This window comes from Anser cygnoides, chromosome 3 (genome assembly GCF_040182565.1).
Source record: "Anser cygnoides isolate HZ-2024a breed goose chromosome 3, Taihu_goose_T2T_genome, whole genome shotgun sequence".
Taxonomy (NCBI): Eukaryota; Metazoa; Chordata; class Aves; order Anseriformes; family Anatidae; genus Anser; species Anser cygnoides.
Window position 1 is genome coordinate 89,887,630 of NC_089875.1, and position 144,179 is coordinate 90,031,808.

Here is a 144,179-nt window from a genome sequence, read left to right on the forward strand (position 1 = left end):
GTCATAAGTATATGTAAGTGCTTTGGTCTATAAATAAAATAAAATAACATAAAATAAAATGAAATAAAATAAAAAAAATATATAAAATCCTTTTTTTTTTTTTAAGGTCAGTTTTAGAAGTAAATTATAGTTAAAGAAGGTAATTTAAAAAAAAAAATTGCTAGTTTGTCACATCAGTTGAAGATTCTTTATTGTACTTTACTTTCTATCCTATCATCTGAGGATATTTTCCTGCTGTGGAATTGACAATATATATATATATTGTATTGTCTAATATTTTAACAAATAAATCCATCTGGATGAAATCAGATTGTCCTGCAGATGTTGAAATCCAGCCTTGTTTGAAAGTAACTACTAACATAGAATTTAAATGTCTCTTGTAAAAACTTTTTAGCAGAGAACCAAACTGTATTGTTTTGCATTTGTATGCAACTATTTCTCTTTATTTCATTTATAATCACTTGCAACTGACATTGACAAAGGACCATATGGCTAGGCACTTTTTTCAGTTTGTCTTACTCAGTTTAAATATTAGCTCGACTTAAAATCTGCAACATAAGTAAGGTATGCAAGGGCTATTTTAACTTATTTTATTAGCTGGGTTTCAAAGACTTTCCACCAAAAATAACTGGTTCCAGTAAAAAAATAAATAAATATCAGTCTAATAATGGTTGTTATGGTTGTTTGGTTGTTGCTTTTCCCTTCTAACTGCCAGAAAAGAAACCAACAATTTGTACTCTACAAACATCTTCTGGATTATTTGTTAATTAAATGGTCTATAACAATCTTGTTCCTCTGTGCATGTTTCTGTGTGTCTTTCCACATTCTGTAAGTCAAACATTAATTTCCATTAAGGTTAAATTTCCTTAAATTCAGAATCTAGGTGAAATTATCTGGCATTTCTAATCTTTTTAAAAATTCTACTCTTCTTTCCACTTTTCTTAATATTATTGATCTGCTTTTAACTATAACTGATTGTCTGGGCTGATACTAACCTCTTATTGTCTTTCTTTAGAATACTAATATTAGGGATATTTGTTATTCTCTGTAATAGTCAGATTTTTATCTTAGGTTCAAAACCTTGTCACAATTATCTGGTAGAATACATACTTCACCTGTCCCTGTGTCTTACACATTTTTTACTTGATATTCCTTGGAAGCTATACAGTTGTTTATTCAGCAGTCATGCTCACATGGATGTTATTGTACTGCAACCTCGGGATTGCAGTTCATTCATTTTTTCTTGACTGACATTTAAACTGTCAATATACATTTAAAAAAGTGAGAGAGATGTGAGACTTGCATTTCTCAGAAATTACTTTTCATCAGTGGAGCTCATTCAATATTTTGCCATAGGAAAATATTGGCCTATTGAAACTATATTGCAAGGAAAAGATCATATCATTTAGAAAAAACTTAAAAAAAATCTTGGGAAAAATGTCATGCCACCTTCTTACCTTCTTGGAATGATATATTTCTCATAATTATTTTAAGTTTACTGTTATGCTTGCCTTTTTTTTTTTTCCTTTTTTCTTTTTTTTTCCAAATCAGATTTTCTGGTTAATCTTGGCATTTCTTACTGAATGGAAATTCTGAGACCTGAGCAGCTGCATTTATGAGCTATCTTCACAGCAGACATCAGGTGAGAACCCCTTAGAGAGAGCTACAGATTTGGACTCCTGTTGAATTGTAGAAAGGTAAGTGTCCAAGAGCAGAGATTGATTTACCAGATTGCTAGTAATGGATTTATCATCTCTCAAACAAGTGGATGCATTCAATGTTTTCACTTTGCACAGTAAGTCCAAAGTGGGTGTGAAAGCCATTTATTTTCTCTTAAAAGACATTTCCTACAAAATTACTTAATTCCTGCTCTAGTCCTGTCCTTTAGCGGAGCAAAGGTTTTGGAGTGTTCTGATTGCCAAATGATTTTTGAAGTGATATAAAGTGCTATAAATCTTGTCCCTGATTTCACAGCAATCTTCAGCCTTTTTATAGATGTGTAAATAACTGTTTAGAATTCAAAATAAATAAATCATAAAATAAAACAATTCATCAAATAAATAATTAAATAAAATCCAAATTCTCTTTATTTTCATTAGTACTGGAAGGGATTTAGCAAAGCTAAAAGTAAAACATAGCTAAGAGGTGGGCAGAACATTGTTATAGAGTCAGTTGAATTTGCAACATCTGTTCTACAACAAATTCTAAAGAATTTTAAAAATAAACGTTCTTTTGAGTCAGAGTTCAATCTACAGGTTTTGTGGTTATCCCAGGAAAAACATATTTTGAAATAGCAATTATAATATTTAAAACATAAATAAATGTAAGTGTAAATGTAAATGTAATGTCAAGTTCACTGCAGGAATCATTATTAACTGTCTTCCTTGCCACTGAAAGGCACAAGATCATTGCTGGAAAGCTGGACACAGATTTCTGGAGGACTTCTCAACTAACATTTCAGCTCTGAGAGTAAGGCCATTTTCTAGGCAAGGGTTCTAGGCAAGATAAGAGAGTTATTCCTTCCTTAGACTCCATCAGCAGAGCTTTCTGTTTTATCTATTTAACTTATCTTGTTCCAGATAAATATTCTTTTCCAGCAAAATGGAACTTCACGAAATAAATAAATAATCAAAAGAACCCTGACATTCTCACATTAAGGAAAAAGTGGAAAAATTCAACTCTGATGATCCATCTGAATGGGTCCTCAAGTGATAACATTTCACCTTACAGAGCTGCTCACGTTTGCTACAAGGCCAGGTTGGAAGTGCAGGCAAACTAAGCTCATAGGTGTGAAAGCTGCTTACAAAGGCAGTACAGATGACCAATAAGGCAAGTCCATCAAAATACAACTCTGCTATTAAAAAAACATAGCCTGAAATCACAACTGTCACAATTTTGTAATCTGAGTCCCTTTCCTCTCCTGCCATAAGCAGATCTTATTAAAGTACGTTACTCCACTTCAGATCACCTCGGTCTAGTGGACTTCATGTAGAGGTACCCTAGGCACAAGCTCTCAGCAAAACTTCACAACTTTCTTCACTCTGATAACTTCTCAACCTTGAAATGGAAGCCTCAACAATGATGAAAATTCTTGCTTTGAGAGGCTCTAAGCCAGAGAGGCCTTTGTACATGCTGACTAAACCCTTGTGGGCTTCCCAAGCTGGAGACAGTTTGCAATAGAGAGGCCAGAGAAGCTCTGACCCTGAAAGTTCTTGAACTGCCAAAAAGAGTACAACCTCCATGAAAAGATGGCTATGAAGTCAGACATGGCAATAGCTCAGGATCCCCAGCAACCTGCCAGTTAAGCTGGCAGAATAACACATTTTTATTTCCATGTGAATTTTTTTCATCTTCAACAATTTCGTCAAACCTTTCATGTTCAAAAAAAAAAATATATATATATATATACACTTTTCTGTCAATGATCCTTTTCATCAACAAATTATTTGGATTTAAAAAAAGAATGTAAACTTCTGTCACTGTTGCTTGTTAGAAACATTAGTAATACACAGTGATCACAATGATTTCTATCTGAAAGAAAAATTCCACCCCTTTTTTTTATATATATAAAGACTGACTCAGGAATTCGCTCCATAACAATTACCACAGTATCTCAGAATATGTAGTTGATTCTAGGCATACAAGACAATACAAGGAGTCTATAAGTTCATTGGCTCAAAAGTCTTTGCTGAGACTAGATAGACGTGGTAGTAATGGCTTTACTCTGGAATGCACCAGTTTATGGGTGTTTTTTCAGACAGACTTCTTAGGAAATCTTCTGTATATATGTTGTCGTCTCTACTCAAAGAAGGCAGGGCTTCCTATACTATGATTCAGCATAATTCCTGTGACTTAATTCAGAAACATGATTTTCTGTTCTGACTAAATTACCTGGAAAATTTTATGGAACTCTGTCATTTCACAGACTCTGAATTTGAAAATGTTGTTACCTAATGATCATCATTACTCAAATTTTCAAACATTCCACTTTTAAATAATTTTTACTCAGGACCATTGTGGGCATATCTAAATCTTAGTGGATGTGCAAACAACATGACTACTGAACATAAAGATACATGAATTTCAGTACAGATAATGTGAGCAACGTATCATTGTTATCCTTTGTATAAACTTAGAACAGTCATGGGTTTTCTATACTCTTAATAACTTAGATACTTGAGTCTTCAGAAACAACACATTGAAAAGTTAATAATAATACATAATATTTCTTATCAAACCAGATTTTTGTAAAACCTTATCAAACCAGATATTTTTAGATAAACAGTATTTTCAAACATCCCAGAATTAATTTTTACTTGTTATGATTTTTTGTGTGTGTTTACTTATTGTTAAAAATATTTTTTCTTTTAGAAAGGATCAGATCTTTCAGGTATTTTTTTCTTACTTGTTCATGTCAAGCCCACAATGCTGAATCTCCAACATACCAATCATTCTGCAGCAAAAATCTAATGTCATCATAAATATTCGTTTATGACTTCATGATTGAAAGAAGCAAAAGAAAAAACAATGTTGTGAAAGCACTGGCAAGATCACAGAAACACAGTGGCAAAATAAACTTCCCTGTAATACTCCACATATTATAACATTCTTTTAAAATAATACATTTGACTCCTGATATTTCTAAAAGTCTGCATTTGCAGTGGTGTAGACCTTTATTTTCTAACCAGAACAAGTGAATTACAAAACAATTAAGCGAGAAAGCTATCCTCCAGGATCAGAAAGGTCAAGCCACTGAGGCTGCCAGCTGTCTGACACAGCCTTTCATAAGGAATTCATGGAACAACTTTCACCTCTTATCACCGAGTGACCTCTGAAACTCACCCGGTCCAAACCTCCTGCTCAAGCAGTGCCACCTCAAGACGGCTGCCCAGGACCATGTCCAGACAGCTTTTGAACTTCTGCAAGGAGGGAGGCTCCACCTCAACAAGATCCTTACAGCAGCTGAAGTATGGTCCAGATCAGCAGACAGCGTGATGGGTCGAAAAGCACTTGAAAGGCAATGCATTTACTGGTCACAGACAACACAGGTCCACAAGGTGAAAGTCCTGCTTAAGTAACTTAATTTCCTTTTAGGGCACGGTTACCCACCTAACTGATTAAGGGAAGCCAGCGGATGTGATAGTTTTTGAATTTCAGCAAAGCTTACAATAATGTTTCTCTTAGTATCCATGTTGACAAAATGCCCAGCGTACATCCTGACAAATAGACTATACTATGGGTGAAGAGTGGGCTGATGAGTCAAGCTCAAAGGATTTTAGGAAATGGAGTTACATCAGGTTGGCAGCCGGTCCCTAATGGGGTTCTCCAGGGCTCCATTTTAGGGGCATTGCTCTTCAAGGTTTTTGTAAATGATCTGGATGCAGGACTCAAGCACATACTAGGTAAGTTTGCAGGTGATACTAAGTTAGGAGGAACTGTTGACTTTGTCAAGGGTAGAGAGGTCTTGCCGAAAGACCTTAACAAATTAGAGGGCTGAGCAATCACCAACCACATAAAATACAATTAGAGCCGGATTGTGCTCCTGAGATGGGGCAGTTCTGGATATATGTACTGAGTGGAGAGCAGCCCCAAGGGAAAGGATCTGGGGTTTTTGGTCAATGGCAAGTTGAATATGAGTCAACAGTGTGCTCTGGCACCAAAATGGCCAACTGTACCCTGGGGTGTTTTAAGCACAGCTTAGAGGCCATCAAGGGATGTGATTGCCCCACTCTACTCTTTGCAGGTGTGGCCTCACCTTAGTACTGTGTCAAGCTTTGGGGACCACAATATGAGGATAGAAAACCTCATCACAGTCTACAGCTTCCTCACAATGGAGAGTGGAAAGGCAGGCGCTGATCCCTTCTCTTTGATGACCATTGTTAGGACCTGAGGGAATGGCATGAAGCTGCTTCAGGGGAGGTTCAAATTGAATATTAGAAGGAGGTTCTTCATTGGGAGGGTTTTTGGGTATTGGAGCAGGATACCAAGGGAAATGACTGTGGCATCGAGCCTGTTGGAGTTTGAGATGTTTTTGGACAAAATATGATTAAAAGTTAAAAAATAAAATATCATATTAAAATATCATAATAAAATATGATTAGAAATATGTATTTATTTTTAGATGTTTGATTCATGTGAGGCCCTTCCAACTGGGGATATTCCTTGATTCTATGATTCTATCGCTGCAGAAAGCCATTTCAAATAGCTAACTGAAATGTGGTAAGGAGCTGGGAATTAGGCCAGTGAAATGAAGAGTGACACAATCAGGGAATGTCACTTACTATCATGTGATTTATAAAAAGGGGTGAAAACGGAACACGTTCTCTCAGAGTCTATCATCAGAAAACAAATTACATATAGGAAACTACAGTTGTGTCTATACACTGCTGAAGTGTTAAGAAAATTGTACAACACTCGATCATCACACTAGCATCCAGAATGAAACAGAATGGAAAGTCTCTGCTGCAGCTAATGATATCATGGGACTGTGACATCACAAAACTAGAGGTTTCCATAAGCGCGAGAAGTGGAAAGTAACAGATAAGAAAGATCAATCTGAATGTGGTCATATAAGAAAGTCTAGTTACAAAACTTGTCATATGTGGGTTTCTTTAGGGATTTTCCTTGACGGAATTTTTACAGAGATTTGTGAAAAGGAAGACAATGTCCATGACTTTGCAACACCTAATCCTCCCATCAAAATAATAATTGAAAAAAATCTAATAAATAAATACCTTTTTAAACATCGAACCTCTCCCTTTGTGCAGATGAATGTTATCATTTGCGAACACCTGAAACAGATTCCTCTAATTTCATATATTACATGTTCTTAAGACAGTGATGAATGAAATTAATGTCAGACAATCCTTCAAAAGAGAAAGAAGTATTGAGTTTTTAACTAGAATCTGTCTCTCTTACAAAAGAAAACTTAGATGCTTCAACTTTCTGAAACTCACCGCTGTTTTTAGAAATGTATTTCTTAACATTTCCCAGGATATATGTGGTCATGTCACAAACCTTCCAATATATGACATCTGTTTACATCATAGTGTGCATGCTGTAGTCTAGATATACTGCATGAAAATATACATTTTAATGTGTTAAATTATTTCAGTTGTTCTAATGCCTTTTTTTCTCCATTTAAGTACTCTGAAGAACTTAAAAAAAAGTTTTATTTCTCTTTTTAATTAGTAAAGTTCCAGCTAGTTAAATCGTAAGAAAAATACATACAAGTTTTATATTGTCTAAAGATTGTTTTAATTAAATGAGTCATCTATTGCAATTTACATTTCATACCAAGAACATACTAAAAGGATACATACTTCTTCTTCTTCTTTTTTTTTTTTTTTTTTTTTTTCCTTAGGAAAACTATGCCAGAATATTTTTCTACAGTGAGGCCAAGATCCTGAAAGATATTTAGGCATGTAACTCCTATTTCACAAGCACAGGCTTTTGCTTATCAAGTACTAAAAAGATTTGGCTCCTATTGAGTCTTAGTTATATAGGACCCTGATACCCATTTGCCATTTCAGCTTTACCTAAAGATATCACAAAATACACATTCACATGTAAGATGAGTTTTGCTCTGCTCACTATTAGGTCTCTTTTAGTAACTCAGTTTCCCACAGAGAAAGAAAGGTTAGAAGACATATGAAAAGACGGAGCTGTGTCATTAATTAGTAGTAAAACATTAGTCTCTGTTGAGACTAAATATTTTTCAATTCTACTCACTACAAAAATACTGAAGTAAAAGTAATATTGATCAATACAGATTACTTGAGATATAGAATGAAAAGAAAACCTTTCAATGGTATTTCACTTCTTTACAAAGACTTCTAAAAGAATATGAAAGTGACTAAAGTGAGTCACTTCACCAGGAGATTTTTATTGCACGTTGTTCAGTGTGTTCAAAATCACAAAGACAATCTGTCATGTCTACCTGGGTAATTACATATCACAGAAACACAGAATTGTAGGGGTTGGAAGGGACCTTGAAAGATCATTGGGTCCAACCCCCCTGCCAAAACAGGTTCCTTAGAGCAGGCTGCCCAGGTAGGCGTCCAGATGGGCCTTGAATATCTCCAGAGAAGGAGACTCCACAACCTCCCTGGACAGCCTGTTCCAGCGCTCTGTCACCCTCACCGTGAAGATGTCACGTGATATCTTCATGTAAAACTTCTTTGGATGTATCACCAGTGTTTAAAGAGATCTTTAGAAATACATATATATGTAGAAGCAATTTTAAGAAATGTTTAAAAATATAGCATTGAAGAATTACTGGGTGCAGTAGGCTTTTCTAAAGATAGTTCTCAATGAGAAATATTAATTCAAGTCCAATTGAATTTTGCAGTATTGGATTTGGACCAAAAGCTTCCTTGGTTCTAAATTTTGAAGGAAAACATAAGAGAAATATAATTTTGTGTGTCTAAAGTCTATCTCATGCTGCATCATCTAATGAATTACATGTCTAATGGAAATGTCATTTTATATAGATCAGTGTAATATTTGTTGAAACACTGCTGGTTCTATAACAGTTCTGGTTATATCTTTATCTGAGTGGATACGGAATTTCACCACCTGTGACCCCTCTTGCTTCTTTGTCTATTGTTAAGCAGTATATGTAAAGGATCCAGTTATCTGAGACTGCAAGCTCATTGAGTATTTTATGACAAAGTACAGTGCTTTTAAAGAAGTATAGAGTACCTGTGCTGTGAATTGTATGCATGGTTTATCACAGTGAAACAATAGAGGAATGTTGTATTAGAAAACATAGTTATCCACATGTGAGTAATGTTCAGAGAGTGAAGTACAGAAAATGTTTTGTTTGATATCGCCTCTTTCTCTGCCCATGCACCAGGGATTTAGCTGTCCCAGCTGTAAGCACTAGCTTACTTAGTTATATACTAAACTCAGTCTATACCTAGGAAAAGGTCATTCACAGCTGTAATTTTATACAGAGACATACAGTTGATTCTGAAGTATGAATTCTCTTTGTGGTGGGCAAGGCCAACGTATCCAACTCACATAATTTCTACCTTGTAATTACCGTCAAATATCAGGCACATGGGGGAGGAGATCCTGCAGGACAAAACTCTTCCACGAATTGTGGTTTGTTACACTTTTGAACATTCATTTTGTAATGTTATGTGGTATTTAATATTTGCTGGAACTATATTATTTCCATGGCCTTCACAACCTTCTGGAGCTAATGAGCACCATGCTTCTCTAACAGCCCAATAACAATAATAATAACAACAACATTAATAGTAAAAATAAATAATAATAATTAAAACAAAACAAAACAAAAACTTGTTTCATGACTCCTGAAGCACAAAAAAAAGGTACAGAGAGTTCAAGTAATGTGGAAAAGTAGGTGTATTCTAAAGCTAACATACACAGAGAATATGTACCATTTAAATTAATTAAATGAATTTAGCAAAATAAACTGCTGTTTTTTGAAGTCTTGCTCCTGGAAAAGAAATCCTTCCACACAGTTAGGGGAAGAATCACAGAATGGTTGAGGTTGAAAGGGACCTCTGGAGGTCATCTTATCCAGCCTCCCTGCTTATACAGAGTCGCCCTGAGACTGTTGCCCTGTGTTGTGGGTCTCAGAGAAGTGAATACAGATCCTTGGTCATAATGACTGTATTTCCACTCAGAATGTTTACTGGATGCAAGTAAGTTAACATGAAGGAGAATCCAGGAAGTTTCATGATATTCTCTTGGTAATATAGGAGTTTTCCTCCTGGTGTACATGTACAAGAGAAAAAAAAACAACAAAAACAAACAAACAAAAAAACTCTGATACATTACAACTAGAACAAATGAGCTTTACAGGAGAGTTGGATGAAAGCTGCTCTACCTATACACTCACACCAGATCTAGGCTTTTAAATCTTTTGTGGTTTCACGATCTAATAAAGTATTACTTGTCGATAATGCTTTCCTGAGTTCTACTCAGATTACAGTAAAATGACAAGCATGGAAACAACAAAAAGGTTTTTTCTCATTGTCTGTTCTATGGAGATCTCGTAGAAAGACAAACAGACAGACAAACATGCTTCAAATTGCTTTGGAAATGATAATTTGGAAAGTATTGTAGCTATTCCTTTCTGAATATTAATTAATCATGTTTCTAATGAATCAAAGGTCTCTAAAGAAGTGGCTCTCACTACATAGAAACTTTAAAATGTGTTCTTGTGATTTATTATCCAGAATGCACTAAAGACAATTCCTGTTAATGAGCAGAAATGTTTCATGTCATTGCGGCACTGCAGTTGTGTAATACTTAGCAAATACTTGGGAACACCATGAACATCAACTTGTTATCATTCATCCAAACCTAGGATTAGTGTGATCCAAAACAGATGAATGAGGAAAACAGCTACTGTTTTAAATAGTTCACTTGTACATTTTCCAGACAGAAGACAAACTAGCTATAAATCACTGTTGGCTAGTTTAATGTGGCTTTCAGAGTTCCATCAGTGTAAAACCAAATTCTGGAATCATTAGAATGTAATATTTTCCATGGGTGTGGTGCTAACACAGCCAAAGGAATAGAGAAGCACACATTATATGCTGTTTTAAGAATCATTGCAGATGATTCCCATATTTACTAGAATGTGAAGTATGTGATTTGTTAAAAAGGACATGATTGCTTCCTCTTGAAAAGAACTTTATAAAGTAGTTTCCCCTATACCATTAAGTATTATATTGTCATGTATACTATGTGGTTGTTCTGGAAAGAAGGCTGTTGTCCTTATGCCGTTGATAACAGAAAACTAATGAAAATCATTCTTTTCTCCCTGTTCTTAGTTTAATGATGAGTTTAATTATTCTGCATTATCATGAGAAGAATATCTTATCCACAAAAGAGCCATGTTTTGTTTTGTTTTTGTCTTTCTTATACTAATTTATTGCTTAGTGATTCCAAAACCCCATAATTATATTGTATTTTCTGCTGTATTGCAATGGGAATCTCTTCTAAATTCAGATAAACCTTGGAGATGGCAATTAACAGATTTGTCTTTGTCTGTCCAAATGTTCATTCAACAGGCCCAAGAAGCCACCTTTTTGGCTGTGTCTATGGCAGTCTCAGGAATATCCTAGCAAAGAGAAAATGTTGCATTTCCACACAGACTGATATTTGTTTTAACTAACTGATTTTCAGTGACCACAGCAGTCCTTTCTTCATCATTGAATCTCCTCACCTGAAGTTCTGTGTGACGTATTTCACCTGATCCTATGCTCTTCTCTACAGAAACAATTTCAACATTCAGGTGATTTTGATTAACAATCCTGTCATTTTATTGTTCTCAACAGGAAAGAAGTATTTGAACCAGCTGCAATAAAATGCATGCTGTTGCTCTGGATTTATATAGACAATTAAAAGTATGAAGTATTGAGAAAAGTTGATGTAATTTCTTCACTCCTTACAGGGAAGTTCCGTTCTTGAGGGGTAAGTAAACATTTCAGAATGAAGATTGTTGTAACTGAAAAGAGCTGCACATTTACTTGTTTCACATTCAAATTCAGTCACTAGACTAACAGCAATCAAACCGATGTGACTATCATACCTAATATCCATCTCTGTCCTGTTTAAAAGAGTATTTATTCATCAGTCTAGAGGTATCCAAGAAAACAGAGAAGGCAGCAGAGTTATTTGTGCAATAACTTTCCCAAATAGGATGTTGAATCTCAAATTCCCCTCAATTAGTGCTTTTATTATGCTGGAATATAGTCAAAATACCTACTTTGATACAATATTGACAAGGTGTTCACAAAAGTAAACATTTGTTTCCCTTTGCAGTCAATAGAGAGAATTAAACTCTTTGAAAGAAGAGAATTTAAAGCTGGGACTTTGTTCTGGATTACCTTCTGGGAGTAACCACTACACAATAATTAGGCTTTGGGAATGATCTCCTACATTAGGGTATCTGGCACTTAAAAACATAAATAAGCCCTTACTGGATAAGAAGAAGTATCCATTTAGCCCATTATCTGGTCTCCAGCATCAGTATCTAGTCTTCCTGCCTAGAAGAGACAAGAATGGTGCAAACAGAGAATGATGCTTCCATGAATACTCTCTTAGGAGTGAAAAATATTTCTCACTCAAGATCTTCTACTTTAATGAAATAAAAATTCTGATTAAAATGACTTGGTTCAGTCTCTGTAGAAGATTAAACAGTGATCTGTGATGACACATGAACTTAAGTGATACCCCAGAACTCAAGGCACTTCTTCCCACAGGCAACATTCAGAGTTTATGTTCAGCCTTCTATTATTTTGTCATGACAAAGCGGATGAAGAGTCTAAATCTGCCAATGTCTGTGATTGAATCTCCTTGTTCCAGCTATAGATTCTCTAAAGAAGTCTTTCGTTACACATATACTAAAATTGGAACAATACAGAGAAGATTAGCATGGCCCCTGCGCAAGGATAACACACAAATTCATGAAGCGTTCCATATTTTGGGGGGAGGGTCTGTGCCTCCTGAAGATCCAGCAACTTTGTCTTTCTGCTTTTTTAACAAGTCTTACGAGGAGCGGCTGAGGGAGCTGGGATTGTTCAGCCTGGAGAAGAGGAGGCTCAGGGGCGACCTTATCGCACTCTACAGGTACCTTAAAGGAAGCTGTAGCGAGGTGGGGGTTGGTCTGTTCTCCCACGTGCCTGGTGACAGGACGAGGGGGAATGGGCTAAAGTTGTGCCAGGGGAGGTTTAGGTTCGATATTAGGAAGAACTTCTTTACTGAAAGGGTTGTTAGGTATTGGAATAGGCTGCCCAGGGAAGTGGTTGAGTCACCATCCCTGGAGGTCTTTAAGAGACGTTTAGATGTTGAGCTTAGTGATATGGTTTAGTGTAGGACTTGTTAGTGTTAGGTCAGAGGTTGGACTGGGTGATCTTGGAGGTCTCTTCCAACCTAGACGGTTCTGTGATTCTGTGATCCTGCTATGTCCTAAAAAGAGACACTGTTACATATGTGTATTTATTTATTTATTTATTTGTATCTCATTAAATTCTTGCCTTTGGTAGTGAATTCTGTAGTTGGTTATGGCTCAAAGTATTTCTTTTAATTATTTGTAAATCTTTTTTCTTAGTATATAGGTGATTTCTTCCTAGTTTTTGAAAATGAAAATTTGATTTATGTCTTTATGTTTATGTCCCTTATATTTGTCTTTCTACCAAAAAGAGTAATTTACTGTTTTAAATATTCAACTTCATGCTTTTTTCTTTAACACACACCTATGAACCTCTTCTACATTTTTTACATCTTTCTGAGATCAGGAATCAAAACTGAGTCAGAATGACCAAGAAAACAGTTTACATAAAGTCATTATATTTTCAGAAGTATCCTTGACTACATCCTTAAGTTACATCAATATTGATTGCCTTTGGAGGAGTTTAGACCAGGTCTCAAGGACATGAAAGTACAAAAAAATCTCTTTTCCCTAATTGATTTCTCTCTCTCTCTTTTTTTTTTTCTTCTTTCTTTCTTCCCCAGTATTTCAGTATTACTGAGCTATGTATAGGAAATACCACATAAATCCCCTAGCTGCTGGAAAAGGTAAAGAAGACTAGTGAAAGAGCTGCATGATTTCACTATTAATTCACTTTGCAGTTAAATAATAATAATAATAATAATAATAATATTTTTTAAGTGCAAATTAATAAGAGGCTGGACTGCCAGCCTGAATGCACTCAGAGCTGCTTACTCTCCATCTATTTTTTTCCAGTGTAAGTTTATGACCTGACTGTATGTTACACAGCCATGGCACATGGCAAATCTACTTTCTTTGTTTTTCTTTGCTCAGCCATGCTGTCTATTTCTTTCAAAATGTTTTATATCCAGAAGGAGCTTAACCATTGCCATTAGCTAAGGAAAAGCCAAAAATGAAAATAAATAATTTCTTGGTCTCAACTGTGTTGTAGTTATTCTTATAATTGTTCTAAGATGTGTTTTTTCCTCATAAACCTGGGGAACATAAAGAAAGCTGTGTAATCACATGGCCAAAAAAAATAATCCAATGTAAATATATGTACTCTGTCAACAAAACTTGCTCTTGTACTTACGCTAGGAATAGTAATGCAAAAAGCATTGCTGGAAAGCACAGTTCTCTTGGAGGTTACTTACTAAGTCCTATAGCTGTCACTGAAGGCTGTGTTTCAAGATGTCAGGAAACAGACATAATCAGCAGATTTACCCAGACTTTCAAAGAGAGAATACTTTGCTATTTTCTCCTCCACAACTAACCAGAAAAAGATGCCTCACTGCACTGTCATCATTTATTAAGTATATATAGCAATATATAATCATATTTTGTTCATAGAGTTTTGTTCTACTACTCCAGGGAAAATCATAAGTCCAGTAAATTCAATAGGACTGACTTTTATGGAGCCAAGATTCCACCCCCTGCACCAGACTTTTGCCTGTGAGGAAGGCCCCTACAAATTCCTCTGATATTACAAACTGATGAGCCTCAGCTCTGTGCCTGGCAAGATCATGGAAAAGATCCTTCTGGAAGCAATGCCAAGGCACATGCAAGACAAAAATCCGAGATCTGAGACAGCCAGCAGGGCTTCACCAATGGTAAATCGTGCTTGACCAATCTGGTGACCTACAATAGAGTGCATCAGTTGACAAGGGAAGACCAATTGAAGTCATCTACCTGGACTTCTGTAAGGCCTTTGACACGGTCCCACATGACATCCTGGTCTCCATATTGGAGAGCTATGGATTTGATGGATGGACCATTCAGTGGATAAGGAGTTGGCTTGAAGGTAGCACCCAGAGAGTGGTGGTCAATGGTTCTATGTCCAAGTGGAGGCCAGTGACAAGTGGTATCTCTCAGGAGTCTCTCCTGGGACTGGGACTGTTTAATATCTTTATCAGTGACATAGACAGTGGGATCAAGTACACCCTCAGCAAGTTTGCAGATGACACCAAGCTGAATGGTGCAGTTGATATGGTAGATACAATAGAAGGAAGGAATACAATAGAAGGAAAGAATCTTCCCTATGGAGAAAGGCTGAGAGACCTTGGTCTGTTCAGCCTGGAGAAAAGAAGACTGAAAGGGGATCTTATCAAAGTTTATAAATACCTGAGGTGTGGGAGACAGAGGGATTTGACTAACCTCTTTTCAGTGGTTTGTGGGGACAGGACAAGAGGTAATGGCCACAAAATTGAGCACAGGAAGTTCTGCACCAACATGCGAAAGAAATTCTTCATGGTGGTGGTGACGGAGCACTGGAACAGGCTACCCAGGGAGGTTGTGGAGTCTCCTTCTCTGGAGATATTCAAGGCCCATCTGAAGGCCTACCTGGGCAGCCTGCTCTAAGGAACCTGCTTTGGCAGAGGGGTTGGACCCGGTGATTTTTCATGGTCCCTTCCAACCCCTACAATTCTGTGATTCTGTGATTCTGTAAAGCCATCCAAAGGGACTTGGACAAACTTTAGAACTGGGCCCACGTGAACCTAATGAGGTTCAACAAGGCCAAGTGCAAAGTGCTGCACCTGGGCGGGGGCAATCAGGATATGAGTACAGACAGGGAAAAGAACTCATTGAGAGCAGCCCTGCAGAGAAGTACCTAGTGGTTCTGGTGGATGAAAAGCTTGACATGAGACAGGAGTGCATGCCTGCAGCCCAGAAGACCAACTGCATCCTAGGCTTCATCAAAAGAGGGGTGGCTAGCAGGTCAAGGGAGGAGACTGTCCCCCTTAGTTCTGTCCTTCTGTGGCCCCTGACTGGAGTACTGTGTCCAGGTCTGGAGCCCCCAGCACAAGAAGGATGTAGATCTGTTAGAACAGGTCCAGAAGAGGGGAATGAAGATGATCAAGGGGCTGGAGCATCTCTCCTATGAAGAAAGGCTGAGAGAGCTGGGGCTGTTCAGTCTACAGAAGAGAAAGCTTCGGAGTGACCACATTGCGGCTTTTCAGTACTAAAAACGGACTTATAAAAAAGATGGAGAGTGACTCTTTGGTCAGTCAGATAATGACAGAACAAGGGGGGATTGTTTTAAACTCAAATTGGGTAGATTTAGATTAGATATTAGGAAGAAATTCTTTACTCTGAGAGTGATGAGGGACTGGAACAGGTTGGCCAGAGAAGTTGTGGATGCCCCAACCCTGGAAGTGTTCAAGACCAGGTTAGATGAGGCCCTGAGCAACCTGATCTAGTGGGTGGTGTCCCTACCAATGTCAGGGGGGTTGGAACTAGATGATCCTTGAGGTCCCTTCCAACCCAGGCCATTCTATGATTCTATTTTAAATGAGATAAATGGTGAAGATCAAGATGTTTTCATGTGGCTCGAGCGCTGCCAAGGGGTTCTAAATTATATGAAAATTAAACCCCTAATAAGCAATGGAAAAAGTTTTAAAAAAAGTCTAGCTCCTCAACTGTTATAATTCTATGTAGGTATATATATGTGATTTTATGAAGGCCCACTCAAGCAAGCTGAGGATCCATAATATATAATATCTTGATAACATATATATATATATATGCAAATATTTACCTATTTTTAAGTGGAAGACTGCATGATAAGATGTGAATATTGGTGTTTATTTTAATTTTGATAAATTCAGAAAAAATTATTTAAATATATTAGTTCTTTCATAAGTCATGGAGTAGATTCACATATGAGACAGGTCTTGCCATCATAAGCTTTGCAAAACCCATATCAAAAGCAACACCAGGTTTACTGGGTAGAAAATGCAAGTGTGTCTTCTTACTAATGTGTAAATGTGTTTTAAAATAAATTTAATTCTACAAACAGTGGTTTTGTTGTGGTTTAGCCCCAGCAGGCAGCTAAGTGCCACACAGCTGCTCGCTCACTCTCTCCAGGTGAGATAGGGGAGAGAATCAGAGAAGTAAATGTTTGAAAACTCATGGGTTGAGGTACAGACAGTTTACTAGGTAAAATAAAAGCTGTGTGCACAAAAAAAGCAAAGCAAGGAATTCACTACTCCCCATCAGCAAGCAGGAATTCAGCCACTTCCAGGACAGCAGGGCTCATCACAGGTAATGGTTTCTTGGGAAGACATGACACCACTTTGATCAGTTGTGACACGCCCCCCCCCCCCCCTTTTCTCCCAACTTTTATTGCTGAGCATAATGCTATATGGTAACGGATGTCCCTTTGGCCAGCCTGGGCCAGCTGCCCTGGTTGTGTCCCCTTCCAGATCCTGGTGCACCTCCAGCCCTCTCACTGGCAGGGTAGCACAATAAGCAGGAAAGACCTTGGCTCTGTGCAAGCACTGCTCTGCAACAACTAAAACATCAGTATGTTATCACCACTATTTTCATCACAATTCCAAAACACAGCATTGTGGTAGTGTCTATGAAGAAAATTAACTTTGTCTCAGCCAAAACCATGATGACAGATTTATATATAAATATAATGTGTATATATATATATATATATTCTGAGCAATAGAGCAACGTAACAATGAACTGAAATCTCTGTGATATAGTGGAATTTGAGCAGATAAAATTATACTTACTAAAGAATTGGAACAGTAGTGGTCTACTTCCTTTAGGTAAGCACCTTAAGGAAGCTAAACTCATGAACAATATGGACAGAAGAATAAGCTTACATAATTTGCATGATATAAATTCTTAGTAAGTACAACATAAAAGATATCAGCTATTACTTTATATATAATATCTAAACAAACTTCCAGCAGGATTAGACCTTGGGCAAGTATGTATTTTGGTTTGTTATTTTTGATGAAGCCAACTTTATAAACAGAAAGAAGATTTCTCATACACCTGTTACTTAGTGAGAACTTTCTGCTGAATATAATGGCTCACATTTAGAATAAAGTGCATAACTAAACTATAAAGAATATAGTGTATCAAGCTCTTTTTTATCTTTATTTTTGTTATATGGCACAGTTTTATCATTACATTTATCTACAAATATGGAGGACTTTATTGCCTTAATGAAAAGTTTATTTATTTATTAAATGAAAAGAGAATAATCTACAGAATTCCACATCTTTAAATAAACCAAAACTCAAATCCTACAGTAATGTAAATTAATGGGAATAAGTGCTAAAGGAAACCCAAAGCATAGTTAATTTCAGAATGGGGTAGAAAAATCCATGTAAGTGCAAAAAGAAGATAATTTTTAACACATGATATTTAAAGAAAAATAAATTTAGTTGAAACAAAAATACAGTCAAGTTTCTGATGGATTTAGTATAGAATTTCTTTTCTAGAAGAAGAACTTATTGTGAAGTGGTAGTAAAATTTGATACAAATTTTTGCAACTTGGATATAGTTCATACTTTGTATCAGGATAAATAATGCTTTTACTGAGCAAGAAACAAGAATTAAAATTATTAATATGTTTTGAGAAATTTACATGTAATTTTTCAGTATCTCAAAATGGGGCCATTATAAATAATATTTTGTTATGTATATTCTGTCCTACGTGAACATAGACTTTACACTAATTTAGCAACTTCCTATTACAGTTTGTAATTGTAGCTCATTATTGAAATATCTGCATATTTCTGGAGAGATGTAGCAGTTACTGCAAACATTTGCATGACCATTAATACAGGCATTAAGCATGGAAATTCAGGTGGAAATAGCTGGTACTTAAGACTGATGTCCACACTATACATGTTTCAGGAGATATTATTTCAGACTAGTCCTAGTTCAGTCTAGTGGATGAGATGTCCTTCAAGAGTGGAAGTTCATTAACTGCTCTCCTGGAGTGTGTTTTCCAGTTTAGTTTCAGCCAAAAAGAATCAAGTTTGCTTGTTCTAAGACCACTCTGCACTCTTTGAAGATATTTGGAAGATTTCCTTCAAAGTTGTATCCCTGATCACTAAATTTAATTTAATTCACTGAAATTATGATGTAGAAATAGCATAGTAAACCAAATGAACTGCACAACTGTTTTTTGATAGATTGAGTTTACCAGTTTGATCAGAATTTTGGATGAAATTATCAGATCATCTTCATGTTGTGAAAAATATGTCGTCTTTTAATAATCAGAAGTGGTAGTGGAAAGCAATTCAGTTTTATTATTTTTCTGAGAGATGAAAAGTAAATGTCACTCTTATCTTTGAAAAAGGCCAGGAGGACACAAGGAACTACAGGCCAGAAATTCTTGCCTTAATCCCTGGGAAGGTGATAGAACAGTTAATCCTGTAAACAATTTCCAGGCATGTGAACACAGGAAAGTCATAAGGAGTAGTCAAATAAGCTTCTATGATGAAATGACCAGCATAATGGATGGGTGGAGAGCAGTGGATATTGTATTCCTGGAATTCAGTAAAGCCTTTCAACACTGTATCCCATAAGATCCTCATGGATGAGATGTTAATACAGAGGCTAGATGGAAAGACAGTGAGGTGGGTTGAAAACCGGCTGAATGATGACCCTGAACAGGCCCTGAGGATGGTGATCAATGATGTAAATTCTGCTTCTAGTTACTGACCTCTCATGATGGCCTAGCCACGCTGTGCTTAAAGCACCCCAGGGTACAGTTGGCCATTTTGGTGCCAGAGCACACTGTTGACTCATATTCAACTTGCCATTGACCAAAAACCCCAGATCCTTTCCCTTGGGGCTGCTCTCCACTCAGTACATATATCCAGAACTGCCCCATCTCAGGAGCACAATCCGGCTCTAATTGTATTTTATGTGGTTGGTGATTGCTCAGCCCTCTAATTTGTTAAGGTCTTTCGGCAAGACCTCTCTACCCTTGACAAAGTCAACAGTTCCTCCTAACTTAGTATCACCTGCAAACTTACCTAGTATGTGCTTGAGTCCTGCATCCAGATCATTTACAAAAACCTTGAAGAGCAATGCCCCTAAAATGGAGCCCTGGAGAACCCCATTAGGGACCGGCTGCCAACCTGATGTAACTCCATTTCCTAAAATCCTTTGAGCTTGACTCATCAGCCCACTCTTCACCCATAGTATAGTCTATTTGTCAGGATGTACGCTGGGCATTTTGTCAACATGGATACTAAGAGAAACATTATTGTAAGCTTTGCTGAAATTCAAAAACTATCACATCCGCTGGCTTCCCTTAATCAGTTAGGTGGGTAACCGTGCCCTAAAAGGAAATTAAGTTACTTAAGCAGGACTTTCACCTTGTGGACCTGTGTTGTCTGTGACCAGTAAATGCATTGCCTTTCAAGTGCTTTTCGACCCATCACGCTGTCTGCTGATCTGGACCATACTTCAGCTGCTGTAAGGATCTTGTTGAGGTGGAGCCTCCCTCCTTGCAGAAGTTCAAAAGCTGTCTGGACATGGTCCTGGGCAGCCGTCTTGAGGTGGCACTGCTTGAGCAGGAGGTTTGGACCGGGTGAGTTTCAGAGGTCACTCGGTGATAAGAGGTGAAAGTTGTTCCATGAATTCCTTATGAGAGGCTGTGTCAGACAGCTGCTAGCCTCAGTGACTTGACCCTCCTGATCCTGGGGGATAGTTCACTTTTTCTTTCTCACTTAATTTTTTCAGCACAGGATATGTACAAGGAAGTTGTGACCTATAAACTATGTGCCTTATGGTTTTGCACAGAGTACAACACATACAATTCTAAAAATGAATTCCTCTTTTGTTGTTTTTGAATGCTTAGCCTTCATGCTAGTAATGAACCTGAGACACTGTTGCAGAGAGTAGTTATTTTTGTCAAGGAGTCCAGGAAGGAGAGTGGGAGTTCCCTTTTCTTTGTTGTTCACTTCTTTAATTTGAATTTGCTCTTTAATGCTTTAAAGGACCTACCAACCAATAAAGTAATTCATTGTCTGATCAGAGGTGTACCAGTAATTTTATTTTTTTAAATATTACTGTTATCATGGTCAGAAATCATTAACATGGTTTATATCTTAAAACACCTTTCAATCTGCAGACACCTTGGGCCATACAATTTCAGAAAGGAGTTAGTGAAAGGCCCAGACAGAATCTGTAACATCTTGCATGAGGCAGGCCAATGGAAATGGGCTTAAATTATTTTCAGACCCAGTTAATGGACTGTAGGTCTTCTCTGGTAACCTTAAGTGCTCTTAAGGCACCAAGCATACTAATAAAACATTATGAAATGTGGTGTGGTGGATGTTTATATCATCTGCGGTTCTAAAAGATTTGCAGATATAATAGCACGTATCTAATACTGGTGCAATAGTTCATATGAAAATTTTGTTTCCTTCTTCAATATTGCAACACTTTCCTGCTTTATATCCCATAAAAGACATAACTAAATTGCTTAAAGAGCATTTCTTCTGTTATGAGGAAATATAAATAAAACTCAAATAAAGCACAAAGTCAAGGTCAGCCTGCCCTTCCTTCTTTCAGTTAGGTCACATACACCGAGACAAGGGAGGAAGATCAGTTCCTGAAGCAGAACTAAATGTCTTCCATTTCTGTATGAAAATTTAAGAAGCAAATCCTTCAGTTCATTACATGCTTGTTTGATCTGAAGACACCTTGTTGCCCAACATGGAAATAGATGTTTTTAGTAAGTACAGATACAGTTGTGCTTGGGAAAAGTGTCTGGGCAGATCTTGGAAAGAAAGAGGAACATTCATTTTTATTTTTATTTTTTCCAAACAGAAAAATCCAAGTCCTGTATGTTGGGCATTTTCTCTTTTACCATGCCTAAGCTGAGGTTGCACTTTGCTGGTCACTTGTGACTATACAACATGACAGAAGTTTTCTCTTTTGAACCATTTCCAACCTCAGCAATCTACTCTCCTGAGATGGGTCGTTGCAGTAACCCAAGCAGCACCAGCAAACATGGTAGGAATGCTGTCTTCAGTGTGAGTTCAGAACCAGGCCAACAACAGGCACAAGAAAATGAGACTGGTTCTACCTACCTCTGCGGAAACTAATCATCGGCTTGTTGTTTTTTCTCACATTTTATATAAATTAGCATCCTTTTTTACAGTGTTATTGTTTTACATGCATTTGTTTTATTCTCATGCTTAGCAGAATATTTTACTACTAATTAACTCTATTTTAAATAGATTTTATAGAAGATAAATTCTATGTTTCACACTAGTCGTTTTATATTCTTAAGGATAAATTAAATCAGAGGTACACACATGCAGCAAAGGCCAATGTATGATGTGCACTGTGGATCAAAGAGAGGAGTTCTGATGCAAGCATAGTGGAGGAAGAGCTGAAATATTGACAGATCTGCTACCATGTACATATTTATTTTAAAAGATATCTGAAGAATGACAATTTACGTATATATTTATCTACAAGTCCTTAATGTGTTTAGGATAAATTATTCAAGTGTTTTAAAGAAATCAGTAGAAACATCTAAATATTTTATAATACTAATTTTTACTGGAAAAAAAAAAAGTAAGGCTAGAACTAAAAATTTGTGTTCTTTGGTTTGAGAACAGAATGCTAGCTTTTTTATTATTATTATTTTGGTGTTGATCGTTTGATTTGTTCCATTGTCAAAGACAACATGTCCTTGCCCACAGACAGTCAGAAATGTTTTCTTACTCATATCTTCAGAACTGGAACTTGCTAAGTGGAAAATGAATTGGACTGGTGAGTACTATTGTACAGGGTTTAGCAAAATGTAAATGACCCGTTGAAGTGGCACTGCTATCCTACAACTGAAGACAGCTATTTGAAAGTGAAATATTAAGAATTTGATGGTTCATAAAACTTGTGGTATGTATTTCTGTATCAGACATCTATTTTCTGATGCTGTAAACACAACATTTTTAAATTCATTTGGAAATACAGATTTGGAAGGAAGATACAAAGCTCAAATCCTCAGTAACAAAACACATAGAATTTACTTTTTATTACGTAACTCTGTGTCTTATTTTTTATACTTGGAATATTGAAGAACTGCTATTTGTTCAGTCTGCTGGAATATCCAACACAACATATTTGGCATAAGGAGGCCATACAGAACAAATAAGCACTCTAAAAAATGAAAACACTTTTGCAATACACCTAATCTAATTTGCATAATAAGCTGTCAATTTCTTAATTTAACTTTTTATTAGACATTTGAAAATAAGTCTATGATTCATTGATTGCTTTAAAAAAACACTTTCAGACTTCAGTGGACTGCACAACTGAGTAATAGCCTGTAATATGAGATTTCTATTACTGGATTTATTTTTCCTTGTTTTTGCAAGAAATAAGGCAGAGATAATTTCTCATTACTTCCTAAATCTAATAAAAATAAAGCAGGTTGAACACAGCCTAAAGTAGCTACATACAATAGAAGAGGTCTAGGTCTCAGTATTTTATAGTATCTGAGGTAGAGTGCATATCTATCTAAGTGAAAGTACGTATCTTTCAGTATTTGAATTTATACTTATATGTAATAATATTTCATTTACTGAAACTTTTGATCTTCCAATAAAATATGAAATCCAATACATAGCAGATACTGAGAACATAGTGCATTTTTTTCAAATTTAACTAGATGAAGGTGTTAATAGATATTGTAATCAAATTAGTTACTCAGAATGTGGTATGTATTTCTGTATCAGACATCTATTTTCTGATGCTGTAAACACAACATTTTAAAGTTAATTTGCAAATACAGTAATTATTTAGTAATTTATTTATTTGGAATACAATAATTATTTAGGTTTGAAAATTGGGCTAATTGCATATTGAAGTCATATGTACACAGTACACAAATGCATTTCTATATATTCCAATAAGTAAAAGAGGTATTTGGAGAATGCTATTAAACCTGTATCCCAAGCTCTGTTAATGTAGTCATGTTACATAGAAGTGCTTAACCTTTTCTCCACTTTCTGTGGTATTGCAGTAAAAACAAATAAAACCTTAATGAAAAACTCTCTTTGATAGAAATCCATCTGCCAGTGATGGATATTAACGAAATTAATAAAATATTTCTGAAATTCTATGGAAAGTAGAATAAAAAAAAATTCTTCTGAAGCGTGAAACAGTATGTCATCTACCAGCAGGTACATCAATATCCAAAAAAATGAACTGAACTGGTTCAGACCTAATGAAAAAAATAAAAATAAAAACACTTTACAAAGGCCCTTTTCTTCAGAAGAGGTAATGAATAACTTCTCAATTCATTCAATTCTTCTGATAAATTATCAGGATTATACTGAATAACATAATACCCTGCATGATAAGCATAATATTTTACAACAAAACCTGAAGCTATGCTAAATCATGGTCATGCACAATGATTGTAACTTTTCCAGTTCCTGTGCCTTTAGAGACTTAATGTACCCCAGATTTAGCTGTTTTTATTGGCTCTTGGTGTTCAAGTATGCAACCAGCTCTGAACTCTAAAGTCAAAATATCAAGAAAAGTGTATGGAGTCCCCTTACAATTGTCTGGCACTGAAAATATAGGGAAAACCTTCAGAAATCAATAGTTTCCTTCAGTAAGGTCTCCATAGGTTTATACTGAACTGAAAATTAACTGACTTTTGCCATATGCACCAGGTGATCGATGTTTCCCTTTGTCATTGGGGTGAAACTTGGTAAATATGGGGTAAAATAAGATGGCAATCAATAATTAAGATTCAAAAAATAAAAATTAAAAAACAGTATATAATGTAAAAACATTGTGTGTTCCACAGACAGTTTTTGATCTTATAAAGCAAAGTATAAATAGAATAACTGGCATTAATAGTGGAAACTTCTCAGCTGTCATTATATGTAGATAACTTCTGCAGTCCTAAGTTGTAAAAGTTTTTTCTCATTAACATTTGTATTTATTGTCCTAAACTTAATTGTAACCCACCTATATGTGTATCCCTACTTCTTCAATAGAACAAACTTTGAAGACAATGTAGAGCTATATGTTTTCCAGATATAATGTCACCTAAACACCACAATTTCATGGTATGATCAATAAAAGTCTCTCTATATATACATACGTACACTAATGTACATAAGTTATTGTTGTGGTTTAACCCGGCTGGCAGCTAAACACCACACAGCCGTTCGCTCACCCTCCCCCCTCCCTCTCTGGGATGGGGGAGAGAAACGGGAAAGTGAAGCCTGTGAGTTGAGATAAAGACAGTTTATTAAGACAGGAAAATAATAATAACAATAATAATAATAATAGTGATAATGGTAATAGTATTAACAATAATAATGTGTAAGAAAACAAGTGATGCACAATGCAATTGCTCACCACCCGCTGACCGATGCCCAGCCTATTCCCGAGCAGCCGGCCCCCCCACCCCGGCCAGCCACCCCTATATATTGTTTAGCATGACACCAGATGGTATGGAATACCCCTTTGGCCAGTTTGGGTCAGCTGTCCTGGGTCTGTCCCCTCCCAGCTCCTGCTGCACCCCCAGCCTGCTCGCTGGCAGGACAGAGCAAGAAGCCGAAAAGTCCTTGGCCTGGTGTAAACACTGCTCTGCAACAATTAAAACATCAGCATGTTATCAGCGCTCTTCTCATCCTAATCCAAAACATAGCACCCTACCAGCTACTATGAGCTACTTAACTCTGTCCTAACTGGAACCAGGACAGTTATATATTTTATATATATATATTCCATTATTCCTTTTCCTGACTATGTAAAAATTCTTATCTTCTTTAATGTCTAAATAGCACCCAGTTTAAACATTTGACCAACAAAATGTGATAGTGGACTGTTAAATTTTAAAAGTGGCATATGTGTAAGAGTTTATCTGCATGTGAGAGCTTCTTCTGTGTGTGAGAGTTAGTTTAAATTTATATTAACAATTAAGAATATATTTAGGCATTTATTAATATTTGCTTCCACATTGGTGAATAGGCCCCTTAGGGCTTGGTTTTCCTTTTTCACTTAGATTCATGAGTCACGTATCTTTTTTTTGGGTTTTTTTGTTGTTTTTTTTTTTTCCAAGACATTCCTTCTGAACTTTTCAACCATGCTCTGGATAAACTAAATAATGAAATTTCTGGTCAGTTATTTTTTTCAGTCAGGCTTTCCAAAAGCTGCAGGTCTTCTCTAAGTCCTGTCAATTTTAATGAACTTTTTCACAAAAGTGATTATAGCATCAAAGTAGTTTTCTCACTTATTTCCAGTGTTTCCAAAATTGTGCTGCTTCCCAATATGTCCCTGAATTTACACACAAGTTTTGCAGTCTCTCAGTCTTATCTATGCACTTAAATATTTATTTCTCTACAATACTAATAAGAGATATATTTAGCATACTTCTTTTATTTTATTTTATACTGATGAGTGAGTTTAAAATTGTGTAGTCATCCTTGGTAAGGGTAAAAGCTGAAATCTGGCAAGTTTTGTAACTTCCATAGACCTCAGTGGAAAATAAGAACTAATGATCTTGTATGTTCAGGCCCTTAAAACATTAATAATCTGAATCAGTCTTGAACAATTTCATAAACAAAGCAATAAAATGCTGGGTGTAGTCATGTACAACCACCACCACCACCACCACCCCCTCCAGTCCTCTCCATGACATTTAATGAAAGAAGAAAAAAACTGAGTCGCAAATGATGATAAGAGAAGGCACTTCTCTTTTTGACTATGTTTGACTATGAAAACAGATTTCAAGATTTCAGTCATTTCAGTCAGCTCTCCAAGACAACAAGGTCACCTTCTGCCTTTGGCTTTTAAAACCAAAGCACAAGCACACAAATCCACAGGTCAGCGGAAATGATTACCATAAACAAATCTGGCCAAATGTCCTGATTTTGGAAGCCTATGCAAATGAATATTTAAGTCATCTGGTTTCTACTAATCCACGTGAAATTACACACTTTGTAAAGCAGGCATAAACAATATCTCTTCTTTTATTACCCAATCAAAATACATTTAAATTGTTGTGAAAAACAAAATACAAATTCCTGCTTTTCATTTCAGGGGAGAAAGGAAAGGAGACAGAGTTCTCTCTCAATAATGCCTGTGGATTTTAAAGATAGCAGAGCCGAGTCACCACGCACCACAGTACTTTTTTTAAAAGATTGATTGACAGCCTGGGCAAGTCTTCAAGCCTGTGTGACAAAGTCCAACTGTTATGTGATGTTGCTTCTTCCCCATGCAGAGCCGCAGCAGCAGTAGCCTCTGATCCCCTGCCACATCACAGCTTTAAGTGGCTGCTTTCCACACCAATGGCACTGACACTTCGCTGGCTGAACACCTATCCCAAGCCTTTGCACTTACAGTACCTGGAACCAGTCCCTACTTCTCCGTCCCTGGATTTTTTACAGCAGTGTTTTTCCTGGTCATATTAGAGCTCTCCAGCAGATCCCCACTTAGCAGTACTTTTTTTATTTTTTTTTTTATACTTCCAACATATTTCTTTTTCCTTGTACATTTACTGCCTCCTGCCTTATCACTGGACTAACTACAGACAAGATACCTTGAAACAAAATCCAGTAGAAGTTACAAACAGAATGAACAAGGTTACTTCTTCAGCGGAAAAAAAAAATGCAAATAATATTTAATTAACAACATTAAACTGTTGTGGCAAGGATAAAATTGTAATGGATAGTTCCAAGAAAAAAAAAAAAGGTATAGTTTTTCTAATAAACTGTTTGAAGCTTTTCCTTCAGTGTTTTTTTAGGAACAGCTAAAACACAGCACAGCTAGGTAGCATAGGTTCACTGAAACAAAAACAGTCTATAGCCACATATTTTAGGGGCTTTACAAGGCCAACAGAAGCCAAAATGCTCAGAATACTTTTGCATCAGAGAAAGTCTGGTTTAATTTCCAGATCCTGGGAATTAATGACAATTAGGTCTTTTAATGTCTTTAGAGCAATTTCCATGCAAATATTGTATTACAATTCTCATTTTAAATCACTTAAACATGTGTGTATTTTTAAGCCCATTGGCACAGGCTTTTCAAGTTAAGTGCTGTCTGTCTTTAATGAGGAAGAGAATGCCTCCTGAAGCCATCTGTGCTGTGTGACAGTCTGCTCCCACTGACTGAAAAAAGCTCTCCCAAGTTGAAGTCACACTTCAACGAATGACTGAACACCACACTTTTATCCCATTTTCTAGATAGTAGTTAAAAGTATTCACCTTTTTTTTTTTTTTTTCCATTATGCAAGTGGGGAAAGCCCCAGATCAAACATTAACCTTCCATCTGATATATTTTGCAGTCAAAAGGAAGAATGGTAAGCACAGAAGTACCCCACAAACATTAACCTGGCAGCTAGCTCTAGCCTGGTAACCTGGAGCTCCCCACTGTCCTGAGAAATAAACTACATGAAATGCCCAGATGATTCAAACTCTTGCAGTAAGGCATATGGAGCCTCTACAGCTGGATTTAAGAGTCCTCCTACTATGAAAGCCACAGTTCCCAATTGTTTTCAAAAGCAATCATAAAAAAGAGCATCCAAAAGTCAACAGGAGTCTTTCCAAAGGGTTTCAGGAGAGTGTTCAAACAGACCCTAGGTGTGCAGTAGGATTTAAAGCCTTCTTCCTCTATTCTGCTACTTATTTACTCTTTCTTTGTGCATGCTGTTTGCCTACTACATTCTGCTTTCCTTTGTGCGATGCTAATTGCCTTCATTTATCCCATATCTCTGATTTGCAGATGTAGACACATGGTCTATACTCCCAATGCTTTTCAGCACATAACTTCCTCAACAGATATATTGCCAATATCACCTACTTACTGTTCAGATGAATAATCCCTCTGTCAATATGCAGAATCACTTAAGAATATTAAAGAAACTATCAGTCATCATTAGAATGTGCAAAATGCTCTAAATGTTGTTTTCCTTTGACAGTATGAATCTAAGGATAACTCCTATGCTCAGCATGGTGCACTGTCACACAGAATGTGAGTGGGTGAAAACACATTTTTATAATATCAAAGAAGGAAAAAACATAACTAAGAGATTCTACCTCAGCTTTTGCTGGTTGCAATTCTGCTATACTTATTGAGTAGACATATCTACTTTGGGGTATACTTGAGCATTCAGCAGGGTAAGAACTATTGGATAGGACTTCTATGCTTATATATTTATATTAACTCCATCCAAAATCATGGTTAGAGGAGAAGGTGAATAAAGTTCTGCAAATAAACAGGCAGTTAGCTTTCTACACTCTGTTCCACGAACACAAGAAGACCAGACGTTCTCCAATGGATATCACAATCCATTAACACTGTCTCACTAGAAATTCCCCATCTGATCTACCATTGTTTTTAGTGCTTATCTCAGTATAAAAGGATCATGAACTTGGGAGAAACTCATTTAAAAAGATTTTTTAAATATTTTATTTGACCCATATGTCCCCCTGAATGGTCAGCTGAGAATCCAGTGCATCTTTTAAAGGTGACCAATCCTGTAATTTTCACAGGTTTCAGTTTTGTTCATGAAGACAAACTTTATAAATATATTAAACTTGTTACAGAGTAATATACTTACTGCCTTTTCCAGAGCTAAAGTGTTTTGTAAATAGCTTGCTGTCTAGAAAGCTGCTTTGAAAATTTTGAAAACTTTGCATTTACAAATTTCTTATTGTTGTTGTGAATAGTAAGATTTGAGGTGGCCTAAATAAGCATTTCTGCTGACTGTGTGGCCATCGTAGTGTTTGGATGCAGTGCTAGAGACTGTTGAAAACCTTTTAATTAGGACAGAGAATCCTCTGTGAAGGGTCATGCATTCCAGAGGTCAATTAACTACAGATCAGGCTAAGTCCAAATTGTGCCAGTTAGCTGTTGCAAGTTGAGTCTCTTCATTACACATTTCACGATGCAACAAGCTTCATCAGTCATAATTTTTTACCATTTGCACTACACAGTGTCAAAAGCTCTTTCTTTCTTTCTTTCTTTTTCTTTCTTTCTTTTTCTTTCTTTCTTTCTTTCTTTTTTCTTTTTCTTTCTTTCTTTCTTTCTTTCTTTCTTTCTTTCTTTCTTTCTTTCTTTCTTTCTTTCTTTCTTTCTTTCTTTCTTTCTTTCTTTCTTTCTTTCTTTCTTTCTTTCTTTCTTTCTTTCTTTTCCCTTAGCAGATCCAAATTATTACTTTCTATGTTGGAATGATTATTTGTAAGTACATTTCTCTCTAGGCTTGTGAATGGAACTATGCAGAATTCAATGAGAAATCACATGACTGAGAAAAGTGATGGACCTAGGTAGGAAAAAATGTGTTCTAGTTTAGTGTAGCAATTTATATATGCATATCTATATTTTTTAATTGTATTGGTTTATTAGAGCCAAGAAAATAGTACACTCTTTCCAGTGATTGCTGGGTTATAACAAAATGGTTAGGTATTAAGATGTTAAGTACTGAAATCCACAGGAAAGATCAGATGAGTGTAAGAGAAATATTTGCAGGAATGAAGGCTCAAGGAGGCATATCATATATTGAATTTTTGTAATTGTAATGCGGACTTTTTATTCCTTTAACTTACAGTTAAATGAAATAACAACTAAAATGCCCAAACATCACTTTCTGAAGTTAGGGACAAAAAAGTGTTTGGTTTTCAAATACACTAAACATCTATCATTCTGATAATTTTTAGCCAAACTAGTGATATAAATATTGATGCTGTATATTGTTCCCAAGATGCCTGCTCACATAAATCAGTATAGGATATCAGTTTAAAACAGAACAAAATAAGAAGATTTTACTTTTGTTGTGTTGGTTTGTGTATTTTAAGAGATTATAAGTAGCTGACAGTGGCATTTCCATCCTTTTCTCATTTAATAAAGTCTGTTTGTCATTAGAATGCCAGAATACGCTGAATTAGCTGAAGTGTTGAGCAACACAACACAAAAATGTTATACCATATTTGAGCAGATTCAGCATCTTTTAGCAATAACTTAAGAAACATGTGGAAATGTTAAAGTCTGTTTCCCCCAACAGATTTGAATATTTTTCCTGAGTTTTATTTACTTATTCCTTCAAATAAAGAAAATCCATTCAAATAAATGAGAACTTTGTTTTTATTAAAAAGTAAGGTAAAACATGACTGAATGATTATTATTTTTTCCTATTCATTCAGCATTCAGCCTTAAGCCCGCACTGTTTGAGCAACCAATGTTCCCTCAAAGGCAGTTCGGATTGGCAAGGTTACCTTTGTTCTCTGTCCCAGCTTTCCATCTGGATCAGGGTGTTCTTGCTTCTGGGTCTCCATGTGAGGAATTCCCACCCTGAGGGAGATGCACCAGACTCACTCATTGAGGCAGGATACCTCCTTTCAAAGGCTAAGCAGCCTATTTCCGCCCTTTCAAATACACTCTCACACTTGTGGTTTATTTGCTTAGATGTAGGGTCCTTTTCTTATGCACTGCTCCAATTTTGTGTGTGTTGTTGTTAATAAGATGTCCATAATTGTAGTGTTTGACCATTCCCCTGAATACATTAGTGGCTTAGTTCATAATCAATTTATTTATCTCAAAGTACAAAACCTTTATGAGAATACAAAGGTGCTAATCTTGCATTAATATCCTGCAGAAACTTTTGTTTATGTAAGTCCACATCTGCAAGGCTTAACAGATCCATCTTCATGTTCCATTTTCTTTTGGAAGCTCACACACATTATTTGGTCTGTAAGGCAAGAGGCAGAAACAAACTCTGAATGTACACATTGAGTGGAGTTGTTATAAATTACTCTTTTAGCCAGAAAGAATTACTTTATTGAGTAAGCGATCAGCAAGCAAAACAGCGCTGGGCGGCCTGGGAGTACATGCTCCTCCAAACGGCCCGCACCCCCCCCCTTTTCACAGTCCTTATATCACCGAGTTCTTCCGGGGTTACGTAGCCCCCCTTCCTGCTACTGCGGCTGCGTCGACTGTTGCTAGGGGGTTGTCTCTGGTCCCTCTGGTGGTCGCACAGATGAAGGCTGTAGTCTTCCTCCGCTTGGTACGTGATGTTTTCCCTCCGTAGCCGGTCATGCTGTTTTGTCTTCAGATAGGACAGGTGGGTTATCAAATTTTGCAGTTATAGTATTTACACAAAGTTCTCTCAACTATCCGCCCGAGACAGCAACAGGCAGGGAGCCTCAAGTTCCTTACAGCCACCTGGTGACTCCCTTTGTTCCTTCTTAATATAGCCATGGGAAATAATGAACAAACATGCCTCATACACCACAGAGTGAGGCAGTAATCTGTGGAAAAGCCTCTACTAACTTCATCAGTATCAATCTCTGCTTTTAGACCTGCTGATGCTGCTCTCTTGGATCTTGTGATACTTCATGGAAGTATTGGAACGAATCCAAAAGAGGGCCACAAAGATGATCAAGGGGCTAGAACACCTCTCCTATGAAGACAGGCTGAGAGAACTGAGTTTGTTCAGCCTGGAGAAGAGAAGGTTCCAAGGAGACCTTATAGTGGCCTTCCAGTACCTAAAGGGGGCCTACAGGAAGGCTGAGGAGGGACTCTGTCAGGGAGTACAATGATAGGACAAGGGGTAATGGCTTTTAACTAAAAGAAGGTAGTTTAGATATTTGGAAGAAATTCTTTACTCAGAGGGTGGTGAGGCACTGGCACAAGTTGCCCAGAGAAGCTGTGGATGCCCCATCCCTGGAGGTGTTCAAGGCCAGGTTGGATGGGGCTTTGGGCAACCTGATCTGGTGGGAGGTGTCCCTGCCCATGGCAGGGGGATTGGAACTAGGTGATCTTTGAGGTCCCTTCCAACCCAAACCATTCTGTGATTCTATGATTCTATGATCTTCCCAGCACATATTTCTTTGATCTCCATAGTTGGCTCCTCTCTAGAATGCTCTTTTTTGTGCCACCCCCTTCCCTTCGCCTCCTCCCCCCCCCCCCCCCCCCCAGTCTAAGTTCTGACTCCACATGGACCCTAAAGTGGAAAGGAATGACACTCCTGTCCATTTCTTCAATAAGCAGATGCCAAAGTTCTGTGTAAATCTATGTAAATCTATGCTGTTAGCATATAAGTATTTGCATGGCTATCATTTTTATATCATGGTTTTCATCTCCAGATTTTGATTTTTATATTTTAAGATTCAGTCTCATTCATCACCTTATTGCTGACAATGGGAATTAACATTTTTCTGCTAAAGAAGTACAAAGTGTACAGAGCACAATTGTTATCATTTAATATGACCTAAATACTGTATAGATCTTTCTGCAAAAGAAACATTCCATTCATTTCTAGGTATAAGGGAAGGAAAGTTTCAGCTGAAAATCTGAGCTCATCTGCTGATGTTTCTTTTTATTTTCTTCATCTGGCAGCTTTCTACTTCATTTCTTAAATTTCCTTCATTTTTCTAATATGAAAAATAATTTAGAGGAGAAGAAGCAGAACATTTAAAGCCATGAGCTTTGCTTATTCTTTTTTTTTACTATCAATGTTATAGAACTCAAAACAGGATTTTTTATTTAGTGCTTTCTTTCATTTTTTTCCTCTGACATAAGATATAACAGTTTTCCACATCAGCAAATATTTGCTCCTTAAAGACCATGCTATTTTGTTCTTGTAATTTCTATTTGACTATAGCTTGAATTCCTAGGCTGTTTTTGAGGCATGCAAAATGCTTTACATATTAATTATGTATGTAGTGTGCAGAATGCATATAGATTGTTTCCTTGTGTGTGTCTGACATCAACACTTCACTTGATATCAGAACTTGGAAAGGATTCAAAAATCCTACAGCGACAGAAATCACTGAAATTTCAGAGGTTCATAGGGCTTTCTGCATTAAGCACAGTGACATCTCCCAGTTGCAGAACCAGCAATTTGGCTGACAGACCACTAGGTAGTGAGCAGATCTGAGGAAAGATTTTACAGCACTTACTGCTAACACTTGAGTATCCAGGCTTTTAAATCTGTGCAATGTCAAGTTTACTAGGATGTGCTGGGAGAAATCTGTGCAAGTCCCGTTCTGTGTTGCACTCTGGACCCAAGGTTAACTTAGTTATGCAAATGCAAACCAGGCCAGTGGAAGATTTTGGCAGCACTATGCAAGCAAGAGAGATGCACATGGTTACCATGCAGTGAGCATGTGTCTTTCAGAAAACGTCTGACTTTTTGCAATGTTTGGTTAAAAAAAAAATATTATTACCATCTGCTGAAGAAGAAACTTCCTCAAACATACAGGCCAGCTACAATCCAAAACAGATTTTGTTCAGACGAGCATGTGCACTAGAGAGCCAGTTAGTTGTGCCTAGCAGCAAAACCTGCAGCCACAGTAGACCGCAGGTTATCTTTCTTGTGAAGTTTCCTAGCATAGCTGTTGTTATAGCCAGAGGACTTGCTGTACCAACACCAGGAATAGCAGGCCCCCTGGTAAGCAGAAAACTACTCCGTGGTTCTCAAAACAACTGTAACTATTTCTTGCCATTATATCCATACTGCCTTTGAGGAATTTGCCCTGGAGGCCAGGAAGCCTGGCATCTGTGCCCTGGGGTGTGAGCAAGCATCACAGATTTGCACATATGGTCCTGTCTCCAACACGCCCTGACTCTTTTTCACCCTACACTCTTACAAACTGTAGCAGCACAAAGAGGCCTTACTGCCTTGGATACTTGGTTACTGGAATGCTTTATGACTTAGTGTCTCCAAAGGACGTGGAAAGAATGAGTAGATATATTGTGTTACATAGTCAGAGGATGAATCAGTACTTTGGCAGTCCTCAGGAAGTTCCTCAACAATACAAATAGATGCTTGAATTGAAACTATAACTTCTAGCGTATAATTTATGGACTAACTGAGATTTTGGTACTTACCTCATATCTAACTGCCATTCATTATCCATTATTAGCTCTGCAAACTGGGGTTTGAGGCCACAAGGAGGTCAAAGCTGAGCCTTGCCACACCAAAAGGAAACGACAGAGGGATTAGACTTCCACAATGATCAGATAAGAAGGCAGATGGTGAACACCAAGAACTGGGAAATGAGCCAATAATGGGGTATCTGAGAAGATCGGGTATATTATACTGTCTCATTATGGAACCAACGACCAGATCTGTTCCCCTATAAACTATCCAAATATTTGCCACTAAAGACAGATGTTGTGGTGTACAAGCTGGTAATACAGATCTTCCACATGTGGTCCCTTCTTCCAGTCCACTGAACACACTGCAGTGATAGTTCTTTGTCTCACATGGGTCTGATGTGCACCAAGAGGAAAAGTGCATTTTCTCTCATCAAAACACATTCATCTTGTGACATACTGTTATGACAAATCCAGCAAGAATATAGACAGTAGTAACTAGTAGCATGATATCATCAAGCAGGAGAGCATTTGTAAGAAAAAGGATCAAAGTATCAAAGTGATAATATATTTTTTTTAAATTGCTGGGAATTTTTTGATTTTTAATATTTAGTCTATTTTATTTTTTAATTCCAGTTTTTCTTTTTGGGTTTCATTTTAGTGAAAAATTCCTACTGTAGATTTATTTCTTTAACAAAGCCATATTACAGCTTGGCATAGTGCATAGTTTTCAGTTCTAAGCAAATTGAGATGTTAAATACTATAAGTTTTGTACATACATCTTTAACAATATATTGATTTTAGAACTAGGTGGAAAGCTGTTTTATTACTTCATAGATATCTCAAAGATTTTTTAAGACTATTTCTTAAATCAAGATAAAAATAAAAAATTACAAACATTTAACAATTCTCAAGCAAAAATTTCCTTCAGATCATGTTGTTGTTGCTTCTTAATTAAAGATATTATAAATATCTAGATTTGTAAAATTCCTCCTGATTTAAAACCTTGTTTTAGTACAAATTATTTAGGAAGGGAGATTTTAAACTCTGAAACATGTACTTAACATTATAAATCCAGAAGAAAAAAAAATTGTTTCTAAGAATGGTTTGTGTTTATCTGAAGTTCAGGTATCTCATTCAGAGGTTTTTAATGGATGTACATATAGAAATTTATGGCTGGCTTGAATCTTTCCTGATTCCAGAGGAGGAAGGTATTTACCCTAAGTATTTTCCATATAGTCAATAGGGAGTGATGGACTCCTTCAACTAGGCACATCCCAGAATAGATGTCTAAAATATACCTCCTGAACCTTGCTTGCCTCTTCTTTTGCCTCTTGATATGTTCATACAGAGAATGAAGTCTAACAAGTCCAGCCACTGGAGGAGCTTTTCAACTCCCTTATTAAGCATCTGCACCATGGCTGGCAGAATAAGCTAACATTGGCAAACCAACTGTGTCAAATGCCTTGACACCAACCACATTCATTAGAAATGCTCACTGTCATTACCTCCACAGTCTGAGTAATGGTTCTATGAGAAGTATTGTATGATTAATACCAGTATATATCATTTTTAAAAGAAACCTACCAATCACTGAAGAAAAACTTCAGACTCAAAGCCATATATTCTGATTTAGGTGCCTAAACTGGTCAACCAATTAGATAGCTTGGCTTATAAATAAAAGCACCCCAAGCAGAACTGTTGAATATCTGCAGTGATGATTGTAACCAGCTTTAGCATCATCTTCTGGAAACTTAAAATTACAAGCACTGAATTGACATTTTCAGTTGTGAGATTTATCTTATACATAAAATGAAATTATATAACACTGAAATAATTTCTCTGAGACATGATATGACAGGTGTTGAAAATAAGATGCAAATATTGCCTTTATTTTAAACTACAGTACAAGGGAACTTCCAATATTGATTTTTGCCCATACTTAGAACAATTGTTATGTTCTCTAGAACTTCCTCTTTACTAAAGTAATAATGTTCCCAAAATAAAAGAAATGCCTTAAAATGTCTTTCTTCTGGCTTTTATTCAGGGCAAAAATTACACTGATTAATTCAGAGAATGTGTAAATAACTGAGAGAAAAAAATCAGATAGTGTAGTTCATATATATCAAAGCACATCTCCTATGCACCTTCACTCTTTTAAAAGTTATGTCATCCTTTTTCCAAATTTAGTAAAATTCAGAATAATTCTATTCCAATAACATTCAAACAGCTATAAAATCAATAAGAACAATTTCATACAGATTCTCATACATTCAAGTTCTAACACTGCACGTCACAGAACTTAATAGGTAGGTGCTGGAGTTCAAGGCTCTTTTTGATTTTGTTTTGAAATGTACCTCCTCAGAAATGCTGAGCTCTCCCAAAGCTTTATTCATGGCTTTTAGTTCTATCCAAGTGATACTCAGTTTCTTTCTCAGGCCAGTTGCAGGTACTCAAGGATTCCCATGAGGGACTTTTCTTTTTTGAAATAAATGCAAGGATTGCAACTGACTTTAGGGATGAGAATTTATTTCTTTGGTTTTGGGATGGAGTTTTATGTTCAATAAATTTCTCTCAAATATTTCAGGAAGATATCACTATAATTTGGATATTTTCAGCCTAAGTGAAATAAAGTTGTTGCAATAAATGTCTTATAAATTAATCCAAAAAAAAGGTGATTTCTCCATATAAAAATGAAGCAGATAACAAAGGACCATGTATAGAATCATAGAATGTACAGAATCACAGAATCATTAAGGTTGGGAAAGACCTCCAAGATCATCTGGCCAACCATCCCTCCTACCACCATATATATAGATATACATATTAATTTCATATATATGTGTATATATATATATAATTAAAAGATCAGACTTCCTTAGCATAATTTTGATGAATTTGTCAGACCATAAAGGCCACAAGTTAGAGCCTATTGCTGCTATTGCTGAGATCAATTTATGGCTCCTGCACCAAAACCTCAAATAGCAGAGAAAATACTCTGAGTGTTTGGGTCTAGTTTATGTGGTTTATAGCAACAGTCATCATCTGTGAATTTTATTTTAGATAGAGGTTAAAGTTATGCCTTAATTTTACTAATTCATTATGAATACTCTTACCAAATGTTTATTAGCAATACTGTGAAACATGGAATCTTCAGTTGAATTACTATCATGCTTTGAGAGGTGATATCTCCTCTTCGAACTACTCTCACTTGCTTTACCTCACCTACTGTTTACCTCCATTTTGGTATAGTCAGTGCCAGAGAATTTCCACAGATAGTTTTAAATGAGACAATTATAAATGTATAAATGTATAAATGTAAATTGAAGAAGGCAAACTTCAGCTAACAATTACGCTGCAAATCTACAAAGATTAAATGTACTGGGTGTTGGGTTTTTTGATTGTTTTTGGTTTTGTTTTTCTGTATGAGATTAGCAAAAAAATGCTTTGACCTGGGAATTTAGGAGGAAATGCACTGCACTAGTGAGACATAGCAATAATACTTTCTTTAAATATTTCTTCATAAGTCCTCAGCATTCAACAAAATATAAAATGCACTAGTACAAACAATCTTATCTCAATTGAACTTGCAGTCCATTTCTAAATCAAAGTTCATTCGTTGTGTGAGGCCTAATCTTTTTGATTTCTGATCACAGATCCTTCATGCATTTTTGGAAACAAATCTAGGGATTATAATAAGTGTAGATCTATTTGACTTCTGCCTGTGGGAGAAGAAATTCATAGTTTCTCTTTATATTATTTAAACAAAGCATAAATTCAAGATAAAATAGCCTAATGCTTTAGAGTGAGCAGATTTTTTATTTAAAATATGAATTTACTTTTAGATAAAATATTAATAGCTGTTTTCAGATACTAGCACTTTAAAAATTTAATTAGAATAAGGTTGATGTGTAAAAACAGGTTGTATATAGTTCACTTATAATTTTATATTGGATTTGAAATTAGATACAGTGTCAAGATTACCTTTGAAAAAAAGTGAATTTTTATCCTAAATATATACATAAAAATATGCATAAAGAAGCTTCATAAAGATGGGGGGGGGGGGGAGAAGAGAAGAGACAGTCTTTTAACTCTGTCCTTTTGAATTCAGAAACAACCTGAATGAGAACACCAGTCTAGCAGCAGCTGTAAATGTGCTGTAAATACTGCAGAGCTGACACGCTGCGCCTTGCAAATATGCAAAGTAATGATCAGCGAAACATCTTCACCATTCCTCTCAATCAAACTATTGACTGAGATGAACAGGAATAAATAAAGGCCCAAAGGCAAGCCTGAACTCTTTCCTTCCAAGTAAATGTCGTAGTCTGTTGTCCTGTTTGAACTGAAGGACCAAGGATGGTTTCCCAGGCTCCATGACCAGTTCTCCCTGTGACCACAGGCAAACCTTGTATCCTGCATTACACCTGCCCTGCCACTGCATATAACCCAAGGCTGTGGGCCACAGGGAGCTGCAAAAAAAACAAACATGTAAGGCACCTGCCTTGGACAATTAGGGAATCAATAGTCGGAGGAGCACTACAGCACACAGCCACTGCATTTTTCAGGTATCATGTGTGAGAGCAAGCGTGTGGAGAAAAAAAGAGAGTGAGAAAGGACAAAAAGATTAAATATTCTGTATTCCGTAAAGAACTCCTTGCAAACAGTTGCACAAATGCAAACTTAACAATCCATTTCAATGGCAAATTAGAACAGTTGGGTGGCCTGGATTTAGATGTTTTTACATAAGTTTATCTACCTGCTAGTGTCTAGGAAACAAGTCTGATAAACCTCCTGAAAATCACTCATAATACAGATACAGTCAGATCATGTTAACTATAACTCATCTTCCACAGCAGCTGCAGCAAGGATGTGTAGCAAGGATGTGTAAATACTAATTTATCTTTTCTGTTGTTTTACTAAGATAAAGGATCAGGTGCCTTTGCAGTACTATATCCTTTTTATCTCAAGCCACATCATAATTATGTTGTAGGCCAGAACATACACACAAAACATAGAGAAAGCAATGAGCAAATTAGGAGACTAATGTTAGTCCAGAGTGACACTGGAGATCACAGCATGAATATCATATATTTTGGTCCCCCTCACACTTCTGGAGAGCTCATTTTATGCCTCCAAGTCAGACACCACACAAGAACGTCCCACACAAGAACATCACAAAAATGTTCCATGGAGCACATGGTCCATGGAACCACGGTTTCAGAAGAGTCACTGACATACCTGAAGGATATTTCTGAATGATTTTGATCCCCCAGGAACTGTAGGATTCCCAGAAGGAAAAGGCCTATAGTATGGACGTATTGATTATGGACTTACACATACAGAACGTTTGTCATGTAAACCTTGAAAAAACATTTCCCTCTTTTGATCATCCTTATATTTTTGCTTTTAGGTCATCTGTACATGTTTGCCACGTATGTTTTCTGGGAACATTGACCAACCTATTCTAATGAAGACAGATTTTGTTTTCCTATTGACTATTCTGCACTCCTAACATAGGCCTCATCCAGATGAGTGTTTATACAAAAACCTAGAAAAGAATACTGAATCTCTCTTTCTGGAGAGCTAATAAGAATTTTATGTAGCTAGCCCTAGCTTAAAACAAAAGGAACAATAGATAGGACATTTTATTTTCCTGAATAATGCTAAAGCGTCCTTTCCAGAGACAAGCAAGAGTGTCATAAAGCTAGAAGTAAAAATAATAATAATATTATAATTAATAATAATAATCCAATTAATCCTTCCTCGATTATCAATTTGTTTTCTATATTTGGTAATTGTTTTATTATTTTAAGTGTGCTAGACTACTCCCATATGGTTTCCATGTACCAATTACATATTCTTGAAACAATTTTTCTCCAAACAGACTAAATTTGTCTTTCCTGTTGTTGTTCATAGTCACTTATAATTGAAGAAAACATCCTTAGGCTCTTTTCAGTTAGCATGTCTGTCTCAATTGCCTGTGTGTTAGCAAAGTTATGTTTTATCTCACTATTTTAAAATTTTCTCATTAATCCAATTTTTTATTTTTATTTTTGACCCATCCCTGAAATGCATCCAGTTTGCTAATGTATTTCCAGTAGTGAGATGTTGAGGTTTAAGTGGAACATTCCAGATGTGACCTAGGTGTTAACAGGTTAACATTAACTGACTGCTGTTGCAGTTACATCTCCCCGGACTATGACATGTTTTTTTAAATGTGTTAGGCCAAAATATTGCTGGCCTTGTTTGCTGCCACATTCCATTGAGAGCTAATCCTTAGAGCTAGCCATTCATACTGACATTTCTTTTTGGCATCTCTGTGTTACAAGTCACTGACTATGCATCTTTTGCCTCAGTTACAACAAATATTTTGTTTGTATGTTTCCAATGGAATGAACCATCTTCTGCTCATATTTTTAGCCTTTTGGTCATAACACACAGTCCAACACTATTGGTATCCTTTTGGTTTATAGCTGTCTACTAAATTTAAATACAGCCAAAGGGAATCCTTTACAACTATGAAGAAGACCTAAGTCTTAAAGTACAGTACCTGTTACTGTACTCCTTTTCTCTTTTGCAAGCTCTGTGCCAGTAGGCCCTTTTTCCTTTTTTCTTATTAATCTTGAGTGGAAATGAAAATACTTGTGAAGCATTATTTTCCCAATTAGCCTATTTCTTGATCTTTTTTCTCTTATTCCATTTTTTTTTTAATTTACACAGTTACGTATTTTTTACAATAAGTACTTATTTACAAATTTCCAAATGGATACCTTTAAAACACAGCCTATTTATACCACAAAGCAAAAGAGTTGTCTATGTCATTCAGATTTCTGTGGATTTTCAAAAAATCAGGTTGTATTTGATGTCACCTTCAAACGTTTTCCTACCATGGGTATTTGATTCCATATATACCAGGATCATAAAATCCCAGCTCAGTAGGCCAGGTATAGAAAATATGTGCCAAGAAAATATGTTTCCTCTTGGCTTCTATATCTTTAATTCTGACGAAATTCTACTCCTACCATGCAGAGAGAAAAAAAGCCAACATCTGTTTCTCTTAATGTCTGTTTTAGATTACTATCAGATAAAACAAGGTTTTAGAGTTCTGGAGACCAAATCTAAAATTATTAAAGTACACTTTTAGCACTGTTTTAGCCTGGTTTTAAATGAAGAACAAATCTATTATAAAGTCTACATCTTCTTTTTCTTTTTTTTTCTTTTTTAATAAAGATAAAATCGGAAAATAAAATGTTTTTCCTTTACGTAAATACAATTAAAGGAAAAGAGTTCATCTGGGCTTGTTAACCTCCAACTCCTCCATCTGGAATGAAGTGCACCAGCTGGACATGCTTGTCTAGCTGTCCATTCCTGACTTGTTACTTCTATGCAAAAAAATAGATTAAATCAATATGCCATAGTTTACCTGACAGACAACAAAATATTACACAGATAAAAGATATTTACCTCTTAAAAGAATAGGAGATGTGTTAACAATGTTTAGGAAAGTTATTTGTCTGTTGGTCACAGAGTAATAAAGGTCTAAGTATTGAAAGAAAGATACATGCAAGTCTTACAACTCTGAGTAAAACTCAAAGACTAGTCTTTTTGGTTCCATTGTTGGTTGATTCAACTTGAGTGGACCACCACCCACAAAGGTCTCTCGGCCTCATGCCTTTCACTGCACTGGCTTTACTTCAACAGCTTCTTACAAACCTGTACTTGGTGTCAAAAGCCTTTCTGAAGTCTAGGTAGACCACATTCACAGTCTTTCTGTCATCCACTGAATGCATCACCCTGTTGTAGAAAGAGATCAGGTGCATCAAGCAGGACCTGCCTTTGATAAACTGATGCTGACTCAGTCTGATTGCCTGGTTGCCCTGTAGGTGCCACGTGAAGACACTCAAGATAATCTGCTTTCCCGGTACCGAATACGAAAAAAATATATTATAGAAATTATACATATATATATATATATATATATCTTTTGTTGTGCTTAAGGCACTTCACTTTAAGAAGAATCTGGACAGCCTGTGAAGAGTCCAGAGAACAGAATTTATAAATGATAAATGATTAGCAAGCTAGTAAACACAATATACAAAAAGAGACTGAATTAACTGAGGTTGCTTCCTGTAATACAAATCTACTTCTAATCATGTAACATGGTGCAGAGAAAGGTAATGAATGATCTGTCCCCCTCAATGGACAGGACAGAAAAGAATCGGCATTACATTATAAGAAGCTTGCTGAGTATAAAACTTTATAAAATAGATATATATATAAAATAGAATTTTCCATTCTATTAATCATCTACATGTTGTTGGCTAAGTGATTTGTCTATCTTAGGGTGGCAGCTGTAGCTGAACAGGTCAGAAAATTACAAGTTTCTGAAGAGCTGAGAAATATTAATTGTATTTCTCTCAGTTTGATTTTGACTAAAATACCTTTTCCACTGATCTAATAAAATCATTTTCTGGTCAGTGATAACATTGTTAGAACCTCATACTGCAGTTATCTATCACTGATTTTGCTTAATATACTCTTATTTCACATCAGGTGATCTGAAATGAGACTTGGGAAAGTCGTGGGAGATTATGAGTAATGCTACTTGTTACATGCATGTGCTTTTTCTTTCTTTGTTGTTTATATCCCTTTAAAATGGTGCTGCTCGTTGGGTGAGGCAGACCCTTCTATGAGAAAATTGGGATTAGTCCTTCCCTGGGAGACAGCGAGCATGTCGAGGGAGGCCTCGCCAGCAAGCAAGGTGAGCCAATGGAGGGAAGACAGTCAGCAAGGTGAAACTATCAACACAAGCAGAGCCTGGGTAGGGAGCTGATATGTAGTGAGGTTTCAGTCCTGCAAGACCTGTCCAACGGGCCCACAGCGACTGAGAACAGTTCACTGCAATTCAGGAAGCTGGTAACTGTTGTGGAACGAGAATATAGAGCACAAAACCAGAGAGGGAATATTTTTAAAATTCCCTCTAATTTATGTCCTTTCTAATTCTGAGTTTTCCCTGTTATAAAAAGTTATGTGTTCATGGTTTGATAATACTTATTATATATCATTAACGGAGTTCTATCCTGAAGTTTTGGCCATCTAGGAGGATTTCACACCATATTTCATATGTTTCAAAGATGAAAAGCATTATTTTGGAATGTTATGAAATTTACTATCCGTATCATCAAAATCCTGGTGTGACAAATTTGGTGGAAAAATCCTAAACTCTTGTTTAGCCACCTCTGCTGTCTCCATCATTCTTTCCTTCCTCATGTACTAAGTTATTACCTGAAATATTATACTTGCTACTGATCTCCATCTGGACATAGAACTGTTGACCACAACTCTTTTAAAGAGTGTGAACTCCTCACCCACTGAGTGGTCCATTCATCAGATCCATGATCTCTCCAATTTAGAGACAAGGATGTCATAGGGGACAGCGTCAAATGCTTTGCGCAAGTCCAGGTAGATGATGTCAGTTGCTCTTTCCCTATCCACGAGTGCTGTAACCCCATGGTAGAAGGCCACCAGATTTGTCAGGTACAATCTACTCTTAGTGAAGCCATGTTGGCTGTCACCAAACACCTCCTTATTTTCCATGTGACTTAGCTTAATTTCCAGGAAGATCTTTTCCATGATCTTGTTGGGCACAGAGGTAAGACTGACTGTCCTGGAGTTCCCCGATCTTTCTTTTTTCCCTTTTTTAAAAATGGGGGTTATTTTTCCCCTCTTCCAGTCAGTGGGAACTTCACCAGACTGTCACAATTTCTCAGATATTATGGATATGATAGTTGATCTCATTCTATCTTGAGAATGAAAAGCTGTACATTTAGGCATGAAATTTAGACATCCAGAAACTGGATTATTACCAAAAAAACTGGTACTGATTAATATATAAATGGCATCTACTTGTGTCCCTTTAATTTTTCTGTACTCATTTATTTTATGTAATTCATTATTTATGTAATTCATTATTTATGAATTATCTTCTCTAATACACCCTACTTGAAAAAATTAAAGAAAATTTGAACAAATTTGAACAATTAAAAATCACAGATGAGCATACAACTGTGCTAAGACCTTTTTCCTGGCCCTGTTTAGTCAACCAGTAGATATTGTCAGTGTGCCCCCAGTGTTGGGCCCTTCCAGTGCCCTGTGCCAACATGAAGCAGTTCTTGCAAGACATGGACCTCTGTTACCTAAAGAAGAGGATAGCAAAACACACACAACTTCTGCCAGGCAAAACACACACAGCTTCTGCCAGGGCCACAGGGCAGAGAGAAGGTGGGGAGCAATAGAAGGTTATTGAAATGTCCCACCTTCCGACCCTCTCATGTCTGCCTTGGATTTTAATAAAGAGCAGTACCAAATCATTCATTTCCAAGGGCAAGAAAGACTGAAGGCAAAATGGTGGTCACATATCCAGTTTTACCCAGTGTTTCTCCCCAAGTAAGGCAGCCGCCTCCTCACCAGAATTTTCTGAGCATAATGTCAGTGCAACACAAGAATAACTCACTGTGACTAAAGACTGCAGCACCAGGCCCAGCCAAGAGCATTTTTAAATAACATTCCTCCAAACTGCACTCTCTGTTCATTCTTCTAAAGAACACTTAAGACTTCGTACGTTTAAACAAATGGATTGTCCAGGGCAATTCTGCAAAAGTAATTCAGGCTGAGCTGAAAATATGTACCACAGACATGGCACAAACGATCCAACCTGGGAGACTGAGCTACAAATTTTTCCTCCCTGACAATGCAGAGTTTCTCTCTCTCCCCTCTCTCTTTCTCTCTCTCTCTCTCTCTCTCTCTCATCCCCCTGTCCGTCCATCCCCCCCCCCACACACACACTCTTTTTTTTCACTGTCTGGGTCGATTAGGTTGGAATCTTATGGTACTGTATTCTTTTTGTTCCATAATCTTTGTTGTGTTCAAACCACAAGTGCAAATTTGCCAGGGTCTCGTTCCTCAGGGGTTTCAGGGCAGAATGGGTTTTGCTGCATCTCTTTGTTGCTCTGACCCATGTTCCTCTCATATGCCCTGGTTCCAACCATGCCCTGGTTTTTAAGATAGGAAATTCTTTCTCAAAAGTTTACCTCCCTTTAATTTTTATAAACAATTCTGTCTGAGGCATTTTCAAGACATTTAATATGGGCGTTCAATTATTTCTTATTTTCCCAGCACTACAACACTGGTTCCAGATAAATAAATAAAAAAGTTTCACAAAGTGGACTAATTTTCTATTAAAAAATGATGTGTTGAAAATGTACAAAACTTAACTATCTCAAGAACTACAAGTGCCTTTTCACAGCTTTGTTACTTGGAAATAAATGTTAACACTGCCATTTGATTTGGGGATAGAACAAGACAGAAAGTGTCTGTTTTACTGTGTTCTGTATCACATTACAGAAAATGTACTGTTAACTCTGAAGTCGTTTTTTCCTATTCTCAAATCTCATTTCTTAGTTTCTTCTCAAAATATTTAAATTGAATTGTTTCTCCCCACAGTGTACTTGCTCCCAGAGTCACATAACTCCATCTCAGGGATATTATATCGCAGAAATCTGGCTATTATTAAAAAGTATTTGGTTTCTAGTTCTATTTGTAAATGTCTTTGAAAATTATAGGATGAATCATAGAGCCATCTTGTTATTTATTTTTATACAGGAAAGTCATGCTAAACATGTTTTGGTATCAATTTTAATAATTCTCTTTTTCCTGACTTTTCATTCCTGTTTAATTTTTAAGAATATAAAACAGACCCAGCAGTAATATCCACAGTTTATTTGAAGAAAAACTTGCTTAGATTTTTTTTTTTTTTTTTATAATTGTATTGTTTTGCCAACTTGTCAGCAGTCCACAAAATAGCAGTGTTCTAAATCTACTATCAGATCTTCCAGGCAAACACGACCTTCTTCATGTGTGATAAATGAAATGTGATGATATACCTGATGGTCCCCATTTAGCATTCAATTTCTACAAAAGAAACCTTTTTTTTTTTTTTTTTTTTTGAGCTGTTAGGAGCAAACAAGAAAACACATGACACATTAACTGAAGTCATTGGCAAGAGTGGAATCCAGTCTTAAAAGGGAACAAAAAGAACGATAGGAATAGAAGAAATGGAAGTCCTTGACTCCATCTAGATTGCTTCTTTTTGTGACAGAAAAAAAAATCTGTTTATGCTTCCTCCTAATTTTAAACCAATTTTTAATACATGCAACTAAATAAAGATTCTTTCACACTTCTATGTGATATGACTTGGAATGTAACAGCTGTACATAATTTAATCTATCACATTTTGTTTTTTCATCTTGAAGGCTTCCAGTCTGAGACAATACACTGTATAAGCATTAGGGAAAGCTCTATCAGTAGCAAGTATAAAAGTATAACTACTGTTGTATCAGACAGTTCTGCATCTGCAATACTTTGTATTTCCACACAGAGACAGAAAAATTCAGACGTACATTTAGTGGGAATTGGATTTAAAATATATTTAGTATCAGCTGCAACAAATACTAAGGAAATTTCAGTAAGAAATTAAAACAAAACACAATGGTTAATAACTAAGCACATCGCAAATCTGTACTTCAGGGATACTACACTGAAGTTTTTAAGGCCAAAAATTCATCTGTACTGTAGAAGCATATATGTTGTCCATGATTCAGAAAAAATTACTTCAGGAGAAAAAAAAAGAAAAAAAAAAGTAATGTGTGAGAATGGAAAATCTGCCACAGGTGGAGAGGAGGTCAAAAACAGAATACAAGTTTGTATATTCCACTCCTGAACAATAACAAGTTCAGGCCCACTTACTCAGTTCATCATTATAATGATGCTTTATAACAAACCTCTAGAGACCCTACCAAGACACAGTCTCCATTGTGCCTGTACAAGTATAAATGCAGACTCAACAGATTCTGAGCTTACCAAGGATGTAAAGCAGACCTGGTACAGTGCAGTAAACTGCCAAAACTTCACCAGTGGAAAAATAAAAAAAATTGTTCTTGACACCCAGAACAACACCAATGCATTGAATGTGTCCCTCTGCAAATTACTTGATGAACATCAGTGCAATTGCTACTATATTAAGACCCTGTCATCCCTGGTAAATTCTGCAGCAACAGAGTTCATTTCCTAGTCTTTGAATCTTTATCTAGGGCTTCAAAGATCTACATGGTTATTTTTATAGGCCACATATCTCTTTGCAGACAGCAGTCAAATAAAGCAACTTATTTTTCAAGTGTTTTACCATTATTCACATAGGTTATACTATTCCTTTGGGTAATCTCCTCTGTTCTACCAGTGTCCTCTAACAGGATTGCAGGAGGGTTCAGGAGCTCCTCATCACCAACACAGAAGGCGTCCTCTTTTGCTGTATCCTGTTGATCAGCAGTGATTGTGAAGTGGTAACTCTTACTCCATCCAAGTAACGATTTGTGGCTGTGTATTTTAGCATGTTCTTGGAGCTGCTGAAAGATTTGTCTTTGTGTGTCACACTCCTTCTTAAAATAGTCCATGTTTGATTGATTGTATGCTACTGATGAACTACTGCCTACTTGCCACACCAAAAAGACCAAAAAGGCTTAGTGAAAGCATTTTCTAGCACTGTTGATGTGATCCTGATTGTCAAACAAGTATTATGGCAAGCATGTAAATTACTGCATGAATGTCCAAAGAGCTTTAAAATAGGATTTTTGTGTCTGTTTTTCAAGAAAATGTATTATTGTGAAAGGTAGCCTTACCAATACAGTAGTAGTAATGGGTTAAATCCAGCCCTTACCTTTTACCTGTTAATAATGAAATAAATAGATTTTTCTGAAGTCAGGGATAGAATTTAGCTATATCAGAATTTAGCTATATCCCTAATATCAGTAAGAAGCAACAGGAGTTGAGCACACTGGTGTTTTTTAATGCTATCCTTATACATCCCCTTTGCTACCTTTAAAAATCTTGTCATTTATCCACAAATCTCTCTTTCGTGAAGATACATACAAACTAATCTGATAAAATTTGATTTTTAATCTACTGAATCTGTGACTTATTCTTACTCTGGAGTATAATGTCTTTTGTCTTTTCTGGCTCCTCCATCTGCCTGCACCTTACCAGTTTTAATGATTTTTCACAGAATTAGCTTTACTGTATCCTGATCTTCAATTACTGGACACAATGGTAATTACCATCTTCACCATCATCAGAGATACTTGTGTCTAGCCGTTATGGTGCACTATGAAATTCCTAAAATATATAACTCAAAACATAAGGTTTAATACTGTTACTGACAGTATGTTTTTCCATTTTATGTAGCTTTATTTGCTCAAGCCTGTTACTTACAAGAGGCTCCAAATCTGTTCAGGTGTTTATCTCTAAACTTTGCAAACATTGGTGCTGATGTATCTGCCAGAAGTTGTAGTCTGAGTTTGCTTGGATAATACTGCCCCATGCTGGTTTATATGGAAAAGTCTCAGATGACTCCCTCCCCCCCCCCCTTTTTTTTTCACAACAAAATCTTAAAAAAAAAAAAAGGGCAGGTGTGCTCTGTGATTTTAACTTGTAAGCTTGTTTTGCTTTGTTTCCTTAAGCTGCTAAATGCTTTTCCTTCAACTGTTGTTCTCATATATCACGCAAAATGCTCCGCTGTGCTGCTCCTGAGACCAAAACAGGGGAAATGTGGCTTTTTACAGTGGACTGGAGAAGAAGGCTCATGTATGCACAGTGATAAGAGAAAGCACCCAGAATGTAATATCACAGTTAATGACAGGGGGGTTTCCACAGACATTAACAGGAACTCTGTGAAGCAGACAGCCTGGAGGGCTATGAAAAGACCATGAGATTGTTGTGAGGCCCACTTCTGGACACTCAGTACTACGTTCTTATTAATAACCGCGAATTCAGAAAGATACAGACCGCTATTCAAACAGCTCTCATTGGTGGCTGACGTAACTCCTGGTACACGACATAAAACAGGCCTTTCTGTCCAGGCCATTGCCTTCATCAGCCCCTGTTGCCCTTGTTTTACAGGCCAGGGTCTGGGCCTCTCTGGTTTATAAACCACGTTACTAGTACTAACACTAACCTTGTGTACACAGGTAGGAGAAAGCTTCTATTTTTTTTCTTTTTTCTTTTTTTCTTTTTTATTTTTTTCCTATAGCATATACTGCATTTCACCATTTTTCAATTTATGTGTCAGTCAGCTATGAATTTGGTTTTCATGTCAGTCAGTTATAAATTTGGTTTTCTTCCTGGGATTAAGTGCTTTGTTGCTGGTTTGCAGTGATATGACATCTGCTCAAAGAGAAATGTTCTTCCAATTGATTGCTATGAATTTCACATCCTTTCTGATAAGAAATTTCAGTTAGGGCTGATTCCTAACTATCCTGACTGCCTGTACACTAAAAGTGTCTTTTAAAAGAACAGGCCAGTTATGCTTTTAGAGGTTGGAACTCCTGCATACAAGCATGCTGGTCTGACCTTGGATACTAACTGGGATCCAAAACTGCAGCTTCTGGATTTGATTTTGTTTCCATTCTTTTGTCTTCCTTTTCCAGGGACTTGGCTTCCATGATCTGAATTGTGACAGAATTCTTGCTGCAGTCTCTGCACACTCATGAACGCTGATAAAGTATCTAAATGTTTACAGTCATAAAATGGAACAATGCTTTACCCTTTTTTCCCTTTAAGGAGTGAATGCAAGTATATCAGTAACCTACATCCATCATTTTAAAATAGACCCTTGAAGGGGGACTGCAGACAAATTAAAAACTTTTTATGTTACTGTCCATGGCAAGAGAGTAATTGGCTCATAAGGAGAGTGGGGCTAGCACAGCAGACTGCTAGAGCTTCACCCCATAATCCTGGGACCATCATACTGCATGGGACAGGCTCTAGCTAAAGACAGTGAGTAGTTGTATAATTAGCACCAAAAAGGCTGATTTAGAGCAGATTATCCTGTGGAAACTGCAAAGTGATTGATCATATGTTGGGACAAAAAAATATCTGGGGCCCATTGACATAGAGGTAAACAAGTAAGCAATTGGAGGGAAACATTAAAACCTGGAGGGGAACCCACAGAGAGATGAAGAAAGGTCAGTAGTCTACACCACAGATATTTAAAGACATCAACAGTGACTGTGTCAGAGGTGCTCAGAACAGGTCTGGAACAAGAGACATATGCTGAAGCAGTGACCATCATCACAGAGTAGGCTAATCCATATTAAGTATGTAGATGGAATAAAATATTTAAAGGCAGGAAAATACTTTTCCCACACTGGTAGCATGAAATAATGGTGTGTGTGTGTGTGTGTGAATCTGTCTGTCTGTGTCACACAGCTCAGCTTAGAAAATTGTTATAAATTTAGAGAAAAGAATATGAGTACCCATGCCTGATTTATTCTGTGTTTCATCTGGTTTCACGACTCTCTCCAGGAGTGGATATTAACTGGTAATGGAAAAGAGCCTTGGAAATAGAATCAATATCCACTGACCTTGAGACACTTTCCAAATTTTCCCTTTGTTAACATTTATAAACATCTATAGCAATACTTCCTATACTTTGGGCAACTGCTTTCCTGAAAAATAATTTTATCTTCTTGTGTATTACTATACTATATAAATATATATATGAAACCCTTATGATCCAACACAAAATGGTTAGGAGCCTACTATACCACTTGGACACCCATAAATCTATGGGGCCAGATGGGATCCACCCAAGAGTGCTGAAGGAGCTGGTGGATGTGTTTGCCAAGCAATTTTCAATAATTTACCAGCAGTTCTGGCAAACCAGGGAGGTCCCAGTTGACTGGGGGTTGGTGAATGTGAGGTCCATCTATAAGAAGGGCAGGAAGGAGGATCCATGGACTTACAGGCCTATTATTAGTCTGAACTCGGTGCCAGGGAAGGTCATGGAGCAACTCATCTTGGGTGCCTTCACATAACACATACGAGACAAACAGATGATCAGACACAGTCATCGTGGGTTTATGAAAGGCAGATCATGCCTGACTAATGTGATTTCCTTACATGACAAGATGACCTGTCTGGTGGACAAGTGAAAGGCTGCGGATGTTGTTTACTTGGACTTTAGCAAGGTATTTGACACTGTTTCCCACAGCTTTCTCCTGGAAAAACTGGCTGCTTATGGCTTGTACAGATGTGCTGTTAAATATGTGTAAAAGCTAGCTAGATGGCCAGGCACAAAAGGTCATTGTGAAAGCAGTTATATCTGTTTGGTGGACAGTTACAAGTGGTGTTTCCTAGGGCTCATTATCGGGGCTAGTGTTATTTCATAACTTTATCAATTATGTTGATGAAGGGATTTAGTACACCCTCAGTAAGTGTGCAGATGTCACCAAGTTGGGTGGGAACGTTGATCTGCTTGAGGATAGGTTCTGCAGAGAGATCTGAATAGACTGGATCAATGGGCTGTGTCCAATCACATGACATTTAGCAAGTGCTTGGTCCTGCACTTGAGTGATAACAACCCCATGAAGTAATATACAGGCCTGGGGAAGAGTAACTGGAAAGTTGCCCAGCAGAAAAGGACCTGGGGGTACTGGTCAACAGCCATCTGAACATGAGCCAACAGCTAGTTAAGATGGCCAAGAAGGCCAATAACATCCTGGCTTGTATCAGAAACAGTGTGGCCAGCAGGACTAGGGAAGTGATTGTCCCTCTGTACTTGGCACTTTTGAGACCACACCTTGAGCACTGTGTTCAGTTTTGGCCCCTCGCTACAAGAAAGATATTGAGGTGCTCAAGCATGTCCAGATAAAAACAACAAAGATGGTGAAAGGACTAGGAAAAAAAAAAAAAAAAAAGACATTAGTGACAGCAGAAGGAACTGGGCCTGGTTAGTCTGGAAAAGAGGAGGCTGAGGGGAGACCTCATCGCTCTCTACAACTATCTGAAAGGAGGTTGCAATGAAGAAATTTTCAGGATCTCTTCTCAAGTGACAAGTGATGGGACACGAGGCAATAGCTTCAAGTTGCACCAGGGGAGGCTTAGACTTGATAACATGAAGAATTTCTTCACAGATAGGGTGCTTAAGCATTGGAACAGGCAGCTAAGGAGGGGTTAGCTTTAAGGGCATAATGTTGCAGACTATTATACAGTTATAAGCAGCAAATAGGATTTCATTCCAGATGCTCTCCTGATACCAATGTCTTCATGGTCCTCCAATTCATAACATACTATATGAAAACAGTACTCTGACTGCAGAACAGGCTCTTCGTATACCTTCATTTGTTGCCCTGTCAGAAAAGGGTCAGTGTATAAACAAAACTTGTTGCAATATTTGTTTGGAAAGAAGGTTCTTTTCCCCATCCTAAAAACTCCTAAAGGCTTTCACCCCTAATGAAATGCAGATGTCTACCATGCCATTAGGAATGAAAGATTTTGCTTACCACAGTAAGTATATCCCTTCTTTTTCTAGGGAAGAACAATAATCTTTTTCATCCCTTTCTTGTGAGAAGTGTACTTGAGTCCCCATAAGAAACAAGAAATGCAATTTTTACTGTATTAAGAATGATTACATGGATAATGATTACTAAAGATTACAACATATTTTTCTTGAGTTCTTGATTTTATTTAATTCAACCAAAACTAAAAATCTAAATCATGCATCTTCTTTTTCTTCACTGACATTTTATCGACAGTTTTATACCTTAAGATTTCCTTTCTTTCATTTCCAGACACTTCTGTATGCTAGATGAAAGTTCAAAAAATACTTTGATAAAATCTGATAAATAAGAGAAAATTGAAATGACAGACATTCACGTGTTCTGGTCCTAAGCAATGCTTTTTCCTGTGACATATTTCTACTCTCTTACATTTAAAAGAAAATAAAAGAAAAAAAAAAAAAGAACTTTACAATGATAAGGATAAAACTTTACAATACTATGGTTAAAAGGTAACTTTTTCATGTTCCATTGCAAGCCTTAAAATCTATTTTCTTCTTACATGCCGTCATCTGTAAATATGACTTCATCTTTCTCAGTTTGACAATGATAGCTGCTTTCTGAGACAAATTTTTCTACCAAATCTGCACTTGCCTTATGGTCACTGTAACTGCATCATATTTCCTTAGGTAGCTTAAGAGAATATCATGCAATAAAGTATGAGAAACCTTATTAAGCTCAGAATATATCACATCATGCACGTACCTTCCCATTATCAATTTAGCCACTTAACCTGTCAAAGAAGAAAATTAGATTTATTCAGAAGAAAATTAGATTTATTTGATATGACCTGTCCTAGATAAAGAATACTGGCTAGTTTTTGCCTTGCCTTTTGGCTATTTGCATTCTTACTGCTTTATCTTTTGTAGAGATAGATATATAACTTCTTAAGTCATTGTTTCTGAGGCCAAATTAAATTAAATGTGTGTAGTTCTTGATGGACTTTTTTTTTTTTTTTTCAAATTTAGGATTATGCTTGTCCTGTTGCACTCCAGTCACTTTTCCTATCATAATCAATTCCTTATGGAAACTGATAGCCATAAGTCAGGTGGAAACATATTCAGGGGAAGAAGGTAGAGAAGAGCAAGTTGAATAAAAGAGGAGAGGAAAAGAGAAGAGGAGAGGAGACGAGACGAGACAAGACGAGACGAGACGAGACAAGTTTCTGTTTCTGAATGAGAGTAAGGCAGTCATACCAAGTGGTTTGGATTATTTTGGAACATTTGTTTATTTTTTAAAAATGTAGGTAAGTGTAAAGTTCTGAGAAACTGAATGTAGAACACATCTATTCATGGGGGACAGAGGCAGACAGGAGTTATACCTGTGAATGGTGAAGCATAAACACAAAGAGCTAAGCAAACGCTTAAGTAAACACCTATCCACCATTTTCCCAGACTCAAGTCAAACATTTGTCCTCACCCTCTTCCTATTCTCAACTCCCTTTCTTTTGGCTGTTGGTTTCACTCAGTGCCAGCATTTTGGTGAAGCAAAATGTTATGCAGTAGGCTTGGATCATAAACACAAAGGTTTATTTCTACAATTAAGTTTTTCTTTGTATGTTCCTCCAATTCTCCCTGCTTCTGCCAGTCTGGATTCCTCCACAGGCCACAGTCCCTCATGGATGATCCTGACCTGCCGTGGGTCACCCAGGGCTGCATCCCCCTCAAGGATGTCTCCACCCCAGCATAGGTTACCCACAGCTGCAGTACCTCAGGTGATTCCCGCTTTGGCATGGAGTATTATCTCCAAGGGAATGCCTCCAGCTGCATATCTCCTCAGAAGCTTGTCTCTCTGTGCATCTCCAAATGCATCTCCTCCATGCGTCCTGCCAAGACCATCACCCCACATTTCTCCAAACAAGTTTTCTTCATAGGTTTCCTCCTCTGGGGGCTGCTGCTCCTTCTTAAATATTTCTGAGCCATGGCTCTTTGCACTGCCATACCTGGCTACAGTCTTGGAGTGTGATGGGTCATCTACATGCATTTCATATCTATCTGTGACCAGCCCAGGGCAGCTCACACCACTTTCCACACAGGGCATCCTGCAGCCCCGGCACCAAAACCCTGTTGTTTTCACCCAAAACAAGACAAAAGCTTCCAATTAAAAGTGATGCTCACAATTTAAGCAGAAAGGATAATTAATCATGAAAACATATGAAAAATAAGACTGATGGATTTTCTGTCTATTGAAGACTTGAAATGAAAACTGGATATTTTTTGAAATACACGCTTTATTCAAGCTCAAGTTACTACTGACTGCACATAGGGTAATAAGTTAAAATAAGTAGGTAGAAGAGTATAGAAGTGAAATATTATAATCAGATAGTCTCTTCTGTCTTTAAAATTTCTTCGGTTATGTCTAGAAAGCTGAGACTATAAAAAGAAAGCTTCAGGAAGCAGTAAGTTAACTATGCAGTCAAGAACATATGCACCATGCATCTCAATTCATTTAAGTGGCAATGTGATCTCTGTTAAAGACAAATAGAAGATTTTTTTTTTCTTTTCTCTCTAGGCAAGATAGAAAGATATTTTTTCAGACAAGAAATGTGTGATAATAAGTCTGATTTATATCATATTACTGCTGATGTAACTATACTTTACAACATTGTTGCAGGTTTGGGGAGCACAACATAAGAAAAATATAAAACTATATTAGAGAGTGTCCAAAGGAGGGCAACAAAGATGGTGAAAGTTTTAAGGGGTAAGACATATGAGAAGCAGCTGAAGTCACTTGGTCCAGCCTAAAGAAGAAAACACTGAGGGGCAACTCATGGCAGCCTACAGCTTCCTCACGAGGGAGAACCAGGACGGGAGGCGCTGAGATCTCCTCTCTGGTGACAGCAACATGGAAACAGCTCCATGGGAACAGCATGGAGCTGCGAGAGGGGAGGATCAGGATGGGTGTTAGGAAAATATTCTTCGCTGAGAGGGCACTGGGACAGGCTCCCCAGGTTTAATTTTTGTGTAGTCCTGTGTAGAGCCATCAGTTGGATTCAGTGATCTTTGTGGGTCCCTTCCAGCTCGTAATATTGTACGATTCTGTGATTCTATGATTATATTGTGATAGAATAGTTAAGTTTGGAAAGGATCCCCAGAAGTTCAACCCACTGTTCAAATCAAGGACGGCTTCAAATTTAGACCAGGTTGAGCAGGGCAATGTCCTGTCAAGGTCTCAAAACCTTCATGTATGGAAAATCTACCACCTCTCTGGGTCCCCTGGTCCATGCAAAGCAAACCCTTATATATTATCTACTCCAGACTCCTAACTATCTCTACCAGTCTCTTTCTCAAATTGTGAAACACAGAAATGAATGATACATCCTCAAAAATGCTAAGTAGAAGGAAAAAAACAAAGCTTCTTTCAAATCCCTGGCAGCACTCTTTGTTAGGCATTCTTATTTTGTTTATATATATACATTTTTTTTCACTAACCCCATAAATACAGGGGACAGTGAATTCAAAATTTAGATGATATATTCTATTATGAGCTACTTAAAAATTCTACTTAAATAAATGAATAATGCAACATAAAGATAAAAACAAATCTTTCCTTTAACTAACAAGTCATCATATTTAAAAGAACAAGAGTTCAGCTCAGTTCAGCTTCTTGTAACTAAGTAAAGTGCCTAAGTGAAATATAATTGCTGTCAGCTGATGGAATTGATTAGTTACCCATTACTTCAAGTAAAATAATTCCAACCTTCATAATTTCAGATTAAATTAAAAGAACTGAAGTCACCAGCTGTTCCTCAGCAGTGGAAAAACACATGCAGATTGTGCACCATGTTCATAAACAAACTTCTCTGTACAGGAGCTTAGTGTGTGCATAGAAAAGTCAGGAAAAAATGGTAACAAATGGTTGGGGGGTGAGAAGTGGACAGCAACTGCCAGGAGATTACTAAGAGACCACAGACTCAAACTTTAAATTATCTCAGCAACAAACCAAAGAGAATGCAATACTAGGTTTCTGTACATGTCTGGATAGTATGGAATGGCCCAATAAGAACTGAATGGAGCAATTTCTCTGAAAAAAGAAAAATGACAAATTTTTTGAAATGGAAACACTACAACTAGAGTTTGCGGTGAACAACAGACACCCCAGGTCAGCAACCAAAAGGTCGTAGGAAAAGAAAGTCTTTTTTGGAAGTACTGACAAAGCAGAGAGTTGTGAAAGAGAAATCCAGAAATTACTTTGCATGCCTTCACTTTGTAAATACACATACTCCTCCTCAGCACCTTGCTGTATTTCAATCTTTAGACTCTATTTGTACCCACTTCCTACCCACTCTCTTCCATTTCCATTTTCTCTCTCTTGCTCTGTCAACACTGACTACGTGTCCTTGGCTCCACTTGGTTTCCTTTCCCAAGCCATATTTGATTCCCCTGCCATTCCTGCAGCACCTCTTCAAATTTATTTATCAGATGGCTTCATGATTCTTGGTTTGTTCTTTCCCAGACAGTCTCAGTGTCCACATCCTTCCGGCCCATGTCTCCCCCTGAATGCTTGTTGACTTCCATTTTTCTAGTACCTCTCTTCAGGTCCTCCTCATCTTGTCCAAACTGTTTAAGCTTCTCCCACCCACCAAACCCAGTGAGCTTTCCTATTTTTACCCCCAGTCTCTGTCCCTGTCTTTTATCCTAGATCACAGTCTCAGCCTCTTTGACAAGTTAGTTCAAATCTTGCACAGGTCTCACATGTATTTTTTTTTCCCTTTAGTATTCAACCTGGGACAATTTCAATCCCACTCACTTCAGGTTTTCAAAGACAGCATGAACAAAATATCATAGGGTCTAATAAAGGAAGAACTTGGCAGCACTAACTTCTTTGCTTGTAGCAGAAACAGACCTGCTAACACAGATATCAAAAATAACACTTCCACTGAATTTCAGAGAAATAGGTCTGTCACTATGTGACAGGAAAACATGCACACATATCTCTAATAATCACGTTTCAAATAAGAAATGTTACATATAAACCAAAACATTTCCTTCTCCTGAAAATTCCATCTTCCCTGTAACTAAGGGATATATTTTTTCTAAAGGAAAAAACTCATCAAAGAGGAATGTATCACTCTTTTATGGATTTTTAAAGTTATCTATTATCTTGTTCTTGGCAACAAAGAAATACAAATGATAGAAATTTGGCAAATAATGGGAAACTGGAGCAGGTTCCTATAAAAAAAAAAGAAACAGTTGAAGATGACTGACGTTGGATCTTCATCTATCTATCTGGAAAACATTTTATTTTGCTGTAGGATCTGCAGCTGAGAAAAAGTAATATAATCTTATTTTTAATAATATAACTAAACACTTCCTATAGTCATTGTTTCCTGTGGAAAAAGATCTTACACTTACCTCAGACAAGTTCAATTTTATGTTATGTTCTGCAATGAATAAATATCCCACCACTCTATGTTTTACTTGGAAACAACAGTATATGTCAGTATGCACAGCTGGGATTTTCTCTTATGAATTTGCTTTCTTTCAAGTAAACACATTTTTCTGTAAGCAATACTAGCAAAAGGGCTAAAAAAATTTCTGTGCGCTCATTTGCAGAATCTGGCTGGACAGGGAAGATGACAGCCTTTCTGCAGCATGTAACTGTTTCAGGAGTTAAGAAACAAGCTATTCAAAGGTTATTTTAAAGGTAGAAAGTTATTAGAGCTGAACTATAACACACACCAGAGAAATTTTAGTTTATAATCAGCTTCCCAGAGTGATGCTCTATGATGTTACTGGGACTGGTTACTGGAGAAAATTCATATACAAAAAATATGTGAGTGACACTGCACCCAGCTTCTTTCTTTTTCCAGTCTACATGCTACTTAAGCTCAGTAATTTGCGTTTAAGATCTGCCCAGAACCACATTTTTCCATGTGCCTGGAAGACATTATGATTATTGATGAAGAATTGTTTCCTTTTTTCCCCAAGCAATTTAGGCTTTAGGGAGTCCCAATTAATCTTTGAAAAGTGAAAAATAATCCTCTTTGAAGTAATCAAGTTTGGCATCCCTGTGTCCTAGCAGCAAACTAGCCCTTTCAAGAAGAATAGGGCAGCAATTTAATGTAAAGAACATAAGAAGATCTTACTGATGGCAAAAACATTCAACCTCTACCTGAAAAACATATGAAAGTTCTGCAACTCTTAGACTTCAGCCCACACCACCTCATAATTGAAACCAAACAGGGAGATAAACCCTCCTCTTAAGGCTATTAAGCTTTTTCTAAGCCTAGATTTTAAAACATCCTGAATTACAGTGTTTTAAGTTTGAAACATTTATTTGCTGTAACAGTGATAAGCAGGAAATCCTAGTTAGATTAGTATACTATTTACAAAACATCCAAGGGCTGTTCTTTAATAGTTCAATTAACATCTGACAAGGATTTGAGCAGTAAAACAATCGGCTAGTAAAATCCAAATTGCCTGCTATTTATTTACATTGGTTTCAAACACTGGTGTTTTTAGACAGCTGAAGGCCTACAAACTTGCACCATTCTAACTGCTAATAATACAGTCTGTATTGCTCCCTAAGTGAATGCTTCCTTCAGTGTGATCACAGCTCTACTCCTTCACTGACAATTCTAAGAATGCTGTAAAATAAATTGGTGGCTTTTGAGAATGGCTTTAGACCAGGACCAAGACAAACAGGTGACAAATTAAGGTACTTCCCATCTGGCCAAGGGGTGACAGATGGATTATTATAGATTCCAAATTGGCAATGACTCACAACACCAAGATGGAGAAAAATAATCATTATCTGGATCTGATTAAAAGGGTGAAGGCTGCAGGGCATGTGAAGGACATGATGCTGTGTTATACCCACCATTTGTGGTACCATGGCTACAGTTCTCTGTAGAGAACATGAAACCAATTCCGTGAGCAGCACACCACAGTCATGAGAGAACAACACAGAGGAGAGCCACAGGAATACACTGAGCTACAGGAAATATAACTTATTCAGACAGATTTAAAACATCAAATGTGAAGTATCAAAAGACTGAGAACAAGAGTACTGTCATGAAAAGCTTCTACCAGAGACATTACAACAAAAAAGAGACATTATACAACAAAAAGAGACATTATAACAAAATGCTAATGTGCTTATCATTCAAAAAGATGTTTTAGGCTTGATATATGGAAAAAAATCTAATGTAAGGAAAATTGCTAAATGGCACTTTATCCACTTCTTAAGAGAGAGAGAGAGAGAAAGAGTGAGAGAGATTACTTGTCCATGTTGCCAGAGCAAATGTAGAGAAAAACAAACGAGAAACCTAACTTGTTAGAACACATTTGTTTATCAAAAAAATGGTATCTCATTTTTTAGTTAGAGTCTGCTTTTAGATGTGTTCACAAAGAATTAACATGAGATGTGGGTATCAGGTTTCCCACCTGGGAACTTTCAAGAAGGCTGCCTCAAGCCTTCATGAGTTGGGCCTTACAGTTGCATAGCACAAGGCCCAGAACTGATAAGTAATGTGGTTCAGTGCTATGAAATAACTTCTGATAGCATATAGCAACTGCTCAGAAACAACAAAAACTAAGTAATTTCTAAACCGAAATAATTTCTCATGTAATTTCAGTGAAGACAACCGATTTTTTATCATCAATGATTTCATCTCTTTCTGTTGTCAGTTTAAAAAAAAAAAATCTTTCAGTATAGCTTAAATTATGGTGAGCAGAAAATGACATTTAGAGACTCAGGTGCATGCATCCTTGATAAAGCATTGCCCACATCACCTTTTTCTTTCAAAGGAAAAATCTGCAGACAGCTGACATGGTATTCCTTGGGGGCCTTGCTAAATAAGTAACTTAAGTTTGCTTGGAAATATTACTGAAAATAACTATGAATATAAAACTTTGAACACGTGGAATTAAATTAAATATTACACAACTTTCATCCATTCACATTTATTTCAATAGAAACTGTAGATGGAGATACCATTAACACTCTATTAACTCAGTCTGCAAATCATTTCTAGTTCAGTCTGTGATGAGTCATTTAATTTTGACTTAATTTATTGATCTCTAAGATGAATATTACTGTAATCTCCAATCTTATAAGATTCCATAAGTCACCTCATTTCCCTTTAAAAAAATTGTGTGACATATCAGATATAGTCAAGACATATCAGATATAGTCAAGACAGATATAGTCAAGACAGATATAGTCAAGACAGATATAGTCAAGACATATCAGATATAGTCAAGAGTACCTTGGCTAGCAAACGTGATGCCCACCTACAGGGTCCGCCCCTCTGACTACTACCCTCTTTTGATAGTCCAGGATGGCAGTGATGATATTGATGAGAGAAGCCTGAAGGCTATCAAACGGGACTTTAGGGGACTGGGACGGTTAGTGGATGGAGCGGGAGTACAGGTGGTGTTTTCATCCATCCCTGCAGTAGCAGGGAGAGGTACCGAGAGGACACGGAAAGCCCACCTGATTAACACGTGGCTCAGAGGCTGGTGCCAACACAGAAATTTTGGGTTTTTTGACCATGGGGCGCTTTACTCGGCACCCGGCCTGATGGCCGCAGACGGGTCCCTATCTCTAAGGGGAAAACGGATCCTAGCCCAGGAGCTGGCAGGGCTCGTTGAGAGGGCTTTAAACTAGGAAAGAAGGGGGATGGGGCTGAAAGAAGGCCTGTTGGAGCTGTGCCGGGGGGAACAATGGCAGAGCCAGGGAAGATGGCAATGGCCCGGCTGAAGTGCATCTACACTAATACACGCAGCATGGGCAACAAACAGGAGGAGCTGGAAGCCATCGTGCAGCAGGAAGGCTATGACTTGGTTGCCATCACGGAAACGTGGTGGGACCACTCTCATGACTGGAGTGCTGCAATGTCTGGCTATAGGCTCCTCAGAAGGGACAAGCAGCACAGAAGGGGTGGTGGTGTGGCTCTCTATATTAGAGAGTGTTTAGATGTTGAGGAACTTGAGGCTGGGAATGATAAGGTTGAGTCTCTGTGGGTTAGGGTAAGTGGGAAGGCCAACAAGGCAAGCATCCTGGTGGGGGTCTGTTATAGACCGCCGAACCAGGATGAGGAGACGGATGAGGAGTTCTACAGGCAGCTGGCAGAAGCCGCGAAATCGTCAGCGCTTGTTCTTGTGGGGGACTTCAACTTCCCAGACATATCCTGGAAGCACAACACGGCACAGAGAAAGCAGTCTAGGAGGTTTCTGGAGAGCGTGGAAGATAGCTTCCTGATGCAGCTGGTTAGAGAGCCTACCAGGGGAGGTGCCCTGCTAGACCTTCTGTTCACAAACAGAGAAGGACTGGTGGGAGATGTGGTGGTCGGAAACTGTCTTGGGCAGAGTGACCACGAAATGTTAGAGTTCTCTATTCTTGGCGAAGTCAGGAAGGGGACCAGTAAAACCGCTGTCTTGGACTTCTGGAGGGCTGACTTTGAGCTGTTCAGGACACTGGTTGGCAGAGTCCCTTGGGAGGAGGTTCTGAAGGGCAAAGGAGTCCAGGAAGGCTGGGCACTCCTCAAGAAGGAAATCTTAACGGCTCAGGAGCGGTCCGTCCCCACGTGCCCAAAGACGAGCCGACGTGGAACTAGACCGGCCTGGCTGAGCAGAGAGTTGTGGCTCGAGCTTAGGAGAAAAAGGAGGGTTTATAATCTTTGGAAAAGAGGGCGGGCTACACAGGAGGACTATAAGGATGTTGCGAGGTTGTGCAGGGACAAAATTAGAAAGGCCAAAGCTCATCTGGAGCTCAGTCTGGCTACTGCCGTTAAAGATAATAAAAAACGTTTTTACAAATACATCAACGCAAAAAGGAGGACTAAGGAGAATCTCCATCCTTTACTGGATGCGGGCGGAAACTTAGTTACAAAAGATGAGGAAAAGGCTGAGGTGCTCAATGCTTTCTTTGCCTCAGTCTTTAGCGGCAAGACCGGTTGTTCTCTGGATACCTGGTACCCTGAGCTGGTGGAAGGGGATGGAGAGCAGGATGTGGCCCTCGCTATCCATGAGGAAATGATTGGCGACCTGCTACGACACTTGGATGTACGCAAGTTGATGGGGCCGGATGGGATCCACCTGAGGGTACTGAGCGAACTGGCGGAGGAGCTGGCCAAGCCGCTTTCCATTATTTATCGGCAGTCCTGGCTATCAGGGGAGGTTCCAGTCGGCTGGCGGCTAGCAAACGTGACGCCCATCTACAAGAAGGGCCGGAGGGTAGACCCGGGGAACTATAGGCCTGTTAGTTTGACCTCAGTGCCAGGGAAGCTCATGGAGCAGATTATCTTGAGTGTCATCACGCGGCACTTGCAGGGCAACCAGGCGATCAGGCCCAGTCAGCATGGGTTTATGAAAGGTAGGTCCTACTTGACGAACCTGATCTCCTTCTATGACCAAGTGACACGCTTGGTGGATGAGGGGAAGGCTGTGGATGTGGTCTACCTTGACTTCAGTAAGGCTTTTGACACCGTTTCCCACAACATTCTCCTCAAGAAACGGGCTGCTCGTGGCTTGGACTGGCATACGCTTTGTTGGGTTAAAAACTGGCTGGATGGCCGGGCCCAAAGAGCTGTGGTGAATGGAGCCAAATCCAGTTGGAGGCCGGTTACTAGTGGAGTCCCCCAGGGCTCAGTGCTGGGGCTGGTCCTCTTTAATATCTTTATCGATGACCTGGATGAGGGGATCGAGTGCACCCTCAGTAAGTTTGCAGATGACACCAAGTTAGGTGCGTGTGTCGATCTGCTCGAGGGAAGGAAGGCTCTGCAGGAGGATCTGGATAGGCTGGACCGATGGGCTGAGGTCAACTGTATGAAGTTCAACAAGGCCAAGTGCCGGGTCCTGCACCTGGGGCGTAACAACCCCAAGCAGCGCTACAGGCTGGGAGATGAGTGGCTGGAAAGCTGCCTGACGGAGAAGGACCTGGGAGTACTGGTTGATAGGCAGCTGAATATGAGCCAGCAGTGTGCTCAGGTGGACAAGAAGGCCAACAGCATCCTGGCTTGTATAAGAAGCAGTGTGGCCAGCAGGTCTAAGGAGGTGATTGTTTTTAGAGTTCACATTCAGAAAACTCAGAAGTCTTCTGAAAAGTTTTGAGAAGTTTTATCTGATCCCTGATGCAAGCATTAGTGTTTCTAATCCTGAGGAGTAGGACACATATTCAAAATAAATACATAAATAAATAAATAAACCCACAAATAAATTAAAAAAAAATAAATAAATAAATAAAGCAGGCTGTAGTTTTTATAATACCTTCTATCTCCTAGGAGCAACTGTTTTACTTCTAATATTAAAAGTACAAGTCTTGTCCCTAGTTATGAGTGCTGATAGTTCTTGTCTAATAATGGCCCTGTGGTGACAAACATTTGGGCTGCATCACCTCTGCCTTTGTACTGTGCTTTTATAACATATGTGAACCCCACTATATGTGGCTAGATCTGTCAAACACAGTAATTGTTTTCTGCAAGAGAAGTATCTGAAATGCCGTCAGTCATATGCATCAGTCAGAGCATCACCATAGTAAGTATATGTGTACATCCACATACTGAAGGATGGGTGAGCAGAAGAGAGCGAGGTAGATGGAAACAAAAGTGGAACAGTTAGTAAAAATATGAAAGATGGTAGCTAAATGACAGGTGAATATAAAGAGTCAGTGATCACATTCCTTTTGTGAATACCTTTAAGGTCCAAGGAGATCTCAGATAACACATTCACATATTAGAGTGCGATGGATATAGTGTATAATGAACCTATGGAAATGTTTGGCAACATTTAGTAGTGGAAATTTGGTCCTGCTTCACCACCTAAGTGAAAGACACCCACATCTTTACCAACAAAGAACAGCTTTTCTTGCCAGCCAAAACAGAATTAAAATATAATAATAATAATAAGCAGAGCAAAATGGAAATTTAACTTCCCTTTATCCACACTAAGTCAGGATTAATTTCATCCATAGATTCCCTGAGAAATATTCATCCTCCTTGTCCTTGGATATTTCCTGTGATGGAGATGTTACCAGCTGCCTCAGTGATCTATTACAAGCTCTAAAGACACTTGCAAAGTAGTCAGAAAATTTTCCCTAATGCCTGCCCTGTGTTATGAGTTCTGACTGAGTAGCTATTATATTTGACAAGGTAGTTCTGTAGCCTTTGTGTTATGAGTTGGGTAGAGATGAGATAATGAAAGAAGATTGATTTTTCAGCTGTAGGTTTTATTATTTCTCCTTTGGGGGTTACTTGAAATGATCACTTGCCTACACCACCTGTGGATCACACCAAAGTTCTAATAACCTCAGCTACCCTGGGATTTCATCCTCAATACTAACCAGTCCTCTCCAGCTGCCTGCATAGGTATTTTGGCAACCCCTGGAGATGACAATCCAGCCAACTAACTACACGCAGGCAGGACTTCTCATGTTTCAATTTGTCTAATTGCGTAGGCCTAGTTTTTACTACGCCTTATCCAAGTATTACCTCTTGTCACTGGTAGGAAGAAATTAGCTCTATTCCTAAAAACTTGTTTCTTAATATTGCATTTCATATGAAATATAAAGTTTGTTTCTTAAATATTAGATGAGGTTACATCCTAAATTCTGCCACCTGGCATAATTCGGTACAGCCCAACTTGACTCTTAAAAAAAATGCCACTTTAAAAAAAAAAAAAAAAAGTGGGAGCATGTGTCAATTATTTGTGAAAACAGTATATATCAACTTGGCTTGAAGCTAACAGCAGTTATTCTAAATGCTTGACCCAGCTAATTCTCTATTTTTCTAACAAACTCATTAGTAGGATATGAAATTATTAATGACAGTGTTCCTTTTTTCAGTTTTTTTTATATTTTTACAGGCTAATACAATTTTCATATAGTATTTCTGGATCCTTTATTCTAGACTTTATGCTCCACCAAGTTCTACCAAATATCCTCAGTCAAGCAATCAAAGTTTGTTGTGAGCTTTACACTTTTCCCTTTTAGCATGTCTTTACCAAGTAAATACCATACTGGTATTTACCGACATAAAGCAATCATCAGCTTACTTCATCTGTCTCTAGATCCCTTTTCCACATGATAAAACAAATCATCAGTTGCTTTATTTCAACATAGATCCTCCAAAAGTAGTTTGCAGCAGCTAAACACTGAACTCACTTACACGTGTTTGATTCACAGATACAGGATGCACAGACACTAGGATAAATGATCTGAAAAGGCTAATTAGTATGTGACAAGTAACATGTAGCAATTCAGTTTTCAATCTCCATGGAGTTGTGTTGAAATGAAGTTTCACAGGCAGTAATCTGGAAGACTGGAAATTGTATGAACAAGCCAAAATATAAATCTGAATTTTAGCTAATTATAGAATGAATGATGTTATATGCTTCTCTCCAGGGAAGACACTCAACAAATTATAACAACTCCTTTTTTAATGAGGATTGACCCACAAACTATTTTCTCACGTTGTATAAGAAATATGTTTTCTTGGTCTCAGCTTGTTCTGGGACAGCTTATTTCTCTAGGTTTTAAATTGTTTCCAAATATTAACAATTCATGCAAACTTTGAGGATGAAATTCAATCTGCTTTTCTGGGCTGCAGTGGCTAAATATCTTCTGTATGTCTGATATTTCTTGGTGCTTGATGAACACTGACCAGCCAGCACCAACTCTAAATCTACAATTTACTCCTAAGGACTCTGCCTCTGAACCAAGAGAGTTTCTGAGTGTACCTGGCACTGAAAGACCAGTGTTCCCATCTTGTCCATCCTCCCTGGGATGAAGTAGGACCAATGAGTTGAGTGAGGAAAAAAGAAAGAATTGAGTGAGAGAATGGGACAGCTGTGTGATAAGTATGGAAGTTGGAAAAGGGGGGCTGTGAGTTGTGTGAATGTGACAAAAAGCTGTGTAATAACATTCACCTTCTCAGTGGAAGCATGAGGCGTGCAGGGCTGAAAGTGGTCATCCCCTAAAACACTAGAGCCTATGCCCTTATAGGGATTTGGATGCACCTCAGAGGCAAAGCCCACCAACTGCACTGAACTTTGTTTCCTGCCCACCACTCAAGGCCACTTGCCCCTTTTCTGAGTGTTCAGCTCAGCTCAGTTCACAACATGTTTAGGAAACCAAACTTGCTTTGGGCGGAGTATGTTCGGGTGCCCATTTTGGTCAATTCAAATCCTAGTAGTCTGTGGATTTTGCCATGCATAGTTCTCAGAGCTTCCTACTTTCTGCATATCCTCCAAACTTGTATGCAACTCTCCAGGCACCTCCAGACTTTCCTATCATGTGTTATGGAACACAAATCTTATGAGGAGCAGCTGAGGGAACTGGGCTTGTTTAGTCTGGAGAAGAGGAGGCTCAGGAGAGATCTTATTACTCTCTACAACTGCCTGAAAGGAAGTTGTGGGGAGCTGGGAGTTGGCCTCTTCTCACAGATAGCTAGCAATTGGACAAGAGGAAATGGCCTCAAGTTGCACCTGGGGAGGTTCAAGTTGAAAATTAGGAGACATTTGTTCTCAGAAAGAACAGTTAGGCACTGGAAAGGGTTGCCCAGGGAGGTGGTGAAGTCACTGTCTCTGGGGCCATTTAAGGAAAGGTTGGATGTGTCATTTAGGGACACAGTTTAGTGGGTAATGTTGGTGGTAGGGTGATGGTTGGACCAGATGATCTTGGAAGTCTTTTCCAACCTTAATGATTCCGTGATTCTATGATTATCCTCATTGCAACTCTCCATGCCATTAAAGCCTACCCACACACCTTTTTTCCTCTTCATCCACTGCATAAAGTCTTCTCCCTTATGGGGAGATGAGTAACTTTGTTACTTCAGTGGTCAGACAACTTTCCAATTCTACCTTTCTACTTTCCAGTTTTAACTTTCCAATTACACCTTCTACCCCACTGGGGAGGTTAGTATGTAATGATTTGTGCTGCAAATTAAACTTACAGGTACAGGAAACAAGCAATTTCCTAGCAAAGGATCATTGGTAGATGAAGGTAGGTGTAATATAACAAGGAAGTCCACCAATGCAGAAACCCAAATACAGTTTCTGCATTACTGTAGGAGCCTTAGATGCTTTAGGTTACCTAAGGCAGCTTAGAAAATGACCAGCCATCCCATAATAGAGAATGGAGATGAATATAGTGTCTTAGTTTTGCCTATGTCTGCCCAGTGACAGATCACTTATTATTTTCTTGGAAGCACTTCTAAGTTTGTAAAGAACATGCTAGCAAATTTTGTTTGTAATTTTTATTGCTAAAGTGCTCTTCAAAAAGCATGATTCTGAATAAAGCTAGAGTAAATAGAATATATAGATATATTCACAGTAAATATATGCACAGTATATATGCACAGTACATAGAATATATTCCAGTAACACTCTACAATAGAAAGCACTACTTATTAGATTTTTAGATTGTTTCTAGGGCTCTGAATTCCTGGTGGTTTTACATGTCAAGTTGTTTCCCATGAGCAGCTTTCTACATACAATTCTTAAACTGTTGCCAGATATAAAAGCTGAGAATTGTTTAATTCTCCATTGTGACAAGTCAGAGGAAATGAATGGTTACAGCAATGCTCAAGAGCAATATTTTGATGTGATGCAAGTTACTGGGAATATCTGTAGGAAAGTGAACTTTTCATGAGTCCGGAAGGAGTGTTACTGACTAAAAGTAAACAGAAGAGAAAGCAAAATTGCCCTCAGTGCATGTCTTCACATGCTTCTGCACAAAGATACTATTAGCTACAGTTTTCATTTTGAAAGCACAGTCTGTGGAAAAGAAAAGCTAAGGAGTAAGAAGAGAAGTCCAATTAATACCATGATAGGGGAGACCATCAGTTCCCTAGACTCCTGGAAGGATCATCACTGCAAGTGTTATTAAGGCAGAGAACAAGTTAGGGATATGAGTGCAAAAGACCACAAGTAATAAAAAAGTATGTGGACAACTCAGTCACCACAGCTGCTTTTCCTTAGTAGCAACCTGTTTATATGTCTTTAAGAAAAATCCTTAATTAATCATTCCACATGGCATCAGAGAAAAGGAAGACTGACAATGCTGACAATGTTCATCTACCAATGCTCAAAAGGAGCTGGTAAAAGTGATATTAGAGACCCTGGCAGCAAAAAAAAAAAAAAAAAATATTTAAGGGCAAAAGCATCAAAAGGCCAGAAGTACACAAAGAAAGAGTAGTGCATTTGATTGATCATGTCTAATTTATATTACCAATGAAAGATGCTAACATTATTTTTTTAGAAAATCATTAAGTTTGTACTCTCCAAAGTGGGTGTTTATGTACTATTTCCACACAGGTAGTTACCAGAATATGCACTGTCACAATGCAGAAGAGTCTCTCTAGTTGTACCTGATGACATTTTTTTTGAATGAAGATGAAATTATTGTCACGAAGTCATGGCATTGAAAGAATTTGAATTAAGAAGCAGACATAACTTCCTATGTGGCATTGAATCTCACAAGTCTAGAACAGCTACCCCTACTTTAAGAAGTCCTTAGGTTTCTGAAGAGCAAAGCTCTATGTCTTCTGTATCCAAGTTCCCTGGATTGTGGCTTCTGACAGATTTTAACACAATAAATTTTGTTTATACAAATAAATCAGTCATGGAACATATTTGGTCACAAACAGCACATAGACAATGGTTGTCAGGAAGTAACTGCCTCAAGAATAAATTCTAGTTAAAGGAATCAGTGCAATTAACAGGCTCTATTGTCGCTTGCCAGAACTTGTTCCAACAAGCAACCAAAACACACATCCTAACAAAAGAGTATTTTTTTCTCCAAAACAAAGCAGTCTATTTTCATACAAAGACAAAAATACGTTAAAAAAAAAAAAAAAAAAAAACCTTGAATTTTCACTTTGTGCACCACAGATAGCTTTCTGTGAGGAAGCCGTATCTTAACATTCCCGGCTCACTTATGTTCCGAGAAAGGTTATATATATTTTTTTTTTTTGATCACATAAAGCATAATAAAATGGCTGACTGTAGACTGAACCATAACTGCAACACTCTCATACTGTGAAAATGTATGTAAATATTAAGATAAACACACAGCAAACAACTCTAAATGCCAACAAGATATCTAAGTGTTGTAAAACATTTGTATGGTTTATTTTCTCTGGCAGGAAATTCTTGGGATAAAACTGAGAAATGCATATGGTTTATGTGGTTTAAGGAGGTTGTATGGAAAAGAACACAAAGGAGAAACAGAAGTCACAGTGAATTTCAGAAAACTTCAATTACTCAGTAACTAGTTGAATAAAAATCTTAATAACTACATTAATGCCTTGAGTTAATATTCAGCATGGTGTTAACATACCCCATAGGAAATATGTTGCCCCTTTTAGCAACCTAAGTTGTTTTTTTTCTCTCAGAGGTGTGGGACTTGAAGACTGTAAGAGAAGATTATTTTAAATTTTTGCCTTCATCATTCACAAAATTAGCCAAAGTAATGCCTGTGGCATTGAAAAAGACTTCCTAAGAGACAGTTCTGGAATTCACAGAGATGAAAAGTGGAAAATATAACAAGTTAACTTTCTGATTTTGGTGCATCTTTGCTCGCCTCTCCATTTGAGATAGGTGATCATAAATGAAATGTATGAATAACACATGAACAATTAGTACTTTAGGCAACTAGATGGGTAAAAGAGCTGGTCTGACAATCAGGCTCAGAGAGTAATGGTTAAAGGATTGTATTCTGGAGGTTAGGGGAGTATTGTGGGGTGTCATTCAACATCTTTACTAATGACTTGATGAGGTGACAGCAAGCTTGCAGATAGCAAGAAATTGGGTGGTGCAGGGCAGGGCCATGGACAAGATGGAGGAATGGGCCAACATTAAAAAAAAAAAAAAATCAGCAAAAAGAAGTGCCAAGCCCTGCCCCAGGATGAGGTTGCCTGCATGGGGAGCAGGTCTGCTGGAAAAGCCCTGCAGTTCTGGCAGGCAGAAGGCTGAGTATGAGCCAGCAATGGCCTTGGCAGCAAGAAGCCATTCTGGGCTGTATCTTACGAGGGCATGGCCTGTTCATCAGGAGAAGGGATAATCACCCTTATATCTAGTATACTGGAGCCTCTTTTGCAGTCCTCAATAAAGGAAAATCTTCAATAAACAGGAGTGAGTTTAGTGGAGGCCACCAGCATTTTCAAGACTGGTTCATTTGTCCTTACAGGAGACACTAAGGGAACTGGACTTGTTTAGCCTGGAGAACAGATGTCTTTGGAGAAAACTAAGAGCAACCCTCAGTGTCCGTGTGGTGCATATCAAGAGGAGAGAAACAAGCTATTCCAAGTGGTGCATGGTGGGAGGACAAACAACAAAGGGCATAAGCTAGAGCAAAAGAGGCTCGATTTCAGCATTAGACAAAACTTTTTCACCATGAGGATGGTCCAGCAGTGGAAAATTTACCAGAGAGGTTTGGCAGCCTCTATCTTTGGAAGTTTTCAAGATCTAACTGGATAAAGTTCTGAGCTGACTAGTCTGAGCAGGAGATTGGACTAGAGACCTCCTGAGGTCTCCTCCCACCTGAATTATCCCCTTATTCTATGAAAACCATGCCTTCTCACTGTCAAGGCAGTTTTGCAGGTTTATTGGTCTCAGCAATCTGAGAGCCTGGTATGTAAGTATGGCTAAAGCAAATGACACTGCTCAGGAAGGAAGCAAATTTCCATCCTGTGCTTTAAAATGAAAAACGACATTGCAAAGCAGCTTTATCATCCCAAATCACAACCATCAAGTAGTTTTTGACAGTGTACCCATCACTGTAAGAATGTGGATGTGAAGAGTTGGAGTGTATTCACAAACGGTTTGGAAAATACAGTCCATGCTTCAATTCAAGACATTTTACTTTTGGTTTGCTTCTCTTTCAGTATGTACTCTATGGTTGTTTTGTGCTCGTATTCTGATTTAACTGTGAGAAAACTAATGTGAGCACATCAAAGTGTGAGAGCAGTTATTTGTATCAGGTACCTTTTTTCTAGCAGGGATCTAGTCCAACAATAAAAATGTGTTGATTTATCCAACATATTTATATTTTGTTTCTCTCTGACTGAGAGTACTGAGGATGAAGAAAACTTTAACAGCAAGTGTCAGGAGAGGAAGGAAACTGTCAGGAAAATGTTGAGATAGTTAATAGTATCTCATTTAAAGATATCAGATATGTTGCAACCTTAAAATACGGAGTAGGATTACTTTTCCAGAGTGTGGAGGTCGACTTTGATCTTTGATCCTTGTTCTCTGAAGTCCTCTCAACCTTCTTATTGAAATATTTGAAGTTCAAATAAGGTCTTGTGCTAAAGGCACAAGTCAGAATATCTGGGCAGCGTGAACTACATCTTTGACAAATAACCCTATTACCTCACTCCTTGTCTGCAAGCCCAGGATAATCTTTGCTTTGCTGTACTTTACTTATCATCTTTTGAAGATGAATTCAGAGCATCTGAGTGAATATAGTACATTCACTAGTGTTTTCCTAATATTCTCATCTGCAGAAGTGAGTTCAGACAGAAAGGACACTCTGAATCATACCATGCCAGGTGTTAAAATGTATGCACAAAGTTTTCAACAAACCAACAAACAAACAAACACAGAATGGACTTCAGCAATTATTAGACTGATTTATAATATCATTGTAACAACAAAACAATAATAATAAATTTGTGATTAATTATTTTTATGTTCCTGAAACAACATGATCTCAGCTCATAAGCTCAAGATATCCTCCACATTCATGAAAGGTAGGAATATTTTGTAAACAGAAGCTGAGTTTCTCCATGTAGTAGGATGTAGTTTCCACATACACTTCTCTCAGTAGATGACTTACAGAAAGAACAAATATTTCAAGACTTGTGATAAAACTGTGATCATTGGAAATATGACATATGAATAAGCTACTTGATTCAAAATATTCACTAGAGGCTATCTGTTTAATACCGAGAGCTTCAAAAGTGTTCTTAAGAGCTTTAACTAATACATTAATTTCTGTGTGCACTGGGAAGCCATTTTACTTAGCAAACATGTAGAGTTCCAATCCTTTTGACAGGGAAAAATAAGAGAACTGAGCAATAATAATCAACTGAGTGATGTTAAATCAAAAATACCATTAGTATACCAATAGAAGGAGAAAAATGCAGAATTTAACTAACAACTTAAAAAGTCCACATGGAATATAATCAGGAAATGGAGAAGCACTTTTATTTTTATTTTAAAGAATTGGATGGAAAGAAACAAAATCTATCCCCTGGAAACCTGATTTTCTACACATATATTCAAATATGAATATATAAATTCATATTCCCACTACTGTTGGTTTAAATAACACACAATAATAATGGCCTCTACTTTGTCACTGAATGTCCTTTTCCACATCTAAATGGAAACTATGCTTCTGGTTGGAAATATGCAATCTGATCTCTAACCAGATCATCTCCTTACACAGATGCATATAATGGCTTTGCCACTGGAACGTCATATAATTGCAGTACTACTCAAGTCTCTATAATACATAATTAGAGAAGGTTGCAGTTTTCTTCCATTTGTTTTAGTTCTTGAACCATTTTTCTTAATGAGACATTTCTCTGTCATCTGGAAACACCCCAGCAGTTGAGATCCTGTCCCAAAGCACTTTATTACTCAAAAGGCATATTTCCATTGACTTCACTGGATTTTGGATCAACACCTACATTTCCTGTTTCAAGTAAAGCCTGAAGTGTGCCACGTATAATAACTAAGCTGTTGTCTTAGTCCCTTTAAGAGTAAAATTACTACCAGTTTGTTACTTTCTTTAGTACTGTTCTTACTGCTTTTTCTTGAGCAATGTTGTTAATCATTTAGCTTGTTACTTCTGTCTCCTTCAGCTCCCTCAAGCTGCATTTCATTCAAATTCCTTATGATTGTCTTAATTTTCTTCACAATTACTTTTTAATTTGTAGCACTAGATACATTTATTACTCCATTGCCCCCATTTCTCTTCCTAGGTCAATTCCTTTTTCTTAGGTGATACAATAATTGCAGTTTCTATTATTACCGTATCATCAATTCATTTAATGCTCTGACATTTTTTCCTGCTATGACGTAATTTTGAAAAACTTTTAATAAAGGTTGTCCCAACTCCACCCACTCATCACTTAGTTACAGGCCAATTTTTTTGTTTACTACTGACATTTAACTCCCTCTGTACTAGCCAGGTTTTTACCCATGTAATTACACAGAGAAATAGTCAAAAATACATATTTGCCAGTTTGGCTACCAACTTAGTTGATCCGAGTCAAAAGACTATCTAACAGGTAGATTAATTCAACTATCAGCCAGCTTTTATTAAAGCTTTTGCCACCATCTTAAAAACCTCTTCCATGCTTGTGTTAATCAGCAGTTTAGTCGATGACTAACTAGTGGGTTTTTCACTTCGACTTACCTTGACTACAATTTCCTCACCTTATGACTGCAGAAAATGCTGTCCAAGCTTCCACTTCACATATAAGCACAAGGGGAGTCCTGAAACATACCAGATAAAATAATAATTGTGAGGATAGATGACTATTGTTTGTAGTCTGGCCCAGTCTTTGGCCATGTCTATCTACAGCCACAAACAAAAGTCCAGTACCAGGGTCCATCCAGGTGGTCCCATTAGGATAAAAAGGAGTTGGGGTCAGAGACAGGGATGGAGATGATCAGAAGTTTGGGGGGGGGGGGGGGGGGGTGGCATCCGGGAGACCAAATACTGACAGGGATGTGGATGGAGCTAGAGAGTGACTCTGCTACAGAGTCACTTGGGCAGGGGTTGATGTCTCTGGTTGCGGCTGAAATGGGGTCCTGGGTAATGAGAATGGGTGGAGGATACCCCTGGTGGAGGCTTGACACGGATGTTATGGCGCTCTCAGGGCCTTGGCAGACTGTCTAGGTTTATGTTACCTTCTTGCCTTTGATACATTTGATTGCTATCAACTACTACTTTGGATCCCATATCTTCTGTAAGTCCTTAAGAGGGACTCCTCAAATTGATTCCTGAAACATATCTCAGAGGGAGAAAAATCAGTGCAACATATAGACTCCGAAAGTTTGTTGGTATGCCAGTGAAGGAGAGTGCTTATCAGTGGGATGGGCACTTCAGAAAGTCTGGAAATTCATATATTTAACGTATATTCTACAGCAACGCACCAGATAATCAAACCACTATCTAACACCATGGTAAGAGCAGGGCATATGGGCCCACAGAAGTCACTGGGTAGTTTACGTAGACTTGGAGCTAGGCAGCCAGGAAGTGATTGTCACCCAGACCGTCTACTGAGAGACTGTTAGGGTTTGGTGTCTGGTTCTCAAACCCTTGTCAGCCAATCAGACAGAACACCATGAACCCAGGGTCTGAGAGCCCCACTGGATGCTTCAGACAGGGCCTGCAGGGCTTCTGTGCTCTGAGGTCTCCAATAAGGGGCAAAGCAGTCATACTGACAATACATCATAGCTCATACAGAGATCTTCTGGAAATCCTGCTGCTGGCAGAGCTTTGTTTGAACATGAAATCTCCAGGTTGTGATGAACAAGCAATTTCCAATGAAAATCATGATGCTATCTAAATTTCCAACTAGCTTAGCTGGTTTTCTGTGTTTAACCACAATGGTTTGCCACTGATTACAGCCAAAGGCTGCCATCCTGAAAAAAAGGTAGGTTATTTATGCAGTTTTCCCCAGAGTAAATTGAAAGTAAAATCTCAGAAATATATCAGCATTCTTTTTACAAGCACATAAACATATACTAACAGTTGAGGACTAAGAACTGCCATTTACTTTAATTCACCTGTGCATGTTCTTAATGCTAGTAAAGTGTGCACAGCTTCTTTGAACAATAAGTTGAATAAATGGTTATTTCTTATTTGAAAGACCAATAATGAAATTGCTTCAGATTTTCATGTGACAGCATCTGGCATTCAGTACACCTCCCCAGGGCAAGGTACTATTGGAAGATAAATTAAGCTGTTGATGCATTATCTTATTTCCTGTGGCAAAGATTTTGCTCCTGGCTCTGGAAGCAGACAAGCCCTCACAGTCAGCTCTTAACTCCTTCTGGAATCTTGGCAATGGATTGCAGGGATTTTTTTTGTGGGTTTCTTTCATATAGAGCATTTCTACGACATAAGTAAATGTTTTATGAGGATTTGAGAACTAGGGAGCTGGCTGGGCTAGCAAAGATGGCCAAAGAAAGGCACATGCTTATTCCATAGCTTAAATATGGGGCAAATGTGCAACAGACCAGAGTTGTAGAATTAGGCTTCTTTTGTCCACGTGGTGGTGAATACTTCCCATTTTGGAAATGAATCAGGTAGTTCACCAAAATGCAAATAAACAATGCAAATTGTATACTAATCCATGGTAATTCTGCAGTGGTGCTTATAAACCTTTGGGGTTGCTGTGGCAAGAGTATCACCTTGCTTGCTAGTAGTGTGTGAAGTATCGGTGTTGAACTTTCCACTATTCCAAAGAATATTCTTGTTTTTAGAATATTAAACTTCTAAAAACATCCCTGGATCTACCCAGGTGAATTGGCCATATGTTCACAAGTTGCTACACTGAAAATGAATCAGCATTTGTGCGAGTGTCAAAAAAAAGAAGACATATATAATTTAATTTAATTTAATTTGCTGACAAGATAAGGTATATTTTGTGCAACAAGCTCTAACTAAAATATTTTCTGTAATACAGTGGATCCAGGAGCTGTGCAGACATCTCTTCAGAAGATTTTAGGGTTCCATGACATTCTTAAACATGACACCATCTCACTTACAAAATTAATGAAATGTTTCCTTCTCATCATCACACAAAGTTTTACTTAAAATCATGCCCCCAAACCATTATCAGATGTCTGATTTTCTATTGAACTTACTATGTAAGGGTTTTTCTGCTTCAGGCAAATAAGGAAATTATGACTTTAAATTCACCACACAGTATCTAAATAACTTGTAACTGACATTTATGGAAAAAAAACATGGAAAAAACTCCCAAATCCTTTTGTTATATAAGAGAGGTAAAAGAGATGTCAAATGCTAAACTTAGTTCTCTACAGTATTGTTAGTAACCTATTTAATATTATTCTTTTAAAAGCAAGATAGCTGTTTGGAATTGCTATGTACTTTAGACTGAGTATTATGTTTTCATATATAGCCATTATGCAAGTTTGGTTCAGTTCAAAGCACTTTAAAAGTAGCATGCCATGAAGACAAACAATAGAATTATGGGCAACAACAGATAGGTGGGAAAAAAAATGATGAAGATAAGAGGGTTTGTTCAATGCCACTAGGAAGTCATGTTAAATACAAGCCTGTAAAGCAAACAATTCTGTGTTCCCAGTATAAAACATATTGCATTTCCCTCCTCCTTTTTTTTTTTTTTTTCTAAGGCTCCCTCTTCCATCCTTCTATTAAAAAACTAGAAAAAAAAAAAAAAGTAAGGCGTGCTTAGGCATGTCTTTTGTTATTCCTGTTTTCACTTTTTTTCATATTTTGAGCTGACTCAGCACTGCCTCTGCCCTGCTTGGACCATGAGTGAGAGAGTTGCGTGTCTATATCTGACTTCTGGAAGAATAAAATTTAAGAACCATTAAGCAACAGAAGCTAGATACAAAATCAGTAGCACATCAGAGGACAAATCCCAGTAGTATTCCACTTGCAGTTCAGTATATTGTAGTTCATCTGGATCTAAACTTTTTTCATACTTTGTTTGGCCTCTTTTTTACAAAGTAAATAAAATGTAGTGTATGGTTTCCAATTCAATTGGTGAGAACTAGATTAGTCAAATCCACTTAGATAATGAGAGGGAAATTGAATGTATGGCACCACTAAAATTTCCCTTTCTCTGTGTTAGGCATCTTTATGATACGGTTATTAGCATTTGAATATCTGTAGGAACTATAAAACTGTAGCACTTTCCTAACATGGAAAATAAATTCTTGCATCTGGTTTCTTTAATTCTCATCTTTGTTTATCTTTGGATAACCTAGGAACCATTGACTCATAGTTTCTTTGTCAAGGATGCCTTCTTACTTTATTTTTATGCCATTGCTAGGACTAGGGTAGTCCTAGAAAGTTATCTTATGAGCTTATTTTTTGCTGTCACGTGTATGGTGTTTTAACATACAATGCTATCAGGAAAAAATCATTCTTTAAAACACGGACGGGATCTTGAAAGAGAACTTAAAGTTTGCATTCTCTTTGCTTAGACATCATAGAAATGGGGGAAATAGGAGTAGGAAGGGGAACTTCAGAAAGACTGCAATATTTTTACTTCTGAGAGTTCACTTCAGAGAGTCCAAGAAATATAGGTGAAGGTAACCACACTGATCACTGGCACAAGAGCTGTATAGGTAGTCTTGTGGAACATTTTGACAAGAGGCGTTATGATGTCTACATGACCTGTGATGACATTACATGACTTCTGTTAAATCACTTCCACTTTAGCAGCTTATCACAATGCTGAAAAAAAAAAGAAAAAAATAAAATAATAAAATAAAATAAAAGTAACAAAATTGTTTAAATGAAACCTGTGAAAGATATAATGTATTTTTTTGTCTTGCAATATTAGATTGTTATCCAACGTTTATCTTTTGTTCTGCAAGGTATCAGTATTATTAATTTTTTTAAGATTTATACAATGCCAGAATATGGTATGGTATTACTAAGATATAGTATCATTTCCTAACATAAAAGTCTGGTGGTTTGAGACTCTGATCCAGAAAATTAGTAAGCACATTTTTTAACTTTAAGAAACCTGGGGACATTAATGAAACTCTATTAGGAGGTAAAGATTTGCTTCAGTTTGTTGCTGACTGTAGTCACAAAAACTGGATGTAAAGTTCAGTGAGCCAATGATAGTCTCCATTAGTGTTAGGATAGTTTGGATCAAGGTGTAATTAGACATATTTTTTTTCATTTCAGAGTCTCTGTAATGGATTTCTTTCTGGTTTCAAACATTTTTAGCTACAGAAGTTTAGCACATTTAGAACACTTTATAATGCCTGTTTTTGAGGCAGAACAGGATAATATGTATTTATGTAACTGTGAGCTGGCTAAAACTCTAGAAAAGTATGTTCGGGGAGCTAAGAAAAATCTGAGAGGTGCATTTTAGACACACAATAAAAAATTTGAAAATTTTCCTATTGCCGCTTTCTGTTGTTAAAGAGCATTGTATTGTGCTTAGTGTAAGCATGTATTGCATAATTCTTATCTATACCTTTCTAAATTAATTTGTTAATTCCCAGGACTGTAACAGCTGTTTTTGTCAAATAAAATCAGAGTGAGAAAAGCCCCATAAGATCTGCATTGGAAATATCTAGGAAGTCTGAATCCATTCATTCATTTTCTAGTAGAGGAGACTTGGTTCTTCATTATTCTGTAATAGATAAACATAATTTTTACTGTATGGCATTCTCCAGCCAGACGGTAATCACAGTATGTCTTTGTAGCTGAGAGCTGGAATGGCATCACTGTTCTGGAAAGGCTAAGAGTTTCTTTGGGTATAGACACTGATAATACAATGATGATGTTTGTTTGATGTGTGACGCTATCCTGCAGACATAGGTGAATGTTGTTCAGTAATTTTGTGTGTGTGTTTCTACATAGAAATGCACATAATACACAATTTAAAGCAAAAGTCACTGTATACACTGATTAGTCACTATATACACTATATCACTACATAGCGCACTGCTTATGGAAAATAATTCTGAAAAATGCTTTCATAATGAAGCATGATGAAAGTATTATGCCAGTTCAGATACTAAGTTCATGCAACCAGGCAGTAAAAGGAATTCTTTAATGGGATGCTATTTTTTCATTTAATTCTTGAACTGAAAGCACTGTTGTCCTGATATTTGTACTACCTTTAGAACATTTGCATTTGCACCTTTTCTGCATGCAAGCTGCAGATGTAAAATAGCACCCTGAGCCAGTTATAGAAAAATGTATGAAGACAGCTCAGGATCATTTCTGTCCAGACTGATATGGACTTATGCTGTATTATACTGGTGTATTAATACCCTCCAGAGAGGTGACATAACGTTGTGACACTCTGTGTGTCATCAGCAGAAGCAAAACAGCACAAGCCGTTTAAGGAATGATAGTAGAACTGAAATATCTCCTATGAGTCTGATTCTCAAGACTGAGATCTGAGTGTAGATCATATGATCACAACAGCATCACTGTCCCTGTGTAAGCAGTTGTCATAACCATGCCTATAGTGAACTGTATTTGCAAAGGAACATTTCAGTGCTTATTGGACAGTGATTAGGAACTACAGAAAAGTGAAAGAAATTTAAAAAGAAGATGAAATAATTCTGGAAAAGCAGGTTAAAATGTAGCGATGCTGGAGAGCAAATTTGCTCTAATTAATGAAAAATATGCCACAGTGTTCCAGATGGGGGGATTTCTCAGATTATTTTTAAAATTATCAGATTATCTTCTCAGTTTAAATGGAAGTCCTCATTAAAGGTCTTCTCAAATTCAAGGAATGCTTCTAGATTTTAAGATCTTACTGTATAATCTAAATTTTAAAATCATATAATTTTCTTAGAATGCAAATTCAATGTCTATGTCCATTATTGTCTCAAGATTTTCCAAAAACATCTGTTTAAGCTTTTATTTAAATGTAGGTTCTTAGGTTGGTGACTACTTCCAGCTATTTTTTTGAGATCTGCCCAGTAGAGCTAGTGGAAGAATTCCTTTCTTAGTTAAAAGAGAGAAATAGGAAAGTACTTTAGAATCTGGCAAATGGTTGAAGAAGGCAACTAATAAAGTGACTTATCTGAATCCAGCTGCAGGACTCCCTAAATACTGTTGAGCCACCATCTCTTTGACAATGGACACTTTGAAGACAAAAGTGAGGACTGAATATTTTTGAGCTCACTAGAGTTCTGGGATGTAAAAATCTGATAGAAAAATATATGTCAGATCAAAACTCTTACATGCCTATGAATTTGTGGTGCCCTCGCTTAAACATGCAGAGCATCCTTATATGTTGACATGAGAAGTCTACCGATTTTTTCAAAGAGTTGGTATTTTATGCTTTTTTATATTTCGGGTTACAGATACTATTTGAGCTCAGAGGGAACCATGAGGCAGTTTTTCTCTGTGAGGACAAACTATTAGAGAAGGATGAAGGGCACATTACATGATAGACTTCATTATTTCACTAGTGATTTACTAAACAACAAAGGAATGTTGAGGCTTAGGGATCTTGCAGTTATTGCAATGTTTTAGAGAAAGTTCACCCTTGTGGTTAGAAACATCAGTTCAGTATAATTATCTCTTCCAGCGCATCTGTCTACTCTTTGCTGTACCTTTGCACATGCTTAACATAGGCTTTATTTTCCACTTTGAAATGCATTTCTCTTTCCATATTAAATGCCAAGGTCACACAGTACTAATTTGCACACCATCCACAGTTGACTCTCCCTGAAAATTGTGCAACTTACATATGTAGTTTCATTCCCACTAAATAGTAATTAAATTTTGACATTGCTTAACATTTCTGAATGTTCAATACAGCTTACTTTTAATGAGACACAGACAGGAGGCTGTTAGATTAAGCTAATTTTGATTTGGATGTGAACAAAATTCTTTTGGCACTTATGTATTGCCTCATCATTTCCATTACCATCACATTTTGGAAAGGAAGGAGGGATTTACTCCCAGTAAGAACTGGGAGACTGGCCTACAACCTCATGCACAGGAGATTCTCTCAGCACCAAGGTACTCAATCTCCTCTGGAACACAAACTGCAGGGAAAGGTTCCACCCACAGCTCCAGAGACCATAGGACCCTACAGCTTTGAAGTTCCCCCCTCTCGGTATGTCTCAGCAGCCTCATTAGCTCTTTTGGCAACCCACGCTTTTGTGGCAATGTCACTGTTTGCATTTCTAGGAGTGACAGTGCCATGATAGCCTAGCAAGAGATGAGGGGGACTGGTATCTCTTCAGGGCTTCATACCCAACAAATCTGTATCTACACCTACAAACATATACACCCACAATCACTAAAAGTTTGCATATGCCTCGTTAACTATAATTAGTCAACATATGTAATCATAATTTATCATAATTATTCATAATTATGGATTCACAAGATCACAGAACTGTTGAGGTTGGGATGGACCTCTGCAGCTCACCTAGCCCAGCCCCTGTTCAAGCAGGGTAAAATACAGCAGGTTGCTCAGGACACTGTCCAGTCAAGGATAATCATTGTAACTAGATAACGTGTTTTTAAAAAATCATCAAGAATTTCAGGTTTCTGTGATCATGGGGTTGCCACTCTCAGAAAGGAAAGAGACCTATAAGAAACCTCCATCTTTTTGGAAGGCCTGAGTTAAAGTAAAATGAGATACACTTCAGGGAAGTTGTGTTAAAATATAGTGAGCTGTGTGCGGATCTCAGTACATGGTTCACAGGAAAATAAGTTCCTGACACAATCAGGTGCTCTGTGTGGATTCAGAATAGTGTCCAAAAATAAAATTAAATTAAATTAAATAAATAAAATTAAATTAAATTAAAATAGATAAAATAAAATTAAAATTAAAATTAAAATTAAATAAAATAAAAAATAAAATAAAAAATAAAATAAAATAAAATAAAATAAAATAAAATAAAATAAAATAAAATAAAATAAAATAAAATAAAATAAAATAAAATAAAATAAATAAAATAAAATAAAATAAAATAAAATAAAATAAAATAAAATAAAATAAATAATAACTGAGTACAAGGAACTAAAACTCTAATGAGCTCTTCAAAAATGACTTTTAGCTCTAATTTCTTTGAACCAAGTAATATCTGCAAGAGCATCTGAAGATGATAAGAACTAATGCTGGCCCTCAGACCAGAGCAGTATTACAACTTCCTGTGCAGAAAGATTTGCCTTTTGCTTCTTAAAGTTGTACATCCTTCATCATGTTTCTCCATACCTTCTGTGTCATTGTGCAACTGGAAAAGGATACAGGAAAATATCCCTGATTCACAAAAAAAATTATGCAAGAGATATTGTTTCTATGCTTAGACATAGTACCACCCTGAGGGATGTATTCTGTCCATGACATCAGTAAGTACTGTTGTGTTAACTCTAAATACCACGGAAGGATGTAAGCCTACCATCATTTAATTCTTCAGTCCCATGCTGCTGTGAAATCTTGTAGTCAAATACTTAGAACTTATTGTAGTTAGAACATATTGTAGTTTCACTTGAAACTACAAGATATTTCTTCTAATTTGTATGGAGTGCTTGCAGAGAAAATGTGTTGCTGTGCTGGGTTAATTGCACACATCTTGTATTTTATATATATATATGTTGTCACAGAGCTGCAGTACTCATCTCCTTAAACACTGTTTTTTTCCCCCACATTCTCTGGTACTCATCACCTGTGCCCCACAGTAGCCTTTATGCCAGCGTATCATGGGGCTGTGTTTGTTTCTTTCTTTTAACTGTAGCATTTGCCAACAATTGTACAACCCCGAAAGCGGCATGTTATCCCAACACTGGGATTTTTTTCCTTCAGCTCAAGAGTAGCCTCTTGTTATCCAAACACACTGTAAATGCTTTTAAAGCTTTGAGTTCCTTGTAATTTCTTCCCTTTGTACTCCTGATCATCATTGCCTAGATGTTGAGTACGATGCAGTGATGGTCTACTTTCATCCTAATAAAGCATGTGATCCACACAGAACGCAGCTGGTAAACACTGTCAGCAACAGCAAATCTGTTTGTAGGCAAGCCCACTCTCAACAGAACTAGTATAAATTTAGTAAAGTACTAATTTTCAGTAAGTTTTGCTTAGCTGGGACTTGCATTGTCTACGGATGGTCAAAAACCTCCTCGGTTGCCAAATCAATGGCTCTTGCTTATGATGTAACAAACATCAGATCTGGACTCAAGAAGGAATCCTTTCTTGGTCTGTTTTGACAGGGAACATTTAATATTCTTACCTTTACCTTTAGTGTAAATAGGGCCCATTCTTCACTAGGTCCTGGGCAGGTCCACCAAAGTGTCTGGACTGTTTGACAGTGGGATAGTGCCACTTGAAACCCCTTAGTGGCTTAGCAGATTGTGTTGTCCATCTGGTGGTTTCTGGTGTTTTATAGCAACCACAGTCAGTTTCGCTGTGTGGGAGGAGGGACAGACAAAGCCTTTTGAAGAAACAGTTCATTGAATCATGTAGAATGACCATCATAGATGCTTGCATTTGCAAAACAACGGACATGATCTATAAAATCCTTTCCTGTCCCATATTCCAACCTAGATCATCATTATCTATGAAATCCCACATCTTAAAGTCATTTCATTTGACTGAATTGCCAACCCACCTTGGTTACATTCATCACATTTTCAGAAAAAGATCACTGGGAGGTTACCAAATTCCTGAGACATGGTGTGCCACTGAACAGTAGATCACAGTTGCAGTAAAGGAAATGAGTCAAAAATTGCAGTTCAGTATTGTCTATTTTTTTTCTTCCAGCACTCCGTTGCTACATATCAAATAGGCAATTGAAAAGAACTTCCAAGAAATCATCTTATGTGCATTTACAGTCAGGGTCACAGTAAGATCAAAATCTGCCTCCATTCTGGATTTTGGATTAAGTTTGGCTGGAAACAGACGTATATAAAAGATTTCCCTCTCCCATTCCAATTTTTTTAATCTTAAAATCGTTCCAGGCACAGACGTATTAACTGGCACAGCAATCAGATAAAACCACTTAGACTAATTAATGAATGATAACATCTTTTTTCTTTTTTTAAATAATTATTTATTATCTGCTGTGTACAGCTGTTTAATCTTCTTAGGTTGTTTTAAATGAGGTAGCTTGACCTCCCTTTTTACTTTTATTTTTTAAAATCACCTTATAAACAAAATGATTAATACACACACATAAAAAAGTAAACTGGTGACATCATCAGCCAGGATAACATGCATCTTTCATCTGACAATTCTTGGCTGCCATTTGTGAGGGAGAGATACAGCCAATGATTTTAAAACCTTAAAAGTACACATTCATATTATTTTGCATTGATTCTGTTTATTAGTTTGGGCGACTTCTAGCTTCGTGTTTGTGAAAGCTTATCAAGTATGATGTGTTTTGCAACCACTGCAAATAGAAATATTTTAGAAATGCCTGTTTTATATTTTGTTATACCCCAAAATGACAATAGGCTATATTCTGTCTTCATTCTGCATCTGGAATTTCCATTGACGTCAGTAAAGCTGTTGAGCAAAATTAAAAAGAATAGTCTAAGGTCTAGGTAAGTAATTAGACTTTTTTCAGCAGAAAGAATGTCAAGCTTACTTTACTCTTTCTGTCCTCATTCCCCTAACTTGCCCCTAACTCTACACATATACATATATGAAAAATCTACCCACCATGAAATTACAATTGTGACTGGTAGAAAAAGACAAAAATATTTGATGATAAACAGGGCTGTCTCCCTGCAGCAGATTATCTTTAAGAAATGTACTCCCTAATTATAATCTGAGAGAACTCCTTGGATGACTGATATTTATAAATTAGGATGTTGTTTACTCAGAATATTGTTTCTTGGAGTCTTTAAATCCACTTAATCATTATGTCAGGCATTTCAAGAAAAATGTATGAGAAGAAGTTCCAGATGACTTTAGGCATAATGATTATCCTTGGCATTCTTCTCTAAGTTTCAAATTAACAATCTATTTCTATCTGAGTGGCTATCTGGAAAAAAAAAAAAAAAAAGTCTTTTTCCATGTCACACTACAGCTTTTTCATGCTTTTAGTGTAAAATTTCTTACAAAATTAATCTTTCAAAAATTATGACCCTTTATGATCTTTAATTTTTTGTTGTGCTGGTAGAGGGATACTGATACTCAGAACACTCTCATTTTCTCACTTTCTAGGTTTTATCATTTTTAGCACCACAAAAATTGTATATTCATTGGGATTTATGATATTGAAACAATTACCCTTAAAAAGTGCACTCAAAATTATTAAGTTTATCACCATACAACAAAGTCTGATGGTGGGTGATGTCATGGACCCAAGTAGCTATGAAAGAGAAATAATAAATATTTGCCTTTTTGTCCACTGTTGTTCTTCAAATGTTTCATACGTTTTTGTTCCTTTGAGCATTGCTCCCCCAACTCTATTTTCTCTGGTGTTCTTTCTATTTAGCATTGCTGGTTGTTTGTTAGTTTTATTATCATTATTATTATTATTATTTCTTTGTTTGTTATTTTATTTTATTTTTTGCTCAGCTCATGTTTTTTTTCTCTCTCTCTTAAGTACATCCACACACTCCACCTATCTTTGTTACTCCAATTTATCTTCACCATGCTTACTTTCCTTGTGTTTTTCCTTCTCTCATTCTTGTTTTCTCTACACTCATTTGTCTGGGCACATTTCTCCTGTTTTAGAGACAGTTTTTGATATTTCCTTTTTAGAGTCATTTGAAAAAGTCACAGACAATTTTTTGTTAGAGCATTGCAGGAGCTGCATTACCAAATCTGCTCATAACAGAGCTTCCCTGCCAGTCCTAAGGCAAGCTCCTAGAGCAATTGGATGCTGTGCTGAGGGCTTGTCAGAACAGGTATAGGCATTGATCTTCATTAAATTGAAGTTAACCAGTGGGAAAAGTGTGGATGTTACCTTAGTAAGACAGTCCTGCAATTCTTTATGCCAGCAATGGACTAGTGCACAATCATGATATTTTTTATAGTCATACTACTTAGCATCATTTATACTTAGGAACACAAACAAAGGAAATAGCAATAGAAATGATCTAATGCTGTCATCTGGGATTTAGTATAGAGAGAACATTTCCAAGTATCTTTGTTATTTTAGATGCTCAAGGGTATGAAGCAATAGCTTTTGTATTTCTTTATGTTTGGAAAATTCCTGCATAGTTTATGCATGAAGTTATAAATAAAGCACAATGAAGAAAGAAAAAAATTGACTGACCTCTAGTATTTTAATTTGTTACTGAGTGATAAAATTTCTTTTAAAGGAAACAGTGAAAGCGTTCTGTGCAATGGTTCTGAAGAGTATAACATCAGTGAAAGCAGTGTCTACATCTCAGTGCAAGCAGTGTCTACATTGCATTTACCTTAATGTGTATATGTACTAATAATTTAATTTCACATCTTCAGCTGCATGTATCTTTTCATACATCAATCCAAATCATCCTTTTGGTATACATAGAACTTTTTTGAATAGAAAAGGAATATGCACTTGCTACATAACAATATGATATAGCAGAATGAAACCTCTGATTAATTATTACCGATATTCACCAAGTACTGGATGATACAGATGGTCTGTCCTGGGTGAAGAAAGTAGGTGTAGGTATCTACATGATCTGCTGAATAACTGACTAAAGAGAACATATTAAAACAATTTTTTTTCTTTCTTCTGTTTGCATTTTCTTTGTGTAGTAGAAGCTGTTTCAAGATACACCTCAAACATGCTGTGGAATGACTAGGAAGGTCCCTAGCATTTCTAGGAAAGTTCCCGGTAAATCTTTGTGATTACTGTGTTAATCTCCTTATTATTCCTCTTTCTTGCCTTGTATCATTTAAGTGTGCGTAGCGATCAGTGCCCAAACTATTGAACTCCTAAATTGGTGGGATCTTATATTTAATTTATGCCAATGGAAAGGCTTCCAGATAACAATCTGCAAAGCTTCTTCAGGCGGCTTGTTTTCATTTACTGTGTTTTTTGCACTGACATGTGAGAAAGTCAAATTTACAACTGAACTGTTCAGTTGACCCATGTGAAACAGTAACGGAATTGCTTTGTCAGGTAATACAAAAGAATGTGACAAAATCATGCCTGTCAACCATAGGTGGAGTTCCCTGTTTACACACTGACTAGAAAGTTATGTGCAAAAAAATAAAAAACAAAATACAAAAATCTGTGGAGGAAACAGACTTATTTTAGTGAGATGGAAGACCTTAAAAGCTGACAATAAGAGTGCACATAGCTCCAATATGATACAGAGCCACCAATTCATGACAGAACTCCTTTGAATTGCGTATAATCAGAGAAGTACAGCTATTTCATGTTGAATTCAATAGAACATTTTTTAAGTTCTTCTGAACTTGAAATATACCTACATAGAGACCTACACCTGTCTATTTAACCACAGTAATCCTTTAAGTTCTTTCCCACTTGGAGCACAGTGCTTAGGCCTAGGAAAAATAATATGATGGACAGGTTTCTGGTACTGTCAAGGCATATCCTGCTTTCTTCTTCAGACATATTCCTCTACAATATCAATAACACTTAATTTTGAAAGTTGGCTTTGATTCCCAGCTGCAGTTTTCTGCTTTTCTAGATCAGCTGACTACGCACAAGCAAACTAAGAAAGTGCTATAAACCTCATTAACGGCCTCCCTTGATAACTGTTCTCATCAGCACATTCTTTAGCTATTTTATTGCATTTCTCTCAAACTGAATTGGTAGAGTATATCGGCTGAGGTACAAAGAAGGAATTGCTTCACAAGAAACAAGAAAACAAAAAAACATTACAGAGGAGGTTTACAGAATTCCTTAGGACAAGCCACAGTTACTCAGAGAGATTCCACCTAAATATCTAAAAACTCATTTTTTTGTCTGTTTGTTTGTTTGTTTCTATCAGAGATTATACTCAGGAGGCACAGCTTTGGGAGTTCTACCTAACAACAATTTTTTTTAATTATTACACTTAAAGTGAATCTAGGAATTGCACTGCTGTATCGGTCATCCATATATCAGTAATGTCTTCTTTATTAGGACTCAAAGTCACATAAATTGCAAGTATCTTAAGTTCTGCTCTCGGGAGTAGTTACTTGTTCCAGGGGGACTAGCCAAACGTAGATAGTTTGTCCAATTTTGTATTTGCTTCCACACTTGCACACAGAAAATTATGAAACTTGCTTCCTTGTTGTATTAACATGTGGTCCTACTTCTCACATAGCCAATATGAGGAGAAAAGTAGTAGACACAAAACACTAAAATATTCACATACCTCACTGAATAGGAATGGACTTAGATGTTTGGGTAAATAATATGATGAATTAAAGACTTAAAATATTTATATGATTTTATCAATTGTTTCTAGTGGTAACAAACAAGAGGAATTTCTCAGTGAACTCAGAAAATATTTTCCATCACTGAATTTAGCCACTGTGTCTTTTATCAGCCTCTGTTCAAAAGAAGGCCACAATTTTGACTCTGACCTTGCATTTGCTCCTTCTGGTCCACCACACAGGTTCTTCTGGCTGCGGTCCTCACTCACCCCCTGACCTCCTACTTTGCAGTAAACAACAGGACTGTGTCTCTCACATGATTCCTGTTTTCTCCTCTTCTCAAGAAGGAGCGGTGTTCTGGTAGGGCTTAGGCTTTAGAATTAGCAAAGCTATTATGCATTTATATTAGAGAAGGAAAAGTGAAAGAGGATTTTGGAGGCAAGGAAGAGAAACTAGTGATTTTCTTTTGTTTCTGTGGGATGAACAATTTTCATCCCATGGTTACAATCACACATGTATATATATGTGTTATAGTAGAAAATGAATTCAAACTAGAGATGAAATTCCATGGGAAATCTCTGTAGGGAGGCTTGATGGAACCATGGTAGCCAGTGTGCCTGCCGAGATGTGTTCCAGCCTTCTCTGTTAGTTGGAGTTTCCTAAGTGCTGTAGGCATCACGCCCGGTTTTATCACACTGCTATACACTAGCCAAGAAGTGATGAAGGCATGAATAATAAAGGCCAGGTCATCATCCGCCAAAATGGGACACGGTCTGTGAGCCAACTGGAGATGATATGAAATATTACTCACAAATGCTGCAATGTGAGAGCTTAGCAAAAGATCCAAGAGTATGAAGCAGTTCATCAGATCAGTTAGCTTGGTTCAGTTCAACTGACTAATAGGAAGAGGTTCACTGTCTTCTTCTTCTGAGTTCCCCACAGACCCAGAGGCCCAGACTCGATGAGAAATATGGGGAACATTCATGGAAGTGTTTAAAGTAACACACTTGTTTACAGAGCCACTAGGACAAGGGGGAATGGTTTAAAACTAAAAGAGGGGAGATGTAGATTAGAGTTTAGAAGGAAGTTTTTCACTCAGAGGGTAGTGAGGCACTAGAACAGGTTGGCCAGAGAGGCTGTGGATGCCCTATCCCTGGAGGTGTTCAAGACCAGGTTAGACGAGGCCCTGAGCAACCTGATCTAGTGGATGGCATCTCTGCCTAAGGCAGGGGGGTTGGAACTTGATGATCCTTGAGGTCCCTTCCAACCCAGGCCATTCTATGATACTATGAGAGCCCAGTGGCAAGAAAATTCAAATTCAGCAGTTTCCAAAATTATATTTCTAATCAAACATAGATAACTTGCTTTGAAGTTTTGATTCACATTCTGGTTTTGATGCATTGATTTCTAAAGCAAAATCAATGTCTATTATAACAGTCATTTAAAGTGTCCCTTTTGCACAGCTAAAGGATTTCTTCCAATCCTACAATAAATATTTTTGTTAGGTTGGTTGTAGGTGGTGGTGTTTTTTTCTTTAATAATGGTGGTGAAGTATTTATGCCTGACAGTCTAATAAAGGAACATGTTCAGCCTTTGTCAAACAGGTGTAAGATACCACGTCTTTGGGAAAATACTCATGTCCAATTCTGTTATTACTTCAAGAAGAAGTAATTAGAAACCATAGCAAATCCAAAGGTAACTTAAATGTCCTTGTAGTTCAGAAACATTTTGACTGTTCAAAATACATTGTGATATCACATGTTAAATTTTACAAAGGTGGGCTAATTTGAACCAGTTTTATTCAATGTGCTGCTTATGTATATTTTCTAAAATAATTCTTAAGTTTTAAAATTATTTAAGCTGCACACATAAAAATTTAATAAACTGTGATCATGATGCTCTGCTTGGAGATTTTCAAAATGTGACTGGATATGGCACCCTGTTCTAGTTTAGATATAGACCTGCTATAAGCAGGTGGGACCAGATGACTTCTAGACCATCATATTTTTCTCTTTTTATTCCCTTTATCTCAAAGGAAATTCCCTTGTTGCAGTTTGTGACCACTGCTTCTTGTCTCTTCATTGCACACCTCTGTGGAGAGTCTGGCCCTGCCATCTCTCCACTTTAGGGAGTACAGGATTTCAGATCCATTAGTCTTCTCTCCTGTGGGCTAAACCATGTTTTCAAGCCCCTGACCACCATCTAGGCATCCTTCTGTGTTTGCTTCAGATTCCCAGGAACTCTCTTGTACATGGAGAACCACTATGGCTGTGGTTTTCAAGCTTGTAAATCTCTTAAACATTTTTTCTGCCCTTCAAGATTCTTTTGGCCTATGATATTTCACACCACATTTCCATCACTTAAAGAATGCTGGGGAAGAAAAAAAATCTTTTAAAACTTTGAAAAAAGCATAGATATGCTTTTATTTCCAAAGGTCAAATTTTAATGAGGTTAGTTAAAAAGTATAATTCACAAATTAACCTGTCAGTATACAAAAATGTCTCCACAGCTGTTACAGTTTGCTTTGATATATCCAATGTTAATAATGAACTTGATGAAATACTAAGAAAAACAGCACACATAGTCCATATAGTTATTTTTAGAGACCCAAAGAATTTATTACAGACCACAGAGGGGCTTTTTAAAGAAATGTGAAAATAGCAGAAGTCAAGAGAATTGAAATGCTCCCACCTTGCAGTGAAAGCAAAAGGTTAAAATTTCACCCAAATGTGAATTTCCCATGGTCTGCCACAGTTAAGATAATATTTCTGTGATGTCTCTTCTTGCCACTGTTTTTCCTCTAAAAAACAACCATTTGTAATAACAAAAGGGCCAGGAACTCATCAATGTGTCCAGGGTCAAGATGAATCTGATTTCAACAGAACTAAGACAAAAAATCTAAGCCAGCTGGAAAAGCAAGTTAAGAAAATATTTTAATGGCAATATGAGACAATTTAATTATTCCATTGTTGTACCATGGACTTATTGGACCTGTTTGTAGCCATGCATTCTCTTAGAGAATGTCTCTAACATGTTGATTGGAGAGAGAGGGGCATTCCACATCATCTGTTTACTTTCAGTGATTAACAAAAAGAATAATCATCCTGTACCAAAATTACCATGAGGCCATAGTAAATAAATGCTGTGAGGACACACACAGGTGTTTGTTAAAAGTCAATCTTTTTTTTTTTCGTTTGTTTGTTTTGTTTTGATTTTTGTTCTTTTTTCCAGATGTTTTGGTGGATGAAAATTTTGCAGTAAGTTTACCGTATAGGAAACAGCCCTTGATAATGACTAAAAGAGTACATCTTTGGGGATTACAGTTTTTAACTTCATCTTGGAAAGGCTGCCAGGAGTTCCAAAAGAGGAAAGAAAGTCCCATAGCAAGATTATTTCAGAGATGTCTAAATCAAATTATTTTTGATTTTCTTCACATCATTTTCCTATACAGGCATTCACAATGATAAAAAGAGAGAGTCCAGCTTATATCTTTATATACAGCTTTAATATTAGCCCAGGAAAACCTTCTAATGAAAGTTAAAATGCAGGGGATTTATGTATATCCACCAATGCATACATCAGGAACTCTTCATCTATTAGCCAGTGTTTTAATATCTGCATAGAATGAGTCTTAGTAAATCAGATATAAATTTTACTATAAGGTATATAATGTATATTAGACTGCGAATCTTTTGCTGTGACAAAGAATATTTGTATGATTATGAAACTTCTTTTCCATTAAATCCATCTACATCAAGGCCCAGTCAATGTCTTTGATGTATTTCAGAACTGAGTCCAGATGGAAGTTGAAACACTTGCTCTTCCTGTTCAGGAAATACCACAAAGGAATTAACTTAATACATGAAGGATGAAAGCTTCATTCCATTCAATCATTCAATGATAAGTTTTGAAACACCTTACATAATAGTTTTCATTCTTCACAGAATAAAAGAAAACAAAATAAATTATTTCTCCATGCTAACATGCATGTCTAGACTTGAGTCTTCCATACACAAAGTCTGCACTTTATCATTAACCCTCTGGAAGCTTTATGAGTTGGAAAAAATTAGTTATTCTGCTATTTCAATCAGCCTACTGTTTTGGTCACTTCCTTACTAGTGATATCTTTACCTCAACACAGTTTCTGCCAGCACGCTCAAAAGGAAGAATATTTTGTCTTCACGACAAAGCATCATTCTCTGCTTTATGTACTGTATTCAGTCATTCTGTAAGACTTCTACTGGCATTTGTGCCAATACTGGTAACCTAGCTTAATATTTCTGTAGGACAAGTTATGCATCAATAAGTTTGTCTCTTTAAGCTTTCAGGAAAAGTTTTTCCAAAATAATGTTCATATAGTATTTTTCTATGTCTAGTACCAGAACTGCAGATGATGTCCTTTGCTGGGCCTTGCACTTCAGTATCTGTTCAGGATGATACAAACAGCTGCTCTCTCAATCATAGTCACCTCTGGTAGACAAGTACTAGCTGTAGGGGAAGAAAGGAGATCATTTTACCCAACTCTTCAAGTTTTCAGTTTATACTGAATCAATTGAAGCAGTATGAGATACAGATACATGTCTGCACAACAGAAACAAGGTTTAAACTACCAGTAGATGTCACATAGGTAACCAGTTGATAAGCAAATAGAAATATACTGACAACCTATAAGGAAGAAAAGAACAAATTTCTGACAGGTGACTCCCAAAACAGCCTAATCTCTCCTATCTGCCTTGTTGAGACATCTATGGATAATTCATAGTATATGTATTGTTGCTTTTTTTTTTTGACATATAAAAAAGGTAACATTACAGACATCAGTACCAGTGAGCACATAGGTCTATTTCTCTATATCAAAAAGAAGCACATAAAGAAAAAGCAGAAAATAAACAGGAGAATACCAACACAGCAGCATTATTTCATCTGCTTCTGGGCACCATCAAATATTCTGCATCAGGTTTCCTTTAAAATACGAAGAAACAGCTAATTAAATTCTCCAGTATCCAGGATACTTGCAAACCTCCATATGTATTCTACCACAGAAGACAGAAAAAAAAAAAAAAAAGAAAAAAAAAAAAGAATGCAACGCATGCAACCTTAACAACTCCCAAAATTCAAAAATCATCAGTTAGTCCTTTAAAGTCTTGGAACTGGCTCCAAAGCCTTGTTTTTTACCTCTGCTAGAGATTGTCACTTCCCCCAAAATTATAAAATACTTTTTCTTTCCAGGGTGTTGGGGGAGTTTTACCATACAGTGATGTCAATGGTAAAACAGTCAGAAAATTCTAGTCTCAAAAAGCTTCCTTATGAGTAGGTGGAGGCATCTCCTGAATAGTTGTTAAGATTTTAATGACGGCAAACTCTGTGCAGACAAAGTTCTGACTTCCTCTTACTCAAGTGGGGTATCTAAGTTAGGGAAATTACCACTTTTGTCTCTATGATGGATGTTCCTCCTGGAATCATCTGCCTCATTCTCCCCACAGAAACCCAAGATATTACAGATCCCTCCAGAGTACCTGATTCCAGCTAAGTGTTCCTGAAGTCTACTTTTCTTACCAATTCCAAAGTTATAAACACAACCTGGCAGGAGATTCAGCCCTCAGGGTGGGATCCATCCTACTAAATGCACACCTCTACCTGTAAGATGGTTTCTGAACCCCTTATGGTTTAATAGAAAAAATATATATATTATTCTTATTCTGAGACAGCGGTACTTCAGAGGAGTTAGACATTCAAAGACCCTTTTTCTATTCTCTGACTACACAGGACATCTGATGCTAGACTATTAATTCTACTGTTCAGAGTCTTTATTTGGACTACATGGAAAGAAAGACATGCATATATTTCTGCCAAAACTGCAACACATAGCAGCTCAAACACCTGCCATCTGAAATCCAAAATCCATATGCTGTGAACTCACTCATTTGTGAGCACTGACCATTACCTTACATCTTCTTAGTGTCTGCAGCTTTCTATCATTCATTTGTTAATAGTTTTCTAACTGATGATACTTTATTACATTATCAGGTTGCCTTTAATTTATTCTTGCTCCTGCAGCTAAATACAAGCAGTTTTTACAGAAGTGGGTTAATTTGTTTAGAGTTCTGCTAATGACAGATATTCCAGAGAGTGAGGCCACATTCACCCCTTTTTTTTCACTAAATAGTCAAAACAATTAAAACCACAACTTTCCTGTCTTTCAAGGTTGCTGGGGTTTTCATGTACGTAGAGCTAATATATTGATGTGTGAGCCTTTTCTTGTTTACTGAATATTTTAATTACTCTGGAAATATTTCTTCTGTTTTTTACTGACTATAGAAAGACTCTAGAGTAAATGTATTTCCAACTTTGGTACCAGACATACGTAGGAATCCAGCCGTATCTACTACTTTTATTTCAACTGTCTCTTAATTTCTACCATCTGCTCCCTCCATCATCTATCCCTGCTGTGACAGTTTCGTTTTACAGAAAACAGTATACTCTTTATTTTTATTTATTTATTATCTACTATTTTTTAACATTGTTAACGGGGGGGGGGGGGGGGGTTGAGATGAGATAACAGCATGCAATAAGATGCAATTTAACAAATCCAATAAAAATGGTAAGATGTTATTTCCATAGTTACTCTACAGCAACAAAATCTTGAACTCTCTGGGTTTGTAATTCTGTCTCTTCTTCCTTAGTTCTTTCCCTGTTTCTTATCTATTTCTTCTCCAGGTGCAGGGTATGTTCACTCTGCTTAACAAAATCAGAAAAACAAACAAGCAAACCTTCTTAACATATCTCGGCTAAAACAGCAGCTAAGTCAACATTACAGGGTTTTACAAGTGAAGTTAGCAAGCTGAGTTCAGTTCCTACATGCCTGAACTCTTATTGCTAATATAACTTAAAAGCTGGGTTAGCTTTCTCAGCTGTTATTTCAAACCCAGCTAGCCATATTACACTCTGCTAGGATACAAATGTTATCAAAAAAAAAATAATTAAAAGTTTCAAAAAAGGTTGTTGCATTATACATGCTTTGAGTTATACAATCCTTCCACAACACCAGTAGCAATATTGCAGTCGTATGGGTGGAGAACACTTCATATTCTTCTGAGATATGGGTACTTCCAACTAATCTCTTTTGTTACGGAATTTATAGAAAAAGTAATAGTGTGATGTGCAAGACCCATATTCAGAAACCCTATTATCAGATCCTGTCTTAGTTATTGCCACTGTTATTGTGCCTGAGTTCAAAGAACAGGCAAATAACCTGGTATCCATCCAGAGCTTGGCTTCCTGCACACACAGGGAAAAGAAATAAATTATAACTCCTTGATCTTAAACACTACCAGAGGTGTGACATCTATGAGTGCACCTTCAGGTTGCCCACAGTCTTTTGAAAACAGATAGGTATCCACTCAAGGCCCATATATTTTAATTTTAAAACTTTCCACCTGCATATAAAACACCCTGAGCACCCTGAGTACCCTGTCCTCAACATGCTTAAACCAGAAGTCTGGATGACCACGAACAACTAAATTTCAGGATGTGATGAACAAACATCTCAAGAACTGAAAATGCAACTATATTCTGGCAAAAGGCTCTATGCCAAGGTCCTTAGTGTGTGCTAGAAAGTTTGGGAAGGGTGGGGAGGTGGGGAACAACTGTACTTAGAAAGAAATACAGGGCTAAGTGAGCCAACTCAGCCATACATAAGGAAATGAAAGAAACAGTGCACAGGAATGCAGAGGATCTTTGCAGTTCAATAAAGTGTAGCAAAGAAGCTGTGAACTGGGAGTTACTGGAATGGTAAGATATCAGATGCAGTTCAGAAAAGAGTGCAAATTGCTAAAATGATTTAAAATTATTAGTTTACAATGATCATATGAGTCTGAATGTTTTCCATGTGTAATCAGGGTTATTTGTTTGGTCTATTCTTGTTCTTGGAACAAATACCTTAATTAAAATTTTCTGTTCAGGTTTAGGGGAGTGTTGTTTTTCCCCTTTTTTAAAACCAGCTATTGCATTTTTCTCCCATGATTTTCTTATTATTTACAATTAGTGTCATCCATGAAGCTATGCTTCCAAGAAAAAAGTCACAGCAGCTTAAGACAAATCATAGGAAGACTAGATGGCAGTTTGAGTTATGACAGACCATGTCATGTTTAAATAGAACATTAATGTGAAAAAGGATTATTTTAAGGGGGGGTGAGAGGGGGTGGGGTGGAGAATACAAGTCTTTAAGTGGTTTTAAATAATTTCTTCCAAAAATTTTGGCAACAGAAAAAGAAGGAGCATATGTGAGGAAATGCTGTTCTGAATCGTTTGCATGAAGTCATAGACATGAACATTATAGGAAGTGCACCTCTCACAATTCAGTTTTCCACTGCTACTTTTTAACCAGTTTATTTTTCTGGTGACTTATTTTTAACATAGTTTCTTCTGGATTTCACCTAAGAATTGGTTTTGCCTACTATTGGGTTTAATACAATACATCTGAAATACATACTGGTGGGCCAAGATGCTGCTCTCAATTTACACTTATGTTGATGTTAAGTCACACGTAAAGATTACAAAGTCCTTAGCAAGTTCATGGAATTAAAAAACTACCGTATCGGAATGCATGGCTAACTGACAAGGCTACAAATACATACCAGCACCAGGGCTATAAATCACAAGAGACAAAAACAATGCAAGAACATTCAATGCTACAATTTCAAAATGTGTTTTACATTTAACACACATACACCCATCTACATTTTTAGAAACTGAAAATCTTACTACATTTACTAAGTAGTTCAAACAATAGTGTTATTTTTACACATGTTTATTTGGCAAAATAAGAGTAACATTTTGGAAAAAGCTTGTCAGTCATAAAGTTCATCCCCAGTTTACCAACTCTAAGGATGATTAGCATTTGGTTGGCCTTTATTTACATGCAAATGACAATGTGAGCTTAAATTAATAACCAAAACCATAGATAAAACCAACATTTTTGCTGGGGATGTATTACGTTTAGTAGTTTATTGAGTCATCAAAGGGTGGGAATATGTATGTGTGTGCACCTGCTTTGCAAGAAGCTATAGTTTTTTGGAAAAAAATTATCAAATATTCATAAAAAGTAATGCCTCCCTGTATCTTCTAATGTGATTTATTCTGCTAGTTTGACATATGTATTTATGAGATGTCCGCCACTGCTACACCTAAGCAGAAAACTTTAAAACATTTATGGTATTACCTTTTACAAAAGGTGACATCCCACTTTGAAAATATAATCAAGAAAGGTGTGTAACTCTACTGAGTGCCACTTACATATTCAAGTTCCTGCTCATTTCCTAATCAGACCAAAGGCACTCAATTCTCATGGCATCCCAGCAGCAAACTGCAGCTGGTTAAAGATACTCCCCTAGTCACAATTTATACATTCAAGGATTTGACGGTAGAGTACAAAAAAATTGAAAGTGCACTGTTTGACAGGGCATATTGACTTATATACTTCAAGTATACTTTTCATGACAGATTTTGGAGAAACTGTGTTTTTTATGATCCCACTCCTCTAGGGTTTATTGCTTAATTGATGAATAAGATGGCTATAAAATTACACAAGATAGGCCTGTGAAGTCTCTAGTTTTCAGACCACTAAAAAAAAATAAAAAAAAAAAAAAGACTGCAACTTTGTTTTCATTGTTAATGGACAGGGGTTAGTAGAAATTTAGAAAGTCTGAAATTAGATTAGAAAGTTTGGAGTGATGTCTTTTCACAAGAATGGAAAATGATCACCAAGGATTTAGGACAAAACAACATGCAAAAAGACCCACAGAGGCACACATACACATCATTTATGAACTCTTTTGGCACTTTAGGAATCATCTCATGATTACCTACTGCCTCAAGGGAAAAGCAAAGCAAATAGTTTCATTTTCTTTTCTTTTTGCTTTTCTGATTTTTCCCTTAATCTCTGCACTTTCATCATCTGTGCATACAGATATTTCACAGCCAATGGTCGCTAGAGGTATACTAGACCACTGAGATACAGTTCAGTACTACAAAATAAATATTGACTAAATAAAGACATAAAACTGTAAAATCTTACTGCTTTCATTTATTTTCACGTTCATTCCTGATGAGCAACATATTTTCAATGAATTGATATTTCTTGACCCAAAAAAAAATCATTTTTAATTCTTCTGTGTTGCTGTAATAGAGAAACTTGTTACTTCAAGCAATGCAGATGCATATCAACGAAGGATTTATGACAGAAGAGATCTTCTGAACATAGGTTTCAGGCAAAATCGAGTATTAACCATGGGAATGATAGAATTGTTTGTTATTCTACTAATTGAATTGGGGGGGGGGGGCAGTAGGGAAATCTGAGACTTTGTTCATGTGAAGAGCTGCTTCAGATCAAACTTCAAAGAAAGTTTTGGAAATAATAGTGAAAGATTAAGCTGAGGTGTTTTTTAGCTGGCAGAGTAGACAGCCTAACTGCTTTCATGTGTGTGCTAGGTACTCATTGGTAAGAGATGTTGTTTTATCACTGTAATCTTATTTTCTTTAGTATTAATTATAACAACATCCTGGCATGAATTAGGCCTGAGTCATGAATTAAAGTGTATTTACTGAAAGACATTCATCCCACTTTTATTTTTCACTATGTTTCTCAGATGTGTGATAGCATTATTGCTTGTATTCATCCTTATAAGCAAATAAATCCCACACTTATGAATATAAAAGTGATGAGGTAATTTAATAGCATAATCTGGTTGTAATTAAGGAAACACGTAATACCTAAGTCACTGACTTTTTCATGATTTGAAAGATAAAATTATTATTATTCCAATCTTTCTTCAAGCTCCTGTCTATAAAGATAAGGGAGTTAGGATTTTTGCATTTGCATGAGTAGAAGAACTTAAAAATATGCAATTAATTTTATTAACTACAAAAGTAAATTATTATATAGAATGAATGCTGCTATAATCTACCCTAGGTGTATCTTTTGTGCCAGGATACGTGCAATAAAAAAGATTTGTCATATCCTGTTGTCTACCCTGCAAAGTAAAGTCATGCAAACTATCTGCTTTTATTTGTTTGTTACTGGATCTGGATCTGGTGTTCAGGGTTTCTCTAATGTCCAAGCAGTGAAGCCTTCCTTGGAATCAGCCTGTCATATCCCGTGGTGCAGTGTAACCTTTTGTATGATCTCATAAATTTCGAATGAATTTACAGCACCCTACTGCTGCATTGGTCTTTGGTCATGTCCCGTTATATGCTTGGGCTCACATTGTGAGGTGGTATGGTAGTATCAGGGCAAAAGCTGGATTCCTTTTAGATTAAACTAAAACTAAAATGAGAAGGGAAAAAAAAAAAAAAAACCTCCTAATATGTTCCAATCTCTATGGTCCATCAGTCCAAAACCACAGACTAAAATTACAAAGTAAAATCCCTATGAAATGCACATAGTATAGACATCAGGACCTCATCGCCCGTGTTTTCACATTGCAAATCCACTCCTACTCACTGTTAAGGTAGTGTGGTTTGTTACATACAAAGGGGCTAAACCCTTGCTCTCCAGGACCCAGTGAAGCACAGGCACATGTTCATAAATACCAGAGTGGAACAGCAGGTGAGATGTACATTCATGCCAAATATAGCTGTTCATTGGCAGATTATGCAGTGCTTTATTGCATGTTGTCCAGGATACTTAAAGTCCTCAGAGCTGTTCCGTTATTATTTATACCCTAGGATCATTACATGTCTATCATGCACAATCAGTACTTTTTTGCTAGATTTATTGGTTGAGGTAGATAGAATATTATTTTTTTCTACAGCAATTAGTATTGATTTAAGTAGAACTTTCCAACCTAGTGTTAGAAATGCTATTTCAGCATTCTTCCAAGTTTATTAATATACTGTTGTGTTTTTGTAATACCATCTTGTTGGTTGCAGCTTCCTTTATAACTTCCTGTACAAATGAATGGGAAACAAACACTGAAAACGTCATACTCACAAAGCTCAGATCTACTAAGTGAAAGCTTAGCAAGAGCAGAAAAGTAGAATGGAAATGAAAGTGTACTTCTGCTAATTCTTAAAAGAATTAAAAGAAATCAGGCAGAAAAAAAATGAGACATCGTTTTTATATATATATTTTTTTCTTTTTCCTTGCTTCTGTTTTTCCCTGTAGCACAAGGCTGCTGTTGCCCAAACTGTTCAAGTCACAGAGGGCAGGTGTCAGCACATTTTCCTATTCTGGTATCTCTGCAGTAGAAATGCAGAGGGAAATTGAGGGCCTAGGTCTTGCTAAATCACTGGAGATACCTCTTTGTGGAAATACATGCTATCCTGCAGTCACTTCCTAATAGTATCCTCTCTCCCTACCTTCTCAGAGAATCACAGAATGGTTGATGTTGGAACGGCCTTCTGGAAGTCATCTTGTCCAACCCCTCCTCAAGCAAGGCCGTTTAGAGCTACTTGCCCAGGATCTTGTCCAGGTGGCTTTTGAACATTTCCAAGGAGGGAGACCACAACCTCTCTGGGAAACCTGTGCCAGTGCTCCATCACCCACACAGTGCTTCCTTATGTTTAGATGGAAACGTTTTATTTTTTTTTTACTTCTTTTGCTGTTTCTATTGAGAAAATTATTTGAGAGAGTCAGTAACCTTAGGATTTGGGCCTCAGGCAAGGTGCCTGAGGCAGTTTTGCAGAGAAAAGGACCAGGGTTGGAGCATTACCTTTTTTTCTGATTTGCTTTCATAGAAGCACTTTAATTTGTTTGATAGATAGGCAAGGGGTATTGTTAACCAGTCTGGCAAATGACTAGCTGAGCAACCTCTTCAAAACTCGTATGTATTTAAGGATATTCCATTATTTCAGCTGAAATCAGGCAGCGTGCTATACTTCATTCCAAATATTGACCAGGTTCTGACTGTACTCCAGCCAGCTGGCTGCAAAATGGATCACGTGGTCAGACTGGCAGTTTGGAGAAATCCATGAGGAAAATGTGGGGAGCTAAATGCTGGATAGGAAATTAAGCAGCACAGCCATGATCTGGCCTGTACCTTGAAGCAGCTTGGCTTTAGCTGCTCACACAGTGGAGACAGTGTGTGAGAGGAATCTGATACCACCAGCAGTCACAGATATGGAATGATTTCAACTGGTCGTGCATTTTCCTCAAACCCAGATGAGCATCAGCACACTACGTGTTGTCTTTCAGGCCACACTTGTCCCAGACAAGATCTGTTTACCAAGAATGAAGCAAAAAGTTGACACAGCAGGAGAGCATGCACATGAACTCCTCAGGGTATGTAGCATCATTAGCAGTCTCCTAACGGAAAATCTGGCTATGAGCTGTTATGAAAACAAAACAAATATTAGCAGTAATTAGGAGACTTAGAGAGAGAATTATTCACACCAGCAAGGCTGTCTCTCAGGGCTCGTATAAGACAGTCATAAACCCTGTCGATTGCAGCCAAATAACAGAATGGCAACTGAAACAGGGAGCACAACAGGCAAGAGATCAAGCTGGAAAAACCAGGCACAGCAGGAGGCAGAGTTGCAGAACACAGACCAGAAGGTCCCAGGCTGCACCATAGGCAGCAACTGAGTCTTGAACACTTATCTTTGACATTCCAGACTGAGTCTCATGCCCTGTAAGCAGCTACCTTTGCAAGACCTCCTGCATCTGCCTGCAAGTTATGGGAGAAAGTTCACCTTCTCCTTCGTGAGGAAGAGGTTGTAGCTCACAACACCACACCATTTACCATGGTAAATCTTGGGTAATGTGTTAAGTAGCTTTGCTTTCTGGTTACAATTGCTTGTCATGAGTGGGTACAGTAACAGCAAAATCAGTGGGGCAATAAGAAAGCTTGAAAGGGAAGAATATGTGAGCTACAGAAAAAAAATAAAGATGATGATTGTGGTGTTTTTACTCTGGTGGGCACATGAGCTCCACCACAACCACTCTCTCACTCCCCCTTCTCAAATGGAAAGGGGGGGAAAATATGATGAAAAGGGCTCAAGGGTTGAGATGAGGACAGGGAGATCACTCAACAATTATTGTCATGGGTTAAACAGACTCAGAATAGCAAGAGTAATATAATTTATTACCTATTACTAACAAGCTTGAGAAGTAAGAAAAAAAGAAAACAAACAAAAACCACCTTCCTCCCATCCACCCTCTTCCACCTCCTCCCCCAAGCAGCACAGGGGAACCGGGAATGGGGGCTGCAGTCAGTCCCTAACGCTTTGTCTCCGCCGCTCCTTCATGGTCACTCTCTGCCCCTGCTCCACGTGGGGTCCCTCCCACAGGATGCCGTCCTTCCCGAACTGAGCCTGTGTGGGCTTCTCACTGGCAGCAGCTCTTCAAGAACTGCTCCCACATGGCTCCGTACCACAGGGTCCATTTGTCAGGAGCAAACTGCTCCAGCACGGGTCCCCCACGGGCGGCAGCTCCCCCCAGACCCCCTGCTCCTGCGTGGGCTCCTCTCCACGGGCTGCAGCTCCGGCCCAGGACCTGCTCCTGCGGGGGCTCTCCATGGGCCGCAGCCTCCTCCAGGCCACATCCACCTGCTCCACGGGGGGCTCCTCCACGGGCTGCAGCGTGGAGATCTGCTTCATGTGGGACCCATGGGCTGCAGGGGGACAGCCTGCTCCACCAGGGGCCTCTCCACAGGCCACAGGAGAACTTCTGCTCCATGCCTGGAGCACCTCCTGCCCTCCTCCTGCACTGGTCTTGAGGTCTGCAGGGCTGGTTCTCACTCCTCACTCTCCCAGCTGCTGTTACACAGCAGTTTTTTTTTCCCCTTTCTTCAACCTGCTCTCACAGAGGTGCAAACAACATCTCTTATTGGCTTGGCTCTGGCCAGTGGCAGGTCCCTTTTTGAGCTGGATGAAACTGGCCCTTATCTAACATGGGGCAGCTTCTGGATTCTTCTCACAGAGGCCGACCCTGCAGCCCCCTGCTACCAAAAGCTTTCTATGTAAACCCACTACAATGATTAAAGTTATACTATCTTTATTGGTCTAAATTTTATAATAGTTTTTATATATGGCTATATTCAAATAAAACTGCAAAACTGTTATGATTTTTGTGTACTCATCTGAAAATCTTCAAGAATAAGCTAGATGTCAGAAAACTGTTCAGACCACCAGTGCTTAAGGGGCTTCCCAAATTAATTTAGAAATATAGGTAAAGACTGGAAGTTGTAACATAGTTTAGTTTTGTTGCATTGTATTGAGAGCTGGTGAAATTTGCCTACTAGTTCTAATAAAAGCCATTGAGAAATGTTTGTTTAGTTGTATAAGGAAGAGGTGGAAAGATTTTCCCTTTCACTCTGCTAACTGCAGAAAGTTTGGAAACTTAGAATATACTGCACATATGATCTGCAAATACGCCATTCTGGATCAAACTCAGCACTTGTTATTTTAGGATTGATGGCAGCCATTCCCAAAGGCTCCCTCCAGGGTTGCATCTTGTACAAACTTGGGAAGGAGACAGCTCCTGCTGTGAAGGACTTACCAAGTAAAAACACAAATAAATTAGGGTGGAGAGGTTAAAAGTCCAACTAGCCTTCGTAGTTACATGCATTACAAAGTTTGTTTCTCATCTTTGTTTTGTCATGACTGTTTGGGAGATAGAAGAGAGGAAGAGAGAGATGAAATAATGGCCTACAAATGGACCAGTAAAGATGAGAAGAAAGAAGAAAAGCCTCCTACTAGCCTGGTCATGACTGTCAGCCTAGGCTTTGCTGATGTAATGGCAGAACTGAGCCTGAAAGACTTATTTGAAAGAGGACAAAGATTTGGTCACACTGCTTTTTCCACAATCCCAGGACATTCAAAGGATCACATGACAACCCAGGGATTTCAAAACCCTGACTGAAGTCAGCTGTGCAGTCTAAAAAGATAACAAGTTTGGATTTTCACATTAATAATGTTTTTCAGCAGTCAGATATTAAAAGCACTTTTGTTGTGTGTTTGAGATGCCACAAACACTGTACAGAAACTGTATGTCAGAACTGACATAACCTTATCTATAGCAATAGATCCACACCTGAAGGTTTATTAATTGACAGACTATCTGCATAATCCTGTAGATTCTGTTTTTATTGTCTGTCTCCCTAGACAATTAAAAATGCTTGGGAAATCAACAGCAAAATTAATTAAGTATACCTAATTACTTGCTCTTTGCAGTCTTTTTAATGTTGCTGCTTTTTCATTACTGATTTTCCAAAATGCTTTATACGAAGATTGTTATAAATCTTTTAAAATTAAAAGTAGCTAGCAAGACAGTCTTCTAAGGAAGCAAGTTTGACATGTCTAAACTCAGTCTTCTCTTCTTGGATGTCATTTTCTACAAAAAAGGATTTGGTATGATTTGTGTTTTTCTCCTTAATATTAGCTTGCCAATAGTATTTTGTACCTGTGGAACCTCTGAAAAGGAAAGAAGGTATTTATCCTATCCTTACTGTATCCCATTTTATTCTTTCAGAATATGGAGTAAAAGCTGCTATTCTAGTTTCACGTGAACTCTGTCTGGCTAATGGTACTGAAGAATTTAACTGAAGAAGAATTTTGGAGGAGGACCAGTAGTTCTTATATGTTAAGAAGCAGCACTTTAAGTGCAAATAGAATATATGCTCTTTTTTTCCTAATGTTTTCCTCTCTCAAACTGATGAATGATCAGTTAACAATCATGACGATTTTTACTGGTGATCATATTCTGATTCCATTAGATCTTAATTGAATATTGGCATACTGCAACTTGTATTGCAAGCAGCACTACTAATTACCCCACTAACTACTATCCCATGCATTTTCCATGTTTATTATCTACACCAATAGAAAAGCATTGACTAAACATATCCAATAAGCAAGAAAACAGTAGAATTACTTGAGCTATAGTCTGAACACAAGGAACAATATTTCGTTTTGAAGGTTACCAAGGAAAAATGAATTACAGTTTTCCCTTGTAGACCTAAGATTCTCTTACTACTAGATTATCTCAGATTTCTTAGCGTGCAGCCATATAGTTGTCAATCAGTACAGCAGTGATAAAATCATGTCTTTACCAAAGGCACATGATCAATAAATCCTTCAATCTTGTTATTAAAGAAGAGTAAAGGAAGTTTGATAAGAGCCTTCTCAAACCTTAGCAACATTTTTGCTCTACCACTAGTACAAAATAGTGATCACTGGCAAAAATTCTGAATATACTCCCCCAGAAATGCTAAGAACATAAAAACAAAGTAGTAATGTCTGGGCAATGTTTGGATTTACTCTGTGGATCTTTTCCAGCTATGAACAGAGCAAATGAAGAACAAAGAAATCAGACAGGTATGTTGACCTCATTTGTGTTTATGGTTTCACCCATGTCACACTTAGATCATGCAGGAAGTCGTATGTATTGTAATGTAACTGCGCTTTGCTGGTGGCTCTGTAGGCATTAAGTCTGTCCAACAACTACATGTGGGAAAGCCACCGCAAGTATAAACACAATCCAGAATAGTAATGGACTTTCATGTAAATAACTTTCAAGAAATATCATATAAAACAGATGTGCCATCTGTGTGACTGAACATACTCTTCGTTAGAAAGTAGACTTCATTAAATATACCATCTCTAATGACATCAGTAAAAGCCCTGTTCATTCTGCCCAATGAGTAGTACTGAGAAACTTCTACATTATCCTGACATGGTTCTCTGCCTCAAAAGAAGCCCATGTTAGCGAAGTCAGCCTCTTTCTGTTGGGTTAACCTAATTTCTTGTGCATCCGGAGAACAATGGAAAATGAAGGATGAAAGAAACACCAAACAAAAAATTTTTGATCTATTTTTTGTTTCAGAGTAAACTAGGTTAGAATGTATCTGTAGGCACTACCTACTTATTTTAACTTCATAAGTGGTTTCATGAATTCCATAAAGCTATTCATGTCCATGCACTATTATGCAAACACTAAGTGCTTTAATGGATCTGAACACAATTACTTGGTTTCAACTGTTAAGCATTCAGAATGGGAGAAAAGCCAGAGATGCTTTGTGTTTCACGAACATCCATCACCAAAATTGTTTGGGTTTCCTCATATCAACTCTTTAAACTTTAAAGAACATCACCTCATAGCATTTAAGGGATTGTGTGATTAAGATATTAAGACATTTTAAGTACACTGGCAGCAGTTTCCAGCTAAGGATAGGGATTATCAAAGTGAATAAAGAGTAAAATATGCTCTTTGCAAAAATATGCCCTTTCATTGATTCTTTTCTGTCTCTAGAAAAATAAAAATAAAAATAAAAGCATATAAACATGCTTCCCCAATCAAAGTCAGAGGCAAAAGCACAGCATGGCCCTAAATCATGCTCTATTTCATCTGTGACTCTAGTCTTTTTTTTTTTTTTTTTTAGCTTGGAGATTTGGGGTTTTTTGTTTTTTCCAACTCTCATGATGGGACTTCCAATGCAGCCTGAGGCAATTGGGCACTCAAGTGACAATGAATGTCCATGGGATTGAAAACTCCTTTGAACATTCTACTGCAACTTTCTTTTCCATCTTCCCATTTGTTTTTAATACTCTGTGGCTTTCATGTAAATTAGCCAGGTCACAGAGGGATCCACTCCCTCCCAGTGATTACCAAACAATAGGAAAAGCAATACAAATCTAGTGGCTTTGATGCCTGTTAGAAACTTCCCATCTGTGTATCACTTTAAAGCACAGTATCTGTAGATGTATCATGCCAAGAAGGGTGGCCGAGGAAGTCTTTACCCTATAACAAGTAAATAGTATGAAAGTCATAGCAGGATGTAGATTATCTGGGGGGGGGGGGGGGAACTTTGAAGGCTAGAACTGATTCTAGCTTTATGACTGTAAGATTTCCAATGCATATTAAAAGAGAAGACCTTGTCAAAACAGCACAGGAGGATTATGCAGCTTTATGTGTTTGCAATGTTTTCATCTCAAACTAGCTACTTGCAATAAAACAAGTTTGGGCTAGAAAGAAAAATGCTGCAGTCCAAAAGCTGATGGTGTCAGTATCTGTAACAATCTACCTAATAGCCAACATCTCTGTAAAGGAATTACAACAAAGCATATTCACACTTCTTCAGTTCCTCCAACTGCACATTTACTTTTTCTGATTAATTGCCATCTAAACTACTTTTTTATGTTATACCCATAAACTTCAATAAAGAACAACCACAACAAGAATAAAAATAAAATAAAATAAAATAAAATAAAATAAAATATAAAATAAAATAAAATAAAATAAAATAAAATAAAATAAAATAAAATAAAATAAAATAAAATAAAATAAAATAAAATAAAATAAAATAAAATAAAATAAAATAAAATAAAATAAAATAAATTTCCGACTCTTCTCTCATGAGGCAAGTGAGACCCATACAGGAAATCTACCTGAGCCAAGCAAGCATTAGATTACTACTCTGCTTATAGATTCTCCTTAGCAGGCTGCTCAAAGGTACTCTTCTGTAAGTTGGATGTTATTCCACATTCTTAAAACCTGCACCTAAAAATTAAGTGTAGAACTAGTATAAGAATACTCCTGTGATCACTTGCACATCTGTATTAGTATCTCATTTTTTAATACCACCAGAAGGATGATACAGAGCCAAGTTCTATTCTCAGTCACTGGTGTAAATCCAAAGTATCCTCATCAAAATCAGTGAACTTATTCCAGATTTACACTCTTGGGTCTAAAGTAGAGTTCAAGCTGTCTTGCTTTAATATTCTTCAGTTAAGAAGAATGTCTGGATTTCCAGAACTCAGAAACTGTGAGCCTGTGTACTGCCAGATTAACAACAAAAAAAATCAGATTCTTTTGTTCTTTTCTTGAACAGATACAGTGAAATTGACTCCAGCCCCACACTCCTATTGCCAGAAAACAGAAATGTGTTAACAACTGTATTTCTGTCCAAATATATCCATTACTATTAGTTTATCAACTCCCCAAGCAATTCATGAAGTTCTTTTTGTGTTCTGAGGTTGACGTTGGTGAAGCTGAAGACTGGTTCTTCTAACCTTTTCTCCTCTGCTCTACCAAAATAATGAGGTCAGTATGTCGTAAATCCTGTAGCATAATGACTGTGCTTCTTGGTTCTATGTGCATCCATAGGTAGTCTCATAAGGCTGTGGCTTTAGCCAGGAGGCATTTCCTTGATCAGAATATCCAGAAAAAATGCTTAGTTTAGGAAGTAACCCTAGAAAGAACGATCATTAAGTGCTAGACAGAAGAATTTGGGAATAGAGAGAAGCTAGAGTCTCCCTCTGTGTTTTCTCTTGTACAAAAATACCTATATAGGAATGATAAGTTGGAAAAGCTTGCACAGATTTAGAAAATCATCTCAGGCATCCAGCCACAAAAATCCGTGAGTGTGGGACGTGACAGCCCAGGCTAGCCTAGAACAATAAAAAAAAGAGAAAAAAAAATCAAAAAACTACCTCATTGTTAACACAGGTCAGAGAGTTATTGTAATATTATATTGAATAACAAACCTGTAACTTTCAGCAATACAATCAGACCAGACAGCAAAGGTGAACTGGTCTGCTGGCTGGAAAAGTCTATGGCATTAGCGTAGATGAAGCTGTGCCACAGGCTTGCATATGACCATAAGAAAAATAACAACAGTAAGTAGTAATCTATGGAAGCCAATCAAAATAAAGAGCAGAAAATCAGAGGGCACCTGTATGTCAAGAAAGAACCAGGGCTGTAGGATGAAATCTGAGTTAATTTTCAATAACATATTTTTATATTGCCTGAGCAGCTGGGAAAAATCCTCACCTCTAGAGGGGGACTGTAGAAAATGGTGCCCTGTGAAGGTCACTAAAGAATATTAATGGCAAATGGCTCACTACCACATGACTGACAACCTTGAATAAGTAACGGAGCTGGGGGTGGCAGGAGGTTGCAGCATAGGAGCACTGAACTGATCTCAGGAAGTTTAAGGCAGGAAGACAGTGTATATGTTCGAATTGGAAAATTCACCACTACCCTTTTCTAGAATGCAGTCCTTGGTTTAAGTCAAATCATTATAGCGGAGAATAAACCCAAGGGGACAGAGGCTGTTATTCCAGGCCAGGTAGCAGGAATAGTAAATGCTAATTGATTAAAAAGCACTGTGGAGCTGAAGAAGAAGAGAAGGATAGAGGGCTGGAAAGGCATGCCTTGCTGATGGTATGCACGTCATTCTCTGGAAAATTCAAATAAGGGAGCAACACAAATCCAAACAACTTACTTAGCAATAGTATCTCATATTCCAAAATAGCTCAGTAAATTAAGACAGTGATTTTTTTTTTCACTATTCTAGAAGAAGGAAAATTATATTCTCTGGGTTGGATTGTAAAGCAGGCACTACAGCCAGCCTGTGGGCCAGGTCTGGCCCACAAGACAGTTCCCACTGCCTACCAGGGATGAGGCAACGTGCACCTTTTTACTATGCACTTCCCAGCTGGTGCCAGTCAGCCTATTTATGTCTCCTGACTGCTGGCTGGCCTAGTAGAAAGTTCTGCCACATACTGGTCCTGCCAGGGTACTTGTATCTCCTGGTTGGCCTCTTCCCTCTGCTTCTTCTCCCGTCTTATCCCTACTGGGCTGCACAACACATACTGTCTCATAGCCCACGCTAACCAGAGAAAGGGGATAGAGAAGACATTTGAGGGAATGAATGAATTTGGAAGGGCAACAGGAGCTGTTTGGATGAGCATTAGGAAGTAGACGTCATTAGCAGTCTCTGAGCTCATTTGAGTTGTAGCCTTCTGCAATAAAAATTCATTTAAGAGGAAAAGGTAAAAAACATTTCCCGTTCCATAAGGATTTGTTCACCTCTGTAATGTGGCCAATTTGGTCACATAACTTGTGTTACAGGGTAGTCAGTTAACACCATCCATACAAACAGGAGCTCTTCAGAAAAGCATGCAGACCGTCAGAGGTAGCGTATGATACCAAAGAACAAGGGAAAGAAGATATTTTAACTAGTTCTTTTTCAGACATGTGAAAGGCATTGCTTTTGAGCAATTCCAAAGAGAGAGGTCAAATATCTTACAGTATAAATGCTGCCTGGTTCCAGGTGAAGCAAGTGTAACTGGTAATGCAAAGAACCCAAAACATGGATCAGTATTTGGTTTTCTCCTTAGAAGAAAATGAGACTGGCATCCCCATCTCAGAGCTGAAGGGAAATTGAGCCAGTTAGCAAGCCTGTCAAATGAGTTCAAACTATACCTGGAAGCACTTACGAACTGCAAATTCATAAGGCAGATCTGGCTACCTGGTAGCACAGCACTCGGGTCTGGTTTATTTTTTTGATCGTTTTGTTTTTGTTTGGGGGGTTGGGGGTTGCTTTTTGATTTTGGGTTGTTTTTTGTTTGTTTTGTCTGTTGGTTTACAGGTGGGCTTTTGTTTCCTTGTTTTACAACACATTCTTTTATTTGTGGCATAAGCACAGAGGTGTATTTTTTCTGCAAATAAAGGTGTAACATCACAGTAGTCCTGGCTGAGCATGCAAGGCAGGTTGCCTCTAGCACAAAGATTCCCAAAAGAGATCTGCAGTCCTCATGACAGTGCCTTGGTAAGTCTCTGAGTGGTCAGAAGCTAGTGTTGAGCCACCTGGGAGACTTCAATGCAGGCTCCAGGCCCCAGCTCAGTTTACACCTCTACATTAACCCCCAAAAGCTTCAGCAAGGTCTGCACCAAGTGCATTGGCAGGCCTAGGCACTATTCCAGAATATTAACTTTAGCATTTATTTCAGCTGCTGGAAGAACAAAAGGACCAGGCATCTGCCTTCATAAACAGCCTCATGAGGTCTGGAGCAAAGGAGAGAGGGAATGGGGAAGCCTCTGGGTGTTGGACAGCAGTAAACTTTTATTACGATCTTCCCAGCTATCAAATAGCCCTCCAGAAACAAAACCTCGAGAACCCCTATTTTAATTCACTTTGCTCCTTCCAGACGAAAAAGTTCACTGATTCAGGAAGCAGCACTCATGGGGGTGTTTCCTGCCAGAGAAAAACAAAGAGGAGCCAGCAGTGGGCGAGAAGCTGCCTCTGTGCCGTTGCCTGAAATAAGTACATGTTTCCATGCTCGTGCTTACATCCCTGTGCCAGGGACTCTGCTGGCTGAGGCTAATGCACCTAGATGGAGAGGTCACATAGTACAGCCTTCCATCAGTTAGCCAAATGCATTTTACAGCATTTAGGCCCAGCTATTATTTAATATCTGCTGCCAGGAGCCACCTTGTCTGTGCTGACATCATCCAGTCAGGTTTTTTACACTTTCTTACAGAAACTATGACACACTCCAGCACGAATAGACACTTAATGCCAAGAAACAGACAGTATAACCCCCAGATGGGTTTGAATAATTTATTTCTCATTCAGCTTCATTTTTACAGCTTTTGGAAGAATGTTTTTGAGACCAAAACTTCCATATGCAGATTTCCTTTTCACAAAGCGCTAAACTTTTGAGAACATATTAAATAATTTCAAGGTAAAAAATCAAATATTTCAGAATATGTTTCCACGATAGTACAATCAAAGTGTTTGATCATGATAGGCTTTCCTACAGTAAGTATCCTGTTGAAACACTATCCTGTCATATTTTTGTGACAGTTCCTTAGGTATACAGTAAGAACCACATCAAAAGCATTGTTAAGAACTGAAATCAATGCCATTCATACACTGGCAAAGAAAAAAAAATATTCCAGCAATTTACTATGACACTGCTGGGTATTAAATCAAGGAAAACAGCTCAATAGCAGAAGCCAGTTGGGAATATAGCTTATTTTGTCAAAAGCTATATATAATTTTACCGGTAAGTCAGAGCCATCTGGAACCTGGAAAATTGCAAAACAAAATTATGGCCGAGCTGATGATCTTAATTTTCCAAACAGGACATCAAAGATCCATTGCCACTTGATACCATTCCACCTACTTCCTCAGAATAAATGCAGAGATATGCATCAATTAAACACTGCAAAATGCTGGTTACATCCTACACCCAAATTTTATTGAATTCTTCCATTTAATTTAACAACAGAGGATTCATCATCATAGTACATAGACATGGGAGCTCAAGGAAACAAAACAGAAAAAAAAGCATATTTTCATGTTACAGCAGAAAAACAAGAAAGAAAGTTCAGAAGACTAGTCTTTTGTTTTTGTTTTTTCTGGACTACTTCTTCTGATTGTGATCTTCCAAAGCCACAGATTTCCGGGGAAAGATTCACATGGAACATGCTGGATTTTAGACCCACATTTCAGTAAGTTTACTGGGGTAGGAAGTTTCTCTGTTTTCAGTAAAAAACAAGAAACCCACTGGGGGAGTGGCAGGTAGGGAAGAGGCAAATCCAGGAATGGATCATGGGAAATAGAGGGGAAAAAAAGCTTATGAGCAAACTTCCAGCAACCAATGGCAATATAAGAGCTAGCAGTAGCCTCTGGGTATGACAGACTACTCTGACCTGCCACAGCAGTATCAGTGGTATCTTCTCCTACCATTTGTCATGTGTCTTTTCTTAGGAACTGCTTCCCACATCATTTTCTGAGTCAGCAGCGTAACCTTTCTGCTCCATATCATCCAACAAGAATGTAAAGGAGGAAAAGTGCCAGCAGCTGTACTGCTCTCCAGCTAGAGGGTAAAGGTCCTTTGAAAATGTGAATTTGTTTACACAGCAACATACAATTGTTGCCAAAAGTCCACGCTGACTTCAGCGGAGCTGGATATGTTATTTGGTAAAGGAAGAGTATTTCTAAAGAAACTTATAGTGCATCGTCTTCCTATGCTAACTCTGTAGATCTTTAATTCAAAATAATTAAATGTGCAAATGAATTAAAAAAACAACAGTAACAACAACAAACGAATAACTCTTTCTCCAAACCAGAAGACATTATTTAGTGATAATATAAATAATAATCTGAGGGAAGGGTGGACTGTTCATGCCTCTTTTGCAATTGCTAACCTCAACAAAGCTGAATTTTCTTTCTTCATGTCTGAAATTAACCCTGGATTTCTAATAATTCAAATCCAGAGAGTCTCTTTAAAATTCAGACCTCATTTTTGTTTTTAAATCATTTATTATAACAGTTTCACTCATATGGGTTCTTCTCCTATGCTGCACAAAGACTAGAAAATATTGTCAAGTGTTTTCAGTTAACTATTTTTTTATAATGAAGTCATAATTTTAATGATTTTATAAACTGGTTGCTAGTAGTATTTTTTCTCTCTTCGTATATGTTTGGATGTGTAAGTAAATAATGTTTTTTTTTCCTGTGTTGTGATTCTATTTGTCATAAATGGAAGCAGTGATTTTTCCTGCCCAGAAAAATGTCCATGCCTGGGTCAAGATTTTAATGAATTTGTACATTCTTTATAAAAGTTTTGCAAAATTAATAAAACTAACTTTTCAAAAAGGTCATAAGACCATTTTTATTGCAAACACAAAAAGTTATTTTTCCCTAACTGCCAAGCTTTGTTACTGCAAGTAACTCCTCTCAGAAGAGGGAAAAAAGGGAGAATTAATAGGCCCCAAAAACAGTAAAGTGGATATCTGAAATCTAATGACAAGAGTTCTCATACCTTTGTCAGGGTTATCTGCTCAAAGACCTAGTGACCTGGATTTTTATTCATGAGGTCAATGTCTATAGCATTGTTTTATTTTATGCTAAAGTTCCAACATCAGTCTGTTCTGGCAAAGGTGTTTTTTCTTTGCTAAAATGGATGATGTTTCTCTTCATATATTCCCCTGTCCTCCAATAACCATTTGTCCGCTGTTATGTAGGCTGTAATGCATATAGTTGTACATGAAGTCAAGCAAAATACTCACAAACACATGTATTCCTTTGAAACATCACTTTGGGTCTCCAGTGGTCAGCCATAAACTATGGGGGGGGGGGGGGGGGGGGGGGGGGGGGGGGAGGGGGGAAGGAAGGAAGGAGGGGGAAGGAGGACTGGTCACAATTGCTTTCGTTAATTGTCCAGGTCCAAGTCTTGCTGTAAACCCTTTTTTATCTTCAGTAGACAGAAACTGGCATTGTCAGAAAGCAATTTATTTCATTGTCATAGACATCTACTTTAGAGAACAAAAATCACCTTTCTTTGGTGCTTCTTATCTCTGTCCAATGGCTGCACAGACACCTAAGGACAACCAGATTGAACTTGAGCAATGAGCTTCTTAAAACCCAAGGTTAGGTGATAAGATTCCTGTTGTATGCCTTTTATGCCAGGTTCTCCATACTGGAGGTAGATAATCCCCATGCAGTGTTAGATTAGGTTGAAGCTTTTCTATTACCTTGCTCAGAAAGACTGAAATGGAGAGTGAAGCCGTATTGATATAGCATGGCTATCACAAAAGCCTCAAGAGAAGGCAGGTAAGTCATCACTGCTGCAGCATGGCGATATCTTTGGTGTCACAAACGGGTTCAACTGGAGATTTAACCTGTTAAATAACAATGATTTAGTGCTCCTTCTCTTGGCACCAGCTCAGTTTTCTTGACAAGGACATGACATCAGGCCAGCAGGTTAAGTGAGGTGATCCTCCCCCTCTACTCAGCCCTGGTGAGGCCGCATCTGGGATAGTGTCTCTGGTTCTCGGCTCCCCGGTACAAGAGGGACATGGAGCTCCTGGAGAGAGTTCAGAGAAGGGCTATGAAGATGATTAGGGGACTGGAGCAGTAAAAAGTGTCTTAGCTCCCCCATCTCTGTCACTCTCAGTTGTAGGTACCAAAACTGACCATATGACTGGCTGCAAGGAAATCATACATCTAGACAAATGCCAAGACCTGACAAAATGTTTACCAAAATATCTAGCCTAAACAATGAAAGGTATTTACATTCTTGCCTTGTACAAAAGAAGCAGACACAAATACTATAAATTGTAATTTATATTGTATTGCCCTGTATTGTATTGTATTATCCTATGCATAGTGCATGTGTTTACATGCACATAGAGAAGATAAAAACTGAAGAGAGAGATAGCAAGAGATTAAAACACAGCCTGTTAGAGTGGTGATAATCTGTGGAATCCATTGCTTAAAGTTATTAAAGATTCTGAATCTGTTTCTCATTTGAAGTTTTATTTGAAGTTTAATGTTTTGGGTACGTCCTTTTCTAAATATATGTCTGTTTGTACTTGCTTCCAAGGTTACCTGTATTTTATTTTTAAAAATAGATTAACATTAAATATTTGCAGTCTGATCTAAAAGTCACTGAAATTAATGGAAAACCCCTCAATTACTTCATTGGTTTTTGAATCACATCTTTAGAGAACTTTCTCCTTACAATCTGTGATTATTAGGCCCTTATAGGGTGTAGGTCAGTACTGATATTAGTGCACTCAGAATGATTTGTGGTAGCTGCATATCTGATTCTATGTCAGGTATGCCCAGTTTTTCCAAAACCTGAATCATTGTAATTGTCTTGTGAGCATCTCAGCTATACAATATTTTGCAATACATGAGTGTTTAATCAACAAATACAAAATTCATCAAGAAAGACTGTTCCAAACTGTAAGGTAGCCTTGTGGATACCCCATTGAACTGATTACTGCAGCTTAACAGGGCTATCTTTTCACCTGTGGAAGAACATAGAGAATAAACTAACAACTTGTCCCAGTTACCAATATAGATATAACTTTGGTAGATCTGTAGTTTTGATTTCAACAGTAATGCTATATTGAAACTACTCTTACAGTACGTATATCTGTGTGGTAGAAAGAAAAGAGCAAAGGCAAAGGAAAAGCAAAGGAAAAGCAAAAGGAAAAGAATTGCATTTTATCTCTAATTTTGACATTTTAAAAATCTACATTAAATTGTCATCTCTTTTAAAATGTGATGTTGCATGCTGTTCTTTTTCTAAAGACAAACACCTGGAACTTTGCTGTGCAGCTTAGTTGTTCATACAACTGAACAGGAATGACATAAAGAGCGTTGATATGCATTATTTAATTTCAGAAATAAAAGCATTTCAGAGGACTTTACATTGATTCAGGTCTTTTCTGTATTTATATACTGCAAGTTCTAAAAAAAAAAAAAAAGTAAGACTTTTTGTGTCAAGAACCTTGTCCTTCTCTGTCTTTATAAAACTCAGTAAAAATTTAGAATAATAATTGAAATCATAGTTACAATGTTAGAGAAAAGAAAAAGAACAATAAATCCACTGAAATTATACAAGACTGTACCACACATACATTAGCTCTCTTCCTGCCAAAAGAGCTCTGAGCATATGTACTGTTCACCTAAATATAAAACAGTAAAAATCAGATCACTGAGCCAGAGAAATAATGCTATGTGGTTTACGTGAGTCTTTAAAATAGTTGTACTGTTGCTGAGCACCAAAAAAAAAAAAAAAAAAAAAAAAAAAAGAACACTGTTCAAGCTTTGAGTTATGTTGAAATATGGCTAACGATGGGGAACTGCTATAATGGCAAAAATATTTTATTTCTACTTTAGGCTAATTAATGTAGAAAATGTCTCATTTTTACAACCCATATTTTAAACCTTTGACAGTTATACAAGCAAAGTCATTTTCCTGAAAATGAGAAACCGTGGACTATGCAAGATGATAACCTTTTGAAAGGGCAGAGTTTCAATTCCTCAGCAGAATATTTGATTCACAGCACCATAACAGTTGACAGAGTTTATCATTAGAGTGGCTATTCTATGTGAGCCCTACCAAAATCAATCGTGCTTAAAAATTAGAACATTCCACAAGTTAAGAAACTACTCCTTTGCTCTAAAGGCCTGATCAAAAATCAATTAAGAGGAAAGAAACACTTCACCATGATCAGCACCAGAGGCAGCTGAAGTATTGGGGACATATTTTGCAGACTTCACTTTTTTATCACTAGATGAAAGCAGACTGAGGGAAATTGAAAAAAAATATAGTCTTAATTGCAAAAGGCTCTTTGGGTTTCACATTTAAGGTGAAATCTCTGTGGTCAGTGCTAGCTCAGCAGTGACTTGCCCATATGTCACGTCTATCAGGTATATGGCAGGAAACTCAGTTATGGTGAAGCTGAAGTTGGCAGGAGGGATGTACTGTTTTGCTGGGAGTAGACAAGTGCTTTTAGAAGTGGCAGGGGAATGGGAGCAGAGGCAGACACAAAATCAAGGACACTAATACTTGGTTGAGCCAAACAGTTTGCAAGGTCTGAACATCACAAAAGGCTCTGGGAGGATGATGCTTAAAGCATTCACTATGAATATATGAAAAAACTCGATAGGTGGGGTCTGGAGCCACCATCTGACTGAATACTGAAGGAGTAATGAAGGTAGATGGGGGTCTCTTAACATATGCATGCTGAGTCCAGGAAGCCACAGGCATTGGTGTGCAAGACATTTGGGACCCATTAATGTGATTATGATGACTCATGATGAGTTCAGGCAAAGAGCAAAAATTCAGGATTTCTAAGGAATCCAAAGATCCCTGAGGATCAGGCTTTGGCTGTGTATTTAAATGCCTCCACAGCACCAGGCATCCCAGCTGCTGGCATCATGCAGGGAGGACCTGCCTACTATGTATTCAGAGTAACCCAAAAAAAATGCATTTCGTCCATAAACTAAACAGATTCACCACCACCTTCCTGTACTGTAGAGTACGGTATTTTGAGAGAAACTGCTCAGTATAGCATATTTTTTTTCTTCCGCTTCTCTTCTTACAATTAATTGTAGGTAAAGAGTTGAAACAAAGAAGGATGAACAAACAGTGAAGGTATCAGCACACAAGTTAGTAGACCTCCAAAACCTAACTTTTTCAGTAAGGTAAAATGCAGCTAAAAGCACTTTTTGAATTATGTCTACTGCGTAGTTTCCTAGGCAGATAGTTCAAGGTCCTGACTGCTGAGTTTTGCATCCCAGTTCAGAAAAATGCCATATCATGTGCCATAAATTATCGCGTTGACTTCAAGGATTACGCCTTTAATTTCTTTCTAGTATCTCAAATGTAGTTTAATAGAGCACCTTTTTATACAGAAGTATTGTATTCACCTTCACCTTGTAGTTTTTAAACAAAGTCAGCAGTTCCATTTTCCTAGCCTATGTAACTCATGAATGCACCAAATAATTACCCTTTAAAAATATATATTATCGATACGTGATTTTTTTTGACAGAAAGATTCATATTCTGCTTAAAACTTAATATATATGTAATATCACAGGTCATTAAACCTGTGAGAACTTTAAACCTGGAAGAGAAGATCAGAACTGCTGGACAGAAAAAAAGATGAGCTTAACAGAAACACAACTGTACTGGGTTTGTGTGGCAAGGTTTTGTTTGCAGGAGGCTGCAGGGGTGGCCTCTGTGAGAAGAATCCATAAGCAGACCCATGTCAGATCACAGCCAGCTGCAGCTGGCTCCAAAAGGGACCTGCTGCTGGCCAGAGCTGAGCCAGGGAGTGACACTGGGTGGGCCCCTGGGCAAGCAGATTGAAGAAAGGGGAAAAAAAAAAAAAAAAATCTGCTGCCCAACAGCAGCTGGGAGAGTGAGGAGTGAGAACCAGCCCTGCAGACCCCAAGGCCAGTGCAGGAGGTGCTCCAGGCAGGCAGCAGCAGTTCCCCTGCGGCCTGTGGAGAGGCCCCTGGTGGAGCAGGCTGTCCCCCTGCAGCCCATGGGTCCCACACAGAGCAGATCTCCACGCTGCAGCCCGTGGAGGAGCCCCCGGTGGAGCAGGTGGATGTGGCCTGGAGGAGGCTGCGGCCCATGGAGAGCCCCCGCAGGAGCAGGCCCCGGGCCGGAGCTGCAGCCCGTGGAGAGGAGCCCACGCAGGAGCAGGGGGTCTGGGGGGAGCTGCCGCCCGTGGGGGACCCGTGCTGGAGCAGTTTGCTCCTGGGGGATGGACCCCGTGGTGGTACGAAACCACGCACCCAGGCTTGCTTCGGGAAGGATGGCATCCTGTGGGAGGGACCCCACGTGGAGCAGGGGCAGAGAGTGACCGTGAAGGAGCAGCAGAGACGAAGCGTTAGGGACTGACTGCAGCCCCCATTCCTTGTTCCCCTGCGCTGCTGGGGGACAGGAGGTAGAAGAGGGTGGATGGGAGGAAGGTGGTTTTAGTTTGCTTTTAGTTTCTCACTGCTCTAGCTTGTTAGTAATAGGTGATAAATTATATTACTCTCGCTATTCTGAGTCTGTTTAACCCATGACAATAATTGTTGAGTGATCTCCCTGTCCTCATCTCAACCCTTGAGCTCTTTTCATCATATTTGCTCCCCCTTTCCCTTTGAGGATGGGGAGTGAGAGAGCAGTTGTGGTGGAGCCCAGCTGGATAAAACCACTACAATGGAGATTTGTCAAGAGGAACTGCTTAGACCTGATTTTTTTAATTAAATTGCCTAAAGACCATTTTGGGTCTTTTTTTTTTTTAACATATTTTTAACAGTTTGAAACTTGACAGCTGGCCTTTGTTAAATATTTAACTTTTGCGATTTCTGAACCCTTTCTGAGCAGCCTTTTATACACTATATTTTAGAGTTAATTTTATACAATATGCTAATCCCCCTTTATTTTCATTATAAACGTATTTCATTCTTTTCTCATACATCATACATCCTTCCTCTGTTGCCCCAAATTCCAATCACAATCCTTTCACTATGTTCTTTACTTCCCACTTACTTACTTCCCTGTCAGGGAAGGATGCTTTGCCTAGGATGGAGACTGATTATTGGTCTTGCTTTACTCTTAGACTCCATTTTTTAATTTCAAGTTGAGCACCATTAAAGCCATTCATGATAAGATCAGTGCTGACCAGAGACCTGTGTAATTTCATCCTCCTTTGAGCAGACATTACTGACCTGAAAGCTGCTCAGCCCCTGACAAGAAGCTCTGTCTTTTCTACAGCAAAATGGCAGAGTTGGTGCAACTTGTTTTCATAAGTGTGAAGGTTAAGTTGCTTCCCTCACTACAGAAAGCTTCGCAAGACATTTTAGTTTCTTTCTACCTCAGGCAAAGAGCAAAAAATTGAGGACTTCTAAGGAATTCAGAGATCCCAGAGGGGCAGGCTTTGGCTATGTATTTAAACAAGCAACCGTGTATTGTTCAGAAGACGTAAGTGGATACAGCCCTTATGTAGAGTGGGACAGGGATCGGGGTGGCTGCACAATCTCGTCTGCCCCCTCTTTACATGAGTCAGGACCAAGGGCCAGATTCCAGTGCAGCTCAGGAAATCCAGAGCAAAGGTTAGATAGATGAGTTATGCTGCTCACACAGACTCTGCTTTCAGTGCGTTTCTTAATCTTACAGTAGAAAAGCTGTAATTTATTTCATAATTGTGCCTGTATTAAGAACATTTTGCCACTTGTTTTACTATTTTGTGTATAACAGTAAGGCACTGGAAAGGCTAATCTGGAAAGGTGAAATTTTGCATTATTCTGCCCAGTTCTGACACTGCTTCTTCCATCTCAGGGAGATTCCTCATAAATATCATTTGCAAGATGCCTGCTATCTCAGTCTGCACTTGTCAAAACTGTTCATCATGATGGAAGAACAGAAAACCCTGAGGGGAGAAAAATAGTGCGTCATGCATGCCAAACTCTGCCTATTAGCACCAATATATGCTGGTAACTTGAGGTCAGGAATTAACAGGCACCCATCATAAGTATAGCTGCGTCAGTCTTGCCTTTCTCAGAAGCTGTTGCCCAGAGCTAGAGATGTCACAATCTCCTTAGAAAAGGGAGACACAAATGGAAAAATCATTAGACTGGAGGTATTTTGAGACAGGTTTCTCAAGTCTGAACAATATCCCAAATTTTCCCATGAGTCTGTCTTTGAATTGTTTTTGAAATACTTCGCTCTACAGTTATTCTGTCTCAGTCCTTCGCTCAACAACTCAATGCAATAAGGGAAGCAATTTGACTATAGTGATTAATTGGTAGAGTATTTCTTATATCTCATATTAAAGCAATATAAAAATCATGCAGTAGAACATGATTTGATGTTCTAATGATATGCAGAATAAACATTATTTAATGGCTGAAGAAGCAAAGGTTAAAACACCCTCCATTCCTTTCTATTTGAGGAGAAAATATTTAGCAGATGCTTGTCAGTTCCAACAGGAAAATCAGCAAATTTAGTCTTAAGGAAAAGGTGTGCATGTGCATGTATACAGGTATGTATGTATAGATGCTCTGGTCTCACCTGAATCTATTTACACAAGAGAAAAATGCATAAACTGAAAAACGTAAAGTTGTGAATAGCTGTATTTCTTTAAATTGCTTAGAGTGGTACTAGTGGCATCTTAAAATAAGTATGTACTGGGAAAGTTGTTGTGCATATCTATATATTATAAGGAATGCCACTGTCATTTTCCATGAGACTTGGGGGAGTCAAGGTCTTCTGTTTGGCTTCAGGATTTCCTCATAATTATTTCACATTCTTATTCTCTAACAGGAAACAGTGAGCAGATATTTATATAGATTAAGAGTTACTGTAACTATCAATGTCCAAAAAATATTTTAGAAGGCTAAGCAAAGATGTAACTGCTATGGATTAAGGTGAAACTTCTCTGGGTCAATCTTCCACAGTTATAAATCAGATTTCCATATTTTCTTTTAAAGCAACTGATATGACTGATCGTCAGAAACAGGATGTTAGATAGGCAGGTTCTCACTCATATTATGACTCCTTTTTTTGAATGGTTTTGCAGAGATTAAGGTAACTTTTCCCATCTGATCATCACGTGAGGCTATGGTCATGTAATCTACCCATGTTCTTCTGTTCCTTTTCTTTACTATGATGTCTGTTCTCTTCTCTCTTGACAGAAAGATAAAATCTGTAAGTAATGGTGAGATACCAAAATACTACATAAATATCCTGAGGTAAATAAGACAGATAAAATATCCATTAAATAAAATTTATGAACAAAAAAAAAAAAAGGAAAGCAAATGTTGGCCCACCTCACCTGAATGACTCATCCAAAATAAGTTTCAGTGATATCATCTTTACCATAAAACAGTCATAAAAATTCTTGCAGACTCGCCACGGAGTTTTTCAAACTGCATTAATGAGTCCTCCGTTCTTGGGTCTCACTAGTCAAGTGAAAATTTTTATGTTGACTTAGTTAGTTTTTGGTCATAAATTACTCCAGTTCATTATGTTAAGAGATGACTTATGCATCCAAGAATGAGACCCATAAAAGCCTCAATGCTGAGATGGAAGCAGTGGGATCTAGCAAGTATGACTGTATACCATGGCTTGTATCTTGCATCCTATGTCTCCCCAGAACTGAGCTGTCACAATCTCTAAGGACCCACAGCTCAGTGTCCCCTCCTACATATCACACACTCATTGATGTGGGAAGGGGTCCATACCCCTGCTCAAAGCAAGGTCAGCACTGAATTCAGACCTTATGGTTTGACTCCTAAGGTCTTGAAAAACTTCCAGACAAGGACATCCCGAGAAGCTCCACTTGTAAGGGAATGAGCCATTAACCACGGGCATGTAAGCCCTCTCTAAAACCAAGGATAGATACATACTGTTTCCCAAAAGGTGGCAGTATCTATGAGCTATCAACTAGTGCATCTATGCCCAATCATATGAGGCACAGACAGCTCACTCTATCTGGTGAGCATCATCTCAGCATTAATCAAGCAACTTGAAGCAATTACCACAGGACCAACCAGGCATGCTCACTGGCAGATTTTGTTGGCACTTAGGGAGCCATTGCAATAAAAAAAGGATACTTGCAGAGTTCCCCAAGTACTGGCAGAAGTTTTGAAGTACAGTCTTCAAATTAATGGCATGCTTGTGATATGCACAGCAAAACACATAATCTATATATAAATCAGTTGAAGCCACTGTATTTAATAACTCAAGAGGACGTATAAAGCACGGAATAATAATTATTTTTTCCAGCTTTAATCACCAAAATTATAGGAGTGTTATACAGATATGCTTTTTAGCTCTTATAACTGTTTTCCAAAGGATACCAGAAGGAGCATTTACACAATCCATAGCTAAAATTGAGAACCAAGTTAACAGATACATATGGAAAACTTCACTTCCAGAAGCAAACCCAAATCAAAGAAGTAAATCAAAGCAAAGCAGGCTTGTTAATGAACTATAATATTTTAATCCTCCTTTACTAAAAATCAGTATCTACTACTTACTTACTGAAAGGAGGTTGCAGTGAGGAGGATGACAGTCACTTTTCTCAGGTGACAAGTGATAGGACACAAGGAAATGGTATCAAGTTGCACTGGGGAAGTTTAGACTGGATATTAGGAAAAATTTCTTCATGGAGGGGGTTGTCAAGCATTGGAACGGGCTGCCCAAGGAAGTGATGGAGTCCCCATCCCTAGAGGTATTTAAGAGATATGTGGACGTGGCACTATAGGACACAGTTTAGTGATGGTACTCAGTAGGTTACATTGATGGTTGGGCTTGGTCATTTTGAAGGTCTTTTCCAACGTAGACGATTCTGATTCTACTACTGACAAACAGCTTTGATCAAACTTTACGAACGTGCTAATGTATTAAAGGTATTTTCCTTCAAGCAATTGTAAGCAACTGTATTTCTGCTCACAGTTTGGAGAACTTGGTTCCTTTTATTTTGTTAGTTTTCTTCTATTTATTGTTGCACAGCTTTCTTACATAACATTTGCAGAACAATCTTGCTCCAAACAAGGATTTTTATCTAGCAGTTTTTAGCTGTAACTAAGTGTAACATGTCTAGAAGAATGTTTCATTACTTTTTTTTTCTTCAACAGCTTTAACTTTAAAAAATCAGCACTATGCTACCTCAAATGTTTTGGTTCTAAGAGTGCTATATGGCTGCAGCTGATGGTAATATGCTTCTTGACTGTTATTGAAATTATATATAAACTTGTATATAAGCTTGCAAGGTGTCATCAAGTTTCCTCCCAAAATATTTATAAAATATTTATCAGTTTTCTGTTTAAATTATGAATAACCTATTAGAACAATCTTTACCTGGGTTTAATATAGCTCAGAGATATACTTTTAAGACACTTTCAAAGTCCTTCAAAAATTTTGTCCTCTGTTATACCAAAAATAATAAATTTTTGTACATATTCGTATTTGAATATTTGTATTTAAGTTTATTTGCATTTAAATTTAATTTTTAAAAAATGCCAACAATGATTTTAAAATGTCATTTTTCCCAATAAATTAATTTTCTGAAGACATTACTTCCTCTGATTATTTTTTTTTCTAATTTGGAAAATATTTTTTTATAGAATATGTTGATGATTATCTCCATCTCTTATGATAACTTTTTAATCTGTTTCCTTCTCCTATCCTGTTGACATCTCAGTCTTCACTCAACAACTCAAATGGAAGCCTGGTATGGATTCATACTACAAACACCTTTTGCCCAGTCTTGCAGCGATGTCAAAATGTTGCAGGAAAACTATGACCAGAGCCATCTGGAAGTCACTAGCTACTGGAAGAGGAACCTCCAGGGCTGCAGACACTGAGCTTAGCCACACCCAGACTCCTTTACCATTCCACTCTCCTAGAGGAGGCTCTGCTGCCTTTTCTCTTTTCTCTGTATTGCTTCACTCATCAAAAGATGAGAGAAGTACTAGTGTCCCTGGTTCATAGCCCACTAGTGTTCCCTCCCTGAGAGACAGTAGCGCAGCCATGCTGGTCAGCTGGCGATGACATCACCCCACCTCTTTGTTCCAGGACTGCTTTTGCAATCCTCCAGGCTCTGCAGCAGCACAGCCACAGCAGAGAAAGGCATTGTCTGAAATTGTCTGAAAGTGTCAGTGCTCCCTTTCTCCCTCTCCACATCGCAGACATTGCCACCAATAGCTGCCCCCTGGCTGAGAGTGTATTTCTGCTCTGCTTTCAAACACCCTATCCCAGTAACAGAAAACTGGCAGATATCCTTGTCCCTCAGGGAAAATTATTAATATATATATATATATATATGTTGTCTGGGTGTCTGGGTATAATGCACATTAATCTTATCCTAACAGGTCAATATACTGTCATTTTTAACACTTACCAAGACACAAACTTGCTATTTAACACAGATACACAGAATGTTCACAGACCTTATGCTGAGAACATCTCTCAGCCAACTGGAGTGACTCTGCAGCAGACAGTGAGAATGCCATCCTTTAGAGCTCTTGCCTCTTACTAACTCTTACTAAAAAAGGATTTTTACTGAGCACAGATCACCTATGTCTGCAGTTGAGTGCATTACTTTACTGGTCACTGTGCCATTTAGCAGGCAATTTCAGAGATTCCTTCCCTTTTACAGTCAGTGTGTTTCTGTGCACAGCAGAAAACAAAGATGAACAAAATGCTAAAAAAATAATAAAAAAAAATGAAGGTTCAGAAAAGTTTTTCAATGAATATCATAAATTTACTTGATTCAGATTTCAAGTTACTAATAGCATTTCTTATATTGTATCCGAAAATTATTGGCAATGTCTGAGTTGCTTCCTTTTCCAAAAAAAAAAAATTCATTTAATCCCATAAACTCACTTGATATAATGAGATATAATTTGCTAGCATTCAACTAACGCATTTTCAGATTCGTGAGGAACACAAGTCATCAAACATGCATTACTTACCTTGACCACTTCTCAGGTCCTACATTGTTGCTCTTGAGTGTGTGTGGGGGTTGTCCTTGATAGCAAAACCTCATAATTAATCACTTTGCTGTGTTCAGACAGCAATCTTAACCATTAACCACAATAAAGGCAGAAAAGCAGAAACAGGAAAAGGATTCATAATATACATAAGACAAGGAGAGTGCTCTCTCATTTAAAATTTTTGTCCTACCAGAAACAAGAGTTTCAGAATATTTATAAAATCTTATGAATGATAATGGTATGAGGCAGGCTGAGTTACCACAGAACTACCAATAAAACCAACTTGAAACATCTAGTAAAATGACATTCGAACTACAGTGAACTTCTTGTACCTTCAGCAAATTTATGTTCTAATTTATAAGCCAAAGCCTTTTCTCTCTTTTTATTACACAGAACCTTTGGATTTCATATAATGGACATAGGAAATAAAATTAGGATTATCAGAGATTTAAGTTCCAAATGTCTATCTTATTATTAATCAGTATCATACATGTTGTGTCCTTTAACTTGCACAATTAGAAGACTAACAAAGCTAGCTTCCAAATAACTATACATCACTACATGAGGCCTATTTACACAGTCAGTTTTACTTTTCATTCTCTTTATTTCTTTCTCCTTATTTATTTCTGGTTACAGATAAAACACTGTAACCACCACAGGTGATATTGCAACAACTGACAAGTCTACTGTCTTTTGTACATGCACAAACAAGTAAAGTTTTTTGGTTTTGTTATCCTAATAAAAGTAATATAATTCCTGTAGGGGAGAATTTTCCTTCTTTTACCTCCAAACTATGTTTTGCCAATTCCTTCTCTCATTCACATTGCAAACTCCTTATAACCTATCATCACTAACATAAAACTAAACTGCCAATGTAGTAAGGCATCTGGCTAAAACTAGATCACAACATGAAGAACATTTGGTTAAAAGTGGAACAGAAGTTTAATATATCAATTCAAAGAATCCATAGTGTATGAAGAAGTTTCTGCAAATCAGCACTGAAGACTGATTTAAATCTTTTTTAAGTGTCATTTGAAGGTGTTTAAATGTTAAAAGCCTAAAAGCAAATGTCTATACTGTGACCTTAGGTCCAAGTTTGAAGTTTTCTTCTCAGTATGTCTTATGTGATGTGGAATTGGGGTCATCTTTTACCTCCAGAAAATACATAGTGTTCTTGATCAACACACTGACAATTTTTTATTTATTGAAAATTACATTTGGCAATCTTCATCTGTCTAGGTCTCTTAAGCATTAATACCAATTCGTGTTCTCTTAATAGTACAATCTGCAGGACTGTGCAAAACTGAGGGCAGCTCTCTGTTGACGTAATGTATATACTCACAGCCATTTACTTACTTTCACACCCCAAAAAAATGATAAGGCTTGCATATGATGCCTTTTCATAGACTGTTTAAAAAGCAAGCAGAAAAATAGAAAACAAAACACATAAAGATTTTTACAAAAAAAAAAAAAAAGTTTTAAAACCCACACTGGCAGACTATAGAGATAGACAATACAGACAGAACTGCAACCCTAAGCCAGGACATAATGGTCTGCTGGCACACAGATTCACCTTTGTTAACTTCCCAGAGATTCACAGAAGCTTGTCAAGGACTGGAATGACTTTCACTCCCCAAGTCTTGGCTTCCATAATATCCTCCTCTTCTCATGCAACTTTCTGACTCAAAAGATGAGACAGCATTGCCTTCCCTCTGTTCCTGTAGCTTGAGACTTGCATTAACTCTGCAAAAAAAAACTTCCTTCAAGGTCTTGGAAAATGACGACCCATGGTCTTCCTTGGAGTCATTCAACTTATCCCAGTCAGAGGTCATTGCTGGATAGCAATAAAATAGAAATGCTTTGCTTTTGTTAAGCAACTAAAGAAATAGTCTATATTTTATATGAAATAGAAATTGAAGTTCATCTTCCAAATAAATGCAACATAATTCCAGATGTATCACATCCCTTCTGAAAGACCAAGTGGAAAAAAAATCAGTATAAAAATAAGTGATTGGAAAAAATCTATACAGCAATCAGCCCCATATTTAGTTCTCATTCACCACTAAAATTAAGAAGCATTAACCTATATTTACTCTCAACATTCCCTTTTCCTTCAAGGAAAATAAGAATTTAATGAAAATTGTTCTCTCGGAAACTAAAATCTTGATTATAATAGGAAGAAGCTGACTTTACAGCTTATTCTGATTAAAACAACATGAAAAGAAAAAAAAGTAAATATGGGGCCTGTGTTTCAAAAAAAAAAAAAGGTATTCTTTTATAGTCTAGATTATAGCAAGTTACTTTAACAAAATAATATAGAAACAAGCTGTTAGACTCCAATTTTGAACTTCAAATTAGTAATAGAATCACAAAAAGTCACTATATTCAAGCTATGTTTATATTTTTTGCCATACACAACTAATATTATCTTAAGCCTATCTTTAAAACCCATGTTCTAGGCAATACTGTCCTATCTTGCTTCAGAAATGTAGTTCTGAGAACAGGCTAAATTGTTCTGTATATACTGCTAGTTTTCCTTAGCTCCAGATGATGTGTCAGGTTTTTCATACTCAACATGATGACACAAAATATTGCATATGTCTAGCAACGTTGCTTATTTTTTTCAACTCTCGTTCTTTTGGGTATGGCAATATCCAACACATGCTAAAATGAAGGAGTTTTAAGGGTTTATGGCTTAAAGCTTAATAGTTCCCATTTAGAAAAAGTCCACATTCTTTCCAAAATGACATGCTCTGCTCAACTCTCACAAATTCATTTGCAGAAGACTTGCATATGTAAGTTGTTTACAACTCCAAAGATATTTTAAGAATAGCTGATGCCTAGTTGCTTCCCATACAAGATATTTCATTAAAGAAGAACAAGATAAGCATTTACCTACAGAAAAAGAAGATGAAGAATTGCTTCGTTTCCTTCTGCTATCACTCACATAGATACACAAATAAGGTCTGATCTTTGGCTTCTGCTGAAGTCCCTTTGTGATAAGAATGCTTACATGAGTCATTAGCAGGCACAAAGCCAGAACTGTTCAGTGCATCCCCCAGGCTGTTCTAAGACATGCCAGGAGTAGGTTTGGCTTTCAGATCTGGAAGCAGAACACTAACTTCAAGCCACTTTTCTCAACACCTCCCTCATCATGTCTGGTAAAGGACTTGTCCATGAACTTCAGCTTCTTTCTCTTCCAGATGGTAACTTCTAAAGTACACAACAGAAAAGTGGGAACATAATTCTCACATCTTCACTGATGTTGTAAGATTAAAAATCTTCACATCAGACACAAACAGCCAGTTCAAGGAAAATAGTAAGCTTGCAAATGGATAATACACTTAAAATGCTGTATATTTCCTACGGGTCTAAAGTAGAATTGTAATACAACTCAACAGCTGTACAGTGGCTCACGGCCAGATTCTCAGCCAAAGTTGAACAGCATAGACTAAGTCTCGAGCAAATATAACTTGCTTAGATTTCTTGTATACTTTCTCAGAACTTCTATTCTAGTCAACATGTAGTATGAATCAGGATTACAGTACAGAATTAATAGTGCAGCTGACTAGAGTCCACAAAAAAAAAAAAAAAGGTCAAAAATGCTGAACTAATCAAAAATGAGAGAAATTAAGCAAATATTTCACCACCACCTCATTTTCAGCTGTACAACATTAAAGGGAAATCAAGTGTGCCATCATCCAGTTAGAGAAGGCACAAAAAGGCCATGAAGCTGGAGATTACAAATGCAAACAAAACAACTACATGTCTTTACTTTAAACTACAGTCTTGAATTTGTCATTGTATCTGGCAGGCCTGAAAGGGCAGATTATTGGGAAATTATAATCTGTGCAAAAAGACATCATCATTGAGGGTATTCATAGCAAATTTTGCCTTATCTGAGAGATTTTAATCTATATTAGCATAGGATGCCATCAGTAAACAATGAAAATGCGCATACTAATACATAAAGAGTATTAGAGTACAATGCTGTCTCCTATTCCCTTTTCTTCAGTATGTGAGACAGCATAAGCAAGCCTTGTTGCACAGATGTCCTAGGCTAGAAGGGCCAATTTCTTTGCACTTCTGTTGGGATTCTTCTTGTCATTTTTTAGTATTTCTTTCAAGTTGTTTCCTGGATGTGCAAATGTTATTTTGAAGTGATAATCCACCTGGTAGTTCCAATTTGTAGAGATGCTAATGTTTCACTACTTTTCATTAGAGATTCATAAAGCTAATTTATTCTTAGTATCCAATCTTTTCAATTTGCCCTATATTACCATCAATATTTTTATTGTGCTATGAAGTCACCAAGGAAAGTGAAGATTCCTGAGAACTGTGAGAGAATGTTAAAGTATCCAACTGTTTGAAGAAATGAAAAAACAATAGCCAGAGTAATTACAGCCTACCTTCAGAAAGAATCTGGAATTAAAAATAAATAAATATAAATAAATATAAAATTGCAACTTCCTCAGAAATAAAGGAGGAATAAAAAGTAGTCAAAATTAATTACTCCAGAAGATGTCTTCCTAAGTTAGTGTAATCTTCTTTGGCAGCGTAGATGACTAGATGCATAGGGGAAAGCAGTACATTTCAACTTTAATAAGACTTTTGACACTGCCCAGTATATAATTTTCATAACAAGACCAAGGAAATATGATCTAGCTAGAATAACCTAGAAATGGGTATAGAATGATGGAAAATTTTTCTCAAAAGTAGTAATCAAATTGGAGAACATTTCCCGTAAGATTTGACAAAAATTTGTTGGCACCCAATCCGATGATTATTTTAATTTTTAACTTAGATTTGGAGTGATAATGATAATGATAAAATGAGTGTGTGACAGTAGACTGGGAAGATTTGCAACCACATTAGAATTCAAAATAATGCTGAAACGGAGCAATGATCTGCAAAGATCAATACAAGATAAGCAGGAAGGAAAAATAAACTGCAAGCCACAAGAAGAGGGGGAAAAAAGGGGGTAGAGACTGGTAGAGCAAGATCCAGAGGTTTTAGTGGTTCCTAAAGGAAACAAGGCAGAAGTAATAATGAAGTTGCATTGGGTTTATGTGTCCAGGTGTTGGTGGGAGGGTGCTGCAATGCGGTTTCTGTGAGGAGAGGCCAGGGCTGCCCCTTGCAGGACACAGCCAGCTCCAGCGAGCTCCAACAGCCCCACTGCAGGGCATGGCTGGGCCTAGCAGCCAAGATGGCAGTGCCTCTGGGAAGTGTTTTTCAGAAAGGGTAAAAAATGCTGTGAGACAGCTGTGAGAGAGGAATGATAAAATGTGAAGGAAGCAACCCTGCCTGGGAACAGAGGGGGGAAGGAGTTTTTTACTTTATTTCACACTACCCTAATCTGTTATTAATTGGCAATAAATTAATCTTCCCCAAGTCAAGTCTGTTTTGCCTGTAATGGTAACTGGTGAGTGCTCTCCCCATCTTTATGTTGTCTTATGAGGAGTAGCTGAGGGACTGGGGTTGTTTAGCCTGGAGAAAAAGAGGCTCAGGGTAGACCTTATTGCACTCTACAATTACCTTAAAGGAGGCTATAGCGATGTGGGGATCAAGCTCTTCTCCCAAGCACCAAGGTATTAGACAAGAGGAAATGGCCTCAAGTCATGCCAGAGGAGGTTTAGGTTAGATATTAGGAAAGATTTCTTCACTGAAAGGGTTGTGAAGTATTGGAACAGGCTGCCCATGGAAATGGTTGAGTCACCATCCCTGGAGGTCTTCAAAACACACGTAGATGTAGAGCTTAGTGACATGGCTTAATGGTGGACTTGTCAGTACTAGGTTAAAGGTTGGACCAGATGATCTTAGAGGTCTTTTCCAATCTAAATGGTTCTATGATCATATTTACTCCCTCTGTCTTGCTGAGGAAGGGGAGTGAGAGAGCAGCTGGCAGCGAGCTGAGGTAAACCCACGGAAGCTTTTCAAATAAAAGAAAGAAAATCATGTGTTTCCTAGGTTGTATTAACAGAGCATCCAACTCAGGGCACAACACGTGAGTATTTGAGTGTATGCAGAAGAAGGAAGGCCTCCGCTAGGTCCAGTCCAGAGTAATCCTTGAAGAAAAAGGTGGACAATTTGGGACAATCCAGATGAGAGTAGCAAGAACACTTAGAGATTTAGAGAACAAGATTAATGAAGAAATTAAGTTTGATTACTCTAAAAAGACAGAAAGAAAACAGGATCACTTTTTTCCAGTGCGTTAAACTTGCTATAAATAGGACTGTAACCAGCTGTTTTCCACAGCAATTCAGCTGTTCTTATTCAGATTCAACAACTATGCAGAATAAATTGGTATAATTTCCAAAGAAAAAGATGTGGTGTTGAGCATGAAACAAAATCTTCAGCCAGCAAGTTGGTAAAAATATAAAGTAGACTGCTAGACTGCTTTAGAAAAAAAAAAAAAAAAAAAAAACAGAGAAGTTTAGCAGGTTTGCTGTATATCTGTTCAGAATCCCTCATTGCAGAGTCCTGGACTATACAATCGTCTGATGTCTCCTGAACTAATTCTACCATCCTCAAACTTTCCAAAGATGGCTGTGAATGTCTAGTCAAACTTATGAAAATCACTGAATTTTAGTTTTATTTATGAAAGATTACCAACTCTGTTACTGAAAATGTAACATATAGACGAATAGATATCTATTACATCTAAAATATATTTTTCATGATATTTCCTGTCTTCACTCACCACAAGCAGGGCTAAAGTATTCTGACTTCAAACACATCATCTATTCCCTTTGTCTGTGGTTTGTTGCACTTTAATTCATACCATATAAATGGAGGAGTATTTATATATTTGTATATAAAGACTTATTCATAAAAATGTATGAAATCCATGAGCAATTTTTAATCTGTGGACATTAAAATTAAGAATCCTTAAGGAGCAAGAATAATGTTATGTTCTTAATATAATTATTACTTCTCTGTAACAATTACTATTTGTTGACGGTAAATTAATGTCTTGAAAATAAGTTGAAAATAACATTGAGCCCTGTGCTAATTAACTCAGGAATGTGCAATAAAACCAAATTCCAAATTACCTAGGAAATGTAAAGTGTTTATTGTGTTATTAGTTTGAGTAACCTAAATAGGTTTAAATTTTATGAGAACTAGGAATTGAGAAACTATATTTGATTTTACACATGTATTGCACTACTTAACATGCTAATGAGCTTATCAATGACCATAAAACATCTCTATTTTATAACTGCATGCTGTATTTTCTTGTCTTATGACTGTATTTGAGCCAATTAAAAATAAAACAGCAGCTGATGATCATTTCGAAATACAATTCCATATACTATTTGGGGAGTTATTATGCTTTCTCTTTATGCATATTCTGCATTAACTCTGCAAATTCTTCCTGTTTTTAAAATTCCAGTTGGGGCTTGTTCATTTTTCCTATGTACTTAATCACAATAGAACTGTAATTTTACATATAGCTGGAACATCAGATAAAATTGGCATTGCCATTCTTTCTGAAAACTAAACTGTTCAAGGTGTTCTCTTCCAAGATTTGTTATATGTATTTGTTAAATAGGATTTCTTAAGTCATCACAATGGCATTCCTCACCTTCGGTGTAAAAGCATATACATGTCCCACCATGTGACGTAAGTGGAACAAAATTTAGATGGAGTACGTGTTTTTGATGAGAGGTTGAAACCTTTGGAAAGACCTTAAATAAATCTTACTGGCTGAAAAATTCACATTAAGTCAAGAAGGGGCACTCAGCAAGTTGTATCTAGGGGTTGTTTTCCCTAATTCCTATATCAATGCGGATGGAGCATCCTTACCTAGAATTCCAGATATTTAAAATACTCAACAAAATGTTTCAGATAGCTTTGCTTTGGTACTTCCATGTGAAAAGAAATATTTTACTGATTCTAGCTGGAATATATGGTTTTTGAGCAGGTATGGAGTATAGAGATGAACTGCTATGACACAGTCCAACAGGAAGGAACAGGGAAGCTGGAGGAACAGGGACAGCACTGGCCGCCCTGGCACCAGCCACCTCTCTGGGGATGGGGACTGGCTGAAGCCAGGCCAGGACGTAAGCCCCTGGGGTGGGTGGACAGGCATGGCCAGGCTGTGGGGAGTTGTGGACCAGCCCTACTCTGGCGTCACTGGGGCAGTGGCTGACGACCCTGGGGCTAACATGGATCCTGGGCCAGCAACAGAGAAGACAAAGAGAAACTACAACCACACCAGCCAATCCAACCCTGTGAGTTGCCCCCCACTACAGTCAGGAGCTTTGTCGGGGGCCAGGGAGGGGTGCAAGTTTGAACAGGCACTATGGTATCACAATTCACGGCATTTTGCAAGTCAAAATTTTTAATCCTACAGGCAGCAACCGTGTTACAACAGCTGCGTGTGTACAGCACTTATAGTAACGTATACCTTTTAATTTTGTATGCAAATAAACTGTTTGAATCCCAGTTTTGCATGTTTATAAATCACTATCCTCTAAATATTAATTTAAAAAAGAATCTGATTTTTAAAATGTAACTTTTGCTGGCCTGATGGCCCTACTTAGCATATGCTCAAGTTAGACATCGTGGCTACGTTTATACAAGTGAAATGAGCAGTGCCAGGGAATGTTTCCAGACACAAGAACTTAATCTCCTGCATGGCTCCCAGCAGGTTTTGGCCAGACAGCCGGCAGCTCAGATGAGTGCTGGGCACAGCCAGGGAGCTGGCTTGGACCAGGGTTCTTTCTCAGCAAACACCTGGGCACAGCCACCTGTTCTGTAGGGTAAGACGGTTTAAGAGGAGGGACTTGACCAGACAGTTTCAAATAGCCCTGTGGCAGAGAACTGTCCTTGGCTAGTGCTAGCTTACTAGTACAGGTTTAGCCAATACTTCTTGAATGTCATGGAATAGTTAACCTATACAGCAAGACCATTTTAATAGAAGTGCTGGCTTTTTGTCAGGAAACAAAGAAATTGCAATTAGTCTACACTAGCCTTTGCAGGCGACTTTCCTAACAAAGAAGTGTCCATACATGATGTGATGGAGAAGGAATTTAGACAGACAAATTATCACAGAGGAAAGAACTAAAGAACTGTGCTTAAAAAAAAAAAAAAAAAAAGAGGACAAGCAACCTTAATCTAAGATACAACCAAAGAAAATGTTTCTTTCTCTGTCTAACATCAAGCACATTATTTTTCATATATATTTTTCTAATATTTATCCTTCCATATGGATAAATATGTACATATATATAATATACAAAAAAAACTAACACTGGAGAGATTGTTTCAGAAAGAGATTCTCTTTTCTGTTGATGGAATTTCAGTATCCCTAATATATTTGTAATAATTCAGAGCACATTTAATACCTCACAGCAGACTTGCAAATATATACTCTTTCCCCTTACTGTGGCAACATGCCTTCAATGTCTTACAGCACTAAGGGAAAGCTCCTTTTCTACAGAGCCTGTACAGAGCTACCATTTGCTACACTATTACAATAGTCCCGGGAAACAGATGAAAAAGTTTCGCATGATAAATTTGGTCAACATTGTGTTTTTCATATATGGATAAATATTCTGTGCTTCTTCTAGAAGACGTACCACAAGCATCCACAATGTTTTAATCAGATATTGCAGATGTTACAAGAATTGTTTTTCAGAGTTCTGTTTTATTACCAGGGTTCGTTTGATCGTTATCTGTTTTAAAAGCTCAAAATAAATGTGCAATTCCATTGTGCTTCAGAACAGCTTAATTTTGTTCAGAAATGTTCATATAAGGTATCCCAAAACACTTTCCAAACAAAACTAAAATCATGTGGCAACCAAGTTTTTGCAACAAATTGTGTATAATTCATAAATGTCAAAAACAGTGTGAACATCAGCATTTTCCTTTTCAAGTTAATTTGCATGAACTCTTGGTTTTTTGCAATCATCATTGCAATTATTGCAATCATTATTGTTGAGCATTTATTTCTTTATTTTCCTAAATTGTCATTGCATTGCCCTTCAATCAGCTGAGAGGACAATTGTACTGAAGTACAGGAAAGTTATTCTTAAGGAAATGTTTTTTCCATTGTCTCTGCATGTGCCAAGTGCAATACATCTTTGCATTTCACTGATATAAAAACAAGACCTTTAAAAATAAGGGCCTGCAGGGGCTAACCCGGTGGTCTAATTGTTTAGTGATTTGCATTGTTCTTTTGAATGGAGGAAAAGAAAAAGAGAGAGATTAATTTTTTAAGTAGCTCACAAAGTCCGATTGATTTGGGAATGTCAAAAAAAAAAAAATAGAGGAGTGACTGTGAGGTAACCATTTCCTCCATACAGGGAATACTTCTCTATGCTTCTTGTTAGTAACAAGAATTCATGAGAAATGAGTAGCCAAAAACAGTATGGACAGGAAAGCTCTTTCCAGAAGCAAAATTCACAGCCATATTTACGCAGAATCGGATGAAGAGCACTATGCTAGCATGATCAAAAAAAGTCACGCAGAGGCCATTTTAAGTAGCATTAATCACTGTCTGTCATTTTAGCAGATTATATTCATATATTACTTATATGAATAACATGGGGGTGTTATGTTTCAATCAACCAATACATTTCTCTAAGTGACGCTGGGGATAGGAGAACGCAATACATATATCTCAGCTTTCATAAGACTTTTGACATTGCCTTCCTGAAGTGAGATAGGGGAATAGTCTTGGAAGCGAAATAGGGGAGTGTGGCCTAGGTTATACCATTATAGGCTATTGCAAAACTTACTTGAAAATGGTATTCAGACTGAAGATCTGAAACATGAAGTATCAAAGTGAGAGCATGTATTCAGTGGAATTATGGTATGGTTCCAATACTGGTCAATATCTTCATCTTAATGACAGGTCAAGATGTAAATAAGAACATCAGCAGCTAAAAGAGCTTTGAATGATAGTGTTAGAACTCAAAATTCTGACACATTGCAAAAAAGTTCTGTAAAAAGTTAGATGCAATTTAATAAAAACAAGTGCAAGTTTCAACATTTCTGTGGCAATAAGCAACTGGGTGGGGAACAACTGGCTTAACAGCAGTCTAAACAGGCACAATCTAAACATAACCTAATGTCATCCTGCTGCAAAAAAAAAAAAAGGAAAACAAAGTTATGAGATTCTTGAGCAGGAGTCAATGGTAAGAGATGTGAAGTAAATCTTCTGTTCTACTCAGAAGTCCTCAACTGAAATATTGTGTCTATTTTTCATCTCTGACCATAGACAAGTTGGACAGACTTAAGAAAATATATGCTATGAGGAAAACTTGAAAGAAATTAAGTTATTTAGCTTAAAGAAAAAAAAGTTGAAGGTAAACTCCTATCAGTCTTGAAATCCCCCCCCCTCCAAAAAAAAAAAAAAAGTTGGAAAGAGTTGTCTTAGGGTGTTAGAATTGGATGCATCACACTTTAAAAGTTGTCTGTCTCTCTGTCTGTTGCCAGTAAAGGAAGCCTTAATTAAATCAGCATCCTAAATTACACTGAGAAAAGCAGTGCTATTTTCACATCCCACAGACCAAGATTCATCTAATGTATTTCTCTTCCTCAGCTGTAATTGATGTAATTACTCCTTTACTTCACGTGATGGTATTTGCAACAGTTTAGGGCACAATAGAATGCATAAAATGAAATGAATGGTTTTGGCATTTTGCTAAATGCAAAAGAAGTCATTCTTACTACTGGAAGCAGATATAAAAAAATCATGGTACTTTAACATGAAATTAGTATGTGAGTTCAGCTTTATTCACACCACAGCTGAGATCTCACAAAGGCTCATCTCTGAAAGCAACCTCTGTATTAGGACAGAGTTCTTCTCACAAGGATCCCTCCTCAAAAGAGCTCAGACAAATTTAATCAGTTTCCTCCATAAAAGCTTATCAGAGGTCACAACATATATACTTCTTGTCAAGACCTCTGTGCTCAGACAGATTTAATCAGTTTCCTCCATAAAAGCCCATCAGAGGCCATAACATATATACTTCTTGTCAAGACCTCCGCGTCTGCCCATCTTAAGGCATTTCCACTTTAGTGGGTTAACCTTCAGATGGCTGCCACAGAAACAGAGAAGCTTTAAATATTTTTTCCAAATAAATTTGCCCATCTATCTAACAGCAATGATATTTGTCCAATAACCAATCAAAGCTCAGGGAATTTTCTGTTTCACCTTATTGACTTGCTGTCTCATAAATTGTAAAATTCCAGTATAACCTTTACCCGCTGGTCCAAATGAGTCGTTTAGTTGACAGTTTAATTTCATCTGAATGAAATATCAGCTGCATTGAATATTTAACTAAGATATCCAGATGGGTTGTTTGTGCCTTCAGTGAGCCCAGTCAATGGCTGTCACAGCTACTAGGGTGTAACAGCTCAGAATAACATTATGTTCATCCAACAACAACTACAAAAAAAGCTACTTCATATCAGAGAGCCTTGTATGTCCTCTCTGGATAACAGCTTAGTCTTTCCTCTGCCCCTCATTTTTCTGACCTAAAAGATTTTAGATTTGCAAGTTAGGAAGCAAGCCCCTCAGCTGATTCTTACCACCTCTCTTTGTCTTTTCATGCCCTCAGATTCACAAGGTCAAGACTGATGATATGCAAATGTATATAATTGTAGAGCTAATTACATTAAGAAGCCTGTTAAGGCTGCAATCATTGCAAATCTACTCATAAATCTCAAGTCAAATCCCAAAATATTTTCATTTATCTGCCAGAATTAACTGAGTACATTCCAAGTATTTTATTTCAACTTGTTGCAATGTTTAGCCAGGTTGGCCAAAAGAACTGCTGTCTTAAGGGGCTACAGGTTTTTCTCTGATTTATGACAGTTCTCTGGCCATAGGATACACAGAATACACAATCAAGGTGCATATGCATGGCAAGGTTTCAAATTCATTTTATGTCACAGGGGCATCATGTGTTCTACATGGAAAGTCTGGAAGCTGGTAGGCCCATTATGTGTGAAAAAAGACAGGCAATACTTGGAACTCTAGAGTTACAGGACTCTTTCCCCTAGCACTGTGTTATGCATATATTACATGAATATGTAATATATTTCATATAAGAATCTGACCTTTAAGGCTTTTTATCATTTAACTGCCTGTGGTATCAGATGTAAATCTAATTCACGTACTATACTTAGCCTCTTTTTAAACATGCTTTCCTCAGGTTAGCCTGTACCATCTTCTGGTTTCACAAGTATCCTCTAATCCCAGTTGAAAATTGCTGCAGTGCATGGGGAATGTCTAATACATCACAACTCAAGATCTCACTATGGGCTATAGGATATTGGCAAGTTACCTTTCGCTTAACTCAACGTACATTTGTCTTCCTCAGGAGTTAAAGCAAAATTATCAGATGAGAGAAAAAAAAATTGCTTGGGAGGAAACTGTAAGAAAACACACTTTTCCTGCTAGGCATAGTACAGTATAAAAGACTAAAAATTTAATTACCGTGTTACAGTTGGCACTACTGCCAGCTATACCCCAAGTGCAGCAGACAGAGAAAACACAAACTTTTCCTCTAATGAAATGATCTGCATGGTCACTTTCATCCTTGGGATATGGAGTGAGGTAGGGAAGATGTGGAAGCTTTAAATCCAAGACAGCCTGTGGAGACTCCAGAGACTTTCCGTCACTGTCATTATGCAAGTGCAGACATAGAGAAGATAAATACTTCAACCTGAAAGCAAAACGGTCCCTGCCAAACTCATAGAAAAGAGGCAAGATATGAGAGTGCAGCTGGAGTGAGTGTCTCCAGCTCTGCAGCCCACCAGCTTCCACCTAAAACAACTTCCCAGGTTCTGCCATAGCTTCATAGAGAAACAAGCTTCTCCCAGCCTTAGCAGGAAATTATACACAAGAAAAAGATTTTTCTTGGACTGAAAGATGAAAATAGCAAGTCTGCCAAGGCATCAAAAGTCAGATAATATATGCGCACAGGCTTATATTTCAACCATTACCTTAAAAGTGGAGATCCTACCACCACTGTAACACATAATATACACGTAAAAACAATTGCTTTGATTGGAACAATCAGCTGTGAACCATGACTGAACTTTTTGGTGGTGGAGCTGATGTTCTTCCTTTATTATTGTGAAAAACCAAGAAAGTGGCTATAGAAAATACACAAATTTAGCAATTCCCTTCCTCCTGTAAACAAGTCAAAAACCTGTCAAAACTCACCTAATTAGTGAGTGATCTTAGGTCTAATAACCACTCTTTCATTTCTCTAGTAAATTTGTTTGTCTAGAGGAACCGCAACCACTGCATTATAGGTGTGCTCTTAGGCAGAAGTTTCCAAGATACTTCTGTTATTAAAATAAGTATTGAAACATCAAGTACTGTCTTCATTTTCATGGACAATGTTGAGTTCTGATGCTTCTTTATAAAACATACCAGAAACCTATATATAGGCTGTGTCAGCTGAAACAAACTGCTCATACTGGTATCTCCTGACTTCCTGTGCTATGAATCTGTAGGATGTTTTCCTCTGCAGTTGCATTCTTCCACATATGAAAATGTCTCTTCCATTTTCCATGCCAGTGATCATATCTATTTACCTCCCTAATACTTGGTCTTCTGGAAAAGCAAAGCCAATGAACACTGTGACCCGAAACAAATTATCAAAAGTAAAAAGTCTGAATCAGGGAACAGCAGCCAACAGTGAGGAAATAACATAATGGAAGCAACAACTGCATTAAAAAAGACTGTTGCACATTGGTAGTCCAAGAAAAACATTTGGCCAACACTTGTGACTGTGATGAATAGCTAATGAGGCATTCACAAATGGGCAGCCAATTCTGAAGTCTTTAAGGGATGTGGGCATTTGAATAATGGCGGAAAGTGCAGGGATGAAGGTGGGAAAAATACTTTTCCTATAGTTAATCTACTTATTTTTGGCTATTTATATAAAGCCAAAATGAGAATTTTTTTCCTTTAGCAGTGTTTTATACTCTATTTGTAGTGTCTTTGGACTGATTTGACCTACAATTTTGCCATTGACTTCACTGAGATATGAATTTGGCCATTAACTAAGTATATTTATCTGAAAGTTAGTAATATAAGGTATATATTACAAATAATTAAGTTTTAACCTACAAATACAATAGTTTGGGAGAGAGATTATTTTTCTTCATCATTGCCTTTATAGAGATCACACTTCACCACTTGTTCCTTTCACCACTGTATATATCAATAATTACAAATGCAAGTCACAGAATGAAATTGTATTTTTTTGCATTTCATGTTCCCATCTCTCTCTGACACTAGCCATTTGAATTGCCAGACATCTCAAGTCCACTGTTCTCCTCGTTTGCCTGGGGACACTGATTCTATCCATCCAATTCCACCCTTCTTCCCAGATCATTCCTGCAAACAGTCTCCTCCTAGTCCCAAATTCTTTTTTTGCCAACCATGTTGACATTACATCTGTGCCAACTCATCCCAAGGATGTGATATTCCCTGGTATTATTCACAGTTGCCTGCTGTCTGGCAGAAACTCATTGTCTCAGTAGAAGCAAGTGCCTCTAGTCAATGCACAGCTCTGAAAACAGTCCTTCTCTGAAGAGTGCTCAGGGGATCTTGATGTTTGAAGCAACCAGCCATTCCCTCCCAAGAAATAAAGGAAGAAGTTTTAGGCACTAGTAAGCTCCCTAAACTCCATGGACACACTGCATACACTACCAAGTCTGCCTGCTGTTGCTATCCACATACAGTCTGCCTTCAGAGGTTGTTTTGGAGAAGGGATATTTGAATTCTCTTCCTTCAGGTGGCTCTAGTCAGTGACCCTCAATCTGTGGGCATGCTTGCAATGTCACTTATTGCAATGACTGCCTGGACTGTTGCAGGTGGCAAATCAAACAAGACAAAGACAAATTATCAACCTTGTATTAAAAAAAAAAAAAAAAAAAAAAAAAAGAGAGAGACAGAAAGTCACAAAGTACTCCAATGAGAGTTATGAAGAGATGTCAGTAGTTTGGGGTGGCTTCAGTGACTTGGCTGGAGATTATTTGTATTTTGAACAGTAGATATCAAAAGAGGCTCAGAAGGGCTATCTGACAGGCATGGCTAAAGGAAGCTCAGAAGGACTGTCCAAACTGTCAACCAGAGGCAAAGCCTGAGAAAGCTCTTCACAGCAGCTGCAGAATATGAGCACAAATAAGCACCATGGCCATTACATTCATTCTGTAACTGTGGCATTTTCTGACGAATTCAAATGAGAATGCACTTCTGAGATCTCACAGTATCACAGTATCACAGATTTCTAGGTTGGAAGAGACCTCAAGATCATCGAGTCCAACCTCCGACCTAACACTAAGTACTCCACTAAACCATATCGCTAAGCTCTACATCTAAACGTCTTTTAAAGACCTCCAGGGATGGTGACTCCACCACCTCCCTGGGCAGCCCGTTCCAATGCTTAATAACCCTTTCGGTAAAGAAGTACTTCCTAACATCCAACCTAAAACTCCCCTGTCGCAACTTTCGCCCATTCCCCCTCGTCCTGTCACCAGGCACGTAGGAGAACAGACCAACCCCCACCTCTTTACAGCCTCCTTTAAGGTAACTGTAGAGAGCGATAAGGTCGCCCCTGAGCCTCCTCTTCTCCAGGCTGAACAAGCCCAGCTCCCTCAGCCACTCCTCGTCCTTAAGACGTCCTTAAGCTCTCATCCTTAAGAAGGGTACAGCAAAATGGCAGTTAAATATATTTCCCTGTTGCGTGGCAGAGACAATAGGGAATGTGATTAAGTCAGAAGGGTGACAAGTTACAGCCTCAGGAAACTGGTCCTGTAGACAGTAGCCTGGATAATTTCAGTGGTCTGATCTATCACCCACTGAAAAGATCTGGATTCCAGAAGGGCCACATCAGTACTGACTCATACTAGATGCATAACTTGCACGTACAGTAGGAGCGAGGTTGAGCCGAGGACACAGCAGACACTTGTTTGTGCCTGCAGACTGTGTCTTCTCCCACCAATTAGTCCTGAAAAACTACAGCTGGGTTCATAGGTGGCAACTATGTTCTAAGTTCTAACTAAGTTTCCCTTTCTATGTCTTTAGCAGGATCTGGAGAATAGATGGTATTGCAATTTCCATTTTTAGTGTCTGGATTACAGACTTTTTTTTTTCCTCCATTGTCTGGTATAATCTACTCCATGGTCCCACCCAGTCTTCCTTCTCACTCCTATGGAATGACGCTCCTTGCCCTATCTGGGGTTACTCTAACACCTTTATTGTTCCTTTATTGTTTCTGAGCTGTCCTTTAAGCATCTTTCTGTAATATTTCCTGTTATTCTAGCACCAGCATTTCTGAAAGTCTTCTCAGGGCTGTATGTGTCTATGTATATGCTTCCCTCACTTTTGTTCATGCTTTTTAACAGTGATGTACTGTCTACCTAAGAATGTGGTTTACTTTGCCTCACAATATCAAAAAAGTCCTTCAGGAAATTAAATTTGTGCCTGACTTGTTTATGGATTCCAGGGAGGTTTAGGTGAAAGGTAGGCATCGAGCCATTAGAGTAAAAGTTGGGAGTTTTCAGGTTGAAATAGGAGTTATTACTGAGGTTTAAAAACCTTGGGATGAGGGAACTATTAAATTAGTGTATTGGGTTTACATGGCAAGGTTTTGGTAGTAGGGGGCTGAAGAGGTGGCCTC

General features: G+C 37.6%; 1 long non-coding RNA gene and 1 other non-coding gene across 4 annotated transcripts; one reads left to right on the top strand and one right to left on the bottom strand.

Annotated features, from left to right (window-relative positions):
• Positions 1-12,370: 12,370 nt before the first annotated feature.
• On the top strand, positions 12,371-12,472 carry LOC125180409 (U6 spliceosomal RNA). Its single transcript, XR_007158930.1, has one exon. It is a non-coding gene; the product is annotated as a U6 spliceosomal RNA (small nuclear RNA).
• An 18,637-nt stretch (positions 12,473-31,109) lies between these two features.
• LOC136790494 (uncharacterized) lies at positions 31,110-84,973 on the bottom strand. Of its 3 annotated transcripts, none has more exons than XR_010830502.1 (4): positions 83,952-84,973; positions 74,427-74,486; positions 34,604-34,683; positions 31,110-31,817 (listed from the first exon to the last, which is right to left on the bottom strand). It is a non-coding gene; the product is annotated as an uncharacterized lncRNA (long non-coding RNA). The 3 variants fall into 3 exon arrangements; XR_010830503.1 differs by having other exon boundaries at positions 83,946-84,973; XR_010830504.1 differs by lacking the exon at positions 34,604-34,683 and having other exon boundaries at positions 83,946-84,973.
• Positions 84,974-144,179: the final 59,206 nt, after the last annotated feature.